At 39.2% G+C, this 144,179-nt stretch overlaps 5 protein-coding genes across 8 annotated transcripts in view; 2 read left to right on the forward strand and 3 right to left on the reverse strand.

The window, feature by feature from the left end:
- Nucleotides 1-4,804: 4,804 nt before the first annotated feature.
- Nucleotides 4,805-13,726, reverse strand: LOC109040865 (lysozyme). The gene is made up of 5 exons (XM_019056957.2): nucleotides 13,115-13,726; nucleotides 11,051-11,242; nucleotides 8,628-8,701; nucleotides 7,018-7,153; nucleotides 4,805-5,227 (listed from the first exon to the last, which is right to left on the reverse strand). Exons 1-5 carry the CDS (start codon nucleotides 13,167-13,169, stop codon nucleotides 5,205-5,207), a joined length of 480 nt encoding a protein of 159 aa, XP_018912502.1. The 5' UTR covers nucleotides 13,170-13,726; the 3' UTR covers nucleotides 4,805-5,204.
- Nucleotides 13,727-16,665: 2,939 nt separating this feature from the next.
- LOC109040684 (UDP-glycosyltransferase UGT5) lies at nucleotides 16,666-23,910 on the reverse strand. Of its 2 annotated transcripts, none has more exons than XM_019056687.2 (6): nucleotides 22,669-23,909; nucleotides 21,724-21,914; nucleotides 20,369-20,864; nucleotides 19,028-19,259; nucleotides 17,787-18,009; nucleotides 16,666-16,955 (listed from the first exon to the last, which is right to left on the reverse strand). In XM_019056687.2, exons 1-6 carry the CDS (start codon nucleotides 23,023-23,025, stop codon nucleotides 16,673-16,675), a joined length of 1,782 nt encoding a protein of 593 aa, XP_018912232.2. In that variant the 5' UTR covers nucleotides 23,026-23,909; the 3' UTR covers nucleotides 16,666-16,672. The 2 variants fall into 2 exon arrangements, with proteins under 2 accessions (XP_018912232.2, XP_072156785.1); XM_072300684.1 differs by having other exon boundaries at nucleotides 16,931-17,056; nucleotides 22,669-23,910.
- A 7,126-nt stretch (nucleotides 23,911-31,036) lies between these two features.
- On the reverse strand, nucleotides 31,037-83,278 carry cdi (serine/threonine kinase). Of its 2 annotated transcripts, none has more exons than XM_019056872.2 (10): nucleotides 82,273-83,278; nucleotides 59,091-59,212; nucleotides 52,068-52,116; nucleotides 43,077-43,226; nucleotides 40,807-40,889; nucleotides 40,114-40,378; nucleotides 38,760-38,946; nucleotides 37,047-38,243; nucleotides 34,692-34,927; nucleotides 31,037-33,195 (listed from the first exon to the last, which is right to left on the reverse strand). In XM_019056872.2, the coding sequence occupies exons 1-10, from the start codon at nucleotides 82,498-82,500 to the stop codon at nucleotides 32,857-32,859; spliced, it is 2,856 nt and encodes a 951-aa protein (XP_018912417.1). In that variant the 5' UTR covers nucleotides 82,501-83,278; the 3' UTR covers nucleotides 31,037-32,856. The 2 variants fall into 2 exon arrangements, with proteins under 2 accessions (XP_018912417.1, XP_018912416.1); XM_019056871.2 differs by having other exon boundaries at nucleotides 37,047-38,246; nucleotides 82,273-83,276.
- A 103-nt stretch (nucleotides 83,279-83,381) lies between these two features.
- Nucleotides 83,382-85,562, forward strand: mRpL55 (mitochondrial ribosomal protein L55). Its single transcript, XM_019056874.2, has 3 exons — nucleotides 83,382-83,533; nucleotides 84,678-84,849; nucleotides 85,301-85,562. Exons 2-3 carry the CDS (start codon nucleotides 84,685-84,687, stop codon nucleotides 85,451-85,453), a joined length of 318 nt encoding a protein of 105 aa, XP_018912419.1. The 5' UTR covers nucleotides 83,382-83,533; nucleotides 84,678-84,684; the 3' UTR covers nucleotides 85,454-85,562.
- Nucleotides 85,563-134,156: 48,594 nt separating this feature from the next.
- The window catches only part of LOC109040867 (transmembrane protein dusky-like), a 95,968-nt gene continuing 85,945 nt past the window's right edge, over nucleotides 134,157-144,179 (forward strand). Inside the window, exon 1 of one of the 2 annotated variants that reach the window (XM_072300686.1) lies at nucleotides 134,157-134,457. The gene's annotated coding sequence lies outside the window, so the exon portion shown is untranslated. Of the gene's footprint in view, nucleotides 134,458-139,781; nucleotides 139,972-144,179 lie in introns of those variants that run through there. The other variant, XM_019056959.2, reaches the window with a different exon arrangement.

Below are 144,179 nucleotides of genomic sequence, written 5' to 3' on the forward strand. Positions count from 1 at the left end.
AGTATCATTTATAGCTCATAAAAACCTCTCAAAGTTGAAGATGTATGTCGGCACGAGTCGTCATTATAAACATAGCATAGTTCCCCTCTGCAATTAGTTTAATTATCTGTGCAGAGATAGGGCTGAATACATGAGCATCACAGATGCAATCCTCTGTGAGGGCTCCAAGAGCCGGCCAAGTAGGTAATTTTTAGCCCACAAATGAGGCAACCTCGTTCGTGTTGTCAACTTGTAGACAGATGCGATCTCTTCAGCATCTCTTGGCAACCCAAGAGTAAAAGTTTTCACCATTGTCGGGATACTCCGAACGAGTATCGATTAGGCCCTGAAAAAGTTCCAAAGAGAGAAAATGACTGGGCACGGAGGTTGGAGGTGGATTGAGAATCTTCTACACTCATGATTTTTACCGGCATCACATTATCTTCGAAAAAAATTCACTTTTCATTTCTTACTTTATAAAATAAAATCATGAGAATAACGCATTACATTTATTGCGCGAAGAGCTTCGGGGGGTTGGGCCGCGAGGCGGTCAGGGGGCTTACCAAATCCTTTTTTTTTTTTTTTTTTTTTTTTACAAAATTTTTATTTTGAAATTGCACATGGTTGCGGACAATCCTCATCGAGTGATTAAATCAATGATAACAATTTTTGGATGAATCTTGAAACTCTATTGTCGCCCATTTCCAACCTTTATCAAAACTCCTCACTTTTACTAATTATTTTAAGATATCAGAAAAACCACTTTAAAAGCTCCATCGGTAAATTTTCCTCATAATTTTAAAGGTGCTTCGATCCAAGCAACATATTTGTAGTGTTGTCTTTTGTTGATTTATATTGGAAAAAAATAAAAGTTGCAAAATCTCAGCAATGTCACAATATGATGCTTGTTTATACTCTCAGAATGTTTTTTTTAAAAAAATGTTATTTCCGCATGCCGATGAACATTTGGATTCTGAGATTACCAAAAAATTTATTGATGGGACGACAGTTGTTACATCACAGATCTCCCCGCCCAACACGAAATATTGCAGCAATATTGCAGCAATATTGTCAATATTGAAACAATATTGTCATGTAAATATTTCCTTAAATACACTGCAGAAATATGTTGACAATATTGCTAAAATATTTCATGACAATATTGTAACAATATATTTATAAAAATGTTTTAAATATATTTACAAAATATATTTATGTAATTACTTTTGAAACAGTTTGTAAAATATATTTACAAAATATTTTAAAATTAGTTTAGAAATATTAGTTTAAAAATATTTGTTTAATATTATGTTAAAAACATTTTATAAATATTTTTGTAATATTTAAAAATTAATTGCTAAAATGGCAAAAAATGGTTTGCGATTTCTGCAATTTGCTTTTTTTGCTAAAATGCCCACCCTCGTGGCGAGAACGACAAAACAATTTGCAAAAGTGGTAATTTTATTGTGCGAAAATGGCAAACTATACTTTTGCGAAATTAACATTACTAGTTTATGCTATTATGGCTAAAATTTTTGCTAGATTTTCAAAATGTTTGCCAAATTAGCGTATGGTTTTGCTCTGTTTACCAATTATTTTGCGGAACTTACTAAAATCAATCGCTAGAAAAAAGAAAGGGGGGGGGGGGAAGAAAAGACAAAAAGAAGGGAAAAAAATAAATAACATAACATAAATACAGCGACATAAATTCAAACTAGGAAAAAGCTCAAATAATTAAAACTGGAAAAAGACGCAATTATAAAAAACAGTAATTTGGTAAAGAAAAAAATGAGAGAGAGTTAAAAAAAACGAAAATTTGTAATACATGAATAGGAATATGTTGAGTACAATTAATAAAGAATTTGAAACACAAATTACAGGATGAAATAAAAAATAATAAATAAATAATAAATAATAAATTCTGGTAAAATATTATAAGAATCCGTCAATAAACAAACATATTACGGACTCAGAGGCCTGCGATAGTTAAGAGATTGAATTTACGGGCCCATCTACATCAAGCCTGGCTGGTCTGGTGGTAAAGTACTGGACTTCGGATATCAACTCTACCCCGAGGCGTGGGTTCTAATCCCGACTAGGACGGCGCGGATTTTAAGGTCAGTAACAACTCTACGATCCACAACCTGGACGCATGTGTACATTAGAAAGAAACTTAGTACCAAAGACGTCTCCTAGAGTGCGCGCACACGGATATGGAATATGATAACCTCATCGCAAGTAAATATTTTTAAAATATATTATCAATATTACCTCGACAATATTGCTGCAATATTGTCAGGGGGCGGACAACAAACTATTGCAGCAATATTATTTCGATATTGTTAAAATATTGTTAAAATGTTTTTGACAATATTTCAGCAATATTTTTAAAATATTTCCGTGTTGGGCGGGTCTGTGTTGACTTCGTTGGCAACTCATGCCTCCATTGATAAAACTTCGAATTTCCCCGCAAATCTGCGGACTGACGCAGATATATAACTTGACCACCAAAAAGTTTCAAGTGCGTGGGCTCCTCAGTTTCGAGTTCCTTGTTTGGTACGGTCCGACGTGAGCTCTGGATGTGATTGTACTTAAATCTCGAAAGTGCGATGAACCCGACCAGAGACACTCAAAGCAGTGTTGAGGCTGGACTTGTAGGTACTGAGTTGCCCGAGGACTTCCCAAGTAGCACTTTTTAACGGATAAATCGCGATATTTTGAAATTAAGTTGCGATTTTCTGGCGATAAAATCGCTTGGACGATCAACATCTGAGCGATTATCCTCGATCTGGTCGCAATTTTATCTCTATTAAATCGCATCGATGAAATCGAGATTTTATCTCAATATATCACAATTTATTGTTCGATAGTAAAATGATAAATCGCCGTCGATTAAATTGCGATTTTATTGCAAATTTATGTGATGAAATCGCAATTTATTTTAATTTATTATCCGACGTTACACCAATAAAAATATTTGTGCTCTTGCGTTACTTTTGGTTAATTTAGGAAGTGAAACACAAATCAACACAATTTTTTTAGGTTGATTTTGGTACGCAGTTTGCGGTGAATTTAGCGCAGAAAACAATGGAGGGAATGGAAAAATGCATTCCTCCGATTGCGACGTTGGCATTCACCACTCGTTTTTTATTAAAGTTCTTCAAGAAAACTAGCTGGCATTTGCTCTTGAAATTGTCAGTCGGAGGCTAGGGTCATTTTGTGTTTTTCGTCCCGTATTAACCAAACTTTCGTGTTGACATTTTTTTCAGGATATTGGTAGTGCAATAAATTGGACGTATTTCTATCAAACGGAACTATGTGCATTAAGACATCAGCTCTGAGACCCATAAGAATATGTGCATACAGGGTTCACGTCATAATGCACATAGTTCCGTTTGATAGAAATACGTCCAATTGACGACGATAAAATCGCGATACATTCTCCGATCAAATCGCAACTTATCGCGATCACTCCCTACTCCGACTTTTTCTCTACGAGCAACTTGACAACACTGACTTCGGCTCATCTTCACGCCTTGCTCAAACTTGCGGGAAGATTTGCATTAATGAATAGAGCTGCCTCCCACTGAGGCCAGGTTTACCGATGGGGGGAGGCTGCTGCGGCTGGACCGTGGATCTGCCCTGGAGGGGGTCGAATAAAGTTGGGGTCAAGGTCCATTGAAACAGGTCAGTCTCAGATCATCGACGGCTATTGGTGATGTCAACTTCGCAGACTTTGTTAGCATAAACACAGAGACACTCACCTGATGCTGCACGGTTGTCAAATTCAGCTTAAAATGTATTCTTCGCAGGCATATTTATGATCAGCTTAATCAATAATCAGTCCACCGTCATGTCGAAATAAAAGCTCTAAGCTGTGGAGATCCGGCACTACACAGAACGTTACACAATGGGGCCCCGTGACAGATATTCGTAGGATTATTACCTGAAGTTAGGGATCGGGGAATATATTCGTAAACAATCGGGAATTAACTATTCCATAGATTAAAATGCTTTACTACGTTAATGTTCTGCTCAGCATGAAGAGATCTGAAACTTATTTTTTAATTTTCTAGGTTTCGGGGGCGTTCAATTTAGTGCTTCACTGAAAGTGGAAATTCGTGCAACAATACGATTGCATTCGTGAATAATTCATATGTTAAAAAAATGATAGTCTAAAGTTGTTTTTTCTTATTCTGCTTTAGTGATCGTGCTTCATTTTGACCGAAAATAAGTAGTTTTAATACTGGAACTAAAAGTGGAGATTCGTGCAACAATACGATTGCATTCGTGAATAATTCATATGTTTAAAAAATGATATAGTCTAAAATTGTTTTTTCTTATTCTGTTTTGGTGATAGTACTTCATTTTGACCGAAAATAAGTAGTTTTAATACTACAGACGTTTCCTGTGATTGTTCATGTCAGGGACAGACTATTTACTGTCTTAATCGGTTATTCTTTAAGACTGCCGCAAAAACCTCACAGCGTTACCGAAGAGAGACGAGACAAAATACATCACAATAGCTTTATTTACAAGAGTAAATAAAATCATCATCTAATTCTTCTCGTCGGCTAACATATGCATGGCCACGATGTGAGATTGATAATAACTCCTGAATGCAACTATTCGTGCTCATTGGCTGCCTTGGTTGCATATTCAGTTAATTGAAGGCGTTTTGGCTCGGTTGCCCTGGCCCTGACGTTATTGCGTCTGACGCATCATTATCATTGCATGTGATCATCCTAGTTGCAATTATGCAGCAGAAATACAATCACGTTATCGGAGTGAAAAATAGAAGGAAACGAGTTTAAAATAAAATATATCCTGTGAAACACAAGTGAGTTTTATTAAAAAAAATTACATTTGAGTATAAAATTGTTTTAATAATTTAAGACTTTTTTTCAATAAATATACGATGGGAGAAGGAAAAGATAGAGAGATAAAATATTTTACAAAATTGAGATACTATGTACACGTACTGGGGAGACAAGCTCATAACCTTGCCCCATGGAAAACCTATGGAGGTCCATGAAAATCGTTTTTAAAATTTTGTTATAATCTCTTCGAGAGCTATAATATACCTCCATAAGAGAGGATATTCGTCCGTGAAAATTGGAATTTTCACGCACTAACAGCGTGAAATGTCTTTGAAAAGCATATAGAAGCTCCTAACTGCCTGCATTCCTAGTATAGCAGCTTGAGAGGTAGAGAACAAATGCTCCTCAAGGATCCTTACTTGTCACCTCTGAAAAAAGAAAAACAGATTATTATTTATAATTAATCTCGTGCTATTGAGATGTTTTTCTGCTTAGTTGGAAAAAGAAAGCCCTTTATGTATTTCCGTTACCAGTTTGTAGAACAGCATTGATATGCCGAGAAATATGACATGAAGTGGATCGTATCATTGTTAGCAAAAGGAAACCAAACGCAACAGCAGTTTTCAAAACTGTGCAACTTCTTCGCTTTAAAAAATACTGAATATATAAGTGTGTATGATAATGAAATTCACACGACCGTTTTCCTTCAAAATTAACCATTTTTTAGTAGGAAAACAAACACTTTTCGCAATTACCCGGATTTTATCCATATTAAGATGGAGGTGCATAACTTTTACAGTAGACTCTGGATTATCCGGATTAATTGGTGCTGGGCCCGATCCGGATGAAAAAGAAATCCGGATAATAATAGTAAACACAAACACCACCAACCAACACCACAGTATTCTTATTATGTATACATCATGTACATACCAGCACGAATTTAATAGGTTAACGCCAAACTGAACGACTCAATAGTGATTGTGAATGGTAGCCGACAACAATAAATTACAATACAACGATTAAAGCGCGCAATGCGTGAAGTATTCATGCAGTCTTGCAGCCGCTAATGTGCGTTTTAGGCTAACTAACCGACTGCACTGCGTTTGGCGTAATGCGAGAAGTATTTATGCAATCTAGAAGGCGCTAATGCGTTCCACGCCGACCTCACTGTTTGGCGCAATGCGTGAAGTATTCCTTCAGCCTTGCAGGCGCCAATATGCCTTGCGACCGCTTCTCCGCGGATCCGCTCACTTATCGGAATGCGTACGTAGTTACATGGTTGCAAAATCGATCCGGATAATCCAGAGTCCGGATAATACGAAGCCGGATAATCCAGAGTCTACTGTACAGCACTCTAATCGCGTTCATTCCCTTCTGCTGAAAGCGAGCCATATTTTTGAAGATTTATTTATCCTCTTTGTACGTAGCTTTGGGAGACAGACGACACACATACACTCACTCGCAGGGTAAGAAAGACATATCACAAAGTCATCTCTTTCTTATCCATTATGTCAATAAGCAACGTTTCTTCAGGGCCGTTCATAGAATACGTAGCGCCAAATTGAGGAAGAGGGCCTCAACCTGTGTCACGGGAGTGTTACACAGGGCGGTGTGTGTGTAGGGGGGGGGGGGAGTCTAGGATCCAGGACTGCACACTTTTTTTTTTATTGAATTAATTCTTGTTTCACTCAACTTTTTCCTTTGAATTTGATAACATAAAAATGTTCAGATCCCATGGACGTCCTGTAGACCACTTAAATTTTCCTTTAGCGCGGAATTTTTTACGTACCGAAAATAAAGTGAAGTTGATTTAACATTCTGGATGTAAAAAAGTGTACGAGAACTCATAAAATGCTAAATTACCCGCTATGGTAGTTAGTTTTACATCTTAACATTGCTAAAGTAGTAGCTTTGGCAGTTTATTCAGCACTTTGTGAGTTCTCGCACACTTTTTTTTTACATCCAGAGTGTTAAATCAACTTCACTTTTTTTTCAGTGCGGTTTTCCTCTAACATATCATACGTAGCGTGCATGCATGCAAGTACAAAGTAAAGAGCTTTGTGGTTTGAATGCACATGCGATTACGACATTGTGTGGGTGGTTGCCCCCAAGTAAGTCTGTCAACCTTTCAAGATGCACGCTTCGTCAATGAATCATAGCACGATAGCGAGCTATAAATAAATACAGGAGAGGCAAAGGTAATGGTTGAACTTACCGACTGGCCTCGGCCGGCAGGTGGCGTAGCGGCGTCCAAAATTAGTACCCTCGATGGCTTGGTTGCAGTCGTTGTGGCCGTTGAAATGGATTAAAGCATAGTCATCACAGTCCGTTACTTCATCGCCGTTGCAGTCCTGGCGGAATAAAATTTGCCACAAATTAGTGAAAGTATGATTTGAGTCCTCGCCCTCGTTTCAGTTGCTTCTTGAAAGAAAATCGACGAGCGAATCTCTTGAGGGAAGAGGTGGCACTCGGTTCAAATTATTACCGAAGCTTAATTACTCAAGAAACATAGATTGCAATGAATTGTAATTACATGATAAAATTATTGCAACTGCTTCGCATTGCTGTGTATCGACGGTGTAAGTCCGCAAACACGTATCTCGGTTCACGACGTCGCAGACTTCCTGTCGTACTTTATTTTTTAAATGGAAAGCCACTCAACGGCAATGTTTAAAAACTGCCCTGATTTTTCCTCTCTGTGCGAAGAAAATTCTGCAAAAACTTCAATGAATGAAGTCGATTTGTTCTCCTTTAAAAATAATAATAGAGGAGCGGAAATTTCCAAACACCGCAAATGAGAGACGTGATTGCGGACTTACATGGTCGGTATGTTGCTTATCTACTGACTGAAGGAGCACTTCTTTTTGAAAATTATTGCAAAAAAACTCATATAGGTTGCAATTTTTATTGCATTGCATTTTGCCTATCTTTCTGACACATGGAAGTCACACCGTCGATTGTTCAAATTCAAAATTAAAATTTCATCGCAATAAATCGCAATTTTATTTCAGTATTGTCCTCGCACTTTGTTATGGTTGGTCTGTTCCACAAAAGAGGCACATTTACATAAATGAATTGTACTAGACTGCAGAGAATCTCAAAGTCATTTAAAGTTTGACTTCTTTTTTACAGAATATATTTTATATTTGCAATTTATTTAGAAATAGTCCTAATGAGGCTTTTAGATTCTTAAAAACTGATTTATGCGGGTTTTTTCGAGGAAGATGTGAGGGAATTACAATGCGGAGTGGAACATCATCGTAAATGGCTTGGAATGCAGCCACTGGGGTTTTCCATAAGACGATGATGCAACTGATTGTGAGACGAGTGAAAAAAGCTTTGAACTTTAACACTCACTCTAAATGATCTTAGAAATTATTGAAAAGAGGGTTTTGTCCGTATGGATGGAGTATTGTTTCCTGATCAGGTATAGATAAAAACCTGGTGCAAAGATACTCACTCATCTGACTTTCTGGTAACTTTTACATTGACTAGAATATAGAGTTATTCTTAGTTACGTTATAGTGATTCACTAACGGTGAAAGTTTCTGAATCGTTCTTTTGATGCTAAAACCCTGAGATGCATCGTTGAAGAGTTCACATATTTCGACGATTTTTTACCATCCAATTTTGCAGGTGAAATTCGATGTAATTCAAGAATCGCGATAAAAGTTACCGTGCCTTCCACTGTCATTCTAATTTGAGAGAAATACACAGCTATTTTGTCCTTTCAGGACCCCCTAAGAACTTAAATTATTTCTCATAATTACAAACTCAATAGAGCACGCATTCCAACACCCATAAAGGAAGGAAACTTTGTCTTACCAAACCCCACTTAGACATGTAGTTTTCTACTGCTCTCTCGGCGCAACGAAAGTCCCTCGCACAATCAGCAAAAGCTGGAAATTGATTAAAAAGAAGTCAGAATCAGATTTCTCAATTACACGCAAAAACAACATTTTATTTCAAATTAGCAGATATTGGATTAGGGTCGAGTACGCTTTTCTTTCACATTCCCCCTTTTCCACTGAAAAAATGGCCATGAATTTCGTTTTTTCCGAAAATTGCCGATTTTCATGACTTAAAAATGTTCATACCATACTGCTGAAAAATCGAATTTTTTTTAACTTTGACCACAAGGCTTTTTCGGGAACTGCACAACATCCGCCGAGAATATTTTCCATTCACCAACAATTTTTGACTAAATTCATCATAATTTGTTTCCTGGGAAAAATTGTTTTTTCTCAAAGTTTAGCCCTTTTTGAAACAATAAGCTATTCATCCCGGATCGACCGCAACTTTAAGTTCTCAAATTCCTCTAGTTGAGCGTTAATTATCGCCTGAGTCCATAAAACCAGTGAGCAAACTATTAGCTTCTTCCTTAGAAACACGATAATACCGTGCGAGCCGGATATTGCAATCTCACATAATTACAAGCTATGAACTGTTATTAAGTGTGATCATGATTTATATGAGTTTTTTTTTAAATCTATGAAGTCAACTCTCACAAAACAGTGTGCAGGTATACAATAAAATCCCGACATCTCACACACGAAGTATGAGTTAAATCGGTTCGTGCGAGAACGTCAGATGTCCAATACTTTACTTTGTTTCAGAATTTGCATGCTTCGGGTACTATAATTGTACGTATTTATGCTAAAGGGAACTATATTACACGCAAACCCTATGCACATAGTTCCTTTTAGCATAAATACGTCCCAACTTACGAGCAAACGATGTTTATCCTTTGTTCTTTATTTGCAGCCTTTCCCCCAAATTAAGTTGTTCTATTATTACGAGCAACCGTTGGAAACGTTAGAAAAGTAATTTCGACGGTGTAACTCCCAAACCACGTATCTTGGTTTGCGACGTTGTAGACTTGACGGCATACTTTATTTTTTTAATGAAAAACTACTCGACGGCAATTCTTAAAATTTTCCGTGATTTTTCTCCTCTCTTAGATGAAAATTCTGTGAAAATCTCGAAGAATGATGTTGATTTGTGCGCCTTTAAAATAATAAGATGAGAGCAGAAATTTTTAACCACCGCAAACGAGATACGTGGTTTGGTAGTGCGCCATTATCTGACACAAACATATTATAAGACCAACAACTAGCAGGCCGATTGTTTAAAATATACAAAGAGATAGACTAGAGTACCTATATTAAGAGAGTATGGCCACTGGGCCCCATGGAGAGGCTTAGGACCCAAAAATGGCGGTGCTTTGTTTTGGTTTTTGGGGATGGGGGGGGGGGGGGGTCATTGCCAACTTTTGACGGTTACCACCAACCGTACTTGCTGCCAACCTTACTACATTCAAGATAATTTTTCTCAAAAATTGCACACGATTAGTCTTAAAAATATGTAAGGAAGTCGCAAGAGTGCATTTGAGTAAATTTCTCGTTACGATAAGCAAAGAAACTACATTTTGAGTCATTTTGCATTACATTAATTTATGGCGTCCGCCATTTTTGGGTCCTAAGGGCTCCATTCAGCCTAAGATGGCTGAGCCAATCAGAGGTGGTAACCCCAGTGGCCATACTCTCTCAATATAGGTACTCTAAGATAGACCATGAAGACAAAAGGGATAAGGAGGGATCCTATTGGCGGAAGCGGGTGGTTGCAATGGACAAAGGAGGTAGGTAGTAGACTAACTAACGACAATACACGAGAGGCCTTTTAGTTAGTCTATCATTTTCCCCCTTTGGCTATATGAACCACCCATTTCAACCAATAGGATCGCTCCATGCTCCCTATGTCTCATTTGTCTATCGGGTTGTTTATTAATTTCAACAATCAGCCCGCTGAGCTTGTAAGACGAGGTTTAAAATCCGACAAATGTAGTTGAGAGTGTACTCAGAACATCGAATTGATAAATTAGTGTTGCAGTTTGAAACAAACTAATTCAATTCTGAAAAACTACAATGGACATAGACCGTTTTCACACGAGCCGCGATTCAATTAGTTGTTAACGACCTACATTATGACATAATACGCCAGCATGATTTGCATAATTCATCATGACTTCATGCAAACCTATCAACTTTTACTGAACGACGAATCGGAAGAGGCGATCGATAAAGGAATCTACCTTAAACCTCACAAGTCCATTTTCTCGTGAGCCATCAGTTCCGTAAGATTGCCTGTGTTCTAGGGCTCATGTAAATGTTCGATTTAAACATGCAGAAGATGCTGATCTTGCTCAATTCGAGGCGGCGATTAAAGCGAAACCGGAAACGGAAGGTTACCTTGATCCCTATCAGGGTCATCGTCGGCGGACAGTGTGGGTCGGCCGGCATCTTCCCAGTACTCCCTGTTGAAGAAGAACGGGCCGCAGTATCCCTGCGAGCATCCCTGGGACAGGTTGCAGTTGCTCGACGCGTGGCAAAGACATCGCATGCACACAGGACTCAGATTCGATATGAATTTCCCGTTCGCCTCTGTTCAGAGAAAAAACGCAGTCGAGTTAATTATGAACTAGGGAAATCACCAATAATTAAACACGAAGACAACATTTAAACGGGGAAAAAGTCGCTTGGATCTAGAGCCTAGACTCTAAAAAAAATTGACAAGAAAAATTACTCTTGATTCAATCGGACTTTTTGCTTGAATCAACAGGAAACCCGCCTAAATCCAGAGGCTCGGCTCTTCGATTCAAGGAAAAATCGGATTGAATCAAGAGTATTTTTTTTGTCAATATTATTAAGAGTCTGGACTCTGGATCCAAGTGATTTTTTTCCAGTGAATTGGATCGAGTCCAGATAAAAGGAACCAAGTTTTTTTTTGGATTACGAGGAGTAATTTTAATTGAATATCTTTTTTCAGTGTATTCAGTTTTAGTTACTTAGTTTACCTATTTCAAGAGGAGAAAAAAAAACTAAGAAATGGCCCGAAATGTATGTAACAAGATGGTGAAATGGTGCTTGGTCCACACCATTTCGCGGGGAAAAGGAAGCCAAAAAGTTACAAAATTGAAATGTTTGGAACTTTTCGGCTTTGTTTCCCTCCTATTCTAAGATGTGTAATTGAGTTATGGTTGAATTTAGTTTAATATTCAGTTATAGTTACTTTTTCGATCTTCATAAAATGCAGAACAATTTTGATATTCTTCCCCCTTCCCCCTCCTCCTGGGATAGGAATCGTAGAATTGTAGAAATTTGTAGAAATTTTAAAATCAACATTCCTGATTTACAATTTTCATTGCTCTTAAAGATTTCTGACCGCGAGGAAGTCAGATTCGCTGCAAAACTGCTTATATTTTTAAACATTTTTTATTGACTTTGTTCTCTTCTCTAGAATGCAAAAAGAGCCAACTCGAAACGGGGAAAGGAGCCAATTGCATCGTGATACTTGTAGAGTTTTCCATCCAAATCGCTCTAAGGTGAATGATTAAAAAAATTCATAAACATAAAAAGATGTTGAGAAGGTGGAACGTTCTTTTAAGTCCATTTTCAGGACACTTAGCTATACACGTATTAAGAACCGCCATTTAGGTGCATCATCCTTTCTCCTGCACAAGTCTCGTGCAGTGCAAGTGCATATTTCCTCGTCAAACGACATCATTATTTGTTTTAATTGGGATAATGCCTGGATTTCAATTTTGTCTAGCAAGATCAATAGCATTAATTATGACTAATGATTGATGAGAAAATAACAAAGTAAAAAAGTCAAGAGTATGCGAAAAATTGAATGGAGACGAGTGATTCAATAGGACGAAAGTTACATCCAAGGAAGCCCCACAAGGGGGCCAGTGGGGGGTCGAAGAAAATTGATGGCTCGCACTGTTGCCAAATTTCGATAATAGTTCTTTAAATACGTATGATTTTACACAGTTTTTTATAAGACATGACAACAGCGAGTATTCATTTATATGGGCGATCAATTTGCGTCGCATTCATGATCTATGCTAAGCGTTTTGGGAACATGGACGTGTTTACGCTAAAAGAAACTACGTTACATCCCTATGCACATACTGCCCTGCTAGGGAAAAACGCCGTATGAACCTTCATGCGTTGCCAAATTTACTTCGATAAAACACAAATTTCCTGCTAAACTTATAAATATTTTTCTTCTAATTTTTCAGATAATTTTTCTCGCAATTTTAACTGAAGTTCCTGAAAATTTCAAGGAAAAATATTCATGACTTTTCTCAATAATAAACATTATATTCGAGGAAATTCGGCAACGCTCGAATGTTCATACGGCGTTCTTCCTAAGCACGGCGTCATAGTTCTTTTTAGCACGAATAAGTTCACATCTAAACCAGAGCGGAATTCTTAATCAGGTGAGTACAAGTGTTTGATGTGGCTCACCTCTGACTGCGACGGAGACAACTAAAATCACCAAAAAACTAGCTTGCAAAAGCATTTTATTCACTGCCCTTAGTCCTAAAGTACGTCAGGAATGGAGAGTAGACCATTATGGAGTCGCCACCGCCGCGGCCCGCAAAACAAAGGTTGACACCTCGGCTTATCTTCAAAACAGCTCTATCTCTAAATTCACAGGCGAAAGGTTAGGATGACGTCAGCTACCTTCCGTAGATCACGAGTGCGCGTCGAAATAAACCAGCTTCCGCCTTTTGCGGCCTTTTCAACGCGAACAATCACTGATTACCGACGCTAAGGTATCGATAGACACAGGCGAGATAAAGTGGAACAATGTTACATGGAGATCGGGATGAAATCTTACATAAACAACACTCTTTGCACTTGGTCGAATTCGCGGTTTAATTGATCGAACGATGGTTTTTTTTTTTTTTTTTTTTTTTTCGCGGGGTAATGGAGACACGGTTGTGTTTGGGACAAGCGTTTTCTCCAACACGCGGCTGCGTCAGGACGTCAGACCCAATGGTAACTGATAGGTCCGAACCCGGGCTGCTCTCATAACTCGCGAGTAATGAACGCATAAGAAACAGGAATTCCCAACTCCGCGATCCGAATCAGCACCGCTAACCTTGAGCGGACCTCTGCCATAGGCTGGGCGCTCCGGCGGTCTTTCTCATCGGTGTTTTTTCCGTCAACGCGAACGAGCTTATATCCGTCCGCGACAAGTTTGGAGGGTTCGCGGACGGAAGGAATCTGAAAAGCCGTGGTTCTTGGAATAATAAATGGGCTGTTTGATACGACTGGTTATTGCATTCGATGAATTTTTGGGATCGTTTGTGAAATTAATTCATCTGATAGAGTAAACTGTAGCCGAGAAACGGTCAAACTTTTTTCGACTTTGGTCGGACTAGTTCAGCAAACTTTCGAAGAACTTTGGTTGAACTATTTTAACGAAATGTCGCCGAACGGTGGTTGAGTCGAACTCGTTCGGCGAACTTTTGCGGAACTGTATTAGTGTAAAACCTTTAGTTCAGAAAACTTTCGTCCGCCCAAAGTATTCGTCCTCATACTTTAGTAAAATTTCCCCTGGTAAAAATTGGCGATAGGAGCTGCGTTTCAAAATACCATAGGAGTTCTTATAGCCGACTAAAGAAGGCTATTGAAAATCATAAAGCTGGCTGTAGAAAGCGGAGCAAATCATATATCCAGGCTATACGAAGCTATAAAAACGTATATAGTCGGGCTATAGTTCCTATCGCCGGGCTTTACACTTTATCGCCATTGGCTATAAAAGGCTAAAAGAAATTGTGTGGAAATTCGTGTGCTTTGGAAATCATTAAGTTTGATACGGAACTACCTTAATATTTACAAAACACACATTATATTTTCCTTTAAAACATATTTTTTTTTTTCATCAGTTAAAATGAGAATAGTCCATACAGTGTGTGCAAACATTTCAAAATCATGAGTTGAAAAACGCTGACTCCGCGAGATTAAATATTAGAGCCTTACACAAAGCGGAGCGGCGACGCACTGGCGCCTACAAACCTAACAGGGATACTTCACGCATTCCGCAATGCGTGAAGTATCCCTATTAGGTTTGTAGGCGCCAATGCGCGTTTCGTACTCTCTGCCCGCCCGCCGCGCCGCAGCGTGCCACGGCGTCTGAAGCAACTATTTCACACCAGAGGTATTGCACAGTATCATAAGAAATTGAAGGCGCTCCAACATATTAAGAATGACAGGCATCCTTCAAAAGTACGGATCTTTCCTCGCAAAATAAATCAAGACACTACGGCACAAAAAGAGAGCAGTAGTCCAAAAACTAACTAAGTCCTAGCATCCGTATTTAGTGACGTTTAGCATAAACTTTATTGTCTGGCTGTTGCTTAATCGCCATCGGCTAAAAAAGGCTATAAGAAATTGTACAGCCGGCTACAGAAGCTATCGGAAATCTTACAGCCGGCTTTAGGTCTATAGTATTTTGGAACACACATTCTACTGCCAATTTTTACCAGGGTCGACAAACTTTGGTCAAACTCGTTCGGCAAACTTCAGTGCGCTGAGGAAACAACCTAATCGCTGAGATTATTTTAGGAAAAGGCGCAAAAATAGTATGCTTTTACCGGCAAAATTTTTTTCAGAATATTCCTTACAATATCACTGCAAACAGAACGCAACAGGTCTAAAAGCCGTGTCATCGGCTATATAAATGCATTCCGTCCTTATTTTGAGTTCAGGGACCGAAGTTACGACAATACTGCCGCGCTAAGGAAGAACGCCGTAAGAGCCTTCAGCCATCGCCAGATTTTCGTCAATAAAAACCGAATTTATTGGGAAAATTGTGAATATTTGTTCCCCCTAATGCGATTTATTGTAAAATGTCTGAAAATTTCAAGGAACAATACGAGCAATTTTCTTCAAAAATACATGTTATATCGGGGGAAATTGGACAACTCTCGAATTTTCATAAGGTGTTTTTCCTTAGCACGGCAGAATAGAAGTCATTACAGACGGCCTCTGAGCACAAAAATGTGGCCACTAAAATCGGATGCTAATGCAGAGCCCATGATTTTAGCTCTCATATAAGGAGCATTTTTTTTCCCCAGGAAATATGAGAAAAACTCACCGGAGCATTTTTTTTTTTTGTCTCTAGATTCTTACTATAAAATGTAGGAAAAGAAAAAAAAATCCTTTTAACAATGAGCTGCGGTGAAGTTCAGCAGCCCGGTGAACTTGAACTTGGCGAGTGAACCGTCACCAAAAGTGCACCAGAATGCGGCTTTAAAAGCTTAATTTGAACTTATTTATTCTAAAAGGAACTATGTGCATACGGATTGCTTGTGATATACTTCCTTTTAGTACACACGCGTCCATTTCATAGGTAGAAGGACGGCTTTCCTCGGAGTTCGAGAAGTTGAGGAATTTCCATGACTAGTCAGGTACGAGCGACTGTGTTGACATAGTTTATTGACCTCGTCAAAGTTCCCTATTTACTTCTCGACTCATAACTTATTTTTATTTCTTCGTAAAGTCTAAATTCGATGAAACCTTTCATTTTGCACAGTGTATTAATCATCATGCCCGGAAAAAATCGTGATAAGGTTGTGCAGTAGATTTTTGTGTGCTTATGATCGATCAATTTAGATTCTGTTAGCACGATTCTATATCGACGGTGAAATTGCGAAAAAATGCGTTACCCGGTTGCGGTGTTTGAAAATTTGCACTCCTATTTTATTATTTTCTAAGAAAACATAAAGATAAATAATGCCTTGAAATTTTCACACAATATTCTTCACAAATAAAAGAAAAATCATTCGAGTTTTCAAGAAAATAACGATTAAAAGTTTTCGATGTAGGAAATAAAATAACAGGAGATTTTCAACGCTGCAATCCGAGATGCGCATGTCTGCAGTTTCACCATCGATATGCACTCCTTCATCAATGCAAATGCACAGCTTTATCCCGCCCAAAATGTTAATTCATTCCCTCTGGATATCATGAAACTGAGGAACGCCTGACTATTGGGTAGTTACGAGTAAAGCCTTATGATGATTTTATTTTATAATTAGGTGTTTTAAGTACAAGTGATACTAAATATTTGACTGAACACTTCACGAGGTAAATGATGAAGAACAATAGAGTTAACATCAATGTGATAATGTCTAAGCAGAAGTACTCGAAGTAAGTTGTGTCAGCAGTGACAGGTCTTAGATGAGATGCACCGCCATGTCTTGCAACATGCTCCACCCAAAAAGCCGCATTATCTTTCGCCCTCGCTGTGAGGTCTCTTGAAATCGATGACAATTTCTTCATGCGCTCAGTATATCTGGGGGAAAAGGGACAAGTATGTGTGAACTTGTGATTGATGAACATTATTGCATGGATGAATCCAATAGATGCGATCAGTTACAAAAGAAGGAAATTGACCTAAATAAAACAATGCCAAAAAAATAATAAAATTGAATGAAAAATGAAAAATATATAAGGGACTTGGAGGACAAGGCACATAAGTGCAATTTTTGAAAAAAATTGAGGTATTAATTATTTCAAGTTAAACTATTCCTAACGCATACTCTGTGAAATATTCGTTCCAAAGTCCACTTTTTCGCATCAAAAAGTCACTTTGAACTTTCTTTCCGTCATGAGGATCCATGTAATTTCGAAACTTCAAACACGTATTCCTCAAAATAGCAAAAACTGCACTTATGCGCCTTGTCCTCCAAAACCATTCGTATGTTGCAAGTTTATTTGAGCGGGTGCAGCTCCCATTTGAAAAAACACGAAAAAACCATACTCTAACTGTCATAAGCGGTCAATTATCAGTGATGATACAGAATATTTGGATAGAAACTGAAAGTTTTTGCGGGGGGGGGGGGGGCTGTGGCAAGAAGCCGTGTGAATCAATCTTAGGTGCAAAAATCCTATGTAGTCTTTGTGCGCATCGTTTTATTTACAGTCTGGATTTCAGACCGGAATTTTGTCTGAGCCAACCGTTAGGCTTACTGGCTATTTTGAATGGAAATTAAAGTACGGTGAATAATTTGAAAGCCAAATCTCGAGTCAAAATTTGCATGCAGTCTATCGGTTCAAGTTTCAAAAGCAGCGCTTAGTATTTTTTTAAATTTTTCCTCCGCGTTCTCATCGGCGAATCACCCACCTTGTATCGAACAAAACTGCCTCGAGGGTTGATTTGATTTTCTCATAAGACTCGAGTTCCTGTGGCCAGATCCGAGCTCCAATGCCGGCGTCGACCATCTTAGCCACGTTCGTTTCCTGATCGCCGAACCACGGTATTCCTACAATGGGCACTCCATAATGCACCGTCTCCTGGAAACTCTGGCAGCCTCCTTGCGTGATGAACACTTTCACTTGCGGATGAGCTGCAAGATTTGACGCATGATCACTACATTAAATCCCCATGTAAGTGCAGACAGATTTTTTTCCGCACGAAAATTGAGTACATCATACATGAAAGGTTCAGCAAACACTGGAAAAAAAAAAACACATTGGATCTAGAGTCCGGACTCTTAAAAACATCGACAAGAAAAAATACTCTTGATTCAATCGGATTTTTGCTTAAATCAAGAACCAAGCCTCTTAATTTGAGCGGATTTCCTTTTGATTTAAGCAAAAATCTGATTGAATCAAGAGTATTTTTTCTTGTCAATGTTTTCAAGAGTCTGGACTCTAGATCCAATGTGTTTTTTTTCCAGTGAATGCTCAGTTACATTTTTCTGGAGGGGGGGGGGGGGGGTTGGTAGAAAAACGAAGTTTTGTGTGATTTCTATGTAGAAGTGCTTTCAAGCTATTACAATTTAATCGGGACGTGCGAAAACCGCTAAAGTCCATTTTTCCAATTTTAAGTTTTTTTTTAAGTTCATAGTGCTTTTAAAGAGTTGATACAATCATTAAGTGATGATAGGACTCGTTTTAGGATTGAGGAAACCCGGAGGCGGGCTTTGACGCCACTTTCGTGGTTGCAACCAACTTTGAAAAGTATTATGAGCTCAAAAAACCTTAGGTCTAGAAAAATAGACATTAGCGGTTTTCGCACGTCCTGATTCTGTAAACTAGACTGAATACATCAGAAAAAAGTCTCTCGTAATGTTCTAACTTTACAAATGTCTAACATGCCTGACAGTTCGAATATATCACTTTCCATGTTTATAGGTATTAAATTATTAATTCCATAAGATACGGTAAAAACCATAGATGATAGCCTTTAATACGTTGTAAAAGACATAGTTTGCGTATTATCATGCGATAGCTCTAACATTAAAATGAAGGCCATAATCAAGTGATTTCACGATATAAGATTAAATCCCCATATAAATGGAGACAGATGATAATATATGACAGATGATAAGATAATATAAGTGATTTTTTGAAATTTCTCACCAAGAACACTTTGTTGTGGCATCCATTTCTGGGTCAGGATATTCTCTGACTGACCAGGTATTTTTGCATTGCCCTCGCATTTCCACAATACGCGATAACCGGTGGGAAGTTCTCTAAAAACTCTCAGGAAGTTTGACAAAACCTTCGGTGGTAGGAACTCGCTCTTCATATTGCTCCCGAGGCTGAAATAGATGACTCCTTTCTGTGCTCCATCCAGCCATGCTTGTAAGATCTACAGAATAGGAGAGGGATTATTCTTCTTGTAAAGTATAATCATCATTGAAGAAAACAACAGGTGAACGCAAATCAGGAGTCTTTCATTCAAATGAGCGTGAAAGTTTCATCCTTGAACACAACAATGCTCAATTCGTAGTATACCAGAACGCGGACTTGCTCTCTGACTCTTGTGTATGTATTCATTCTCTTACGTGCGCGCAGAATTTTCCTTCAAAATAATGAGTAGGCAACCCGTTAACGGTTGTGTTTGAACAGTCATTGCTCCAGTCCAACGAACTACCAAGCGCACACACATGCACGTGAGTTTATGAAAAATTGACTTCGATGCCTACCTTATGATGAAATTGGAAGCTGGAGTTGAGAGTTTTCATATTATTCAACAATTACGATACCACAAATTTCAGATTTTTGCTCTAAATCCAAATTTTTTCTAAATATCCATTGCATCCCCGATCTTTGCCGATTACTGAAAATTGCGGGACTCCTGCAAATTTCTGAGAACCACTCCACAACGAGCAACACACCGATGACTCCCATTACCAGCGCATGAACGGCATAAATGCATTGGAATATGTGCGGGGTGATCCAAAAGTCCATACCTCCCCTACAACTCCTTGGGCTTTAACCCCTTCTCAATGTAACTACATTGTGTCCCTACGGAGTGTCTGGGTCTGGCGCTGGTGTTGCGGGACTTTCGGATCATCCTGTTACTTTGTCGTCCCCTGGTTGTTCCCCACACGAAGATCGTAATTACATTTCAACAGAGCAAAGTCCCCACTCAGAAATTGTATTTTTATCGGAAATCTTTTCAACATTTTTCACTGAAAATTTCACTGATTTTTCTTCAGATTAACCAGAGGAATTAGCCAAATTTTGCACACTCATTGCATCGTCTTTCTCGTGAAAAAATTGTGTATTCTTGTGTATAATTGTGTATAAAATTGTGTATTATTTTTGTCAATTCAACAGCCTTGGAATTGAGGTACGTCCTCTCAACTGAGGAAACAACGACTTGTCTCTCTTGATTATGAGGATCGGTCCAAAGTCCAGGAATCTTCCACTTCCTTAGGGTGCTAACAAGAGTGATGATTGCTCAGCACTTACCTCGGGTAATTTTTCGGGGGTTTTAATATGGAGCGGTCCGACTTCAACGATGTTCGGAGGTAGAAGCCGCGGGTAGAAGTACAAGGGATTCGAGGCGCTGATTAAAAGACTAGCATTAGGCCATCCTCCATCTGCCATCACCTCTCCACCAAGGCCGAAATTTTGCCGAAACACCGACTCGGCCAACTCTGAAACGGTTCGTCGGATCGTTCCCGTGATGTAGTGGTGCGAGGCCCAGTTCTCAATCCGCTGGAATAAGTTCATCCTGTCGGTATAGCCCTCCAGCATCGAAGGGGTATAGGAGAGGTGGATGATGCCGCCAAGGGAATCATCCTGCCCGAAGAAATCGCCACCCGCCGTCGTGGCCAGGGAGATCACCGGTGGGGCCGGCACGGTTCCATTGGCGGAAAGAAGTCGGGAAGTTGCCACCCCGAATGGAAGCCATATGGCTTCTACGGCGATGGCATCGAAGTGTAATTGCTCGTCCTTTGTCTGCCTGCCGATAGTAAAGACATTAGTTATTACTACTGTTAATAAGTTGCTCTTGTATCGCTTCTGTTCGCTCTGCGACATCAAAGCGCCACTGACAGCGATCTTGCCGAAGTAAGTACTACAATTTTAGCAGAGACAAACCGAACACCCTTTGATTTTTCAGAAGGAGAGTCAGAATTAATTTCAGGATTTAATATTGAATATAGAAGAACTATAGGATCCCTATAGGGTCTGTAGATACTCTTCTTATCAGAATATTCTAGTATATTGATTATAATATTTTCAACAATTTGTAGGTATATTTACAATAATGACAGGATACGATCCATGAGTTAGCTACTTTGCCGCATTCTTCAGCATGAAATACACAAGCTGATGTTTTTAGTTTTTTCCAATTCCACATTGGAGTGCTGTAAAGACACTTTAATGTTTGAGAAAAAAAAAATAGATAAATAAATAAAAAAAAATGCAAATCTAAACACAAAATTATGAAAATGGCGAGGATTCTTTTGTTTATTAAAAAATAGTCAGGCTGGAAAAATGGACATTATTTTTTTCGCGAAATTGTAATTTGTAAAAGTTTCGAAGTAAGATAGGTGGTGGAATTGACAACCATCTTCAATAATTTGACAAACAAGTTTCACACTAAACACATTTTGACGGTATTTTCGTTCCTTCACTTAAATTTTGTGCTTCTGTGAAAACGTACATATAAAACTTTACCAAACTTTTAAAATTATAGACATAATTAACAATAATCAAACTTAGTAGAATGATTTTCATCGGATGATTCTGATGGGTAAAAACTGTCAAAAATTTGCGATATTTTCTCAAGACTTTGTGTAGGCATGCATGCAACTCACCTGTAAAATTTGTGGAATGTATCACTTTCAAAAAATTTTCTGGCTACTTTGAACATAAGATCTGCAAACGAGAGGAATTCATACTTGGAGAATTTTCGATTCAATTGAACCGGCGCAAGTTTTGCTTGTTCGTGATAATACTGGTATAACCATGAAAAATCGATGAACGTGTAGTTATTGTTACCGTCATCCTATAAAAATGTCACATAATAAAAGATAAGTAGCAGTGATAGAAGTACCTATTATTTGTGTGTTAATCTATATTTTTCTCAGGAAAACTTAAGTTAAGGGTGTTTAAATTACACAATTTTTCATACGGCATTTCAACGACGTTCAACGCCATTTTCGAGTCAATAACACTCTTGCGAAAAGAAACGAGAAGTCAAGGAGTTGAACTAAACTTAAGTTTCTGCAACGGTAAAAGTATCTTGAAAATTTATTTTTGAGCCCGGCAAACGCCTTTATTCGGATTGCATTCACTGCAAGAAACACTATTCTGGTAAAAACAACATATCTCATTCACAGTGGTAGTCTTATCTACGACAGGCTGCACATCATTCTAAAAAATATTGGAAGAATACTTTACTTATTCAACTTCTTCTACGTTCAACTGGTACGTTTCCGTACCGATTTTGGTATATTAGTGTTTCAAGTGTAAATTTAATATGAAAGCTATAGAATAGTAAACTTTAAATTCTAATACAAAAAGATTGCCACTTCGTCGACTCGTCAAGTTTTGTGGAATGTGCATTCTTCAAATACTTTTCTGTTACTTAATGTGATAGATACATATATGCATATACGCAATGATAGTTTTCATCGAGCGATTTTTTTTTTTTAATTTTTTTTTTTGTTTTTCGAGACAGTTTTTGTGATACATTTTACGAGATAGGGAATAAGGTTAAATGAAAACACCAAAGTAATAAAAGGTAGTAAAAAACTTACAGACAGTTTATCCGTTCCAGCGAAGTATACTTGATGGCCCTTTTTCAGGAGAGCCTCGGCCAATCCCATTGCCGGAAGTTGATGACTCAGAGACGTCGTTGGATATAAAATTAGTATTTTATACGAGTTAACGGATGATCCTAAAATTGCCATAAATAATAATATTGACTTCAACATCTTGTTATACTTAAATAATTTAACCGTAAAAAATATTTTTTCCCTGTTAAATCTATTAATTTTTGTTGGCGTTATCTTTCTCAATATTTTTTTAAGAACGCATATCGTTTGAGAGATTGAAATATCCTCGGAATAACGACAGAAAGTAAATATCTGAAGTAAATGATTGAAGCAGAACATTAACTATACGCGGCTCGGCCTTTTTAAACAGCACAATAAACTATACTCAAGCAGGTTCCCTATGCCCGGGAACTTCAACGACCATTAATAGTTTAATGCGGTTTTATCAAAATAATTTTATCTACATATATACAGGGGATATTATGTTATCAATCAGGAGGTTAGCAGGTGAAAATACTTATCTTTTAGGTAGAACAGTGTTGATTGTACCAATACGTAACACTCATATGAAGAATTGTGTACCTATACAAGTAGGATGTCTCCGGTATGCAACACATTGCAACACTGCTGAGTTTGTGCAACCTTGTTACAACACAATATCAGCTCAAGGGACCACTCAAAAGTAATTCAAAACCTTCATTATTTTTTTCAATTTTTATTCGATTTTTTGGCCAAGTATTTCAAATTTACAAGTAATAGTTTAAAAGCAAAATTAATTTAATGTCGCACAATCTTAGTAGAACTGCAATTAAGGCATAAGCGCCTTTATTGTGTAAAATGCTTCATATAAGAAAGGCTTTTTTTCTTTTCTCTTTTACAATACTCGGTGATATGGAAACTAGTTACGTCCGATAAATACAGAACCTTGGTCAAAGTAAAAAAAAAATACTCTCGAAAATACCGTCACGATGTTAATAGTAACGCCTGCTGAATGCAACTATTCGTGGTCTGTGATTGATCAAGGTGTATATTCGAGTAATTGAAGGCGCTCAGTTTTTGCTCGCTGTCATCGGCGCACGAGGCAAGCTCTTCGACTTTTATCACTCTCCCATTATTTGATCAAATGCAATTTTAGATGAAACGATGAGTTACCATATATTTTGTTTCAATGTCATTAATTTGTTTTAAAATTGTTATACATTTTTCATACGATGGAGATTAATTTAAGGGATCTCTACAGCGTTATTTTAATATTTCAATGCTGGTTTTTTTCGAGGTAGGCAACACCATCATGTCAAAGATTAAATGGTGCCTATAAGCACTATTTGGCGTGCCAGTGTGGAAGAGAAAGAGCAATACGCTTTAAAACTGAAAAGAAAGTCTGAATGAGAAAGAATACCTCTCCCTGAACCAGAATCCCTGGCGTTTCAAAGTATGAAGAGGTACAAAATTATAAATACACCTCTATCTCTTAGAGTTTGATGATACCCGCCTAAAAATTTTCAAAAAGTGGGATCGGGATGAGGGTGGTGCCATAGGAACTACGGGTCATCACATCAAGTGCGTACAAATGATAGGAGAAAAATAAAGACGAAGAGAAAGTGGAGAGAACGAATAAGAAGAAGATAAAAAGGAGTTCAAGGAGGAGGAAATAGGAGTGGAAAAAACAGGAAGCGGGAGCCTAAAACGTGAAATGACACTGGTGTCTTACTTCTAATTGTTAGATTTTACTGGTTGACTCTTCAGATTAGGTGCGACAGAAAAAAATTTGTACCTACCTTTGAGAAAATTAGAATTTTCGGATGAGTAAAAATGAAATCATTAAAAAACTACCCTCTCCATCACAAACTAGTTCCACTCGGTTCTCGCAGTTAAGTTTTCGATCATTCCCTATTTTCATATATACAATATTTTTCACTTAACCCTTAGATGCAGGACTTTTTTTTACGCCTAGTCCCAAGTCCCATATTTCAATACATTGATTTTGATAGTTCTTGGAGAATTATTATACATGCTATTTTTATGTTTATGAAGATAGCAATACTTTATTTTTTTAAAAAAGAAAAAAAAGAAATTCATATGTTTAGTGAAAAAATGGTACTTTCTTAGGTACCCTTATTCTCCTTATCCGCTACAAATACTTGTAATAAAACTAGGGCGCTTGAGAGACCCCAAAACATTTTTTTTGTTCAAAAATTGTGATTGATTTGGACATATCTTATCAACTTTCAGCAAACTTTACCAAAAAATTTCTCAAACATCAAAAATAAGAGACACTTCAACGCGCTACAATGACGGCGTAGAGATATAACTAGTGCTTGATGAATGTCTGTGTTAGGTATATCTGCGAAATTGAAGGTGCGATGGCACGAGGCGCGGAGTCGCAATGCTCCGCTCTATGCTACCAATGAGATGTCGTCGGTCAGATTCGGGAAAAAAGTTGTAAAACAATGACCGATTACGTCTCTCCTACCTTCGGCTTCGTTGCTCACGTATCCCTTGAAACACTACTGCAAATACGACAAACGGGACCATCACAATATGGAAATTGAACAAGGGAAAGGATGCACATTGACGACGGCGCGGCGCAGAGATACAACTATTCGTACTTGATGGATGTCCGAGTTGCGTCTGCGAAATTGAAGGCGCGTCGGCGAGAAGCGTAAACTCGCACTGCTCCGCTCTGTGCTGCAATTGAGGGAGACAAGTTGAAAAACGAGGCCCAAATTCGTCTCTGCTCCTACCTTTGGGTGTGTTGATACTCGATTTTTTTTTTTTTTTTTTTTTTTTTTTTTTTAAATGTATTTGTAGTTAGTTAGTTAGTTATTATAATTTAGGGACATTCAGCGACTCAGGCTATTAACGTATTTGTAGACCTTTACCTAAGGCTTGTATATGTATACTGGCACCATAAAATATGCGGGGCTTGCAACATTCGAGTGTTCATACGGCATTTTTCCTTATAGCAGGACCAAGCGGGTAAAAATTCGTAGAACAATCATGTTCAATTAAGTTATTTAAGAGGTAAATGGATTCAACAGCCGACGGGTGCATTGGAGAGGAAGTGTATTTATCTCTAATTGCAACGTTATGCACCACTTTTTAGGTTTTATTCTTGATCACCGTTTTTAAAAAGTTACACAAAATTTTTCTGAAGAGTTTTCATGAATTTTTCTAAATGATCTAAAATATATGCATCAAAAATTTCGACACAATATTATCGGTCGTTCTATTTTCTTTTAGTGTAACCAAAAAAATTTAAATATGATCCAAGTTTTTGATTCGTTGCAATTAAGATACATATTTACCCTTTAATTGTGGTAAAAGCCAAGCAAATAAGGCCGTCAACAGAAATGATGGGTGGTCCTAGTTTTACGTCTAATTTTAGTGTCGCGCAAGCCAGGGAAGGGAGCGAGGCCGAGTATAGAGTCATCCTCGCAGAGTGATATGCGCCTTCAATCTAGCTAGCGACAATATGCCTATACCCGTAGTCGAATAGTATCGCAAATGGTTCTCACATTGCGTTTGGCGCAATGCGAGAAGTATTCGCACAGTCTTGTAGGCGCTAATATGCGCCACGCCGACGGCGCACAGTGGGACGAAATGGGTAAAACCTCGGACATGGGGTGTTCTCATGTTTTGCATAAAGATGTGATGGAATGTGTTCCTAAGGATCCATATTATATGAATCTAGTGTTGGTTTGATGATTTTTTCAAATGCTTTTGCTCCCTGGACTCCTGAAGTTGACATTTTCTGTAACGGCCGATTTTGCTCTATTTTCTAAGGTCGGTTTCCATACCTGCCTCTTCGAGTGACGATAATTGACACAAATATGAATGCTTGGATCTTATTCTAGAGTGTATAAAGAACATATTTCACTATTAAAAAGTTAAATTTACTCAATTGTATACGTTGTAATGTCTGATCAAAGATGACCCTTCCGAAAATAAGGAAATAAATGTTTGAATAGACTTTTAAAAATTTCGCCGCATTTCGCCGTCCAATCATGCATAAGGCGTGTTCCAGTGATCCTCCAGGATGAGGAATCCGTCGTATTTGGCTGCCGCCAGCTGCCGCTTTGAGAGTTACATCGATTTTTGTCCGAAAAAGTGAGGGCGGAATTCGCTGTTTCTCTACATCTTACTTGATTATCTTGGCGTCTTAATACACTCAGTCGAATTTTCATTTTGAAACTTGATGTACTTACTGTATTTTCATCGTAGAATTCAATTTTGACCTTACTTTTGCCCATTTTTTGGCCAAAATTCATCATTTGATAGGTTCGTGAACTCGCGATCGAGGCGGGGAAACAGAGCTGTTTTTGCTTTTATCTTATATGATTATTTGGCATTTTAAGGAGAAAATAAAAATGTTGAATGTTCTATCAATACTTTTGAATGAATTATTCATCATAGAAGGGGTTACATCCCCTGACCACTTCGCAGCCCAACCTCCCGAAGCGCTTGGCGCTTCAGGCGTGGTACATATAAAATCCTTTACAAAGCGTTGGAAGTGTCCCAGCTGATTCTGAGATATCGTGATTCGTGATATGAGATGGACCGATTTACCGTGCAATTTAATCTCGTTGTTAGTGTTGACCTTAAATTTTCCGTGTTTCGTGTTGTTCCGTGTTCCGTGTTTTCTGTTTGTTTAGATATAATTCCTCAAATAAGAAGAAATCAAAAGTTCTCGATCCTTAGGACATCCACCGCGAGCTTTTCATTTCAGATCTTCATGAAGATAGCGGTGTCGATCTTGATGAAGGAGGGTACTACCACAATTAATCGGTGTATTACCACAATGAATTGGGGTATCACCACAATTAATTGGAATTGTCCATATCATCCAACAGTTGGGACTAAACCCCTATCTCTTTTTTTCAGTGTAGAAGGTAACGGTAATACCATATTTTTTTCATAATCGATATAGAAATATGAGCATTCATTACATTGAGAGATCACATAGTATCGATAAAAATTGCTTCCTCAATGAAAATATCACAGGAAATCAATAGTTGCAACATGAATTGTCAATCGGAACAGATAAAATCTCTGCGTAAATTTTCTTTGTGCATTCCGATCGATTATTGAATAAATCCTTCAAAAGCACGTATGCATGAGAAAAAAATAACAAAATTAAGCTCAAAGATTGGTTCTAAGATGAAAGTATGATCGTGCATCAACGATTCAACACGTATTTTTTACCAGAACGAGTTAATTCTATCTTCGAGTAACTTTTCTTTTCACATTTCTACCTGAAGTTTAAAAAAAAAAAAAAAAAAAAAAAAAAAAAAAAAAAAAAAAAAAAAAAAAAACCAAAGTAGTGTAATTACGTTAATATACAAACAATTATAATGTCAAAAATGAATTCTATCTTCAAAATACCATGATTGCACCAAATTTTAACACGAAATTCCGACAAGAATGAGTAAAATTTATCTTTGAGCAACTTATCTTTTTATGTTTCCGCTGAAAGTTTGAAAACCCACAAAAATCGTGCGTTTGCGTTAACATATCAAGAAAAGTAAGGTCAGAAATGAATTCTACGATCAAAATACCACAAGCCTGCGAAGTTTCAACACGAAATGTCCACAGGAACGAGTGAAATTTATCTTTGAGTAACTTATGTTTTCACGTGTCTACTGAAAGTTAAAAAGAACCCCCAAAATTATGTGTTTCCGTCAATAAATCAAGTAAAGTAAGGTCAGAAATGAATTCTACGATCAAAATACCATATAGTGCCCAAGTTTCATCACGAAATGGCCATTGGAACGAGTGGAATAGTCGAAACAAGTTGGGGCGCAAGGCGATGACCGGGCATTCCTATGCTTCGCTCCACCGTGCGGCGGTCGGCGGCCGACAGCACTGTTTGGCGCAATGCGTCAAGTATTCCTTCAGTCTTGCAGGCGCTGATATGAGTTCGACGCCGGCCGGACTGTGTTTGCTGTTTGGCGCGATTTTTTGAACGCGTGTTAAGAATATCGCGGCATCGAACAATCGGGCTTAAAAGGCCCATGTCATGTTTTGACGCTGTACGATCATTCTAACGTTGCCTCGTCTCTCCTGATAAAACATTTTTTCCGAGAAAAGTTAAGACAGCTCTCTATGTTCGCTTTTTTAAATTTAACGGACCATTGAACAAGTTACGAATTGAGCACTCTGAAACAGGTACACGGAGAAGAAAAATTCGACGTATTTCTGTCAAACGGAACTAAGCGCCATAGGGGGAGGAGGGTAGAGGTGGGCTTTGATTGGCGGCGGAACCGGGCGTCGGGCTCATTCCGTCCTATACTCGCAATGCTTTTCCATGGCGCTTAGTTCCATTTGACAGAACGCGCTATCCGGCATTCTAAGTTCCTCAAAAGGAACTCGAACTGGCGCTTAGTTCCGTTGGACAGAAATACGTCCAATTAAGATAGTTTAAAACGAATTACGTTGAGTATGGGAGTTTGCTTCTGCAACTTCGCAAGAGGAAATTCGTGGCTCCGCACTTTGGTCATCGATTTGTTAATTACTCGTTCAAAGTTGATCTCCAAACTTCCGGTTGTGTGAATAGGTATAGAATACACACATTTACATAAAATATTGAAGTACGCTTCCATTGTAAATCCATCACACACAACGATTTCCATGATGACAAACGCCTCGGGCAGCTGATTTATCGGCTGACCGAAAAAAAAGCACCCGGAAATAATAATCATAGTTCATATTTTTTTTTTTTTTTTTTTTTCATTTCTAAAAAATTGTTTATTTATAAACCTCCTATAAGAATTACCCACTTGCTATATACAATTCTAGCTGAAGCGCACTTAAACTATGCATTCATGACTGCAAAAATGTCAAGGGAAATCGACAAGCCCAGCGTGCATGGAGGCTATTTTCATTTTAATCTTCCGTTGCATTTCTAAGGCGCAATGATACAACTATTTGAACTCTCCGGAATGCGTGAGGTATCACGCCGCATTTGAAGGCGTTTTCGAAACAGCCAAGTTCCGATACCCGGATTATCGTTTTGCAAAGTTCCTATTATTATGTTGTATTTCCTACCATTTGATTGTTTTCAATCCTCGTATAAAAACCACCCATTTGCTAAATACAATTCTAGCTGGAGCGCACTTCAGCTATGCATTCACGACTGCAAAATTGTCAAAGGAAATCGACAAGCCCAGCGTGTATGTAGGCTATTTCAATTGAGGACACCGCACCAAGAACAGCCTTTAACTGGAAACTGTGTTTTGAGAAAAACGTATTAAAAGTTTTGTTTCTGATGTATTGCGCAGACTTTTCTATGCAGGTACCCTGTTTTGGTGGTTTTGGGTGACCTAACCCTTCTATTGAAGGATGCCGGGTAGATTTTGCGATACATTTTGGGTTTACACTCTAATATATTTAATTTAAAAAAAAAAAAAAAACGGTTTATAGGCCATTATTACGCCCAACAGTCATTTTGGTGGCAATATGAAGTATAAATCATTTTAATCACGCATGATTAACGCAAAATGAAGGAATATCGATAGTGAGTAAAGAAAGGGGTAACTAGCACCTTAGGCCCATAAGTTTATAGGCCTGTTTATAGGTCGTTCTAGAACCCATCGATCCAGAGGCCTGACTTAACTCGGAAAAAAAAGGTTTTTCGACCTCGAGCCGTTACCTATCTATATTCTATCGCTACCACAGCATAGTCCAGGGTAAGTAGAATCCGAAAAGCAGATGGGCGTAATAACGACCTATACGCCTATAGGCTGTTCTTGGTGCGGTGTCCTCAATTACACACTGAACCTCTTCTGAATCTTCTCATTTAATTTACTTGGAAAAATTTAAAAACTGCACCCCCATTAATTATTAAATATCTTTCATATGAAGCAGCATTGCCAAATAGTGCAATTTGTAGAATCGTTATTGGCAAAACCAAGCGGAATCACAATCTAGAGTGATCATCACTGTTTGCAGGGTGACAAGTTTTACTGGATTAAAATATTGTGTGACATTCAGATGTTTTGAATGATTTTTCTCTGACTTTTAAGTGTTTTTTTTTTGCATGATTTCTGAAACAAGTTCTAATCACAATTATTCTCAGCATGAAGTATCTTGAAAGTGAAAAAATGAAATGTTCTGGCTGGAGAAACAATTTTTTATAGCAAAATTCCCTGTCTTTTCCCGGCTTATCAGGATTAGGAAAAGCCCTTATCTATTCTGAATTTGATACAGGACTTACGAGAAAGACTACGCTATTCTCTGCTTGATACTGCACAGTATCAAATGGTTGTATCAGGGATACCTACATAAGATACCAACACCTCAGGAAATATAATGGAGGATGACAGAAATAAACAAGAAATTGAAATGGTAATTAATTAAGATAATATAAACTTTACTTTTACACAAACAAAATATATTAATTTAAACTAGAAATTGAAAAATCAAGAAGATGTTGAAGTGATGATGACAAGAGATTAAAATATTACAAAAAATAAATAAATTAATGATTGATAACTCAAATTAGGAAGTACATAAAAAAGTAAAACATTAGGAAGAGACTTTGAATGAAACACTTAATATACTTGAGCATTTTTTGAAGTATTTGCCAATTATTAAGAGACAATTCTTATTACTATAATTTTTTTCGAATTAGACACGAAGATTGGGTCCCTTCAGAACAATTCAAGATTTATGTAGGACAACGTCTTCAAATTTAAGATTGAAAAAAGTATTACAATCAAATTAACTAATGGCAGCTGGTTAGATTTTAAGATATCATAATTTACATTAGGGTAGAGTACACCGTAGGAGGCATCAAATGTTAATAGTTAGGCACTAATTCTACTTTTACAGAGCTATCAGTTACTTGAACATCATCATTTTAGAAGAGTAGTTGGAAAATCATATAATCCCTGTGTATATTGATGATAGAAAGAGTGGTTGTAGTGAATAAAGCTTAGTATGGCTTCCACAGAATTTGATTGATGTTTTCTTTGGAGAGCTATTAAATTCCTTCCATTCATCTGTTTTTGAATGTTTCCATGAATCCAGCAAACTTTTAATTTCTAAGAAATTGCCTTTGTAAAATTTGTGAAGAGCTCCACACATTTATACCTAGGTGAGAGGATTGAATTTTAATCATCCTCCAAAAGAAATGAGTTAGGTTATTTATTTAAAATTGAATACAAATGACAACTCTGTAAAAATAGACACTGAATAATTCTACTTTCTGAAACCTTAAAGTTTTCAATGATCATTCAAACCGATGATACATTTTGCAATTTTTTTTAACAATGTAGAACATAACTGGCAATTACTCGGCAAAGTACGACGCACAAGGCTTAAAAATGATGGGATGAGTGGCTGAAATTTAAAGAAAGCAAACCTTTCGTAAGATTTAATACTTAGTTTGATGAGGTTACGAAACTATTAAGGAAGATCAGAAAACAGTTTACGAGAAAGATAAAATTCACTTCTTATGAACTAATTCCATATGACATTATAGCACCTTTCATGACACTTGGAGCCAATTCATACTAATTACATACTTTCTCTTCCCGGAAGAAACAGAAGGAGAGGAAAATCTCAGGGAAAAAATTTGATAAAAAATAGGAAAAAAGGAGCGAATGCTAATATGATTTGCTCCTTAGGAATATGTAACTACGTAGGAGCGGAAATTGACATGAATGAGAGGTAGGACAGAAAAAAATTATCAAATACTGAAATTAAGCAAGGAGGTTGCCAAGATGATTCTAAATTTCAACTTTTAACTTTTGAGCAAATTTCTATTCAGAGCTTCTTGGTTAAAAAAAATTACACAACTTGTTAGTTAGTAAAAAGAAATAATTACAATTTAATTGCGACTGTTTTTCTGATTTTTCTTTTTTTACGATGCTCCTTCAGATGTTTTTCTGTCTGTTGTAATTACTTTATGAGTAGTTACGGGAGAAATATATTTGCAGTGACCATCAGTCTTGAGAATACTGACATATATTTCAAAATAAGGACTCATGGCAAGTTTCAAGCGTTCTGAATTCTTTTACATATTAATAATCAGAAAATTGACCTAAGAGCACCATCATATAATATGTATTTGATATAGATGCATGTACAGGGAGACGGTTACTTTGCTTTAGATGCACCTTCTTGGTTAAAGGAAATTGATGTGGAGGGAGAGAAGCTTTGAGTTCCTCAGTTTTTCTTGTCAAATAACTGAAGTTTTGATCGCACAGCACCTTCACAAACAGTTAATCTTTGATGCGTGGATCTTTTCGGTTTATCTAAAAAATGTAAGTTGGTGGATGTTGAAGAGTTGGCGCCAGTAAGAGAAAAATGTTTCCTTAATTCTGAAGGTTTGATGAGAGTTGACTCTTGAAGATAGCTCCTCCTCAACTGCTGGTGCAGTTGATACCGATTGCTTGGCTCATTTAGGTCCCACCTTTGACTTAATCCATTGGAAGAATGATATCCACTATTGACACTCTGTTTCCGCTCAAAATACTCCACAATTTTGCTTATCTGTTGCGGTTTCTGGAAAAACAAATGACACATAAATATATGGATGAAAAGTTGAATTATTTGAGGAAAAAAAATAAATAGGTAAAAAGAAAGAAAAAAACATGGTGACTTGTGAATGAACTGAGTTTAACAAGGAGGAGGGGGGGGGGGGGGGTAGAAATCAGTTTGGAATTGATCTCATTGTAAAATTTTCTGTAAAAGGTGCAAAGTCAGGAAAAATTATCTTGAACGTAGAGACCATGTTTGAATATTATCTAGAGTTTTAATTTTAAGTTTTACATGGAAAACCGAAAAAAGGAGTGATTCAATTGAAGGGAGGATAGGAAACTGAAAAAAATAATATATTCGCAGGGTGTTTCATTGTTCACTGTCTTAGACACGCTACTAAAATTGCTGAGTAATTGGACCATATTTTGAGATTGGGAACTACATACAATTACAGGCTCATTCATAAAACACTTACCTGCATGGGGTAACTTATATAAAAAATGCTGTTTTTAAAATAAGTCAGAAATTGGAGTTCCTAATTGCAAAATGCAGTCCAATTAGTACCTGCATTGGTAAGTTGACAGTTGTTTACTTTTCATTTGCAGACATCTGCTCTGTCGCTGTCTAACAGCAACAGAGAATTGACCAAGAGCACCAACGATGCCAGGTGCAGATGTGTAAATTCGTCCACTGCACACATTCTACATGGCAGTCTAAGTTTAACATTTACTAACTTATCTGACACTAGTTCCAACTTGTTAATCACTATCATTAAAAGGGGGTGAAATTTGGCCATTATGAAGTATTGGCCCAATTAGCCTCCGGGTATTTAAAAAGTCTTGTTTCAGAAAAAATTGTGGATCAGCAATGATTACAGAATTTTAAAAAACACACAATGAGTAAAAAGTTCACTGCAACTTACAATCATGTGAGAATTATGTATATGGGAGGCTAAACAACTTTCAAATAAAAATTTCAAAACCATCGATGAACAGTGCAAAAACTTCATTTCAATAATGAGCATTGAATTCATGCATGAATGAAGCTGCAGAAAGGAGGGAGTAAAGGCACTTAGTGTGATGGGAATCTTTTCACGAAAATTTGAGTGCCTATAGATATGTTATTAAATATGTTGAAGACCAAGTGAATTGGCCTAAATTTCATTGAGTTTTGAAATAAAAAAACAAAACTGGTGTTAAATGAATTTCCCGCCTTAAATGGAAAACAAAACGGCTTTGATGGGGACGATTCTTTAGTTCATATGGACACGCAAGAGAATGTTTTTTTCAATTCATCGAAATTTAGATTTTGGACTTTTTTGTTGCCAGTCTGAATGAAGTGTTACTGCTCCTCCCTCTTTTCTAACACTCAACGACACAGGATTCAACCCTTTTCATTACTTTATAAAATACTCGAGTGATCTCTGAAGACTATAACTTGTGTTGAAAAGAATCATTTTTTCTTCAGTTCACTCACTCTCTCTACCAGATGAAGGAAAAATATTACGTCTTGAAACAAACCTTTTCATCCCAAATAGGAGGGTCTCCGCTGGCCAGGGAAGAAACATCTTCAGAGCTATCAGTGTAAATGGAGGAAGAACGCGGGGGAGGAAAGTGGTGCAAGTGCTTGGCAGAAAGGAGTAGAGGTGTTGCGATGTCATCTCCAGTCGAGTCTAAGAAAAGCGAACTTGCAGCTGAGGATGAGGAAAGAGTGACAGAGGAAGCTGTGTGAAGTCTTGCACTTAACGTATCCATTCCTGGAATCAATCAATATGATAGTGCTGAGATTAGTTGTGAAAAAAGCACTGAAATGCAAAAACGAAACAGCAAATTAGTGGTTATGAGCAATAAAGGCTGAACAACGCTCATTTTTTTCTGATGATCGTCTAACTGTCAAGGAATTTACTTCCATTGAGCTTTGTTGCATGAAAAAATTCAGTTTCAGTCTTCTGAGTGAAAATCAAGAGGAAAAACAAACCAACTAATTTTGAGAATCGATAAAAAAATGGTCTGAAAAAAGGTGACGCTTCTGAGCCACCAACACTGGGGTTAATAAGTAAAAATTGTTTCCTTGGTATGAAGTGATCACATTCTTTCTGCAAAATTTGGGGGAAGTTTTGCATCTTGAGAGTGGCATCAACACCTTTGACTCTTTTTGGAAGTTCTTACAACTTCGTAAAGATGTTTTGGACCGCATTAAGCAGAGAGGAACCAGGCCACATCAGCTATTGCCGAATCTAATTGAGCAATTTAATTTTTTACATGAAAACGGTTTTACGGATTTTTGTGCAAATTTCAGTGAATTTTCCGTATATTACGAAATTCCTTAAAATTTTCAAAAGAATCCGCACAAACGTTTACATGTAAAAACTTCAATTGCTCGGTTAAATTTAGCTGATTGAGTTGATGAGGCTTGGTTCCTTTCTAAGCGCGGTTTAAATATGAGAGTAAGACTTAACCCATTCATTTCCAGGCTAGATTTTGCATGCACATGCCCCAGGACAAAAAATGGTTACAATCCAAACAAAACGGAGCGCACTCTGTCAGTAAGCAGCTAAAATTTTAGTTCAGATTTTCCTCTACAGAAAGACCTATAAATAAGAAAATACTTTAGAGTGGGGGTTGTTGGGGTGGAATGGTGGAAGAGCTGTGGGAAAGGTTACAGTTTCGCTGAACATAGATGCTGTGTTCTTGGTGGTAAAAGGGTTAGGTTCCATTATTAATTAACTGAACTGGCGCTTCAGCTTTGCGTGACTCTCTTGCCTTGCCCTGCAAGGCAGAAATGAAGAGAGCAAATTCACTTAAAAATAATGTAATTGACTGTCTATGAAAACAAAAAAATCTTGATCCAAAAAATTTTGAAAGCAAGACATCGATACCAGAGCGTAAAAAAGAGTTCTACAAACATTTGGGGACAAAAAAGTAAGACCAACCTGGAGTTATGGCAATTTGAAAATTTCAGTTCTAAATGCTAAGTTTTGGGGAGGGCTATCATAAACTTGAATCTACCATATTCAGGACATGAAAATGCTAAATTATGATGCAATGGCACCAACAATCTTGCTAAATCATTTGTTTAAGTGAATCAGCAGATGAGAGCCTTGATGAGAGGAAAGGGTGTCTCGACAGGCTGCACAGTGATGAGCGACAAGAACTTGAATGGTCAATGGATGGATTGGAGGACCAACAAAAGAGGAAAATAATAAACCGAAAGTAATGGAAAGAAACAAACAGGAAAGCAAGGTAACAAACTCTGAGCTAAATAATGAAAATGAAGAAATTCGAAACTAAAAAACTTAAACTCACAAAAATAAATTAAAATTGCCGACACGTTTTGGGGCTCCTTGGCCCCTTCTTCAAGGCTAAAGTCCGACATGACATGAGTCATCCGACATGAGTCGGAATTTAGCCTTAAAGAAGGGGCCGGGGAGCCCCGAAAGGCGTCGGCAATTTTAATTTATTTTTGTGAGTTTGAGTTTTTTAGTTTCAGCTTTCTTTATTTTCATGAGAGGAAAAGTTATCACTGGGAGGTTGTGCTGTTGAACACCAGCTGGGCAACATTAAAATTTGGACAGTGGGAATCTGGAATTGGATTGTCAGAAAAGGGGACAAAACCCAAAATACCAAACCATTATAAACTTTTTGTCAGTTTTGGTCAAACTTCAGCATATTGGACATTAACATTTTCTTTATATTTGTGTCCGTAAAAATAAGAACTGAATACATTTTCAAAAGCCCTTATCTCAAATCTCACTTTTGGCCTATGTAGCGGCAAAGTATTCAACTGCTTGGTAGAAATTTTGCCTTCATGGACTAAGATTCCTTTTCCTGTACCTAGAAAGTTTCACTTATTAAATTAATAGGGAAAAAACATACCTGGCACACAAAAGTCCTCTCCAACACTGCTAAAAAATCCTGATTCACAAGAACCCCTTCTCCGGAGTAATCCAGGAACAGTAGTGCTAGAGGTGGGGCACAACAAGTTTAAGCCTGAGGTATTGGAGCAGTTGGCAGCTAAGGAAGAAACATTCGAACTGGAGGAACAGCTTCTCAATGGAGCACAATCCAAGATGGTTGCTTCGGAGGATAGGTTAGTTGTGCGTGACTTGAAGAGTGGTAATAAATTAGAGTAGACAGTGCAAGTAGATTTCGAGTCAGCCAGCTCTGATCCTGATGTACAATCTGAGCCATCATCACTCATTGATTTATTTTTGCCTATGGGGGAAATACATTTGAAGCAGTCATCACTTGATTCACTAACGCATGGCTGCTTCCTGAGAAATGTCGGAGAACATGGTAATGACACTGCTTTCGGATTTGAGTTCAAGTAGGATTTACGTGAATTAATTTTAACAAACTTAGAAACATATTCAAACGTTAAAGTTGATTTAGGAACATCGGTTAAATTCTTTGGTGTACTACAACTAGGCGGAGAATTATTTGATTCGCTCAATTTTCCACAACTCACGGGGCTAATACTGGAACATTTACTTTGATTTTTCAGACAGAGTTCTGAGGGTTTGACTACAGGTTCAACAACAATTGAATCTTCTACTCCTTCAGATTTACTTAGATCTATACTGCTTCTTGAACTGGGACTCCGCCGGATCCAAACATCATTCAAACTATTTACACTATTTTGATTTGAATTTGGTAAAGTTTCTGACTTCATATTTCCTACATTTAATTCTTTACTTGATGAACAAAAAAGTCTACTAGAATTTCTCAATGATTCATCCCGTTTACTTGAACTACATGGTTCATCCCCCACATATGGCGATGGCAGCTCACAACACGATGAAAACAGGTCTGAGGAGTTGGTTCCTGCAAGGATTTTTTTGACTCCCTTGAACTGACTCAAGGATGCAAAGGGATTCAGTTTGTCTGCACTAGGTTCATAATACGGATCTTCTCGGCACATTGATTCTCCAATATGTTTCAAAGGAGGTGCAACGGCCAAATGTTCCTGAGAAGGTGTCATGTAATGGCATCGAGCTTTTTCAGATGGTGAGGGAGCTGAGTGTAGTGAGTACATTGCTGTGCCGACATCCTCAGATAATGATCTGCGATGGACTACTGAAAGAAAAAAGAAAAAAGGGAACGAGACATTAAAAATTGATACTTGCAAATATTAAGGACACTTTGCTTTCTGGACTAAGCAGTACAGTAAACAAAACTTGCATCCTTCATTTAAAGAAAATTGTAGACATTTTGTAGTGGAAGCTTTTTTTTGTTACCTTCTGATCAAGATTGTTTAAAATGCATACTTAATTCAGACAAACTAATTTTCTCCAAAAGATTATATACAATACTGCCATTACAGCCAAACTCAGTGTCTGCATACTCCAATCTAACATTCTTCTCTGATAAAACTTCATGTTGAAAGCAGTATGCAGTATGCTTCATGCAGTATTTGAGTTTGTAGACATTTTAACCGTAGCTTCAAACATACTAAAATATCACATGTTGAGGGCCTAGTAATTAGACCGAAAATTCCCTGAGGCAGAAAAGCTCGGCTACGCATCTGTCAAACATATGACTGAACTTGTTGAGTTATTTGATTGAAACTAAAAGATGAAAATAACTTACGTTTTCTATGTTTAGATTGTTTGTTGGGTGTAGTGACGGTGTGAGACAAGTGCTGGTCAAGCAAACACTCTTCACTCCGGGCTTCAACCAAAAGACCGATTCCTGGCTCTGGAGTTGATAAGCTGACTATTATTTTTTCTAACATTGCTACGATATCGTTGAATGTAGGACGGTTCTTTGGTTCAAACTGCAAAAAATTATGTAATTGAATTAAAAAGATGAAGGATGAAGATATAACAATTAAGTAGATTGCACAGAGAAAAATTACAGACTGCCAAAATAGGATTCTAGAATATAAACATAGTGAAAGCAGAGGTGCAGATTGCAGATAGTTCTTCAGCACATACAGTTTAGCGCATCCAGGTATTCAACATATACACTATGACATTGCAGTTCACAGTAATTTTCACTAAATAATAGTGCACATGCGCTAATTTTTTAAAACTCTGATGCAGTTGCGTTAGTTTCCTAAAAATTCAATGCTTCTACAGTAAATTTTTAAAAAAATTAGCGCTTTTGCTGTAATTTTTTTAAAAATTCAACGCTTTTGCATTGGTTTTGAAACACTCAGTCCATGTTATTAATTTTTACCAAATATCAACATCCTTGATGTTGATAGGTCTTCGTAAAAATTTGTGCGTTGAACGTTCACTCTTTAATCTAAAACCGATTTTTTTATTCGTGTAACCAGCCGTTCAGTTCATGTAGCCAAACTTCTTCCATCAGTTCTTTTAACTTAATAAGTTCGGTTATATGAACCAAACGTTTGGTTACAAGTAAGGGTAGGTAAACCACCAACTGAAAGTAGGGTTTGACAAACCGAATAGCTGGAATAATATAGAACACAGTTTTCTCCTTCATTTCTTGAAAGAGCAATTTTATATCCTTGCAAGTCAAAATAGTTGTATCACGCGTTTCGCCCCATCTAACTTTTGTACTCTGCATTAAAGTCTCCGAGTCAGCTGAAAAGAGTTCACCTTTTCTTCGTTTTATGGATATGCAAACCTTACTGAAATGGGGTTTGGGAGTTAGCAAAAATGGGCTGTTGTCATACATACAAACTTAGAGAACACGAGGCGACAATGCTTCAACTTGAAGATAGTTCAGATCTGATAAAGCCACCTGTTTTCGAGAGGAACGACCATATCGGAGTGTACTTACTGGTATTCAACACAACCAGTACTTAACAGGGATTTGTTCAGACACCCTAACCCTGAAGGTGACAAGCACACATGATGCATGAGTTCGGTTTTTTAAGGGAATGCCTTCGACTTAATGTTTTGGAAATAATTCATGCTGTCTTGGTGAGCTCTTTTCAAAGTGACATTTTAAATGAGAATAAAAATAAACTTACATTACAACAAGAGAAAGCTAATTTAAGGAACTCTGGGGGTGCCACTGGAACATTCTGCGAGCAAAGTTCTACCATGGCCAAATAATCCAAACCAAAATTTTGAGTTCGAGGAAGAATATCAGGATCGGCATTCACGCAGGCTATTATTTCACACAGGATGATTCCGTAGCTGAACACATCACTCCTCTGATCATACCACTGGCCTTTCAGACACTCAGGAGACATCCACCAAGGAGACCCCACGGTGGGCAAACGATAACCGCTCCTAATAGAGCAAAAAGTGATGGTTAGAGAGAAATGGAATAGGGTAAGAAATAAAAAATGGAATGTCACAGGAAAACTGTAACAAAAAACAGGGGACAGTTATTACTCAGAAAAAAATTTGTAGTGAGTAACTGGAGTTAGAATCATTAATTTCTTTTTTATTATTGGGAGCACATACAAATATAAAGATTAGATGAGGATGAACCTCTTGAAACAGTTGCTAACAAAGGCATACCGGTCAAAATGCATTAAATTTCCAGATGTTACAGTGCTTGTATTGAATGCACAACGTCTTCTTTACAACAAAACAGAGGTTAAATTGAAATGAAAAAACAAAGAGTGCAAAAATCTTTTCTCATTAAACAGAGACAAAATTGTAGTTTACACAGAAAAAAGAAAAAGAAAGAAAAAATGCTATTGAAACCTTACCTTGGGATTTTCGCAGCAAGACCGAAATCCCCAACGACAGCTGCCATTTCACCTGTTTTTTCATTATGCCGTATAAGAACATTCTATAAACAAGACAGATAAACAGACGATTAAAAATAAATAAGCACAAAATTTTCAGGTACCAAACAAGTTTTAAATTTTTTGACGAGCGCAAATATAATAAAACTGGGCAAAATCAGCAATTGCTATTCTTTTCTGTGCTCAGATCCCTGGATAATAGCGTTGGAATTTGAGGTAATTTCAAGCATACTTTTAGTACTTTATCCCATTCCAAACGCTTCAAAATGTTCACAATTTATTTATTTTTGATTGTTTTCAATTTTGAAATACCTATTTGGCTTTAATTTCTAACATCTGCAGAGTTGAATTGTATTTTTACCCAAAACTCATATATCACACAAATTATATAAATCTAAGACATGGATAGTTATCATCACAGAGGATAATCTAGAGGATGCTTCTGCAGTATTTCAGAGACCCTATATTCTACAAGACTCCTAGGGTTTAAATCAAAAGTCAATTCAGAGAACTCCTTGACCATCGTCTTTTGATTACTCAACAGCGATTCATATAATATATTTTTCTATTAAACAAACAGGAGAGTTAGTTTAAGAAAATTATTGGACAGGTTCTTCATTCATCATCATTGAGCAAAGATGGAAGTTATACTTAGATACGTGAAAATAGAAGATACATTTCATGATTTACATGAGTGCAAAGAAAGATAATTAAATTGACTCTTTAAAATTTTTTCTTCGTTTCTGAGTGATGCGTCTATTGCAAAATTCCGCTGGAGCGAAAAGAAAAGTCGTCACTTGCATACTTATAATGGCTCTAAAATTTCAATGAATGCACCAAGATGGTCTGAAATTCACTCATTACTTCATGATACGCATAAAAAATATGCATATTTTCGGTGCGGAGATGCTGAAATCCCAGATTTTGTGCGAAAAACGCATACAGCCTTTCCGAAGTGCATATCGTAATTTTAGAGCCAAATTTCGGAAGAGACAGCTCTTTTTGGCACCTGCAAAAGTTCGCGACGGACCCACCCGCCCCTGTGAGCGAGAGCGCGGCAAAAGATGTCCTTGCCGCGCCGCGCCGGGACGGGAACATGAATGAAACCGGCGGCGCACAAGGGAGCGAGCTAAAAGCAGAGGCCGGACATGAATGTTTTAGCTAAAATGTCACATTTTGATGTTTATATGGTCACAAATTCAATTTCAATGGATATTTCTAAAAGGAAATTTCACGAAAAACCTAATAGAACCACTTTTGAACATTTTTGTTTCATATTTTCGAAAATCCAAGCTTTCAAAGTTTCCAGATTTTGTCCGACTTCTCTTATTGAACCGGCCCAGTGTGCGGCGGCGGCGACCGGGACCGCACGGGTGACGTACAGTGGATCGAGTCAATAGGAGAGGTCGGACAAACTTTGGAAACTTTGACAGGGCTCCCAGCCAAATTTGGAAAAAAATCCCGGGCTTTTCCAGGTTTTCCAGGCCAAAATGAAAATTTTTCCAGGCCTTTTTCCGCGGAAAAAACTCAAATAATTTTCCTTAAAAGAGACAGAGCGCGCGCGCATTTTTCGATTTTTGTAAAAACTCCTCTATTCTCATCAAATTTTGATCTGGTTAAGCTTTTTTATATAAGAACCAGGCTAGGATAGTATCATAATACGAATGAAATCACAAAAAAGTTAAGATAGGTTGGAAAAAAAAATAAAAAATTCTCAGAACCTAAAAAATTCCAGACTTTTTAGCAAATTCCCTGACTTTGCCAGGTTTTCCAGGCCATTTTCCCCTGACTTTTCCAGGTTTTCCAGATCGCTGGGAACCCTGTTTAAACGCTTATAACTCCGTTCATACAAAACTTTGAGGTTCTAAAAATGGTTTCATTGGTTTTCTCGTAAACTTTCCTTTTTTAAGCTCCCCTTGAAATTTAAAACGTAACGAAATAAACATCAAAATTTGCAATTTTAGTAAAAGAATTCATGTGCGACCACATGAATGAAATATTAAGTAATAAAAAGTATTAAGCAATATTAAGTATTTAAACATTTAGTTAGTTAACTCTAGGTTTAACCGCAACTGCTGGCACCTAATTAGTTGGAATTTAAATACATTCTTTCAGTAGATTGCTCTAGTTTTTAAATTGTAAATGTTAAACTTTTCATGTGTGATTCATGTTCTCATTGACTCGATCCACCGTGCGACGGCGGGGAGGAACAGTGGAAGTGGACTACGAACTTTGGAGGTGAGATCTCGGTGGAAGACGTCTTTGGAGTGAAGGTACTGCATTCCCCTGGCGATGTCCAGCGCCAACTTCATCCTGGTCACGAACGAGAGCTCCTTGGCCGTGTTGGCTATCAGCTGCTCCAGACTCCCTCCGTTTATGTACTGCAACAAATAACGCACGGCTCATTGTCGGTGGCGAGGCGTGCTTTGCGATACATCGATCGATCCGTCATTTAAACCCATGGAAAAGGATCGATTAACAGGGTATACCTTGATAATCGATTCTTTACCACGGATTCAAATGGGAAAATATCGATAATCGATCATTCAAGCCTCATTGTCGCTTGTCGCCGATCCCGATGAGCGCTGCTTGGCCCGTCCCGCGGCGAACCGCGGCGAACACTGCTGTACTGAGGAAAAACGCCGTATGAACCTTCAGGCGTTGCCAAATTGTCTTTGATAAAACACGAATTCCCTGGTAAACTTGTGAATATTTTTCTTCCAATTTTTCAGAGAATTCTGTCAGTATTTTGATCTAAAATCCCCGAAAATTTCAAGGAAAAATATTCATGACTTTCCTCAAGAATCAACAGTTTATCGAAGGAAACTTGGCAACTCTCGAATGTTCGTACGGCGTTTTTCCTCGGCACGGCGAACAGGACGATCCTCGTCCAATCTTCCGATGGACTTCCCGTGTTCGCTCTGTTCGCCGCCAAAATGCCAACTTTCTCATCGACGCCTAGCGCCAAGATATCCTCGGGTTTACCGAGAAGGTTCATGCAAATTCAACCGACCCAATGGGTTGGGCGCAACGATCTAGAGACTGTAGATAAGGTGATCCTAAGCTATGCCAGCGGTGAATTTCGTAACTCACGAGCGGGCTGATATTTGAAATTGATGGAAAAGGCTACAGACAAAGGAGACAAAAAGGATATGGAGGGATCCTATGGATGGAAGCGAGTGGTTGGAATGGACAGAGGATGTAATAGACTAACTAACGACAACTCACGAGAGGCCCTTTAGTTAGTCCATCATTTACCCCCTTCGTCTTTCAGAAGCACCCATGTCAACCAACAAGATCGCTCCATACTCCCTCTATCTTCTTTGTCTGTCGCTTTGTCTATCAATTTCAAAGTTTACTTATGACTTCACGTCATTACTTATGTTATTTTTTTCAAAGATACTTAGGACTTCTCCCAAAAATCAATGTTTATGCGGGAAGGTTGGCAATATTCGGCTCCTACGGTGTTTTTCCTCGCAGCATTGCAGATAGAATTTCAACAGAAATGCACCAAAATACGTTTGAATCGAGAAAAAAAGGTTTAAAGTTTCATTCGTCCACAAGACTTAATGTTTAAAACAAAGTTTAATCTTTACGTATGACTTCGCACATACTTCACGGAGGGTTTGTCGGTGTCTCAAGAAACCAGATTTAACGATACAACAAAAAAATCGAAGAAAAAAACTGAGAAAAACCCCCGTGAAAAAAGTAGACCCATTGTCTGTAACCAAGTTTTGGCAGGTTCAAGTCAAGACACTAGAGCTCAATCGAAATCTGCATCTGACAAACTTGATACAGCATAGCGAACCGGTCCAAAATGACAAGCAGCTTAATAAGAAGGCTTTTACATCAATTAACCACCATGAACTTGCTAGTAGCACAGGCGATTGTTCATCATAAATTCGAGGTTCCACGATTAATGCAACTAAAGCTGTAAGGACTAATAAATGTGCGATAAATTATGATAATTCTACAAATGGTTAAACGCGATCGATTGAACTCAACCAAATTGTCGCACTCAACTTCTTCATATTTTGGGGCTTTGCCTTATGAAATTAAAACTGTCATTGCGAGGTGTGAATAAGAAATCGAATGTAAATTCCGCACGGGTCTGCTGAGCACATTCCAGGATCCGTCTATCGTGACATTTTTGCGTGACCCAATTCAATGCTCGTAATCGTGCAAATGAAACCAGTGAGAAAATGCAAATAAAAAAAATTCCAATTCAAAATAACGACCTATTAATTGATAATTCCAACTCATTCTGATCGCGTCCCGCATGACCATTAAATTCACGTTTTATATTCCACTCAATTTTGGCGCATTTTATTGGGTGAGAGGATAAGGAGTGATTTTCGGTTTTCCCGCTGATTGCGAAACCGTCATAAAACCTCGAAGTAGCTTAAAATGCTTACACTTGGTAAAAAGTATTTGAAAAATCCCGATAAAAGCGAACATTTTAATGATTGAGAGAAAGCTGTGGTTTTAAGTTTTCTCACGAGCTACGGGACAACTATAAAACAGTAAGTTTCGAAGAGTTATTTAATGTTTGGTATCTGCGTCATGGGAGGGCTGGGGATGGAGTATAGCAGAAATGACTTGGAAAAAATAAATGGATTAAAATTAAATTATGAAGAAAAATTCGGAAAAACTACGATTCAAAACACTGAAACCATTATAGCTGAGGAGAAAAGTGACTAGATCTTAGGAAAATTCCTCAGGATCTCTCCGATATCCATTCGTCAAATTGATTTACTTCCTCTTCGGATGTGTCGAAGTTCCGTCTGCACTCACTAATGGCTTCTCTATTATTTTGCAGAGTGGCTATACTCTGGTAAAAGGACACAAAATATCAGCTTAAATTCAAGAATAGGCTCAAGAATACTTCCGTCCTAGACACACACAATCCTTCGCTGACACCATAAATTACACACTATTTCCACCAAAACGTTCCATTTGGCGGAGTATAAGATCAATTTTTTCTTGTGAACCAGTTGTGTGGGTTGAGGAACTAGATATTCATTTACAATGGGACAGTCATTAGCGAGGCAGAGTTTGGATGAGGAAATTGGGCGATGCTAAAGAGATGACACGACTGTGAGAAGCTTACAGAGGCGGATTCAGCGAATTAGAAACACAGGTTTTGTTTAATTTAAACCTGTGTTGAATAATCGATTCATCGGAGCACCAGGTCTAAAAATCGATACATTTCCATAGATTTTAATGGAGAGAACACAATGTTGCCGACTTTATGGATTCGCCTTACACTAATTGGACTGAGTTTATCCGAGACGCACCAAATCGCATTTTGGAAAAAAGGAGTTGAGAGTAGTTTTGCATTTAACTAGTCGCATACTTATTTTGTCCCTTTGAAAATTAAAAGTTTAGAAAAAATAATCTGGAACGTGTAAACGAAGATTTAACTTTGTTTCAAACATTAAGTCTTGTGGACGAATGAAACTTCAAACCTTTTTTCTCGATTCAAACGTAATACATTATGGTGCATTTCTGTTGAAATTCTATCTGCAATGCAATGTTGCGAGACAAAACACCATAGGAGCCGAATATTGCCAACTTTCCGGCTTAAACATTGCTTTTTTGGAGAAGTCATGAGCATCTATTCTTAAAAATTTAAATACACTAGATCAAATAGCAAAGAAAATTCTCTGAACATTAGAAAGAAAAATTTCGAATTTTTACTTGTCCTTTATCAGATGTGATTTGGCTACGTTCAAACTTTCATGGACGGTTTTCCTTAAGACTCGGCGAATTTCAACCTTGTACTTTTGAAGATCTGGGAAAATTTGACGGATATTGGGCTTTGTTTGACGAATTAGTTACTTGACGATTTTTTTTTTGTTAAAGCTTGATATTTAGGGCTAATTCACTTCCTAAAATTAACAAAACAACAGAGGATTTCATGATATTTAAAGTGCCTCGAGGGTTCGAAAACTACTGAGTCATTTTGGCGACCAAAATCGGCGTAATGTGCGGAAATCGCACTGCGTTACTCCTGGAGAGGCGAGAATCAGATTAATGGTGAGCGATTTTTCATCGGCGATTGGGCAACGCTTGGTGACATGGCGTGATTAGGTGCGTTACGTCAAGACGTGAAGAAGTGCACAATCAGCGCAATTGAGGAGTTTTTTGGGGCTATAATGTAAACGTTTGTTGCGCAACAGGAGTCTTTAGTGTTCACGCTTTTTCGGATAGTTCGCAAGTTCGAGATGAACGCCGAGTGTCCAGCTACAAGAAGGGAATTTTATTTTGAAGTTCGGAGCTTCTTCGGGAACCTCGGATACGGGTTACATATTACATTACATTTTTAGTTGAGACCACAGAGAATTGGACTATGTTTTGCAATTAGAAACTGCAATTTCTGGTCAAGGGTGTCTAATAAAACAGGCTGGCCAAAAATCAGTACTTTTACAGTACTTTTTCAGTACGTTCCCAAAAAACCTTTCTCAACAGAAAAATTCAGTACTTTTTCAGTACCTCCATTTGACGAAGTTCGAAAAATTCAAAAAAAAAAAAAATTGAATTTCTCGCTTAAATTGCGACTAAAATGACAAGAAATGGAAAAAATTCCGGACCTTCTTGCGAAATATCCGCACTACTTCAGTACTTCCGGACCGTCCTTTAAAAATCAGTACTATTTCCGGAAATTCCGGACTTGTAGACACCCTGGGTCACCCATAAAATACACTTATGTGCAATGGTACATGCGTTGTTTCTAAAATTGTACGAGCCGAAAATTGTAGTTCCTGATTGCAAAATTTGGTCCAATTAGTTCTCACGACGGACTTTTTTACTTGTGATGAAATTGTTAGGCATATGTGACCGTGCGAGGAAAAAGGGATCTCAGCCTACGGAGGTAAAATTCAGCAGAACGCCTGTCGTCGATATGGATACGAAAATTGGATTTGTATGTTTTGACGAAAAACTCTCTCTAGTGCCTTAAGAAGTGTGAATTGCGAGCTGTACATACATTATTGAGTGAAGTTGCATTACAATCTAACGATTGCGTGCCTTGAAAATGGCAAATCACAATGTTAAATAGCTTTTTCTTTAAAATACATTTTTCTTTTACATATATTTAACCTCGGGTTGGACCTGGTGTTTTTGGGCGTTTATAGTCCCCAAATATTCGTAGAATAATCCTCTATACCTTGGACCTTGGTATTATTAACTCAATTTTGAGTATTCGTAAACTAAGGTCTCTTTTTAGAGAACGGTGACATAATCATAAGAAAAAAGAATCCTTTACGACAAGAATAATTTCTCCTGTCTCTGAGTCAGTTCAATCATAGCTTCGCTTATGGCTTAGTATATTCAGTTAAAACTTCAACAGGTGTTACTAGGGTGCTAGGTCAAAATGTCCAAAAGAAAATGTCCAAAAGTCAAAATGTCCAAACCCTGAATGCCCAAAAATCTAAATAGGCCAAATATCAGAAATGTCCAGCAGACAAATAAGTCCAAAAGTAGGCAAATGTCCGAATGTGAGATTAGGCATTGGTTGAGTCGTTACTGGACTTTTGGGTGCAGGTTTGCAAGCTATTTGTGAATGCAGCCACAGAAACAGATGCGTCGGATAATGGAGAGATGCAGGTCAGGAAAAAATGATGATAAAACTTTTCATGACAGCAGGCAAATTCTTACTTTTAAAAATTCATTAGTGATTTATTTTTCAAATTTTAAGTGATATTGACAAACATAACAGACATGGCTAATATTACCCCATTTGTCATGAAAAGCCAAAAAAAAAAAAAAAAAAAAAAAAAACCTGAAAACAGTTAGTATATAATTACTCTTTCCATTAATTTGGACATTCGCCTACTTTTGGACTTATTTGTCTGCTGGACATTACTGATACTTGGCCTTTTTAAATTTTTGGGCATTCAGGGTTTGGACATTTTGACTTTTGGACATTTGTTTTTGGACATTTTGACCTATTACCGTTACTAGTGTTTATTAACTTTTATAACCTCTACTCAGTTCTTTTTTTCTTCGTTTTTCCCAGTTCCAATGAGCTCTAAGATGTTACTGATATTTTACAGTGCGCGAGACTGACTTATCCAAAAAAGCAAATAAAAATTTCTCTCACAAGAGGCTAAATCTCAACTACAGATGACAGAGAACTGACCCTCACTGGAAAAAGAAGAAGAAGAAGAAGAAGAAGAAGAAGAAGAAGAAGAAGAAGAAGAAGAGGAAGAAGAAGAAGAGGAAGAAAAAAAAACACACGTTGGATCTAGAGTCCAGACTCTTAAAAACATCGACAAGAAAAAAAAACTCATGATTCAATCAGATTTAAGCTTAAATCAAGAACCAAGCCTCTTAATTTGAACGGATTCCCTTTTGAATTAAGCTTAGATCTGATTGAATCAAGAGTCCTTTTTCTTGTCAATGTTTTAAGGAGTCTGGACTCTAGATCCAATATGTTTTTTTTTTCCAGTGCTTGGTAGTTCAATTTCAGCATCCAGAGCGACAAACGCTGTGTATCGGGTCTTGATTTCGTGAGAAGAAGTTAAACGCTCGGGTGTATTCCACGGTTTATAGCTTGGTTTTGGCGCACACTGGATCTTGCCACTCAAAAATCAGAGATCTACGTGAATTTCCGTGTTCCCTATCGAGCCCCAAATTGCGCACTCGTGCGAATGCGCACGCTGAGACTGATTGCATATCAGAGCGCCGCGCTAGCTCCTTGACTCGACAAACGTTCGCTCTGTTTCAAACTCCAGAAGTTTGAACGATCGAAGATCGTTCACAAGCCAGCCTCATTAATTACCGTCTTCGGATTAACAAAGATAGGGGTGAAAATTCAATGACTAAATTTGACAACTGAGATTTTCAGATAACTGAAGCCTGTTTTTTTAACTTGTCGCAAGCCTACTAATTAGTTGATTTTTTTTTTTTTTTTTTTTTTTTTCCCGAGCGTAATTCAAAAAGTAAAGAGATTTCAGTGGTTACGCAGTACGCAGTGGAAATGGAAAATAGTTATACGAAAGTTATCTTCTGTTTTTCGGCAACACGCTGGAAAAAAATTACTAATTCAATTATTGTCTTCGAACTAACGGAGATGGGGATGAAAATTACACTGAAAAAAATAATCGGTGGGATTTACCAGAGTTTGGGTGTTATTTACCATACTGTCTACTTGATTTTTTACACAGTGAAGCTGCAGCATAGTTACCAATATACCGGTATGGTAAATAACACGATACGGCTGACACTATGCGACACAGTGCCAGTGTGGCGTTCCCGACTGACTAGTATGGTAATTTCAAGCATCCAGATGCTGCGACAAACCTTGTAGATTCTAAAATCCATTCATCTTATATTATTAAATGCTTTTGATGAAAGTCGTGGATATTTTACTTACATCTTACTTTTAGAAATTCCGTTACATACACAATCAATGGCAGTTAAAGACAGTTTCAACGAGAAATAGCAGATAATTGCTTCACTGATTTCAAGTAAATGATACCAAAACCATACTTGTTATTCGCGTTAAGGTATCATTTACAGACTAAATCAGATCCACGGAAAATTTAATTGCATATAATAAATAGATAGTTCAAAATATACCCACAAAAAGACACTACATGAAAATCCAATCGCACGGTTCACGGTGGGGCAGAAGCTGCCAAATTTTGCTTAAAGTTACAGTTAAACATCAATCCCACGCACATTTGTCTCTTCATCTGAGTTGTTGAGCTTCGAAAATTTTAACAAGAATATAGATATACCTACGAACGAAGTATTCAAAAATCACTTCTAGTCGATTATTATCAAATTACTTCCGCACTTTTATGTTTTCGAAATGACTTTACACAGAACCGATATTCACTGGATTGCAGAACAACTTTGCGAAGGTTTTCAAATTTTCAGGATTCCTTCACTTTGCAAGCCAGATTCATTGTAGCAACTCCTAACCTCCAGAAATTGGTCAAGCCAAATTCATTGTAGCAACTCCTAACCTCCAGAAATTGGTCGATACGAATAACGAAAAAATCTCAGAAAATGTATGTGGCAGATCAATATAGATAGATTCGAAGAGAAGACGGTAGCTTTAGGGACAATTCGAACACAAATTTGGGCAAATTACGCGTGGATTCACATGGATTAATATGGATCAATAAAACACAGCCACGGACTCCGACCCTCAACGTGATAAATTTATAACTGACAAACAGACAAATGAAAAATGGCGGACCACAGACCGCAGCGCAGTCAAGCGGGAGCTCTCACCACGCTGACTATACCAGTATGGTAAATTTAACCTACCAACACCATGACCAGTCGCATACAGATGCCTACAGATATCAAACGCAAGTGTTACCATGTTATTCCATCCTTTTAACTCATCGTATGGTAAAAAATACCCAGCTGGTGGTGAGAAATACCTAAACGATGGACAGACACACCTAACTGATATTTACAATCCGGGTATGGTAATTTTTATATCGAGTATGATTCTCACTTTCATCTAGATGCTTAAATCGACCATTATTTGGCTTTTTATCACCATATTTTTTTTTACTATACCATTATGGTCAATCCCACTTCCACTTTTTTTTCAGTGTAGGTGATTGAATTGGACGACAGAGATTTTTTGACAATCTGAGGCCTGGATTTTTAAAAGTATCGCAAGCCTATTAATGAGTTGATTTTTTTCGGGCATAATTTTAAAATTAGAGGGATTTCAGTGGCTAAGCAATGGCAATTGAAAATAAGTGTACGGTTTTTTTTCTCCTGTTTTTCGGCAACACGCTGGAAAAATTAGTAATTCACTCATAGGATCACTTCATTTGTGGTACAAAGAGAACGCGCTGATTCTGTAAGGCCCATTCATCAATTTGATAAGTACTTTACGATGCATTTTAAACTTTAATGCTACGAAAAGTCCTGTTTTACGGCTAATCTCGTTTTTTGCCAAATATTCAAAGTGAAACCAGTATTCTAACCAAATTTGTTCAATCCGGTTGTTTGTTTATTTCCGGTGAAGATTCACCAGGTGTTTGCAGATTTCAAGTAATTTTTTTTTTCTTTCTCTTCCGAGCGCGTCAAAGCTGATTTTGCGATTTTGTCACTTCGACTTTTTCGACTGACTAAAATCTATAATTCGTGTCAAAAAAGAGGGGCTGGTACGTCAGAGGCCGGACCATATAGGGCTGAAATCCAAAGCGAAGAAGATTAAAAATGATAAACTCGGTTAAACTCACCTCAGTCAAAGCGTGTAGCTGGCCTTCGTGCACGCACACACCCATGAACCTACACAAAAACAACGCACACACATGTTAATTATTACACGCGAAGACACAATACATACGGGCGGCATAAGGTAGCGTATTAAAAATTCATGCATTCAATGGAGATAGACCGGCAAAAGTTTCTCTCTTGCGAAACACATTCAAATTCCCTCGAAACTGTTATTCCGGAGACATGCGCATTCTCTACAACACTGCTAATGAAAAACACCGCATGAACATTCGGGCTTTGCCAAATTTAACCTGACACGATGAAATTTTTCTGAAAAACTCGTAAATTTTTTTCGTTGAATTTTATAGAAAATCTTATTTGAGTTTGGTTTAGCGTTCCATGACATTGGGAAGCACAGCGTGCTCAATAGAACAAATGCACTTTACTTCAATAAAGGTTTTAAGCAGAGGTGCTCTCATTGTATCTAAAGCCTTCACTTTTTGAGAACATAAAACGGCACCTTAGCCCCTAAATTTTGGGGAGTTCTCAGGATCAAAAGTCACGAAAAATTGCTGATTACCAACATTTATAACTTTGAATACTTCCAGGGTCTTGAATAATCGTAATATCAAGTTTAGAGGAATTTTAGGGGGTCTTCAGGATAAAAAATTGGTTTTTCAGTAATTGAAACGAGAATTTATCAAGAAATAATTGGGGAAAAAAGTCCTATGAATGTTTTTATTAACTTTACGCGCCGGGCAATGATGCCCTGATAGTAGCACTTTCCTCGTCTTAAAAACCGAGCTTTTGGGCCTGAAAATTCCATAACCCCCTAAGGCTCTTGAAATCGAGATTCCGATATTTTTGATGGCATGAAAGAATTTAACGCTGACGATTCGTCCCTTTTCTGACTCGTAACAGCGTATCTACATTTTGACGTGAACCCTATTGTCTGCATGACTGCATGCTTTCCAGGACTTTCGTAGAAACAGAGATACGTCAGAGGCGCGACGAATTAGGGGAAGTGGTCATTTTTAATGAGTTTTGAACCAATAACATCGCAAACATTGAGGAACGATACCATCACCGAAAATTTGGGAGGGGGCGGGCAAGCCATAGTTAGAACTCGGGGCACTTATAGAACAAAACAATATAGAGGGCAAAACGGTCTTATTTGACTTGGAACACGTTCCTACCCACTGAAAAAAGATGCTTGGCTCAAGCATCATAATTCTTGAATTTTAAAAAATATAAAAATATCGTCCGGGCGATATGTCGATATAGCCCGTAAGTACGGCTTCCACGGCCGGAGTTTTTTTCTTTTCTTTTCTTTTTTTTTTTTTTCAGTGTAAATAAATATTTTAAGAAGGTGGAGAGATGGTGCTGGGTCCACACCATTTCGCGGGGAAACAAAGCCAAGAAATTCCAAAAATTAAAATTAGATCCCATTTCTCCACCTTGTTACATACAGTTCGGGTCACTTCTTAGTGTTTTTTTTTTTTTTTTTTTTTTTTTTTTTTTTTTTTTTTTTTTGTTTTTTTTTATTATAAATATTTTAATATGTATAGATGTGACAACATTCGGATGCCCATACGGCATTTTCCTGAGCGCGGCAGTTGTGACGTCGTCCTTCGTGAGTCGGCCGGCCGGCCGGTCGCCTGACCGCGACAGCCCCTTCGGACGCTGCGCTGCCTGTGCTGTAACCGTCATCGCGCTCTCAGGGGCTCGTGCCCAAATGATCGAGTTCTGTTCCGCGCATGGACCATATGGCTAATCCAAGCTCCCGCGCTCAGACATAACGTCGTACGAGCCTTCATACGTTGCCAAATTTCTTGCAATAAAATACGAATTAACACGGAAACTTGTAAACATTACATTTCCAAAAGAGAATTTGCAATTATCTGAAATTTGATGAATTTCGTGTTTAAGTGGAAACTACTGAGTGAACTGAACACGAGGATACCCTTGATTCATGAATTCAACAATTGTTGGAGAAGATATGACAAATGATCTATATATATAAAGTCGTTTTACAACGCACTCTGGCGTTCTACGACACCCAAACGCCACATATGCCTGTCTTCCCAGAGGTTATCAGGCAACTGACACCGCAACATCTCTTCGTCAACGCCCTGCCGCCAACCCTTTACGGGACGTCCCCGTCGCCTCTTCCCAGATGATCTAATCTGCTAAAAGACGTGTGTTTAAATGGAAAATGCCACCAGATGAGATGACGTCACTAGACGGTGCATTTTTCCACTTTTGAATCTATTTTTATACTATTTCCCACATCAGAAAAAAATTATCAAAATACTATGAAATCAGGTCTTTAAGCATACTTTCAGATGAGGCAATAAAAAATTTGCATGAAAATTCTCCATTGTCTGAACTTCAATAAACATGTTTAAAATGAAACTACTGTGAGAACTGAGCGAGGGGTATTCTTGCTTTCTAAATTGGACAAGTATTGCAGGAAATATGACAAAATAACCTAATCTACTAAAATACATGCGTTTAAATGAAAAATGCCGCCAGATGACGTCAGAAGGCAGCACATTTTCTCACTTTTAAATCTATTTGTCTCCAATTCCCCATTTCCGAGTAAAATCATGAAAAATACTGCGAACTCAGCTCATTGAGCACTCTCAGATGAGGCAATAAAATTTGTGTGGGAAAATTCTCCATTGTTTAGATATCTTTTGCTCGAATGTGGACCAAAAGTATCTGAAATTTTAAGTGGAAAATATTCACAACTTTTATTAAAAATTAGTATTTCACCAGGGGAGATTTGGCAACGCCTGGATGAACATTCGTCGTTTTTCCGTTGCAGAGCAGCATCAGCCCGCGCCGCTGTCTCGTCAAACTGATTCTGACTCATTTTGCAATTTTAAGGAGTCAATATTTCTGGCTCATTCATAAAAGTACCCATCGTGGCACGCATATGTTGCTTCAAAGATGAGTAAAAAAAGGTGGTTCCTTAATGCAAAACATGGTTTCATTCAAAACACTTCCCAAGGTTAGAGCGACTTAAGGTTTAAAATCAGTAAGAGCGGTTAGTGCTATTATCAAGGTGGCCACATATGACTGTTGCAAATTTTTACTAGCGGAAAAAGAGGTTGTTTTTTCCGGAAAATGACACGAAAGTCACGACGAGTACATTGAGATTAACCACTGACTTTACAATTTGCGAAATAATTTTGAGCATTTTTTGGCTACTTCCTTCAAGAAGAATGCGACGGAAAATTGGTAATTAAACGTAAATGAGACACCTCGGTCTCACAACTACCCATGAAACTGAAAATGGCTGCTATCATAAGTCGCAGCTTTTTAATTAGGAGTAAACAGGAAAAACGCTATTTATCTGAAATTTTATATTTCCTGTTTTTAAAATTACGTTTTATAAGTAAAAGTGTTTCCGTTGTTCTTTGTGATTTTGAGGAGTTTATCACATGATACAGTCAAATTTGGTTGGAAAAGTGAAATCAAAGCGATAGATATATCTGTTTCAAATTATGCCTTGGCCGTGTTAAACTTTTTGGAGCTTAATTTTACATACATTTTTAAGAAGTTTGTAAAGTTGGTAGTGAATTTGGGACTCGTTTAATGGGCTCAATGTGATTATTGTGCCATTTTTTCAGAAAAAATTATTTTCCTCAGGTAAACGTGTGTAACAGACCCATTTTTTCCCACTTACCCACCAAGACGTCCAGTTCGCCAAAAAAAACCTGATTTACTGGAGTTCACCCGCACGCGAAATTATTGGCATGCTTTTCACGTCGCGTCGTTCAAGTACTTGAGACGATTGTTCTCGATGATGAAAGAGATTACCTTCCGCCAAAAACTGTGTCGTAATTTTCGAGTAGCGCAGAAAATCGCTTTGCTAAAAAGCTCTTGTTCGGGAGCACATGAAGTTCTTTTCTAAAGACTCAGTCATATGATTACTCGATTTGGGGCAGTGACAAATTACAAGGATCATCGCGACACATACAACCTTCAAAAGCAATTTTGGAGACAGTATTCCAGATACGACAAGAAAATACACAGAACTAATTTCTGCCCAACGGAATTATTCCACAATTGCGTAAAAATACACCATCTTCTTTATCAGAGGGTTGGTTTGTAAGGTCATTACATACATATACATAGAAATGATATACAATTATTAAATTGCGAGACCGGCAAAATTAAGTACGTGCAATCGACCGAGTAGTTAATCTGATGAGTTTCTTGGGACGCCCAAGTATAACATAAAATATTTGTATTTGCAGATTCTGATCCAAAAATTTGCGTAAAAAAAGATCTCCGGTTGGTATTTAGATCACAAACGCCCACCAAAAAAATAAATTGCGTGCTCGTGGCGTATTGGCAGCGAATCAAGAAGTCCCGAGTTCGAATCCCGACGCAGAAGTTTCATGTTTGACGAAATGCCAAATGGACGTATTTCTACCAAACTGAACTATGTGCTATAAAACATGAGCCCTGAGACCCATAAGAATACATGCATAACAGGGCTCACGTCATAATGCACATAGTTCCATTTGGCAGAGATACGTCCAAATGGAAACAAGCTGATATTTTGAGAGGCGCGGAGTGGGTCGTTGCGCGAGACACAAAATCTTGTTTTCAAGGCTAAATCTAGTGAACTGTAACAAATTTCAAAGATTTCACTCAAGAGCTTATTTTGCCGGCCCCCCCCCCCCCCAAAAAAAAGAGAAAAAAAATAACCCCGAGTCATATGGATGAGGAATGAAATCCACTCATAAAAGCGCACGTGCTCATTGTTGCCTGGGCAAGGACAGACGGAACGCCTTCAATTTTTCGAGTATGTTACACGGACAACCGTTGAGCGCGAATAGTTGCATCAAAGCGTAGGGAGTATTGTGGCGTCGCAAACGGCGACAGTCCTTGTTCTGTTTGTGAATTACGTGAATTGCTCAGTTCAAAAATGACTTCAAAAATGACTGCAAAAACGAAAACATCTAATTCGAGCCATCAATTTCATTGAATGAATTTTTCAATGAATTTTTTAAAGTATTTTTGTTGCAAGCTATCATAAGACCCTGAGACGCTATTTTCTACTTTTCTGGACGAAAAAATTAAAAAGTCTATTTGTCTTGCCGTCTCAGGGTCGTATGATAGCTTGCACCAGAAACAGTTTAAAAAATTCATTGAAAAATTCATTCATGGAAAATTGATGGCTCAAATTAGGTGTTTCCGTTTCTGCAGTCATTTTTGGACTGAGCGATCAATATTAATCACTAACAGAACGAGAACTGTCGGCAGGACATAAAAAGTTTTCACTTTTTCCTCCTGCAAATAGAAAGAGCATCCTAAAAATGGGTCTTGTCAAGGATCTTTTATACAGAAATGTTTTAAAGTACAGATTTTGCAGATTAACAGGTTAAACTATTAACTCAAAATTTCCTTTTTAAAAATTCAGTAAGTTTGCTTAAAACGTTTCACGGGTTAGCGATATGTATGCAAAGTCATTAAATCTCATTCACAAATCAAAAAAAAAAAAAAAAAAAAAAAAAAAAAAAGATTTAAAAAAATATTGATCTTCCAATTTGGTCAGATTGGAATGCAAATATGCATTTCCCTCAATTTCATGCGACGATGCGGGTGAGGTATTCCGAACTTTTAAACTTCCAAGGTTGTGAGGTTAAGATTCCGAAGATTCTCAGATAGTAGCTTTACTTTGTATGGGTGAATGGATTGGGACCTTGGACGTTTCTTGAGGCGTTTAGACTGATAACAGCGTCATAATTTTCAGTTATGGCATTCGACAAATTTATAATAACACGATCTCGTAAGATTGTGGAGCAGTTTTACAAAAACGGATTCATCGCCACATAGAAAGACACAACAGACACATGTTCCACACTTCCAGGACTGCAAAATGTCCTAAAATACCGACCGTTTGTAGCAATTCGGTCGAATTCCCGATTTCTTTAACGGGAAAATGCTCGGTTTCTAAAAAACATGTGCGTTCTAATCAAAAATTCCTCTTACGCAAATTACTTATGCTGAATTGATTGAAGGTCGTATGTCAAGAAAATTTAAATCATTTTAGTCACTTTTGAAGGCTTCCTGCAAGGTGATTACAGATTCTTTGAGAATTTGGCTTTCTTAACTTATTTTGTCTTTAAATGTTCGCCTTTTTTGAAAGGTCCTGGCTCGACTTAAATAACATTAATGAGTGGTGCGATTTTTGAAATTCACTTCGAGCTTATTTTTTTTTACTTAAAATGAGTCAGTGTCCTTCAATCTTATTGCTCTCTCAAGACTTTTGAACATATGTTAACCCATCACATAAGAGCTTAAAACAATTTTTAGTCATCCTGCTTGCGTTGGGAGAAAATCAGTTATATGCTTCTTTCATAAAATTTGGCTCGGTAGACTTCGACACTCCTACCAGAAACAGATTCAACTACGTTATGTATTAGTGCGATTTTCCGTGTTAACCCTAAAGTTGAGCAACAAACTTGAGTGCGGGTGAGCGATAAGTCAATTTTATGTCGCGATAGCGGTATCGCATTCGATGGCTGCTACTAAAAACTCTTTAAGTATGCTGAGAATGAGGTTACACCAGTGTTTGTGTGGTCAATGTCGCATGTTCATTGCTCACTAATCGACAAGAAGTGAAAGATCGAGGAGTTGGTTCGATTTCATCCAAATCTACCACTCATTGCGTTATCACGCCTGGGGTTTTTCTTTAAATTAAAAAAGACAAGAACCGAATGACAGGGGCGGATCCAGCAATTTGGCAACACCGGATTCTCTCAATTTAAACCGATGTTAAATAATCGATCCTTGTCAGAACACTTGGCGCCTCCGAGAATCGATACATTTTCGTAGGTTTAAATGGAGTAACACAATGTTGCCAATTTGCTGGATCCGCCAATGCCGATGAATCTAAATTTCCCAGAGTACGAAAAAAGTAATAGCGAACAAGAAGATATGTATACGTTTTTCACACGCGGACAGAGAGAATAATTCACGATGCAAAAAAAAAAGTTGATTGTCGCTAGTGAGGAAACACTTACCCCAAGATGTTAGGATGTGAAAGTTGGTTCATTAATTGCACCTCTTTCAGCATGTTGCCTCGGTTGGAACGCAGCTGGTTCATCTTGAGCACCATCACTTGGCCCGTTACCCTATGGGTCACCTGTAACATTAGAGAAGCGAAGAAATATAGTAACAGTGGTTGTTAGGAGTAACTTAATAAATCGACTAAAAGTTAAGATAGCACTAATTCGTCGCCTACTTGACATAAGGGCGTAACTGCACTCTGCAATGAACCCTGTCTCCCATACAATTCAATGCTTTTTCGGGCTCATCCCAGTGTGTAGTTACGCCCTTATGTCAGCCAAGCGACGAATTGCACAATAAGCAGCCGATTTCAAAACGAAAAATTGATGATGGAAAATAATTAAAATAAAGATTAGGAGTCATGTAGAAAGAATGGCTGGTTCTTGGAATGGAGGGGTGTCTGGAAGTCCCTGACAGGGACCTGTCAATTGAGGACGCCGCACAAAGAACAGCCTATAGGCGTATAGGTCGTTATTACGCCCATCTGCTTTTCGGATACTACGTACCCTGGACTATGGTACGGTAGCGATAGAATATATATAGGTAACGGCTCGAGGTCGCAGTTCATCAAAAACAAAACTTTAAATGCGTTTTTCTCAAAACACGCAATGGCCTGCATAAAATAGCCTTCATGCACGCTGGGCTTGTCGATTTCCTTTTACATTTTTGCAGTGGTGAATGCATAGCCGAAGTGCGCTCCAGCTAGAATTGTATAAAGCAAATGGGTGGTTTATATACGAGGATTAAAAATAAACAAGTCGTTAGAAATGAAAACAAAATAATATGAACTATGCAAAACGATTATCCAGATGTCGGAACTTGGCAATTTTGAAAACGCCTTCAAATGCGGCGTGATACCTCACGCTTTCCGGAGAGTTCAAATAGTTGTATCATTGCGCCTTAGAAATGCGACGAAAAATTACCATTGAAATAGCCTTCATGCACGGTGGCCTTTTCGATTTCCGTTAACAGTTTTGCAGTCATGAATGCATAGCTGAAGTGCGCTTCAGCTAGAATTGTATAAAGCAAATGGGTAATTTTTATAGGAGGATTATAAATAAACAAGTGGTTAGAAATGAAAAGAAAATAATATGAACTATGCAAAACGATTATCCGGATATAGGAACTTGGCTGTTTTGAAAACGCCTTAAAATGCGGCGTGATACCTCACGCATTCCGGAGAGTTCAAATAGTTGTATCATCGCGCCTTAGAAATGCGACGGAAGATTACAATTGGGGAATTAGGGGGATTGGGGAATTAGGGGAGGGTGAGAGGGGGGTCATGAGCATCACCTGGCGTAATTCTAGGAGTTCGTAGTATGGCCTTTGTTTCTATTTATTTTTTATTTCCTTCCCTTCCTCCAAGGAAAAACTAGCTTTAGAATAATAAAGGGCATACGTATTTAAAAAAGGATACATAAAAAATCAACAATAAATGGATACAATTTAATTTGGCATAGCATCTATGTTGAGACCATTGGTGGATTAAAATTTTAACGTAACTTTTTAGATGTGAGAAACACATGGAAAATGCGTATCGAAAAGAAGAAGAAAAAAGAGTCTTGTGGCGGCATCGATAGCCGTTAATATTGTGTTACGTCTATCCGTTCCACCCTCAATAGTTATAGATTTCGGCAGAACTTGTGAGGATTCCCAGATCCGATGATTATCCCTCAGTTTCAATGGCATGCAGTTGAAGTAGCAGTTTGGAGTAACCCTCTTAATTTCCACGATTATAGACTTTGATAAAAGCATGTCCGGAAAGCATAGGTTTTTCTCATAGGCAAGGTCCCAGACTGCCGTGCTAAAGAAAAACGCCGTATGAGCCTCCTGACGTTGCCAAATTTCCTTCGATAAAATACGAAATTCCTGGAAAACGCGTGGATATTTTTCTGCCAATTTTTTCCAGGATTTCAATCACAATTTAATCTACAGTATCTGAAAATTTCAAAGGAAAATATTCGTAACTTTCCTCAAAAACAAACATTTTATCGGAGGAGATTCGACAACGCTCGAATGTTCATACGGCGTTCTTCCTTTGGCAAGGCTGAGTAGTTGGCGTCGAAAGTATCAAGCTTTAAGATATACTTTGATTCAATACGGTTTATTGACATGGGTCTTGTGTTCTACATGCGAGGCGCAAAAAATCAATAATTAATTAACCTAAAACATTCTCGCTCACGGGAGGTATCATTAAATTACATTTAAACTCCACGTCATAATCTCCGGAATCCCCATTCGAACAGTCTTAAACCTACAAAGGCTCGCAGGGGAGCCGTGAGCATTGACTTGCCGCCTTGTTTAAAAGGTTTAAAACGAAGCGATTCTGTTAACGTCACTGAACGAATGCCTACAACTGGCCAAAACTGGACGTAAAAAATCGTAGAACAACTATGTTCAAGTTTTTCTAGAGATGAATGGATTCCAAATCGGAAGGGGGCGGCCGAAAGAAAGAAGATCTCTGATTGCAACGTTGTGCACCACTTTTATGCTTTAGTTTTAAAACATGCTTTTATAACGATACACACAATTTTTCTGAAAATTTTTCGCGAAGGTACCTAAATGGTTTCAAATTAAAAGGATCGAAAATTTCAACGCAATATTTTTGTTCGTTCTACTTTTTTTTAATGTAACAAAAAAAAAAAAAAATTACATTTAAACTCCACGTCATAATCTCCGGAATCCCCTCTAACAGTCTTAAACCTACAAAGGCTCGCAGGGTAGCCGTGAGCATTGATTTGCCGCCTTGTTTAAAAGGTTTAAAACGAAGCGATTCTGTTACTGTCACTGAACGAATGGCTACAACTGGCCAAAACTGGACGTAAAAAATCGTAGAACAACTATGTTCAAGTTTTTCTAGAGATGAATGGATTCCAAATCGGAAGGGGGCGGCCGAAAGAAAGAAGATCTCTGATTGCAACGTTGTGCACCACTTTTATGCTTTAGTTTTAAAACATGCTTTTATAACGATACACACAATTTTTCTGAAAATTTTTCGCGAAGGTACCTAAATGGTTTCAAATTAAAAGGATCGAAAATTTCAACGCAATATTTTTGTTCGTTCTACTTTTTTTTAATGTAACAAAAAAAAAAAAAAATTACATTTAAACTCCACGTCATAATCTCTGGAATCCCCATTCTAACAGTCTTAAACCTACAAAGGCTCGCAGGGGAGCCGTGAGCATTGACTTGCTGCCTTGTTTAAAAGGTTTAAAATGAAGCGGTTCTGTTAACGTCACTAAACGAATGCCCACAACTGACCAAAACTGGACGTAAAAAATCGTAGAACAATTATGTTCAAGTTTTTCTAGAGATGAATGGATTCCAAATCGGAAGGGAGCACCCGAAAGAAAGAAGATATTTATCTCTGATTGCAACGTTGTGCACCACTTTTATGCTTTAGTTTTAAAACATGCTTTTATAATGAGACACACAATTTTTCTGAGAAGTTTTCGCGAAGGTACCTAAATGGTTTCAAATAAAAGGATCGAAAATTTCAACGCGATATTTTTGTTCGTTCTACTTTTTTTTAATTTAACCAAAAAAAAAAATTAAATATCATCGAATGGTCCGAATCGTTACACCGAGGATACACATTTTCCATCTAATTATGCTAAAAATTGGAGCAGAGAGTCAAGAATGATTTGTACACAGTCCTACAGTCTTGTAGACGCTAATTTGCGTTTCACGCCAACTGACCGACTGGCCTGCGTTTGGCGCAATGCGAGAAGTATTCATGCAGTCTTGTAGGCGCCAATATGGGCCGTGCGCTGACCGCATTGTTTAGTGCAATGCGCGAAGTATTCCTAAAGCCGTGCAGGCGCTAATATACGTTCAACGCCGGCCGCACTGTGTTTGGCGCGATTATTCGAACTCGCGTTAGAATAATCGTGGCATCGAATAACTGAAAGGCCTCTATTGTGTTTCGACACCGTGCGAGCATTCAAACGTTGCCTCGTTTCTCCTGATTAAATATTTTCTCCGAGAAAAGTTAGGAAAGTTCTTTAAACCCACGACCATTGTTCAATCTTTTCACTTCCATTTACCATCAGAGGGTAAGACATCGATGACTTGTCAACGAACCAATCTAAACTAGCGTTAACATAAAAATGCGTTTATTTGCCAACTGTTCCCTGTTTTGCCACACTTCTACCTTAAATTAACTTCATTTTAAAGTCGAGCATTCCTGTAGCAGATGTTAGGGTTTCTATTCGCGCAATCCTCATATATTTTCTTCAACCTTTCGCGTAATTCCTGGATTACCAGTTTTATAAGAACACCCGTGGCATAAAGCAAAAAATTCCAGACCTATATAGGGAATTTACGTACTTTTTCAGTACTTCCGGACCGCCCTCAAAATATAAGTACTATTTTTGAACTTTCCGAACCAGTAGACACCGTGAGAGAGAAGGAACTAAAAATCTCTAAATTAAGTGGGTAAACGGTGTTCTGGGAGAGTGATTTACAAACATTTCAGCGTAAAACACTCAAGTGTGTTACATATCTGACTGGAGCTCAGACGATTTATATGTAAAAATTCATCAATTAAACATATTGTTAGGATAAAAAGTGATTCAAAATTCGGAAATTTTATATTCTGAGCGCAATGTTGTCTGATTTAAATGAAACTTCGCGCGCGCCTTTACCATAAAGGCGAACTAACCATCCAGGAAACCTGAAAGTATTTTTCATCGATAACTCGAAAATGGACTTTTCGGTCTTATTTCAAGATAATCGATCTCCTAGAAAAGCTTCATCTTTCTTTCGCCTCGCTTTTCGCGCAGACGATGACTTATAATTGAAAAAATACACTAAAAAGTTAACTAAATTTTGCTTCAAATATCGAACCTTTCTTTTGGTGACTATCTTGACGTTTGCCAAGAGGAAAGCAGGATAAATTCCTTCAAAGTTATGTCATGAAAATATGAAGCAGATGCCCCGGTGCGCAATCGTTGAAAACCATCCAACAGTATCACAGTCCGAGAGACCTTACCTTGTGTAGATTGTTATCAAACGCACCGCGTTAACGCAGTAATAATATGCCACGACCACTCCGAAAAAGGGAAGAGATTTGTTCTTGAAAATATACGTGCTTACATGACATTTAAGTATCATAACCCAGAGTTGCCAGATCGGCGACACTTCGCATTCTCCCAGGGCAGGCACCCGGTTCGCAGAAGCGCTAATAATTGCACCGAGCGACCATTAAACCTCGAGATTGACAGGCAATGTTAGACGACTCGATTTTATGGGATAAAAGTGAAAAATTGAAAGCTCTCTCTACCGTAGCAACGCATGCGGAATAAGGATTGTTGTCAAGGATTGAGCTGTTCGGATGAAGTGAATACGAGTGCACCGGCAATGTGCCTCGTTGGTTTTAGCTGAACTTTGACTTTCCAATAATGTTGAGCCAACGTTCATTTATAACCACTGAACAATAAATCAACATGCAGATGCGCGCAATGGGTCATGGAATCTTAATTCGGCGGTTAAAATTTAGAGATGAAAAATGAGCCACGATTAGATCTGTCTGAACCCCTAATTTCCAGGTTCAAAATTAACGAAGATATCAGTCTTCCAAAAAACACGGCGATTTATTCCAAATCAGTGATGCACATGAAAGTAAAGATGCATTGCAAATCTTGTGTATTATTAACGCACGTGGAACAAAACATCAAGCGGGAGCGTACATAAATTACGTAACGCACTTTTACAGCTATTTTGACACTCCTTCCCCTCTGTAACGCTATACGTAACCCAAGACTCCCCTCCCCTCCTAATAATTAGGTAACGCTTGACGGAGTCCCTCACCTTAAGATCCAACAAGTTTTGGGATCCTGTTAAATTTGCTGATAAAATTAACTGGCTAAAATTTGCAGTATTTTCAATGACAGGGTTGTCACAGAATTCAGAAAATTAAATTCCCTGACATTTCTCTGACACATTTTGGTAAAATTCCATGACAATTGAAGATATGACGGATGGTTAAGAAGGCATAATTGAGAATAGTTTTGAGGCAAAATTTTTTGTTCAAAACCGCTGGAGCAAGGAGAACAAGTACTTCACACTCCCACGGGTGACTAAGTGTAATTTGCGACTTGATCTCTGACATGTCAACTGATATTGAACGAACTATTTCCTAGTGTTGGGTTCATATTTTTTCATACTTTTCTTTCAATTCTCATAGCGATACCTTGATTTTCTCCAATTTATTCAGATCTGAATGACTAGACGGGCAGGGGGAGGGGGGGGGGGGGGTGCGCCGCTCAAAACTTCTGACATGAAACTATGAAAGGGCGCAGCCTCAGATCGACGGGGGTGCGCGAAGATTTCTAGTTACGCCACTGGAGTATGTGGTCTAAAGAACCGTCAAAATAACTTAGCGTAACACTCAAACGCCCCCTGGGTTTTACGAGACTACATCTTGGAGTCGAACGGACGGCGGCCTACTTGGTTAGAAGCCAGTTCAATGGTTTTCGGCTGATGTTCACGCCTCCTGGAGGGCTAAGCATCGTCACAGTGGCTAGCAGTGAAAGTATGAGGGAGGAATTAATTAGATCATATTTTGATGTATTCGTGGTTCTCGGGTGGAAACGCGATCGTTTATCAGTCCCAACATTTCAGGAGAAAGGGGACTCAACGGAATGTAAATCGATGGTGTTAGCATTAACAAAATTGAGGCGTTGGGTGCACAAACGGCATTTCTTGGTTCTGGGGTTCCAGAATCTCTAAAATGCTAATTGTTATTTTAGAGGGAAGACTATTGGGTACATTTTCAGCACTGTAAAATCATAAATGATATTCAGTAAAAATTAAAACAAATTACGTACATTTTCTTTAATTATAATGGATGAAACATTTCGACGGTGAAAGTCGGCAATCACATAACTCGGTTTGTGACGTCGCAGACTTCCTGTCATACTTTATTTTTTAAATGGAAAACTACTCAACGGCAATTCTTTAAAACTGTCATGATTTTTCTTCTCAATGCGAAGAAAATTCTGCAAAAACTTCAAGAAATAATGTCAATTTGCTCTCCTTTAAAAAAATGACGTAGAGGCGGAGATTTTCAGACACCGCAAACGAGTTATGTGATTGCCGACTTTCACCGTCGATTTGCTGATAGATTTTGAACCCTGGTTTTTTCCGGAAGAGAGAACTGAAATAAAATGTATCTATCAACATTAGCAATTATTGACTTATCTGTTTTCAGCAGGATTTTTAAAATAAGTTTAAGTCTATCCTATTAGTTTTTATTTTTTTTTAATTAAATATAAAATAATTATTTTAAATTTAACATTAATTTTTATGTTTTCACACTTTTCAAAACGAAAGATTAGTCTTATCGCATAGGCTCGAACCCATCGATCTGAAGAAAATCTCAGTCGAAATGCGGAATTTTGTTCATTCGTTTTAAATTGGAAAAACCAATTTGCACGAGCCAAACTATGGATGTCCAAGGTTTTTGGTGGCTCATTTAATCTTTTTCAATGCTACATCTTCATGAATTCATTTTCCTCCTCCCTCATTGACTGCACTCCTCTCTGCAATATTCTATCGTTTTTCAATTGAGCAGTCTATCGTTATTAACACACTTAAGCTTGAAACCGTTTATCTTCACCTAATCTCCTTCAAGGTAGCGCAAATCATGATTTGCATTCATTCGATCGAGCTAAGTAATTTCGAGGCATGCCCACTTGAAAACTTTCCACTTATTGAGACTTAATCAATCGGTTTGATTAAATGTACGTCGGTATGTTTTTCATCACCCACCTTTTCCTGTTCCATTTTGTTCCTTTGGTCTCTAAGGTCCAAGTCTAGCAGCGGGCTGATTATTGGAATTGATAGACAAAGCGATAGAAAAAGAAGACAAAGGGCAAAATGGAGCGATCCTATTGGCAGAAGCGGGCATTTACTATAGACTTAAGGGGGAAATGATGGACTAACTTTATGATCCCTCGTGGGTTACCGATAGTCTATTACTTACATCCTTTCTCCATTGCGACCACTCTCTTTCACCCATAGTATCGCTCAATTTGCCCCTTCTCTTCTTTGCCTGTATCGTTTTGTCTAGAGTCCCTTTATACTGAGAGTCAAGACAATGCGAATCCATTTCTGATTGGTTAACCGGATTTTAGGCCTTCTCAGTGTCACAAACGGGAATAAAGATTACATTTTCACCAATTGCAAAGATTATAATCTGGAATGGACCGAGGAATTTCGGGTTCGACAAGGAACAAACGGAATGAAAGAAGGAACGGAGAAAGGAATTTAAGAATGAGCCGATCAAAGATTACGAAAAACGTTCAATTTCTGTAATCTTTATTCCCGTTTGTGACTCCACGAGGGGTGTTGTCTTGACTCTCAGTATAAAGGGACTCTATAGTTTTGTCTTACTGTCTATATTGTCTTATTGAAAAAATTGTACGTTCAGTATCTCAATGCTTGCTTCCTCTCGCTTCCCTTAACGCGTCCACGATTAGAATTTTTTGAAGGCGCAAGCTGCAGTCAAGCGAACGCCGAAGTCAGTGGCGAGGCGCTAATAATCGATCATCTATGTTTCCCCCACTTGAAGCTATGTTAGAGAATCGATCATTAAGGTGTTCGGCGTGTTAAGGAAGAACGCCGTATGAGCTTCTCGACGTTACCATAATTCCTTCAATTGAAGAAGAATTTCCTGGGAAAATCCTGACTATTTTTCTTCAAAATTTTCCAACAATTTGAATCGAGATCAGAGGCGGGTCCACCAAATTGGCAACACCGGATTTCTTCCATTTAAACCTATGCTAAATACTCGATTCTTGTCGGAGCACCTGGCCCCTTCAAGAATCGATACATTTCCATATGTTTAAATGGAGAAAAGACAATGTTGCCAATTTGCTGGATCCGCAAATAATCGCAATTTAATCTAAAACATCTGAAAATTTCAAGGAAAAATGGGTATACATACACTGAAAAAAAAAAAAAAAACACACATTGGATCTAGAGTCCAAACCCTTAAAAACATTGGCAGAAAAAATATTCTGGATTCAATCAGATTTTAGCTTAAATCAAAAGGAAATCCGCTCAAATTAAGAGGCTTGGTTCTTGATTCAAGCAAAAATCCGATTGAATCAAGGGTATTTTTTCTTGTCGATGTTTTTGTCTCGACTCTAGATCCAATGTGTTTTTTTTTCCAGAGTAGCATTCCTTGAGAATACATATTTTATCCGGGGAAATTTGGCAACCATCGAATGCACATACTGTGTTCCGTCTTAGCGCGGCAGTACCGACGAGCGCTGGTCTCATCCTCCGTTTCACCAACCTCGCCCCGACGGGGGATACCTGGTATCTCTGTTTCCGATTTTTTGGACATACCCCGTTTTGGAGGTGGACGTCTGGGATGCAAACGTGCGAGGCGCGGCTAGACCAGTTGACGCGCGGCATAGAAAGTGCAAGGGAAGGTTGACGCGAGCGGGACGGGCGAAGAAGCAACTGACTGACCTGTTACGCGTCAGTCGGCCCAGCTTACGGCTTTGGCGGCGCGGCGTGGCGCTTCACACCACAACTCATTTTAATTAACTTTCTCATCTGCACGGCCACTATACGCGCGGCTTTAATTAATGAGAAATTATAAAACAAGCAAGGGAGGCAGAAGCGACCAACGGCCGTCGAGCGCCGCACAGTGGAATAGAAAAGGTCGGACAACACTTGGAAACTTAAAACGCTTATAACTCGTTTATACAAAACTTTGAGGTTCTGAAAGTGGTTTCATTGGTTTTCACGTAGAATTTTCTTCCAAAACCACCCCTTGAAGTTTAAAAAGTGAGGAGATGAAGATTAAAATTTGCGGTTTTAATCAAGAAAATGATGTCCGTTGACTTGGTCCACTGTGCGGCGCGGAGAGCGCACAGAGCGGCAAGCTACATTTCATACCCGAGTGTGCACCACCGTTGAGGAAGCCGAAAACATTCCTCCACAGAAAGTGATGCCGGCTAAGGAGCAAGATACACCAATAAGATAAGCCCCGACACAATTATGTAATTAAACGGCCGGCCGCTAGTTGCGCCAGCGTCGCTCCTCTCCTAAAACACTGCTCGGCCCCGCGTACTTTCTCCCGCACAATTTTACCTATTCGCGGAATGATCGGCGCCGAAATTCGCGACGAAAAAAAATGGGTGCTTGCATCTCCGTCCGCAACGCCCGGTGACCGTAGAAAGTACGCGTCGCGCAATTAGACGGTCTACCAAGTCCAATTAAAGTTGAGGGTGGGGGCGGCAAGGAAGCGGCTTACGGGTGTAGGCAAAAAGAATCGAAAATGGACGCCGGATCTAGGTACGGGAGATTCGGCGCGAGCTGAGATTGTGTAATGCCATTAGCATGTTCCCGAATTTCCGGCGCGGATATGGAATTTTATCGGGATGGCTCCGAAGCAGTCGCGTGCGAATTATTAATTTTTTCCGCAACAGGTCACGTTTGCTTACGTCAAAAAGAGAAAATAAATTCAGCGGGAATTTCGATGCGTTCCGATGGAGTGGACATCGGTCAGGGTTAGGACTCAAAAAAAAAAAAAAAAAAAAAAAAAAACGAGACTTGTTACCTCATGACAGTTTCACATAGCACATTGAAAATAATAAAAGTTTCCAAAATTAACTCGCTGACACGTGGGAAATTTGCACTTCTAGTTCGCAATTAAATCTGCTAATTTCCCCGCCTCATGAAAAAACTACAGAGAGCATAGGCACGATCAGCCGATAAAAATTTCTCGGTAAACAACTGAACTTTGATTTTGCATAAAGTTCCTTCCTCTTTTCGCAGACGGCACTTCTCCACTTGTAGATAAACATCAGAACTCAGGAAAATAATGATTTTTTTGTACGACAGGCTTATATTCATGGAGTGATAGATTCGACTCAAACAGACTTCGGTTTTTTTAGTAATAAACAATTATTGTTGTCAGTCAATTTTTTAAAAGATTTTAAAAATAAAATTTAGTTCATTAACCACTTATTTTCTGAAATATTCGTCCCCATCCATAAAAAGAAGAAAAAAAGGAAGGATCATTTACGTGCTCAGAATGGAAGGAAGAAGTACGATTTCTCTCATTCATCGTCGTCCCTCTGACCTAAGGGCGTATCTCAAAATTCCACATAAGACCTATTCTCCATATTTTCTCACGTTCTGTTACTTCTTTTCCTTCTCTTAAACGCTGCCATGACGCAAGCACGGACATATTCGTATGAATTAAGGCACTCTCAGAAAAATAGCCTCCCCTAATGCTCACAGTGACCAAAAATTTCAAAAATCCAAATTTTATACGGACGTAAAGTCCGACCCGTCCGTTTCTACGCCTAAAAATCCAGGGTGCATTCTTGGCGACTGTGTTTCAACAACCCGATGAACAGGGAAGAAAGAAGAGGGGAAAGAGGAAGAGAGCGAAGCAAAGAAAAGAAGAAGGGCGAGGGAGTGAAGAAAAACGAATTCCTGATAGCAATCTGCTCCTTTATACCAAACGCAAAAATTGTTTACAAATTACTGAGTTCTTTCAGCTTGCAGAGACTTCTAAAAAATAAGCCTGGCTTTAGATTTTCAATACAAATAGCTTATCAGCAAAATTATCTAAAAAAATTAGTTGAGGAATTATCAAAATTGCGACGAAACCGTTGATGAGCAAAAAACCAATGTAAAGTCAGAAAGTCTTAATCCTTCCACTGCACGAGGAATGTGTTCACAGAGAGCAGTTTTCGAATTGCATCGCGTTTGAATGGCCACAAAATACGAATAATAAACAAAAAGAGAAAAGCGATTAATTATGGGTGCAAAGAGGCTTAAAGTATAATCACGTGCTTATCAAATGAATATTCGTCGAAAAAAGATGGATTTACTAAATTTTCAGGCAGCCCATGGAGAATTATAAATAAATTAGTGGTCAGATTTCCATAATTCTTGTCGTAATCACGGATTAAATTTAGCCCACGATGGGTAAGTACTTGATTTCCAGGACTCTTGAATGAAACGGAGTTCAAGACTGGTAAATATAAACTCAGCTATTTTCACAAATGACATCAGAGCCTAATGTAATGCCTAATGACATCAATGCCTAAAGTACAATAGTGTATTTTCATATCGTACCTGATTTAACTATAGCGGTGATAGGTTTTCATTTTCTCCAATAATCGATAACATACCACCACTTTGTGTATTTTTGCTGTGGGATTTCAAAGTTGCCTCGGGTATTTAACGGGAAACCCCCTGCAATACGACCTTCAAAGCATTGCAAATAATCATACAAGGTGTGCCAATAGTCCTATTTCATCTACTCAACCCCTTAGCCTTTCAGTGGTTAACGATGGAAAAGTAATACTTTGGCAGTGATATAGCCTACGACTTGCAATGAACACTAATACTTTCATTTTTAAACTGTTTCTTACGGTTTATTACCAATCAGGAGTTGCATTTTGAAAAAAAAGTTGGGAGTCACCGAGTCTCCAGACACCTCCGCCCGTTACCCTTTCATAAGGGACTTAAATATGCTAACCTACACAAAAGATGGTTTCCTTCAGGATATGAACAGGAGCAATGTCAAAGTTTCATCTTTCTCGCTCTTCACAGGAAAAAAGTTTCTTGGGTCTAGACACTAGACTCTTAAACAATTTGACAAGGAAAATTACTCTTGATTCAAGCAGATGATTGATTGAATCGAGAGCCGAGCGTCTTAATTATAGCGGACTTCCTTTTGATTCCAGCAAAAATCCGACTGAATCAAGAGTAAATTTTTTTTGTAAACTTTTTTTTGAGTCTAGACTCTGGATCCAAGACTTTCTTTTCAATGTTTAGCCGTTCATTAATTAAAAGCGGGGACTTTGAGTTCACCAAACATGGACCGCGTTTAACGGAAAGGAACCAACCCACATCACCTACTGCCAAATTTAACTGGGCAATTTAATTTTTTACAAGAGAACGTTTGTAGGGATTCTTTTGAAAATTTCAAGGAATTTTCTTCGTGCTATACAAAAAATTCACTGACATTTTCACAAAAATCCACACAGCTGATTTTATATAAAAAATAAGATAGCCCGATTAAACTTGGCAATGGCTGATGTGGCATGGTTCTTTCCTGCTTCAGCGGTCCAATTCAGTTAAAATTTCAAGGCCCTCGATCATGGACGGCGCAAAAAATACAAAATAATGGCTAATTGATAGTTTTCCGCTCCAAGTTTAAACTAAAAGTTCGCACGAGTCCTCTTTTTTTCTTCGGAGAAGCTTAACAAAGCGTAGACTGTGCGTGCTAAGAGGCAGTCAGTGTCAAGTGAGTTACGATAACGATGAAAGTACTCCTCACTTTCGAACGGTTACAACTGGAGCCGTGAGATTTCGCGTAACTCCATCCGACAGAGCGGAAAAAACGCGCCGGGATTATATTTCACACATACACACACCCTCCCTCGTGCGACCGTAACATCGGCTGATATTAAAGTTTTACAAACTCCGTCCTGTTTACTTGAGATTGGAACCTTTTCTCCACCCACTACCGATGTGTTGTAAGTTTTCGATGCGATGGTGTTTCTGAAACCTTTCACCCATTGGATAAGAGCTTGAACCTGCAACGTGTTTTCAATATACATTTCAGGATTGAACCGAACCCTCATCCATGGAAAATATAATTAGAGACTTCGTGTGATTCACAATGAAAAAAGCATGTATCTTAAATTTCCTGTAGGAAATTTTTTGAAGCAGGTTCCTCGTTTCTACTTTGTAAAACATATTTTTTTTAAAACTTAAAAATGAAGGCTGATCCTGTCAACGTCCTAGATGGGAGTTGAGGTCAAGGGAAGGGGTGCGTGACATGAAAATGAGAACAGGGGAAGGCGAGAGTAAACTTGATCACGGTTGTTCTGACTATCTCCCTAATTTGTGAGCGAGAAAGAGTAAAACAAGTTTAGGTGCTTGAGCTTTAAAGAAAAAAAAAATCTCCAATTTTGCACCTCTCACAATCTTTAAAGATAATTTCAATTCTGTTTCAAATTATGTTGCATTTATCTTTGACTAATGCGACGAATCTTCTTCTAAACTTGCGCCTTCAATTTTACTGCATAGGCAACAAACCTACCAGAGAGTACGAATAATTGTATCGTCCAAAAGGTAAGATTATATCGCGCCATCCATTGATTATGAGCCAATGCACGCTGAGTGAATCGAATGGGTATTCGCTTGCACGTACTATTTTGCCGCATGCTACAGCCGAAAAAAAAAGTTAATTACGAGAAGAAAAAATCGTTTAGCAATTTTCTTGAGAACCATTTGTTGAAACTTGCGACGGTAAGACAATAAAACGCATGACGATATACTGTCGACTTAGTTAATTAAATGATGAAAGACAGTAAGACTGTTTTCTTTTCTGACAAACCGAGATAAAAACTTGTGCGTGGACTGGAAAGGTTTCAGGGTATGATTCATGGGAAGTCCCTTCACTCCCTGGATCTGAGGGTGAAATGAGTTTCGGATGAGGGGGAAAGCATCCCCTTCACAGAAGAAAGTAACATGACGCCAATTCGTTTTAATCAAGCGAAAAGGGTCCTACATGGAGTGACTCTTTTGGCCTCTTCAGCGGTTTCGAAGGCCAGGTTAAATTAAAATACTCTCTTTCATTCGACTCGCATGAGACGACTAAGTTAAGCTCCAATTTACTAAGATCGAAGAGCTTCGGTACAATATTAAAGCATACGGTTCCAACGTTAATGAAATGTATTCATTTGGTTTTTTTATTCTTGCAAAGATTTTGTTCATTCAGAGTTAAGTAAAAAGAAAAATTCTACAGCTTGATTATCACAACTGCAATTTCAAGTTAAGAAATAAAAGCGGATAAGTAAATGAAGGTATTCTGTGCACTTACAAACAGTAAATGAGCATTAACTAAAACCTGTGGGGTCGGTTTCGCGGTAAATTATAAATTCATTGGGTTATGGACTAAAATACGGATATTTTTGAAAAACATAGAACTCAATGTACAGAGTTTCCACAGTAGCTTTTCGAATTCCCTTACTTTCACTCACTTTTTCTGACTTTCGTTCCTTTTCCTTGCCGCAAAAATGTTCGAATTTTCTGACTTTCCCTGATCTTCGACCAAAACTTGATTAATTCTACAATATACGCTAACTTTCACTGATACTTCGAAAAAGATTTTCTTGTCTAGAGATTGATTCAAGTATGGGAAAAAGGTAGTGGGAAGACGTTTGCGCTCTTTCGAATGGCACCATTGTATCGGCTGAAATGAATTGCCGAACCGACGCACTATAAGCGAGATTTCCTGCCTTTCCTTGACTTTTCCTGGTCGCCGCTATTTCCTTCTTTCCTCGTTTACCAGACCGTCGCGTTGGATAGCCTAGTGTCTTATGGCATTCAATTCGGATGATTTTGCGAATATTTATCATTTTTCAAACTATAAGCGGATATTTTGGAGTATTTTCGGCAGACTAAATCGAAACGTACTAGGTATGCTCTTCCCGACCGTTTCGGCCAGAGCTTGGCTTTCGAAAAACAGCCAGATCACTAAAAGCAAATGAATTTTAATTCTTGAAGAATTTGTTCGGATTTATCAACAGCTGGCGATCATGTTTGTTTTCTGTCAATGCTGCAAAGTTGTTAAAATTCAAATTTCGCGCCACAGCTCTAGCGGCGCGGCGGTAGCCAAAAGCGGAGTTCTGCGGGGCGATTATTGAAATGCTATCGACTGTATGTCGCAGCTTTGTCGTGTCGCGCCATCGACTAAGCATATGCTTAGTCGATGGCGCGACACGACAAAGCGGCGACATTGAGTCGATATCATTTCAATAATCGCCCCGCTGGTCGGGCAGAGTATACCTACGTCTCACTTTCCTTGGGACTATCCGTGCAGATCTATCGGTATACTCTTTTGGCGTATCTTTTCGAAAAATCTAACCGATAACTCGATTGATTCGGGGGTGAAGACACATGATGGATGGACATGACTCACGACCAGCGTGGATGAAGGTCGGAGGGACGTCAGGAAAAGACACATGTTATCTCGGCGCCGCGGGTTCTCATCCCGGGACGAGACGCGACAAGAGCAAAGGATGCGGCGATGATTCACGAGGAATCGGCGATTCAGGAAGACCGAGGTGAGTAAGTTCGCCAATTGCCGTACGTGCCTGCGTTCGCAAATCCTCGCGGCCGCTCACTCCTCGATCGGGATGAGGTCAGGGCCCCCCGCCCCCCCGTCCCCTTTCCTCCCTCACCCCGGGCCCGGCCGGCGACGACAATAGCCACCATCTTTTGTTCTTCGCGACCTTTGGCAGCTTCCTCAAATCCGCCGACGGTCGGATTAACCCTAGCCTCAACGTAGACTCCGGGCCTGTCAGAGTCCTAGCATGTGTCGGATGAGGACGCATTAGAAATTGGAAGAGAGAGGGGGAGAACAAATAGAAGTAGCGGCAGAAGCAGAATAAGAGTAAGAAGAAGAAGGATGAGGAAGGGTAGGATAAATAGGAAGTAGAGGAAGAAAAAGAGCGAAAAATAGAAAAGAGGGGAGAAAATGAGGCGAATAAGGGAGGAAGAGGAAGGAAAAGAGGAGAGAGGGACGAAAGAAAGTAAGAGATGAAGGGGGAAAAGGGAGCAAAAAAGGGGAGGAAAAGGGAGAAAGAAAAATGAATAGAGAAGGAAGACAAGAGAGAGGAGGAATTTCCTCTTCTTCATCATCTCCTCCCCTGCCTCTTTTCCTTTTCTAATCTTCCTCTTTGTCTTTCCTTGTAACCTCACTACAGAGATGCTCATGTCCACAATTATCCTTCTTATCACCATCTTGACCTGTATGGTCTATGAGACCCGAGGCTATCCGATTTAAGTTGATGCTGCGAGGAAAAAAGTGTTATACGAAACTGACTATGGATGTGCGTGCAATAACCGCGTATGATCAGGACCCAACTGTTATGACGATCGATCGTCTAACCACCTGTGTACACTGAGCGGATGCTTTTAACGACTCGGAAGTTGGGGTATGCTGCCCGTGCTGAGGAAGAACGCCGTATGAACATTCGAGAGTTGCCTAATTTTCACTGATAAAGAAATGAATTTATGAGGAAAGTTGTCCATGATTTTCCTTGCATTTCTGAGATATTTTAGATTAAATCGCGTATAACATTTCCTGAAAAAATTTGAAAAAAAAATATTGACTCTTTTACCAGTAAATTCGATTTTAATCGAAGGAAATATGGCAACGTCTGAAGGTTTGTGAAGCGTTTTTCCATGGCGCGGCAGTATGTGGAATGAACTAGAGGGTCTGACACAGCTTTTCAAAGCCATGATCAAGGACTTCTGCAGCAAGCAAAAAATTCAAGGACAAACATCAATTTCATTGATTGAGGCTTTAAAGAATACATTGATTTCGGAACTGCTGCGGAAATGTTATTGTTTGTTGCTAATTTAAAGAGACTCTATGGCACATGGACGGCTCTCTATACATTCTGCAATTATTTATATATGAAAAAAAATAATAATGATAAAAAAACTGATATAAATGAAAAGTTGAACGACCGAGGACAAGCGCAGAGGTCGGTCGTACAGTAAAAGCGAAGGTGTAATTCCGTGCTTATTCACACTCCGTCCCTCCATATCAAACTTTTCCTGAGGTCCAGCTTAAAACAGAAAGCTCCAGCTAAATGATGTTTATTGGTGCCGGGCAGACCGCAACTCCCGCACCCGTGTCTTAACACTGAAACATCGTCTGACATGAGCAAAGGGGTGCCAAATCAAATTAAATTGATAGCCAACCCCGCGGTTGCCACACTGCGAAGCAATCTCGGTCCTTTCTCTTTTCATTAAAACTTTTTTGAGTTGTTTCGTTCGCTGCCTTGCTAAGGAGAAACGCCGTACGAACCTTCAGGCGCTGTCAAATTTCCTTGGATAAAGCACGAATTTCCTGGTTTACTTATGAATATTTTCCTACCCATTTTTCTGCTAATTTCGTTCGCAATTTCACCTAAAGTTCTTGAAAATTTTAAGGAAAAATATACATACTTAAATTTCCTTGGAAATAAACATTTTATCGAAGGAAATTCGGCAACTCTGCAACGTTCACGCGGCGTTCTTCCTTGGTACAGCAGTATGCTGCCGTGCTAAGGAAAAACGCCGTATGAACATTCGAGAGTTGTCAAATTTCCTTCGATAAAATGTTTATTTTTGAGGAAATTTGTGGATATTATCCCTTGAAATTTTCAGGGGCTTTAGATAAAATTGCGTACAAAATTATCAGGAAAATCGAAAGGAAAATATTCATAATTTTACCGGGAACTTCGTGTTTTATCAAGGGAAATTTGGCAACGCCTGGAGGCTCATACGGCGTTCTTCCTTAGCACGGCAGTAAGGATCATGCGAGTTGAAGAACAAATGTTTCAATTTGGAACGTTACGATTTTTTGATGAGCAAACGCATTTGTTTTTAGTGCGAATGTTATTTATTGCTCTATGATGTCTACAATTCTTGACTTTTTCATTCCCTGATGTTTCTTTGATTTGCTGACAGAAATACTTGGATGAAAACCTAGTGGTTATCTCTCATTCTTCCAGATTCTCCTTAAGAAAACAAATTAGTACCTATACATAGTTTTGAAAAATAATTTATCAATTTTTTTAAACTTTCACCCAATACTTCAGAATCACGTGCTTGAGCGAACCATGAAATAAAACTAAAGTGGTTGCAGAGCGAAAACAGAAAAAAATTATTGGTTGTCAGCACCAAAATCCTTGAGAAATCCACTCATTTTCCTGAGTGGGTTTCGTTTTGAGATGAAGCCCTTTTTTTAGTTTATCGCGACTCTAGAAACCATAGATAAGACTGTTGCAAATCGCAAGAACAACCCGGACACGTTAGAACGAACAATTTAAGAGCAAACCTTCGCACTTTTAAAAAACACCTGCGAGTGTTTCCCCTAAAACAAAGAGCAATTAAAACTTTATTATTACATTCATCGTTTTGATTGTGTCCTTCGACGTTTTCGTACTGAAAGAAACTATGTGCAAATCACAAGGAACTCAGTATCGCGTGAATCCTATGCATACAGTTCCTATCGATTTAAATAGTCTGCACATAGTTAATTTGATCACGAATGCGTCCAATTCATCATCAAAAATAGCGGAATTCAAATGAAATTGCAAGGAAGACTTGTCTAAATTTTTACACGAAGCCTGTTACGTATGTACTCTTGTGGGTTCAGGGTGCCTATGAGAACGTATTTACGTCCTTCTTGTTTAATGTTTTTTGTTTCACTCGGACGTGCAAACTATTTTCTCTAACAGCTAGACTGCATAAATTGAGAGGGACTCTTAAAGATTGCTATCGCCTGCCTTTCACCTGCATTCGGTTCTTCGGGGAAGACGGAGAGAGAGAAGTTGCAGGATTTAAATATGAGAATAAGTGGAGGTTGCAAAATTCATTCTGTCTATTTTAGTGGAGACTAATTTTGTACGAAAAGAAAGTACTTGGTCCCTAAAGTTTGCTGATGTTCTTTGGTTAGAAACACAAGCGCGTGAAAGCACATCCGTGAGGAAGTGAAAACAAGAACATAAAGTACCGAATGCATTACTCAGGGACATGAAGTTTCTCGATCGTTTTAGGGATGTTTGGAGATGGGGGGAGGGGGGTACGGATTGGGACTAAACTTTCCCGGCATGGTCATGTGCTAGGGGTGGGAACGGGAAAGTTTCCGGAAATTACCGACGAAGTTCCCGGTGGCTCTCCAAGGTGGGAGTGATACCCTCAACATGTGAATGTGTGCGTGCTATTCTGCTAAAGTCTCCAAAATGAATTCCAACTTTTAGATCCCTAGGCAGAGGTGTCGCGGCAAGCCATCTGCCGCTTACTCCGTTAATCGATATTTTCTTCTCTCGACCGAATTTATCAATTTTCTAAAACGATTTTGCCTAAATCGAAAGTCAGCAATCACATATAACTCGGTTTGCGACGTCGCAGACTTCCTGTCATATTTTATTTTTTAAACAAAAAATTACTAAACGGCAATTCTTTAAAACGGTCTTGATTTTTCTTTTCTGTGCGAAGACAAATCTGCCAAAACTTCAAGGAATGATGTCAATTTGTTCTCCTTTAAACAAAAAAAAGAAAAAAAAAAGAAAAAGAAAAAAAAAAACAGGGGTGGAGATTTTCAGACACCGCAAACGAGATATCGACGGTGTAAGTCGGCAATCACATAACTCGTTTGCGGTGTCTGAAAATCTCCGCCTCTACGTCATTTTTTAAAGGAGAACAAATTGACATTATTTCTTGAAGTTTTTGCAGAATTTTTTTCGCACATAGAAGGAAAATCACGGCAGTTTTAAAGTATGACAGGAAGTCTGCCACGTCGCAAACCGAGTTATGTGATCGCCGACTTATACCGTCGATATGTGATTGCCGACTTACTTAAGTACGCCATCGATATTTCTAATTTTCCCAAAATCTCAAAATTTCTGAAAGTTCTCTTGGTAGGAACACCCAGATCAACACTTCACGAAAATTTCTTCAAATCGACTGCCATGCTTTGCGATTCCATGAAGGCTCATCTCAATGTGTAGTTACGCCCTTTGGTTAGCCGGGCGACGATTTGCCTGCGACATGAACCCCTGAACCACGATGCCATCCATTCATTCCTGGGTTCAAGAGCACCCAGTTTTCGACTCGACCCACTGATTCATGAGAAAGTTGCCGGTTAGGAGATCGGGGGTCAACGGGAGGATCCCTAGGACTGGCAACGCGGACGCGGCCGAGGGGACGAAGGGCCGGCGCGCATTGCTCCCGTCGAGTCCCTGCTCCCGTTGAGGCGTTTCAGCTCATTTCAGCTTCTGACAAGTGACAAGGCCACCGCCGCGATCCCGACCCGGGACCCGGGCGCTGCACCGTGCCACCGGAACAAACCCATGACTCACACTTACCATCTCACCAAACCGGAGACACTTGTTTTAGCTCTCGCCACCTCCCTCCCGCCCTTTCGGATAAACATTCTTTCTAGACCCTTGCAATCTAGAAACTACACTCAACAAAAAGTTACGGGCTGTACAGGGTGTCCCAAGACAAGCCTGGTTTCCAATGAACGCAAGGGCTTGCGTTAGCGGCAACGGCTCTTTATTACTACGGGACCGTTCCGAATATAACGCGCTCGTAACGCGGTGCCGCTGAACAACGCAACGCTGACGCAGAAAGTTGAAAAATCCTCAACTTCTGCGTCAAACGGCAGCGTAATAGTACGAATACAGTATGAATATTGAAGGAGCCAATTCTTGGGTCAAAAAAAGACGTTTTTGTAGTGTAACTTTTATCTAAAAACGCTTTTCCTGGGGGAAAGTTGGAGAAAAATAATCGTCTTTTTAACACCATGACAATGTTTTTCAACCAATATTACTTAATGAAAATTGGTAACTAGAAGTAGTTTCTGGCCCTCTTTTCATTTTCAACCTCCAACAAGGGAACACTTATTTTAAGGGGGGGGGGGGGGGGTTTACGGGGGGGCGGGGGTATCGAACCTAAAAGTGGCCAAAATTAATTTTTATAGCGACAAAAATGGATTTTTGATGGCATCACAAGATTGAACGTTGGATATATTTAGAAAATGTATTGCACTTTTTTGCTATGACTGATCGTTGTCGAGATAGGTAATAGCCACTGAATGGAGCACGGTTGGGTGCGAGCGTGGTGGAGGGCACGGGGTGGCCTAAAGGGAATTTTTGGAAAAGAAGTTATACCACAAAGTCATCTTTTTTTACCCAAGGTATCGACTCCTTCAATATTTGTACTTAATCCTGGGACACCCTGTATACTGTCATGCTAAGGAAGAACGCTGTATGAACATTCGAGAGTTGCCTTTCCTTTGATAAAACATTTATTTTTGGGGAATGTTATGAATATTTTTCCTTGAAATTTTCAGGAACTTCTGGTGAAACTGCGAACAAAATTGGAATTGAACTGTTCATAAGTTTACCAGGAAATTTGCAAACTACAAGCATAGAGGAATCTGCTGGGATTCATTGAAAATTACAAAGAGGCAATCTGAACTGCACCACCGGTACTCTCCTAACAACGAACAGTATTGTCAACAAACGTGCCTGCCTGTTTATACTGTAAATTGAAGTTGCACAGGAGCAGAGCCAGAATTTGATTGATTTGAGCTGATACACCAAATGACCGGCTACTTAATCGTTGCCTATGAGAATTGAGAGGCCGTAACTTTGTTTCTGTGACATCCTGCTAGTAGATGAAACTCGGTCGCGGTTAGACATGTGAATGGTTTTTATGAAAGTGACGCAAGTTTCTTTCGTGCCGATATCTTCTCAGGGATTGATGTACCTAATGCAAAAATTCATAAGTAAGAGCTTTTTCGCAAGAGGACAAAATTTTATTTCAGAAAACTGCTCAGTTTATTTATGACTAAAAAAAAAAAATTAAGTATTACTCCACTAAGATTCAATCATGCCTCATGCAACTATGGCTGCTTCAGAACCACTCTGATTGGTCAATGTGGTAACTACTTCACTCATCGATGCTCTGATGATCTAAAGACAATTGTTGTTCTTCATTAATATCCATTAGTTTGACGCCACAAAACAGAGAAGTTACAGCCTCTCTATTCTCGTAAACAACAGGCTAAGTAAAGTTCCCTTGGGGCATTTGATCGACATAATTTTACCTAGATGAGGTAGTTAGGACCAATTTGGCTAACGAACCTATCTACCTGCCTAATGGGAGGGCTATAAAGTAAGCGTAATTAGGGAATGTTGGACAAAATCTGGATTAAAACACTATAACTTCAGAAAATCAATTTCAAAAGCAGCATTCTGTACGAAGACTTCATCAGGAGCTGATGCCTTCCAAATCTTGTTGCATTTCTGAACACCCCTGGGTACATCTAGGCAACATTACTTACTTAAAGAATATCGAAATAAACATCTTCAATTGAAAATCTACAAGATCCAAACATTGGACACTGGGACTTCATCTGCTAAAGTATTGTTACGTACTACTGAGGTACTTTGTTTTCCAGAATGGATATCCAACATCTGAGAGTGGCTGAACTCTGCTTCAACGGAGTAGAGGTGTTAAAGCTAAATGCAATCCGACAAAAATGGAACTAAAAACATGAAACATATGAAAACATACCTTGTACACTTTGGAGTAAAATCCATTTCCAATGTGTTCACAGGAAAAGTCATCCAAGCGGTTGAGTCCCATGACAGCATGCCGAAGTGCTCGACAAGATGGCCCTGACATGAGACAATCCTTAATTTTATCTTCCATCGTAGTTTCAACAATTGATGTTGGGCACTGAAGATCATTGCTGCTTGGTTCCGGGGTGTCACAATAACCACTATCACTACCACTATACATTATCTATCAATAGTATCAACTCTCATTGCTGGGCTCATTCAGCGTTTAAGTCTTAAAAACTTAGAGTTGCCTCAAGATACAACTATATGATGACTACGTAAACCACTTCATGTTCATTAGAACGAGAAACACTATTGAAGTATCTAAAGCAAATTCAATGAAGAAAGGAATAGGTAATTTAAAGTCGATGATGTTAGTTGATAACGAGATAAAAACTGAAGTCCAAAAGCGAGAATGCTGGAAGCTTCATAGGTATTTGTACACTGGGTCTGTGTTAGCAAATTAAAAGGGTTCATCACTCTCCAAAAGGTGAAAGAAATTTCTAGGGTTTATCACAAAAATGTGGGCTATAAATTTATAGCTGAAGGGGAGAAACGTCCAGGGTAACCTAAATTTTCCACTTGATATGAAACTCCAGGACGAATTTTGAATTGAATTGTGAAGAAATCCGCTTCCGACTGCTGCGTTGATTTGAATAGTTTAGTATGACGGCGCGACACCGACATTGTACAGTTGAAATTAGAGATGAACTGAATTTTTTCAGCGGTAACTAATCAAAACAAAAATAGGTAAGTCAATTGGTCCATGGCAGAGGCACGGCCGATTTTCTGTCACTTGGTGGATCGCGGATGGCGAAAAAAGTCACTTTCCTCGACGAAGGGATGGATAGCTGAAAGGACACTGATAAGATACTCCGAATCGATAGAAATACAAAACATGAAAAATAATTGACAGAAGCAGATGACTTGCTAATCACTTCTAAATAAGTCTGCTCGGACAAAATGGATTCACTCGCGACTTCGAGACACGGGCATTAGTCTGCTGAAGATTGGCCAGAGTGCGCTGAAAGCAGCACAACAAAAAACCAATAACATAAAACTAACCTCAAATTTCGGATGTGAATTCAGAATTATCAATTCTCAAATCCGGAATTTCAGAACAAATCGTCCTCTGAACTATGTTCATCAAATCCATCTTGATTATGTGGAGTTGATTTTAACACGTAGACCTACAGTGATAGTGTTTGAGAGTCGTAAGTATATATTTGATAATCTTCACTCAACTCCTCGTCTCGCATGTTTCCAAAACGATCACTCCCTCCTGTATCAACTTCATCGTATGCGTTAAATAATCCTTGGATGATATGGACGTTTGAGATATCGTTACTGTGATTTTCTGTGTCAATATGTTTTATCCCTTGATTTTTCAGGTGATCACTGTCAGGAAATAAAAATGCCACATGGTGATACATTGAGACGTTAATCACAGGCACCTCTGATTCCAAGCATGGAACAGATGAACTACTGTTGATAAGATCAAAGTTTTTACAGGAACCCTCAAAACAACCCTCAAAATTGCTGTTTCACCCAATTGAACTTCTTAATAACCAATTTTGCGAGAAATGGACATGAAAAGTAAATACTCTGGAAATTTTCAACTGTTTTCGCTTGAAGATGCAGCACTTTTGCTGTGTCAGGTGCGAGCAGCATTGTTTTGATGCAGTTGCTATGAGATTGTGTGGTTTACCTGTTAGAGGAGACAGATAAATGTGATCTACGTACTCACCACAACTTCTTTTTTTTTTTTTTTTTTTTTTTTTTTACTTCTTCAAATAGCACACAAGGGCTAATCCCACGCTTTAAGTCCCATCCCCCCCTCCGTCCCTACTGAACCAGTCCCAGGCAACCATTGTTTGAGACCATCAAACTCAGGTCGCCTGGCCGGGAATCGAACCCGGGACCTCCCGATCATAGAGCAAGCGCTACAACCACTACACCATAGGAGGCCGACCTACCTATTCTACCTATCCCACCCCTGTTCTACCTATTCTACCCTCTCTACCTATTTATGCATTTTCAAATGCTCTAAAATTCGCTTTTCAATTCTAATTTTCTCAAATATGGCATGTATTAAGTTTCATTTGAAGAGCTCACTATGCTGACAATGCTGTAAAGAACATCATATTTAATTATTATCATGAACTTTAACTGGCACTGACTTCCTTGATTTTCTGTGCAGGGTCCTTCAATTTGAAATTACTTAAAAGTAATATCATATAACGAGAGTTGGTTCACTTCTAGTTTTTTATCCTTGTATGTCAGTACTTGTGTGCCATGTTTCATCTTCCCTCTGTTTTACACTTGAAAATAACTTACTTCTTTTCTCATTTTTCATAGAGTCAAGATGAATCAAGCCCTTATCATCACTCGCAACTTGAGCAGTGCAACAGCAGCTGTGACTAAAATTCATCGCTCAACATATGCTCGCGTGTACAAAGCTGTGATAGTCAAGCCAGATGGTTCCACAATTAGGACACGTTGTTATCCTGAGCCAAGGCTCATCATTAAGGTACTTATTAACTATCTGTATGAAAATTTCCTCTAATTTTTTAGCAGTTATAATATGGAATAAATTGCACTCCTCAGTAATAACCATGTAATTGTAGGATAGCTCTCGAAAGTAACCAACGAGGGCTAGTCCTTTCTTCATAGTTGCAACTTTTCTTCATGCTTAGCATATCATTATGTATAAGATGTGGGTTTACCAATGGAAATCTCTCTGCCTGTGAAGACTGAGTTGAGATTTTTCTTGTTTTTACTCTAAAGGCATCTTAAGACTCTGGCAATTAAGTGGTATGGCAGCCTATTACCTTTAGTTCTTTGCGTCAAATGAAAATAAGATTACAACAAATTCTCTCCGTATCTGGGCTGCATGTATTTCCTATATTTTAAATCAATATGATTAGTTTCAGTGTTTACAGGATGATACTTACGGATTTTTCTTTTTATTTGTGTTACAGCTCCCACTTGACCTGAATGAACTAAGCGATAAAGATAAGCAGATCAGATTAGCACTTAGAAAACCAAGACAACAGGTAAAAGTTCAGGAAGACATAGAACATGATTTCGATGCAAAGAAATACTTACAATTTGTTAAGAAGGTAAAAAAGTGAGTTAGATGTAAGTTGTTGTTTTAAAATAATTTTTTAGTTCTGTTCATTATTAATATAAATAGTTTGGTTTTTTTTTTACCCAGGAAATAAAAATGTGTATAACTTTGAAGATTCAATAAGTAAATTATTTCATTTTCTTCCTGTCTCAAACTCTTGTTAATGTAGTTAAATTGGTGCATTTACCCATGTCAAGTGAGACTATCCAGGACTTTGGAAAGAAAAAACCTGTCCATCTAAAAGGTAGATTGGATTCCAGGAATTGGAGCTTTTAGGTTGGTCTCTGGCAAAGTTTATTTTTAATGGAAGAGAAAGAGCCATGTCTCGTAATTATTAAGATTAAACTGAAATACTGTCAATATTTATGATATAACTTTTATACATTATACATACTATATAAATGTACATGCAAGTTTTTCACTGCCTATTTCACGCGGATAAACCAACATGAACATTCTAAAGTCTGCTGATATTTTTCTGAGTTGTGATGAAGAAAATTATTTTAAGTCAAGTTCATTCGTATGCTTTTGTTTAAAAAGGAAAAGAAGTATGACTAGGAACCTTTGTACGAGCAAAAATGGCCCCAAAATTTTTAGCCTTTGAAATCAGCAGGCACGAAGACTTGAAAAATGAAACAAAACAAACTGGCTCACAATCTACATTATAATCAGCTTGCTTTTACATCTATTATATAAAGCTTATTATCCTTGATTATATCTCTCCGAATGATCAAATAATAAAATAATTTAGACAGGAATAAAAGACTAAATGCATGAATAAATAAACAGGCGGTTTTCACACAAAAAAGTTGAAGAAAGCAACGATATAGAGGTCTAAATCATCTGATAAATCATTGATTTTGCAGCTAAGCAGATAAAGAATACATATCTGTATTGAAAGATTGATAGTTTCGAAACCACCAAGATATATTTTAGGTCATTTCCTCCATATCGGATTTTTTAATTTTGATGATTTGACTGAAAATTCAACCTTTACTGTAAGAAAATATCCCCTGACACCCAACTTTCACAATAATCGATCAAGCAGGAGCTGAAACAGCATTTTAGACCAAATCCTTCATCTTGCATTTTCGAATTTTGAAATTTAAGTTGAAATTCAAGTTTCCTGTCGGAAAATGCCACTTGGTGCCAAGTTCCACAAAAATCGCCCGAAAAAGAGCCGCATATCGTAGGATCAGTACTGCCGTGCGAAGGGAAAACGCCGTATGAACCTTCAGGCGTTGCCAAATTTCCTTCGGTAAATCACCAATTTTTGGGAAAATTTGTAAATATATATCCTCCAATTTTTCACATAATTTTGTGCGCAATTTCAACTTAAGTTCCTGAAAATATCAAGGAAAAATATTCATGGCTAACTTCAAAAATTAACATGTTATCGGCGAAAATTCGGCAACTCTCGAATGTTCACACGACGTTCTTCCTTAGCACGGTAGAGTAGGACTCATCACAGAGATGAGTGATACCAGCCAATTTGTGCACGTTAGTGCGCCTTCAATTCCGTCTGATACTGTGCAATACTTCGGTGGTGGAATAGTTGCTCATAGCGCCTTGCGCCTTCCGACAGAATCGCTTTGATCTGATGGCAGTAGATCACGATTACCGCTGAAACCACACACTCGCCAGTGCTCAGTGACACATTTCCTCATAACCAACAATGAGGTAATAACATACATAGCTCAATTTGCGACGTTGCAAGTTTTTCACTGCCTATTTTAAGCGGGTAAATCATTATGATCTCTCCAATAACTGCCAAGATTTTTCTGAGCCATGATGAAAAATACCATTGTAATGTTTCATTAATCAAGTCTACTTGTATGTTTTCGTTAAAAGGGGAAAAGGAGTATGAATAGAAATTTGAACGAACGAAGACGGCTCTGAAATGTATAGCCCTGCAACGCCTAAAGTCACTAGCTTTTAATCTTTATAAGTCCAGCGGCATTTCGGGAAATTTTGATGTTCAGGCGCCGTGCTTTGGTACGGATTTCGTAGGTATCACCAGTAACATCCAAAAAAATATGTCCGTGGAGTTAGCACCCCGACTTTTAAAATTTTAAATTTTCTCTTTTGCTCATCATTGCTCATCATTTGCTCACCTAGAAAATCGCTTTCATTTTTTTTGCTCAGGCATGTACCCCCCCAAAAATCGAACTTGAAATTTCAGAGAGGTCATTGACCTTAGCACCCCCACTTTGTCCGATTGACCTGAAAATGGTCTCAAACGACGCAGAATCATTTGCTCACCTTTTCTCAGCCCTTAGTTCTCGTTGCTCACCTCCCCCTCCCCCCCCCCCCCAATGAAAGGCGGCATTTTGGGGGACATCAAAGGCAGCACCCCCACTTTGTCCGATTGAGAAATATGTCAAACCTTGCTCCCCGGGCTTTTTGCCACCTTTGGTCCCCAGCCAAATATGAAGTTTCACACCATAGCTGAAGTCCCACTTTCCCCCCAAAGCGATGAATTTTGGAGCAATTCATTGGCTTAAATGGGAGAAAATAGGCCGATTCGCGAATACGTTTTTCGGTCGTAAAATGCGCCGAATGATTTCAAACCTGGCCATCTCTTGAAAAGTCGTCCAGGGGCCTATTTTGAAAGAGGAAATTCCACTTTTGACCCAGAGATGGGGGAGGGGGGGTCACGGCGCAATTTAGAGGCGCTGCGCGCAGCAAAATGATAGCATTTGACAGTTTTTGATCAACCTCAAAACAGGCCCTCCGAGGCTGAGGAGCAATTAATCTCATAAATGGAAAAAAATAAGTACAAGAGTTGTTTTCATCCTTCCAGAACTATTTTCGACCATTTACAAATTTGCAAAATTTACTCGAAACTGGAAGGAAATTGTGTATATCATGTTCTGCACTTGAGTGATTTGGCAACAGTGTAAATGGTCGAAAATAGTTCTGAAGGGATGAAAACAACTCTGGTACATTATTACAATTTATGAGATTACTAGCTTCCTCAGCTTCGGAGCCTTTTTTGAGGTTGATCAAAAACTGTCAAAGCTATCATTTTGCTGCGCGCAGCGCCTCTAAACTAACTGCGCCGTGACCCCCGTCATCTCTGGATCAAAAGTGGAATTTCCTTTAAAATAGGCCCTGACGACTTTTCAAGAGATGGCCAGGTTTGAAATCATTTCGGCGCATTTTACGACCGAAAAACGTAATTCCGCGAATCGGCCTATTTTCTCCCCATTTAAACAATGTAATTGCTCCCAAAATTTCATCGCTTTGGGGAAAGTGTAACTTCAGCTATGGTGCTGAAACTTCAATATTTGTCTTTTGGACCAAAAGATGGGAGAAAGCCAGCAAGGTTTTGAGATGGTTTCAAAAACGAACACCCTACAGCACCCCCACTTTGTCCGATTGAGCTGAAATTGGTGTCAAACGACGCAGGATCATTTGCTCACGTTGCTCAGCCCCTTTGTGTCCGTTGCTCACCCCCCCCACTTCCCCTCCTAATCGAATGGCGGCATTTTGGCGCACATCAAGGGAGCGCACCGACTATGTTCGCAACCGCCATTCGTTTTTCGATAGGTAGGATTCGGGCAAAAACGAAGGGCTGAGCAAACGTGAGCGAATAATCCGCGTCGTTTGACACCAATTTCATTCAATCGGATAAATGGGGAGCTGCTTTTGATGAAAAAAGCCGCCTTTCATTTTGGGGGGGGGGGGGACGAGGGTGAGCAACAACTAAGGGCTAGCAAAGGTTCAAATGATTCTCTCTTTGAGAACATTTTCAAGGTAAATCGACAAAGTTCAAGGTCAATAACCTCCATGAATTCAAGTTCGATTTTTGGGGGAAATTTGAGCAAAAAAAAGGAAACGAATTTCGAGGTGAGCAAATGATGAGAACGATGAAAAGAGAAAATTTAAATTTTAAAACGCAATGGAGACATGTGGTTTCGCACTTCAGTCGGTGCGATGCGGACATCCATCAAGTTTAAATAGTTGCATCAAGTCCCCGTCACCGCCGACCAACGCGTCTGTCGATCGAATGAACCACAGGTAGTATGAGCAGGGCGTCAAAACGCCTTCAATTTTTTGAACGCAATACGGACATCCGTCGAGGTTGTATAGTTGTATCAAGGCGCCGTAGCAACCGCGTCCCATTGTTTATCGATACAGACGAATATAAGTTGAGAGAGGAAAGTCATAATGCCTTCGATTTTATGCATACATATTTTTGGGGAAAATGAGGGACGACGTTTCTCCATTTGCGACGTTGCAGACTTCCTTAGAAATTTTATTTCTCTTTCGAGAAGCTGGTCAACATACCTACAACTTAAATCCTCCATGATTTTTCGCATTCGATAGCAGAAGATTTGGTTCAAAATTTAAAGTCGTAAATTTGGATCTTTACTCATGGAAGGGATGAAATAAGAACGGAAATTTTGAAGAACCGCAATGGAGATACGTGGTTTCGCACTTCAGTCGGTGCGATACGGACATCCATCAAGTTTAAATAGTTGCATCAAGTCCCCGTCACCGCCGACCAACGCGTCTGTCGATCGAATCAACCACAGGTAGTATGAGCAGGGCGTCAAAACGCCTTCAATTTTTCGAACGCAATGCGGACATCCGTCGAGGTTGTATAGTTGTATCAAGGCGCCGTAGCAAACGCGTCCCATTGTTTATCGATACAGACGAATATAAGTTGAGAGAGGAAAGTCATAATGCCTTCAATTTTATGCATCCATAACCTCCTTACTCCGGCCCTGCACCTAACACAATATCAACACTTAATACGCTGTAGTTTTGCTCCTAATAAACTTTTAAAAAAAAGAAAGAAAAAATATGAGACATACTGCGTGTTTTTCGCTCGAGAGAGCCAAGTTACGCTGACATCTTGACTTTAAGGCGTAACTTTGAATTGCTTAATTTGAACTGCAATCAAAAGCCGTGAGTGAGATAACACGGATTGTTTCATCACAATTTTTTTGACACCACAACCCTCTAAAAATAAGCATCGAGGGAAGAATCAAGTAAATAAATAAGACCTCTTTCAAATCAAATACTTTATCAGTGGTAGAAGACCTTCAACAGTTTCATTTATTTATATTTAATCATTTAATTTAATTATAACAGTAAATGTTTAATTTCCAATAATCTTTGTGTTAATTATCAGCGAGAAAAGCCAATATACAGATAAAATCCACACCAAGAAAATTTGCACTTTTACGAGTAGAGTGTGATATCAGAGGGCCAACCATTTTGGTTCTTGCCCGTCCGGCGAAAAATGGTTACGATGACATTTTCACGACGTTACTACCAAAATTAACATTCCATCAACATTTCCGTGACATTTGCGTAACGTTAATTTTAGCGCTTGCTGGTATAGGGGTTTACTTACTGTCAACCCTAAGATGAAGGATCTTCTACCACATACTTTAGCAGTATGTTGTCTTTTGGCGTGAACTGAAAAAATGTTTAGTGGGAGCGTGTGAGTGCATCCTGACTCTTCAGAGACGTTATACATAAACTTCTATTTGTTTGAAAAATTGTATTAACGGGAATTGAAGGGGATTTTTGAGAAGGCGGTCAAACGTGCGTAACTATCGGAACTGTGTACTGGGTGGAAACTACCTAATATGAACTGTTGAGACAAGGGACAGGATTGGCAAGAACTCGATTTGAAGTAAAATTGGAATAAATATGACTAAGTAGATCCATGCTCATACGAAAATGATAGCATCACATTACGGGTGAAATAATATAATAAACCGGGTAAATATACATCCTGTAACTTTCTCTGCATTAAGTAATGTTGTGTTGTTAAGAAGAGCCGCTGAATCAATTGAACATTGGTATAGTATGTTATGAAAAATGTTCAAGTATGGGGATCTTTATTTTCAAAGTCCGCGACAAAACATTCTGAATTTGAAAAAATCTGCTATTGGCCATGAAGATGCTATAAAAATAAGTACAAATGGAAAGATATAACAGGAAGCAGGCGTACTACGTCAGACATTACCTGATTTCCTCTCAAATTTCATTTTTTCACCAAAAAGTCAGGCAATTTTGATTTGAAATTTTGAAAGTACCTACCTGAATAATTTTATAATTTCAGGAAATAAAAAAAAAAAATGTCTAAAGGCGTTATGTTGTTTTGTTCAAAAATGAAATGTGAGAGGAAGTTAGGCGATGTAAAAGGCAGTTACGGCCGATTCCAATTGAATCCAATTCATGTAGCTGTAAATGCAGGGATTCTGGGGTTGATCCAGCGAGTGGCACGGATTATCAGCAAATAGTCGCCTGTTGGTAGAGTTTGCTGGAGTAAGGGACCAAATGGACGTATTTCTGTCAAACGGAACTGTGTGCATTATGACATGATCCCTGTTATGCATGTATTCTTATGGGTCTTAGGGCTCATGTCTTAATGCACATAGTTCTGTTTGACAGAAATACGTCCAAATATCGGCAGAATGCCAGTGCAAAAATGAAGAAATTAAGGTCTTTATTGCAATATTTTAAATAATGAAGGAGTCAAGAAGTTCTGTATGTTAACTCACGCAACACGCAAAGATATAGTGAGATTTTGTAGTGAACATCTTGCTTGTATGACTTCCAAATTCCGGGTATCTCCTCTAAACCGGATAAGAACATGATGAACAATAAATAGCCTGCAATATTGAAGATAGGCAACTTCCTATTCCTCAAAGTTCGCGATGGAGCTTCTCTTCAAGGAGTCTCTCACTACTCTCGTATACCAGATGCTGTCACTTTGTACATGCAGATGACAATCTAACACTTTTGTTTCCATATTATGATTGAAAATTTTCAAAGGTCGTTCTGAAATTGACAAAAATTGTGCCTACTGGAAGCATAGGGTCTCTGTTTTTTAATTTTCTTTTTTAGGAGTGTTAAACTTTTGCCGACGAGACAAACCCCTCATATGTACATTGATGACAAAACCAGAACATGACAACATTGCAAATTTCATGTTGAAATTGATATTTGGAAAGGTACCGTTGAATTAATCCCAAAAGGTTTTGGAAAGGTTTTGGTCCTAAAGGTTTTGGAGAAAAAGAGGGATTGGAAACTTTGAGTGTTCTTTGCGCCGATTGATGCACTATTAGCTGCCGTAAGCTGTGATATAATTATCTCATTATTTTCTTTCTCCACCGCGAGGGCCCTTCCAAGTAACTTCCATCGCAAATTTTTATCCAGGCTCTAACCAGTCGCAAGGCGTGGGTGTTCATCAACTAACCTGCTATTTAAACCCATGGAAAGGATCGATTGTTATCAAGGCGTTCGCAACGAACACCGTAATAATCGAATGTTTAGTATAGCTTTAATGGAAAAATATCGATAGTCAATTATCGCGCCTTGCCACTGGCTCTACCTAACTAATTTTTGTAATTTTAAGCGCTCAGCCGATAGGCAGCGCTTTTTGATTTCGACTTGCCTCTAGAGTACTAGTATACTAGTGCTAATTCGTTTAAATGGCGCACCAGCTCATCGATGTGTAGGCTTTTTGGGGGGGGGGGGGGGTCCATTTTAAATAAAGCTGTGAAAACTGTATTTTATGCTTTTAACGTAATGCGCAGGTAGTTTCGGTCGTTTGTCTATAAGAAAATTTCTTAGCGGTAGAGTAATTCTTATCGAAATTGATCGTTGAACTTAAATGAAGCCTAAAAAAAACGCGCCTGATGAGCTCAACGGTGCCTATCATTTTCGGGAAACGAAAAAACGCGTTTACGGTATCCCGGTTTCCTTGGTAACCTTTGTTTGCTATCAGCTGATGTTTTATTTCCATTTCCCAGCCAAGTCGACGGAGTTTATACTTCCTTTCTTCACTAAATACATTTACTAACACCTGAGCGCTTTTCTAATACGACAGTATTAGAACAATCCCGCTTGTTTATGAGTTATGTTCCTCTTTAATTCATTTGAGTCTCACACACGGACTGCGTGCGAAAGAAAAATGAATAATAAACAGAGGAAGTTGCGGGGTTCTCTTAATTCTTGTACCATCAGTGAACTGCATTTTGCAATTCGGAACTACAATACGGGTCTAACTTTAGAAAAAAAAGTAGTTAGCATTATCTTTCCTACGCACATAAGTGTTTTTACAGATGAGACAGAGATTGTAGTTCCCAATTGCAAAATGTCGTCCAGATAGTACTCCTCCTCCACTCTCCACAGATCGTCACCTTCCAGGCAAAGTATATCACAAGCGCCATGCGACGTTTAAAAATTTCCGCCGCCATTTTATTTTTTTACAGAGAAATTGTTCAACGAAGCTGTCCGAAAATTTCACTGAATTTTCTTTGTGCTGCCGATAAAATTTAGTGAAATTTCCAAACAGATTCAACCAACAATTTCTCAGTAAAGAAATAAAATGGCGGCGGAAATTTTTAAACGTCGCATGGCGCTTGTGATACTTTGCCTGGAAGGTGACGAGATCACGATCGGCGAATATCGATCTGTGAATATCGATCTGTGAATATCGATTTGTGAATATCGATCGGGCGATTTTGCGAGGAGACCATCGGGCGGACGGTTGCGAGGCGGACTAAGTGCGAGTAAAAGTGCGAATTATTGGAACTTTCATCGAAGTCACTCTAATCAATCGGGTCTCACACGAATTCGAGGCGAGCGTTCGCGTCCTGCCGCCGCCACGAAAGTCGTCTACAGCGCAGCCAACTTGCACCTTCCCAAATTTCACGCGTCTTTCGTGTTAGAGTACCTTTAAAGAGATATTATGGAATTTGGGTCCCATGAAGACCCTTTAGGATGAAATGAACAAAAGAAAAGAAAGAAAGAAAGTCGTAGTAGTAAGAAGATAAGTTTGTCTTAAAGCGGTGCTCTAGCATCTAAGGCCATTTACACCTCTGTGTGTTCGCATAAAGAAAGAAAGAAAGTAGTAGTAGTAGTAGTAGTAGTAGTAAAATAATTTTATTTTAAAGCGGTGCTTTAGCATCTAAGACCATTTACACCTCTAAAGAAGGCAGTAACAGTAATAAATTTACATGGAAATATCAGTAAAAATACAAAAGGGTTGAGGGGAAAGGTTAAATTTTGAGATTAGTGGAGCGCATAAATTCAAAAAGTTTTACAGGATGAGTATTCAGAAGTAAATTTTTAAGAGAGGGTAAGGGGTAGGGGAAAAAACGTTTTCGGATATCTTTATAAAGTGGATGAGGCCATTTAAAGGAAGAAAGAAAGAAAGTAGTAGTAGTAAAATAATTTTATTTTAAAGCGGTGCTTTAGCATAAAGAAAGAAAGAAAGAAAGAAAGAAGTAGTAGTAGTAGTAGTAGTAGTAGTAATAGTAGTAAGATAAGTTTATTTTAATGCGGTGCTTTAGCATCTAGGGCCAGAAAGAAAGAAACAAAGAGAGAAAGAAATTTCCAATTTTTGCGTACAGAGGTTTTGGCTGAAAAGATTTTTTGTATCCTAAACTAAAAATTGATTTTTCTAAGCTTAAACCTGCTTCTTTATTGGTTGTTATGTTTTTTTTGTTTTTTTTTGTTTTGTTTTGTTTTTGTTTGCTGTGCTGAACGATTTGAGTATCCACCTTAAGGTATACTCTTTTTCCGATTCAATCACGCACGTAGGGTCGGTACACTCCTCATGCTTGCTCAGCCTCATTATTGCCCTTTTCAAAGTTTTGAAAAACATTCAAAGGTTGAAAACTGAACTCACAAATGAAAGTCACCATATTGCTATTGCCTGAACATCTCTTGAAACTCTGAAAGAATTGACTCTAAAAATGATGGGGCTTCTGAAGTCTTTTATTAAGTGCAGGGCCGGATTTACCTACTTGCCTCCCATCGGCCGCCTGTATTTTGCCGCCCCCTTCTCATTCGTTTTGAAACATCAATAAAAACCATCAAGTGAACATGCCGGAGGGGAAAAGGTGCATAAGACGCGTTTACCTACTTATGTTGGATACATTTTTTGCGAAAGCCCTGTCAACACAACTAGTAAAATTTCACGGAACTTTGCGTGAAAGTTAAGTTCCGTAAACCTGTCTCTGTGTGGACAAGGTCCTCCATTAATAAGAAATGAACCAAAAAATTATGAAAGAACAAACATAAATGTGGTTCAATGATTTTAACTTATTCCGCCTGCGCAGCGTTGATAGCACTGTGTTTGGCGCATTGGGTGAAGTATTCATGCAGTCTTGTAGGCGCTAATATGTGTTACATGCCGACCGCCGCGCCGCGGCGAGGGCTTATTCTTCTCTTTTCAAGTCCTCGCCATCATTCCTCTCTAAGTTTAGTTCCTCTCTTAACTCGACTAATTAAATATGCTGTCTCTCGTATCACTGAAAAACGAAAAAATTCGAAATGACTAATATACTCTCAGGAAAGAGAGATTTTGTCCCCTTTTCTCATTGATAATTTTTTTTTCTGAATCCGATTTTTTATATACCTACATTATTCAAAAAAATTGCAAAATTTGCGGTCATGGGCAGCGGCTCATGTGGCCACCCTCTTAAGCTGGCCCTGATTAAGTGTTAAATAAGTATATCTACTTATTAGGTGCAACCTCCTTGACAATAATTTGACAGAACACGTTGCTTTAACTTGATGTTTTTATGAGTTCATCTTCTCAGTCTAAGTCAACGGAACAAATATGTGATATCTGCACTCTTTTCGATAGTTTAATCGATTTTTAATCACGATGTGATTGATTAGAAAGTCTTTTTACTGAGTACCAAACCCTATTACCCTATACCCGTTTTTAGGAGGGACAATATCTAGCTGGAAGAAAACCCCCAAAAAACAACCTATCTCGATTTTTAAAAAGACCCTCAATCGTATGAACTTCATCATTGACCGGGTCTCGTTGAAGAGGCAGCTACGTTCTTTTCTCAGAGTATCGACAGATTTGGATCACTGTTGACAGGTTGAACAGTAAATTAATATGTTTTATGGTTGTGACAAATGAAACACCTGAAATTTTCTCCATTCGACCGATGGCGGGAGCAACGTCGATCCAGGCTTAACTGGTTCATATTTTCCTTTCTAATTATCGATCAGTGGACTGTTTATTGAGGGCCCGGCAGTCAAATGGACGTGTCTATGCTAAAAGGAACTAAGTCCTCAGGGTTCGTGTATGCAACATAGTCCCTTTCAGCATAAATACGTCCAAATTATCATCGGAGAAGAATAATGACCAGCTGTGCATGGGCGTCGCCGGTCAATATTTCTGGGGGGTCCTTTTCGGGGACCGCCCACCAGCACCGCGGCTTTCAAAACAAATGGTCGCGAGAGTCGGCTCTTTGAATGATCTTCAAATATAAACAGTTTTAAGGGCGCTAGTTGTAAAAGCTCGGTTTTCGCATTGTCATCTTGCAAATTCATTAAACAATTTTGCCTCAAAGATTGCTGCCTAAAAGCTGCATTGAAAATTACACTCCTTGACGCAACCACACATAACGATCTCCAGAAGTTGACGTTCATCGTGGTCGCTTTGTGCAAACTCACAAAACTTTCAAAATTATTTGGTTCACTTTGACAAAGCTTTTCGAGAAAATTTTATTGATACTTCGACCTTTAGTCAAGTTTTCTCTCAACGTGTTTGCGAGAGTTTCTTTCCTCATGCCTTAATTTTACCACCCTGAAGGAGGCAACGCAGTTCGTTTTTCCTCAGACGAAAGAACTTAACTAGGTACATTTCTACGTTGCCAAATTGCCCCTCATTAATTGCGTTTTTTACTAAAAAAAATGTTGGGAAGTTCTTACTAAAAATTTCATGCTGATTTTTTGTCCGGTCATCTATGCAAAAATTAGCATTTATAGGACACACATTGCACTATACAATCGTAAACTGATTTATTCGTTCAGAGCACTATTGCAACGGTGGAGTAGTGTTAGGTTCAGTTGTTTCCTGTGGGGAATAATGAGTTGTGTAGAAAGAAACAAACTGACTTTAGATTCATTCCAAGAAAGTGATACTTTAAGGTATAAATATTCAAATAGCTAAAATTTTAATGCACTACTTGAAACCTTCTTTGACGTGGAAGTTTTTTGATACCTTTTGTCTTAAGCATAGAGATCCCAATGCACATATGGTTGTCGGAGGTGTGTTTAGAGATCTTGGTTTATTACTAAAAGAAAGATTCGGTTACCAACTCAAGGATCCATTGTTAAATTTTTAATTCTTCTTTGCGACGTCTTGAAACGAGGAAAAAACATTTAATGAAGTCTTTTTTGGAGCCTCCGGTATAACTCAAATCTGTAGTGAACTCATGATTATAACTTTCAAACACGTAGATACGCTGCACATTTTTTGAAAGTCCCAATTCTCCCTTGCCTCCAAGTATTGAAGGTGCGGTCTTTCAACAGGGTTAGCAGTTCTGGTAATTAAATCTCTATTTCATTCTGTGAAGCCTTGAATAAAATTCGAAGAGGAGAATGATGTGCCACCACCGCTTCTTACGGAAGAGCACGATCTAAGTCTATCCAGTTGATCTCTCCGCTACAATTTATCTCTGCCGATCTGTAAAATTTTCGAATGGGTCTGGGAACACGCCGATTATGCTGGGTTGGGTGTTCACTGATTATGTGTTCCGATGACATAGACAAATTTCAGTGTGAAAGAATCCAGCAATGGACCATTCGCCCGTAAGTTGTAAACCATCATAGTGCTTTAGAGGAAATATTCATTTGATAAACCTTTTCCGTTAACAAGAGCACAAAAGCTCTGTGCTATGATAAAATCGGAACGTTATTTAAAAATGTCTTACTTTTTCCAAATAAAGGAAAGTTGCGCAAAAGGTGGATATCTCATGATTTAAAAAAAAATGAGAAAAGGTTTATAAGTAAAAAACGGTTATAAGGTTAAACGGTTAAGGTTCATACGTCAAAAAAAATGCTCTTCATCGAAAGGAAACTTTCAAGTCGCGTGGTGCAAGTCCATCGTTCTTTCGGCTGAATCTAAGTCTTGCTTCAACCTTGTAGTGGAGTCTTGCTACAGAGTTGGATTCCAGGAGTCTACTGTGAACTTATTGGATTACAAACTTGCCCTAGTTTTCTTGCAAAAATTGTGGAAAAATTAGTTAGCAGCAAGCTTGTGGCTGTTTGAGAAATTATCCTTCATATCCTATTTTTCTTTCTTCTTCATCTTCATCTTATTTTTCTTCCTTCTTCTTCTTCTTCATCCTATTCTTGTTTTTTCTTCCTCCTCTTCTTCATCATCTCATTTTTCTTCTTCATCCTCTTTCTCTTCTTCTTCTTCTTCTTCTTCCTCTTCTTCCTCTTCTTCCTCTTCCTCTTCCTCTTCTTCCTCTTCTTCCTCTTCCTCTTCTTCCTCTTCCTCTTCTTCCTCTTCTTCCTCTTCCTCTTCTTCCTCTTCTTCCTCTTCCTCTTCTTCTTCTTCCTCTCTTCCTTCCTCTCCTTCTTTCTCTCCGCCTTTCTCCTCCTCTTCTTCCTCTCTTCCTCCGGTTTTTAATGATTTTCTGTCTGACATATGTTAGGAGCCCTGGACATCGCACATTTACTCCCACCCCCCTCCAAACTCCCCATATAGCCATAGTTATTTTGTTGCATTCCATCCAATTATGGCAAACTCGGGGTCTGACAGACCCGAGTCGGTCAGACCAGGGTTATGGCGGGAGCAAGGACGACAGAGGAGTGGATCCCATCGGAGGAGCCATAAACTCCGGTCCCGAATCGGGGAGACGAAGACGAAGACGGAGGACCCCAACGGATGAAGGAAGGGAAACAGAGACGAGGAGAAAGAGCGGACGACACACGAGACACACGACAACGGGGAGCACGGGGAAGCGCGGCAGTCGGAGTTGGATAAACATATAAACATATAAATTAAGTCCTGAAGTCGCCGCTGCCGGGAGCCGGCGGGAGCGCTAGCTCCGCGCGCTCGGCCGGGCTCAGGCACTCGCCCTATTCATTAACATTTCGGACTGCCCCACCAAGCTATGCAGGCAACCGGACTTAAACCCTGGTTTAGTAACCTACATTCGTTCCGCGTTGTCTGTAGTTCACTCACCGAGCGCGGATGAAAGTGAGCACAACTACTCGGTGCGTTCCCTCCCAGCTCGGGGGGGCACTCCCTGGTCCCCGGAGCCCCCCCGCCCCCCTCTCGCTCCCTCCAGCTCGCCACTCTCCTCCGAGGTGGGGGGGACGTGGCCGTCGCGCTACGCTCAAGGATCTGGGGCCGCGCGCGGTGGGCGCGCATGCGCTAACAGCGAAAGTAAAGAGACCAAAATCCCCCCGAATATGATGCAAGCTTGTAAGCGGCTAATGATGATGGCCAGAGAAAGTCGAGATTCTTTAACAATGAATCATAAAAAAAGAACCAAATTGATTCATGGCTCCTTGGGTACCTAGCACGTTTTTCGACACCGACTTGTGCCTGCGTCCGCGCCGGCTGGACTTTAGCTCCTCGTTCCCCCTCGAACAAGGGGCCATTTTATTCACATATAAACAGAGGAGCTCCTCTTACTGCTTGATGACAGGTGAAAACTTTTACTTTCGGGACACTACCACTCAAGCTGGATAACTGCCGCTTGTTGGCTGTTTAACAACGTGTTGAGTACTCTGTTTCACAAACGACGTATAATTTGATGAACTTCTCCCTGCTGAGAATGACGAGGTGGAACAGGAAAAGAGCCTGCCCGACATCGGTCGGATTTCTGTTGATATCAGTTGAATCTCCAGTGATGAGAGTAAAACGCCTAGTCCCATCAGTGAAGAATCTTCACTCGTTTTCCGTCAATTAATATTAGCATACATTGATCCAACTAATATGAGTAGAGATTCAGCCAATACTAGGACAACTTTTAAACCTGTGATATTCGATACTTGAAAAATTACCCGGCGTATAAAAAAATTAAGATATAATCATTCATTATTTTATAATGCTACATAATATAATGTCTCGTGATCAGAGACACTTTAGAAAAATGTGGAAAACAATCGTATGAAATTCGAGTGGAATTTGTCCAATGACAATACGGACATCAATAGTTTGTAGTAGCAAGTTTGTCAGATCATGAAAGTTGAAAATGGCATCGTGTTCGACATCATGACCAAACAATTTGTCTGGCATGGACATGTTAGTCGCAGGACGGGAGAAAGGATACCAAAAAGGATTCTTGATTGGGTTCCTCCTGCAAAGGGGCGAAGGAGTAGCCCAGTAATGGGATGGTGGCAGGGGATTTTATGAGAAATGAGGGAATGCCAACTCCATGAAGGACTATGGGAGGACGGACGACGGTGGCGGCTGGCTGTCGCAGAGCCTGGAGAGCGCTGTGGATGCGACTTTTATTTACACATTTACTAGCTTAGAAGGCACTTGGACTAGGTTGTGCATCATGAAGATTTGCACCATATTCCTGCCTCACGATCCTGAACAAAAGAGTTCGGCTGAAATCAATTCACAAAAATTCTACTACATCTTGCAGTAAGGAAGTGTCAGCAGTATTGCTGCCTCATCCACAAATGCTCATCCGTATGGGAACAGTGATGGCTAACGCACGCTATTTCTGAAATAAGCCAGAGATATTAGTTCAATAGCGGGTACTTGACTGCACGTCTGGTTAATTATTATGATATCGAGGAAATCTAGTAGTCAGTAGGAGGCTTTAAGTTAACAATTTGTTTGATAGATTTATTTTTTGTATGTTTAGCACTGACAAAAAGCATTTAGTTTGTCGGACCGTGAGTTTTCCGGCATCGTATTTAGGAGTTGATACCAAATATGCGTAGATTATTACACCTCACATAATCTTTTCGTCCTTATTTCAACGATATTATGCTTTAGTTGTTTGATCATCGAGATTTCTCCTTACTTTTGAAAGTTTCCTTTATCTGAGAGTCAGGATTCGATGAGAAAAGAAACGCGCTCGAAAAATAATGTCTTTTCAACCGAAAATTGCCAAACCGAATGCACTTTAAAAGTAATTCACACCTGATTTTGTGAAGGATTTCACCAAAAACGAGTGTGAGGTTAATTTTTTCTAACGAGAAAATAATCCATTTTGGTCGAGTAAACACCAAACGCGATCATTTCAAGACATCTCTCTCCCTCGAAGTGTAAATACTTTCTTGTGGCTGACCTTTTACGTAGGCTAAGTAAAATTCTTTCACCTTGAAGATAATTATCCTCAGAAATAACGAAGGACCGGGCAAATAATTAAAATTTCGAGCGTCTCGACCGGCCCGACCCGACCTGCTCATGCTCATGGTCAGGTTGGATGCAATTTGCGGAGAGCACTATCAATCCGGATTAAGCGCTCGCGTGTCTAGACTAGCTCTGCAAATGAATAGGTCAGTTTTAAAAGCGAGCAAGATGATTATCCGATGAGCTCTTGAGTAGAAGTACCCTTATGAGCCTCAAAACTCATGAAAAAATGGACTTGTTAGGTCTGCCATTGACCGATGTTCAACATCACGCACAAGCCTCAAAACCTGCTTTTTGTGTGCGCAAAAAACTCCAGTCAAAAACCATACTGAGCAGAACTAGAGCCCGTTTATAAAGGGACACTGGAAAAAAAAACACATTGGATCTAGAGTCCAGACTCTTGAAAACATTGATCGGAAAATGGACTCTTGATTCAATCAGATTTAAGCTTAAATCAAAAGGAAATCCGCTCAAATTAAGAGGCTTGGTTCTTGATTCAAGCTTAAATCTGATTGAATCAAGAGTATTTTTTCTTGCCGATGTTTTTAAGAGTCCGGACTCTAGATCCAATGTGTTTTTTTCCAGTGGAGTTGAGACAACGCTGCTTATGGATGTCACAAACGGGAATAACAATTACATAAAATCGGATGTTTTTTGTAATCTTTGATCAAACCATTCCCGAATTCCTATCCCCGTTCCCTGTCTCATTCCATTTTTTCCTTGTCATACCCCCGATTCCCCGGTCCATTCCAGTTTATAATCTTTGCAATTGGTGAAAATGCAATCCTTATTCCCGTTTGTAACACGGTGAAGGCCTAAAACAAGGGAACCTATCAAAACTGGATTCGCATTCTCTTTACTTAGAGTATAAAGGGACTATAAGCAGAACGAAACCCTACATGCAGTGATGCTTCATTCTCTTTGAAAAATGCCAATTATTGGCTTGTGTTAATTTTTGTAAAATGTTTAAAATAAACAAACGCACGAATGGCACGGAAACAGAATGATAACGGTGAAATGCCCAAACCTCGTACCTATCTCGTTTGCGGTGTTTCAACATTCCCGCTCCTATTTAATTTTTTTGAAGGAGAACAAACAAACCAACCTCATTCCTCGAAAATTTCACAGAAGTTTCCTCGCACAGAGGAGAAAACTTATGGGTGTTTCAAAGAATTTACGTTAAGTAGTTTTCCATTTAAGAAATAAAGTATGACCGAAAGTATGCGTCCTAAACCGGGGTACATGGTTCGGGAGCTTCACCGCAATCCGTCAATGAATGTTTTGAACGTCGCCTAACAACAGAGTGAAACTACCTATTACAGTTTTCAAGCCGCTCACATTGCTTGCTCGAGTTTTGAAGGCGAACTAGTTGGAACGCGAGCCTCTGCTGTAAACGCTGTAATGGAATGGAGCTCATGCAATCGTCATACATTTGCGATCTAGGCACTTTTTCTAATGCGTAAAATGTCTAAATGAACACAATGATGCCACTGGTTTCTGAAATAAACTTCGAAACTCAAAAAAAGCTCTCAACAAGAGGTTGCGAAGGAGAGAGTCTCCGCGCTACGGAGAGGGACCACTTTCTTAGCCTGGCGTTTAAGTCTCCAACCATTTTAATCAATACTCAGCGGGGATGTGATACCAATTCGTCTCTCTTTGACATGAAATCGTCGTTTTCCTGACTGAGAAATGTATTTCCATAAAGGTTGAATAAATACTGAAATAATTTCATTTTTTAAAAAGACGAAGGTGCGATTTCCATCCCCGCTGACTTTAGATCTGAAAATTGGCAGCGGCATTTTCTTTAGAGGTTTTCGTGAGGTTTGCTGCCCTTTCCGGATCTAAGAGCTCCTTATTTTGACATGTACTTACTCTTACCGTGTAGGTACTCTAGTCTTCATTTTTACCTTGAACTGTAAAATTTCGATATTTCATAGCCAAAATTTGCCTATCGAACATGGTAATTGATAATTAAAAAATCGAGTTACAAGCCAAAATGAACGAGTAATATTTCAAACTACATGTAGATGAGAAATAATATAAAACTCACAAGAAACAAAGCAAACGTTCTTGTAAGTCGTATATTCTTTCTCATACACATGTAGTTTGAAATATTACTCGTTTATTTCGGCTTGCATCTCGATTTTCTATAAATTTCCATGTTCTATACAGCTTAGCCAGCTATTTGGCAAAACATGTATTTGCATGCCTATTCTGCCATGCCATGGAAAAACGCCGTATGAACCTTCAGGCGTTGCCAAATTTCCTTTCATAGACCGCGAAATTTCTGGTAAACTCGTGATATTTTCCTCCCAATTTTTCAGATCATTTTGTTCACAATTTCATCTGAAGATTCTGAAAGTTTCTAGGAAAAATATTCATAACTTTCTTCAAAAATGAACATTTTATCGAAGTAAATTTTGCCACTCTCGAATGCTCATACGGCGTTCTTCCTTAGCACGGCAGTATTGTTTGTAGAGATGACAACAATGCAGGATCACCCAGTTCATTTTCGCGGGAAACGCGACACCGAGAGAACTGACTGTGAGAAGAGGATGCCGATGCGGCAGGGGCAGGCGGCAAGGCAGGTGCGATGCATGAATATGGGCTACTCCTCAAGTGGAGCTCCTGGCCAAGTTGATTGGCTGGTTGCAGACCCGCGAGACGCCCGGCGGCTACGCCTCGGTCGGGCCCGGCTCAAGCACGCAGGCCCGGCCAGAGAAAGCTTTTTATGAATGAGACTTCCCGTATCATACGCCTTCCTTTTCTTCGGCGTGCGAACTCCGAGACCATGGAACACTCCAATCCACCGCCTGGGCCGCGAGGAGAGCCCGCAATAAATGGGTGTAATAAAACTAGACGCCTTGTTTCACGCCGAGCCGAACTTGGGCTTTTTGGCCGCGGAGATGCCAACATGGCTCCGGTGTCTGCAAGTGATAATGCGTGCATTTGTCACGGGCTAATGGTACAATCCGGCATTTTGTCACAAGAGGCCTCGGCAAATGGTCGATTTCTACACTGGAAAAAAACACATTGGATCTGGAGTCCAGACTCTTGAAAACATTGACAAGAAAAAATACTTTTGATTCAATCAGATTTTTGCTTAAATCAAAAGGAAATCCGCTCAAATTAAGAGGCTTGGTTCTTGATTTAAGCAAAAATCCGATTGAATCAAGAGTATTTTTTCTTGTCGATGTTTTTAAGAGTCTGGACTCCAGATCCAATGTGTTTTTTTCCAGTCTTTGTCAGAAGAGGCTTCGGCAAATGGTCAATTTCTATAATGTCGTGATAAGGAAAAACGCCGTATGAACGTTCGAGAGTTGCCAAATTTCTTCCGATTAAATGTTTATTTTCGAGAAAAGTTATCAATATTTTTCCGTGAAATTTTCAGATGTTCAAATAATGTAGATTAAATCGCGACAAAAATTATCTGAAAAATTGAAAGAAAAATATTCATAAGTCACCAGGAAATTCGTGTTTTATCTAAGAAAATTTGGCAACGCCTGAAGGTCCTTAGCACGGCAGAATGGCCCAATCTGGCAATTTGTCACTAGAAGCTTCGGCAAATGGCCGATTTCTATGGGCCAAGCTCCTTGGTCGCAAGAAAAAATAACCAAAAAGCTCACTTAATATATGAAGTGGAACAAAAGTAGCCCGTGCCTGTCATTGATAAAACTACCATAAAAATAATAGTTCTTTGGTGTAATAAAATGTAATGGTGTTCCTTTGGTGTAAAATTTAATACATTTCGTCGATCAATGTCACTTGATAAGCTGGTCATTAAATAAAGTTTAATTATTAGTCCGTTGGAGACTTGAACCAAGAATAGAAAAGGAAACGCATTTTTTTTCGACCACTACTGCCTCTCGACGTCATACGTGCCCACTGCATTATCGTTTCCATATCATTAAAAATGATAAAATTTTAGATTTTGTTTTAGTGATTTGGCTGAAATTTTACAGGAGAGATTTCTTCTGTTTTTTTATCAAAAAAGCCGATGGTTAAATGATAATCTTCTCCATGTCAAGAAGAATATAAAACGCACTGTGTTTTTTTTTAAATTGGAAGATGTATTTTTTAATAATTTCATATCAGTAATCTTAAAAAGGAAAGTTTTCAATTCCTAGAGAATATCATTTTGCCATTACCTGGATGATCCTGTTTGAAAAGCTGCTCTCAAAAAAGTAAAAGCTGTAGGGCATAAAAAGTGATGGGTATGGTCTTGGAATACTGCGATTCTTTAGAATGCTGTCTGAGTAGTAACATAATTTACTCTGTTGTATTCAATCTTTTCATTTTCTTTAATGTAATTTACAAGGAGCAGTATCATTTTTACTAAAAATGCTGGACACTCTAGAGCGCTTATTCAGCCAGAAAGGTTGTAACAATGATTTGTAATAAAAAAACAGAGTGTATATACTATGTACGTTTAAGCGAAATAAAAATGTAGATATGTGAAATATCTGAAATGAAGGATTCAATTCAAAAGGAGTGTGGTGCACTTAAAGCAGACTTCAAATGTGCTCGTAGAAGGTGTACAACCCTCACGGATATACCTTTACTCCTTCACACAAAGGAGGAAATCAAGCTTTTGGACAGTCTCCAAGGTCTACCTTTTGCAAGTCACAAAGTTCGGATTAGGAGCCAACTTTAGTCTAGCGTGAATGTGTACACTCAGCGTTGCCAAGCCTCATCGTTATTACGCTATGGCACCTCAAGCATTATTTGTTTGCCTTTCTCCTCATAGTTGTTACTTTTTATGATGATGTCTCTAATTTTCCTTCAAAAATGAAAAACTACTATAATCACACGGAGAAAAAAACTTCGCGCGTGGGACCCGAAGTTTAGGTCGTATGGATCTCTGAAGTTTCGGATTGAGCATCTGAACACTTTAGGTCCAGCAGCTGAGGTTTGGATCACACATCTGAAACTTCAGTTCTTACATCTGAAGTACTTCGGTTTTCACATCCGAGCAACTTCGTTTCTCACATCCGAAAAACTTCGGTTCTCACATCTGAAGTACTTCAGATGAAAGAACTGGAGTTTCAGATGTGTGATCCGAACCTCGACAGCTAGACCTAAAGTATTCAGATGCTCAATCTGAAAACTTCAGAGATCCATATGACCTAAACTTCGGGTCCCAAGCACGAGGTTTTTTTCTCCGTGCATATTCTCTTGGTGATTATTTCTAGGTAGGTAAACTTCCACGAACTCTGTTAGGTGAGCCTTAAAAACGCCATCCTTAGGTACTGCTAGAGTATGTAGGTTTTGTCGCGATAAGTAAATATCTTAGAATCATTGTGATGTGCTTTGTAACTGCTTGCATGATGCAGTCCATGTAATAATTATGTGTTGGGTTTGTTTCACTGCAATTTTTTCTTTAATAATGGTTGCAAAACTGAGTAATCTAATTCATTACTAACGTCGCGTGGACTTTTATGGAGTTCAGGTAATTGAAATGAAGGAAAGGAACCAAGCTTTGTCAAAGAAAGTTTGCCTCTTGTATATTTCAACTTTTCAAAGATAGAAAAAATACACCTCAACACTCTGCAAGGATACTGCAAATATTTTGATACTTAATTTTTTTTCAACCGTTTACACATCTTTTTCATTATTAAACGACGAAATCTCTTATGCATATTTTTAGGTCAGTTTGCAAATATATGTAAATCAATGACAAAAGTCGAATAACGTGTACCTCAATGTAAGGTTTTAAAATCTGTATTTTTATTTTCAAGAAATTGAACAAAATATCTTTTTGTAATTTTCTGCACACACTTATTGAGAGAAAAATTGACAGGCAATTTCAAAAATAAAAATGATGGATCATTGTTTAGTTTATTTATATGGAAAAAAAATGAAGCGAGAGCGGCAATCTGCAACATCGTAGCCAGAGATGCACATTTTTCGATTCTAGCTATCGATACGATAAAAAGCCCAACTTGGTGGTTTTGGCCGTAATTGGCAGCGCTGCAGAAAGCTATCTGATTGCGGCTGACATATGAGCCGCCCTGTGCCGCCGCGTCGATCTATACCGAATGATAAAAGCTTTTTAGTTGCATTCGATCCGAAGAATCGGACGATTGGACAATGGGTAATGTGTGCATTCGGAGGCCGTTGTGGATGGGCGGGAAGTGGGGGGGGGGGGGGGAGGTGGAGGAGGCCTGGGGACGCAACAAAAATCTAGATCCTGGTTCTCTAGCTTAGTGACTTTCTCACTCCAAGCCTAACGCCGACTCAGGTCCAGCGCGGAGCAGTAGGCTTAATCTTCACGAATTATACCCGACCATTATGTGCCCAATTTATTTACAGACAGTCGGACATGGCGTATTGTTTTCTGGAGTTGTTTGACAATAAGTCTATCGCTTTGATCCGCGCTTGTAGTGGATTGATAATGGGGTTTCGTTCGGGCGACTGGGTGTCAATTGAAATTAGTGAGGTGATAAAGAAAAGTAGACTACGAATGCATTGGACAATGTCCCGACCGAAAGTAGAAAGTTGACATGGGTGTATCGGAAACAAGGCTCGACTTTTTTTATTGAAAACTTTTTCCATTCAACGGTGTCTCATCTGTAAGGACGACTGCGTTATTATCCTCCTCGTTGTTCGTGAGGTCGTTAATGAACTACCGATTGAAATTCATGTGCTTATCAAAAGTGGAACGAAAAAATTATTTTTTTTTAGGATTTTAGACATCGTAAACGTCTACCTAAAATTTATTGTAGAAAAACAACTTTTGTAAGTTTCAGGAGACAATTTTGAATTGTGCAGAGGATGGCAGAACATAGTTTACCACGCAGAGGGTCCTAGATTGGATTCCTCCTGTGAGAAAACACATTGCGCGCCTAATAAGTAGGTGGAGTGATGGAATTGATGCAGAAATGCTAAGGTCCTCGAAAACCGAACGGTTGTAGGTAGCTCGATTGGGGACAATGGCGGGTAAGGTGTCGTAGAGGGCCATGGAGTGCTAAAAAGGAACATGTATATGTATAATTTTGGGTTTTTTCTATTTTATCTTTTTTTAGGAATACTCTTAAAACTTTTCATGCAGAAGTCCCTTCTGAAATATACGTTTTTATCTTGGGAAATTTGGCAACCCTCTAATGTTCATACAGCATTATTTCTTCACACGGCAGTATGATTCTCGAGTGCTATGATTCGAGCTCTTCAGTTTCCTCTTCAAGGTTGAGATTAAAGGTTTCTCTCGGAGTCCATTCCACTTTTATTCGCTATTTTTCACAATTTAATCAAAAATATTTGAAAATTTCAAGGAGAAATACGAGTGGCATTCCTCAGAAATACATTTTTATCCCGGGAAATTTGGCAACTATCTGCTGTTCATACGGCATTTTTCCTTAGCATTGCAGTTATGGTTCTCGAATGCTATAATTCGAACTCCTGAGCTTCCTCTTCAAGGTTGAGTTTAAAGGTTTCTCTCGGAGTCCATTCCACTTTCATTTTTTCCAACGACGCGACGTTGCGGCCATTCCGGAAGTTCGTCTCGTGTGGGACTCTCGTTAGACCGCGATGCAATCATCGTGCCTGCAATATCCAGAATGACGGTGAAAAGACCGCGACACCGCGAAAGCATTTCCTTTCGTAGGAAGCATATAGTCTCTCCTCTAGTGTATGGGCGTATCTTAATTCCCACATGAGCCCCAGAAAGTATTGATTTAAATGTAAGGCACGGCTCACCTAGCAATTGAGATACGCAACGGGAACATGGAAGATCATTCCGAGTGACGATTTCTACGACGGTATTTCATCATCATAAACTTGATTCCGCAGTACACTGAAAGAAAAATCTCGGTTTATTTACCAAGAAAAGGGTAAAATTACCAAGAATTCAGGGTTCTATTTGATCCCACTTTTTTCTTGGTAAAATTATCATTTATGAAATTGGCAATTTTACAGAGAAATTTCGGTAAAATTATTGAACTTTCTCGGTAATTTTACTGGACCTTGGTTAAAACGCCAATATTTTTTATCGACTGTGGTAGAATTACCGAGATAAAATGGCAAAGTTACCGGGAATTGATTACCAATAAAAGTGGTATTCTTACCTGAAAAAGACAGTAAAAATACCGGTTTTTAGGTAAGCTTACCAGTCTGTCTTGGTAAAATTACCAATAATTGGTAAAAAAAAGTGAGATGGTAAAGGTACCGACGGACCTTGGTAAAAACGCCGTAATTTTTTTTTTCAGTGTACTCATCCGGGCCCTTCAAAAAGGAAAAAGAGGAGGAAAGTTAGAATTTTGGATAGCTGCCAATCTCAAACGGCGTAGCCAAGTTTGGCGAGAAATTATTTACCAACTCTGGATCTTCCAATCAAATTTCGCTTTTTCCGACTCCGATCGGCATCATTGGTTCGGTTGTGAGAGGGGCCTCCGCAAGTTGGCTCGACAATGCTCCTCAACTGCAGCATCCTCTGGTTCCGGTTAAATGAAGGCAACTCGCCGCTCCAGACCTGCTGAGAAACCAGTTCTCGCCTCTTTGGTTCCGGTTCCCCACGAGGAGAACCTCAGTGGAACAAATCCCCAAATATTCTATCTTCTCAAATCGGATTCGATCAAGGGCGAATCAATTCGTGGATAGCTGTACCGGCGACAAATTTGAAAGAAATCCTTCATAGCTCATTAACTTAGGATCAGAAATTACTGAGTAGAAAAACAAATGCTCGAAAACTTTTGCCGTTCCTGTCGGCATGTCAAGAGAGAAAGGGAGAGGAGAATAAAATCTGTGATATCTAACATTGACATTGGTCCAGGATGCTAACAATCATAACTGCGCATTTCACTGTATTGAATCCTTTTGGCTCTCTCTCTCTCTCCCTCTCTCTCTCCCCCCCCCCCCCCTCTCTCTCACTCTCCCTCTAAAAAAACGTGATTTTTTCAAATGAATGAGAAATGACCAAAAAGGAAGGGGAAAACTCCAGAATATCCACGCTCGATATTTTTTAAACTGTTTACGTAAGCTGTCGTTATTTTTAAAATCTTAAAATTATAAATTTTTGATTGTCATTTGGAGATTTATTTTTATATTGAAAAAAGACGGCTGTGGAGTTCTTACTTCTGAATTGATTAGGGATGATTAGGAATGATTAGGAATGATTAGGAATGATTAAAATTAGAAAAGTTGCATGCCTATTTTCGACAAAAACACGTTTAAAACTTGTGTCGCTTACAATATCCAAGCCCAAGGGTGATACATTTTTTTTTTTTTTTAATGGTTGTTACTCTAACAAATATTTATTTTCCAAACTCACCAGAAAACTTAAAATGAGCCTGAAGAGTGATAAAATATTCAAGGAAGATATTGATAAATATTCCATCAAAGAGATTTGGTTTGTGAGAGGGGAAAAGTTCAAAATTAGGGACAATATGAGGACTCTCACTTGAAAAAAAACCGATAGAATAAGTGCGTAATACAGAAGGAAAAGAAGATCAAACCATTGCTCATGGGACCCTCTCGATGTCTACCCGTATTTTGACGCCCAGAGATTGGATTAACTCGTTCTACTATACGCGCCTTAGGATCGAAGTGAAAAGTATTCGGATGAGCAGTGAGCACTCATCCAATTCTGGATCATCATAAAGCTCTAATAAAGATTTCTGATACTTGTTCTCTCATAGATTTTTAAAGCTGAGGCTAGGTTGATAAAGATGGAGCAGACATTCCTGGATTAAAACAGATTTAAATATACTTATCCGCTGCGACAATTAAACGAAAACATGAGATACTCCGTCCTTAGCTTCTTAGATATGACTGATGTGAATAAATTTTAATCTGAAAACGAGAAAAATGAATGTAGTTTGCGTAAAATTTTGCTGGGTTGCTTAAATAAAAGTGTAGCTGGTAACATTGATAACTCAAAGCCTATATATAAAGTTTGCTCGTTCCTACATATATAAATATTGTTCGGTCTACGCTTCATTTGTTTACGATCGTTGATACAAAATCGCATTGGTTTCGCGATAGTACACATTAGAAATTGGAAAGTGTCTTGTCATAACTATACTTTAAACTCATTTATTTGTTTCTTATTGTTAGTGCGATAAGGTGCACTTCAAGCGTGCTAACATCCAATAATACAGAAGAATGAGGAATATGTTGAACTATAGTCCAAAACTTAATCGCTCGAAACTTATTTGTCAAAGTGATTTCTTGGAATGATTTTGGTTTTATCATCCTTTTTCTTTCATCTTCCTCTCCTCCTTCTTCTGATACCTATTGCATTCTCATATGGCATGTCTTAGGAGTCCTAGGTTATTGCACGTGTGTTTTTTCAAAACACCCTATGAAGGTATGGCCCATTTGCTTAATTTTGTCCAATTACAGCAAAACCTATGGTCTGAGAGACCCAAGTCTATCAGACTACATAGGCAGATCCAGCCACTTCGAACGGGAGTGGCGGAAGGAGGATCTGCGGGCTGATTGTTGAAATGTATAGACAAAGCGATAGATGAAGAAGACATAGGGAGTATGAAGCTATCCAATTGGTTGAAATGGGTGGTTCTTATAGACAAAGAAGGTAAATAATGACTAACTAAAGGAGCTCTCGTGGGTTGCGTTAGTTAGTCTGTTACCTACCTCCTTTGTCCATTGCAACCACCCGCTTTCACCAATAGGATCCCTCAACATCAGGGCTGGATTTTCCTACTTACCACCCATGGGCCGCCTTTATTTTGCCGCCCCCTTCTCATTCGTTTTGAAACATCAATAAAAAACATCAAGTGAACGTGCCAGCGAGGGGTGCATAAGGCGCGTTTACTCGTGTTGAACACATTTTCTGGGAGAGCCCTGTCAACACTACTAGCAAAAGGTCATGGGACTTTGCGCGAAAGTCAAGTTTCGTAAATCTATCTCCAAAGGACAAGGCCCTCCATTCATAAGAAATGAACAAAAAAATTATGAAAGAACAAACACAAAATTTGGTTTAATGATTTTAACTTCCGCCGCCGCGCCGCGCCGACCGCACCGTGTTTGGCGCAATGCGTGAAGTATTCACGCAGTCTTGTAGGCGCTATGCGTTTCACGCTGACCGCACTGTGTTTGGCGCAATGCGTGAAGTATTCATGCATTCTTGTAGGCGCTATCCGTTTCACGCTGACCACAATAACCGGGACACAAAATTTGGTTTAATGATTTTAACTTCCGCCGCCGCGCCGCGCCGACCGCACCGTGTTTGGCGCAATGCGTGAAGTACTCGTGCAGTCTTGTGGGCGCTAAAATGTGTTACATGCCGATTGCCGCGCCGAGGGATTCTCCTTTTCATCTCAAGTCCTCATCATCATTTCTCCCTAAGTCGCGCTGTTCCAGGCCAAATTGTGTGTTTGGTTTTTCTCTTAACTCGACTAATTAAAGGTGCTGTCTCTTGTATCACTAAAATACGACAAAATTAGAAATTACTATACTCTCAGGAAATGAAAGATTTTGTAGCCTTTTCTCGTTTGTAATTTTTTTTTTCTAAATCCGATTTTATTTTATACCTACATTTAAAAAAATTGCAAAATTTGCCGCTCCCTAGATTTTCCGCAATGGAACGCTGCCCATGTGGCCACCCCCTTAATCCGGCCCTGCTCAACATCCCTTTTGTCCTCTATGTCTATAGTTTTATCTATCAAAATCAACAATCTGCCCGGTGGGAGGCTTCCCCCAGAAAATTTTCGAAATGTTAAAGCGCACCTAATAAGTAGTTGGAGTCAGTTTCGTAATGAATGATTACCAGTCCTGACCGTCCCTCTTTCATCTTATCTCCTTCCCTTCTTCTCGCCTTATTCCCTTTTTCCCCTCCTTTTTTTGCGCGAACGGGGGGAAAGGGGAAGGGAGTGGCGTACGCCCCTCACACCCCCTTGAATCCGCCTATGTCAGACTAGGGTTAAGATATAAATAATTTCATAAATATTTATTGCAAATGGCTCTTGGTCACTAAAATACTAGGAGCATGGAAGTTGAACCCGTAAAAGCAAGGTCTATAGGGTATTCTGCTGTTGACTGTGCAGGTGCAATGCGCCCGGTTTGTTCGCGATGGAACTCGACGAACGTGGACGGAGGATATAAGCGCAAGGCGAGCAGCGGCGCGGCGATGAGCCGATTGACACAACAAGCACGCATGAAAAAGAAAGCTCCTCGGACTTTGACTCAAAGACACTAGAAAACGGAGAAAAAGAGCCTTCTACTCGTTTCCGAGCCCGATTCAAGTTACCATAACAAATAGAGCGATAAAGCATGGACGGCGGCGGCTACCGCAGTTTCATATCCTCCGAGAGATTTCACCGCTCATTGGATCCGCGGCATTTTTCACATAATTGCAGGAAACTGATGAGCTTTAAGCCCGTCGCTGCGACGCCGCGCGCCGCAGGTGGAAACCGGTCAAAACTTTGTCTCGACCGGACGCCAGCTCCTCCTAACGTTCCTCCATCCTGGTGCTTGGCCGCCAAAATCGTGATTTGCTCCTATGGCTACATGACAAATCTTTTACAGAATGGATTTCCGTGGACTGTCATTATGTGTATGAACGGATTCGTGACGGCTGATTTAATGATTGAGCGATTGTTAAAATTGGTATAGACGAAACTACACGGAGAAAAAAGCTTCGTGCGTGGGACCCGAAGTTGAGGTCATATGGAGCTCTGAAGTCTTCTGATCACGCATCCGAAAACTTGAGGTCGAGCTGCCGAAGTTCGGGTCAGACATCGAGGCACTTCGGTAAGCACCGGAGTACTTCAGATGTGTGACCCGAACCCTTCGGTATACATCGAAGTACTTCAGATGTCTGACCCGAACTTCGGCGGCTGGACCTCAAGTTTTTAGATATGCGATCCGAAAACCTTAGAGATCCTTATGACCCCAACTTCGTGCGTGGGACCCACAGTTGAGGTCATATGGATCTCTGAAGTTTTTGGATCACGCATCCGAAAACTTGAGGTCCAACTGCCGAAGTTCGGGTCGGACTTCTAATGTACTTCGGTATATACCGAAGAGTTCAGGTCACACATCTGAAGTACTCCGGTACATACTGAGAGCTTCAGATGTCTGACCCGAACTTCGCCATTTGAACCTCAAGTTTTCGGATGCGTAATCCGAAAACTTCAGAGATCAATACGACCTCAACCTCGGTGCCCATGCACGAAGTTTTTTTCTCCGTGGACAAAGAAGACAAAAAGGATATGGAGAGATCCTCTTGTCGGAGGCAGGTGGTTGAAAGGTAATAGACTAACTAACTGCATCCCACGAGAGACCCTTTAGTGAGTCCATCAGTTTCTTCCTTGGTCTATGGGAACCACCCATTGCAACCAATAGGATTGCCCCAAGCTCCGTATGTTTTCTTTGTCTATCGCTTTGTCTATCAATTTCAACCATCAGCCCGCAGGCCATAGAGACAGGGAATAGTTCTGAAATTTTTGGCAACAACCGTTCCCCAATTACCTTGACCCCACCTACCAAAATTCGCCAGTGGCGTTCATCAGCAGACGGTGAAAACTAATTTCTGCTCCAGCTGCTTACCCTCGATGGTTGGGAATGTTGGTGATTCTAGAAATCCGGCATTTTGTTTATTCAAGACCCTTAAACCAACTCTAACAATCTATCAAATCTCACACAGAATCAATCGTTGGTGACGGATTCAAATAAATGAAAACAGTGCTGTCAATTTGCGAGAATCATACCACAAGATTGGGGCTGGATTTTTTTTAAATTGCTCGATTTTGAGATGCTGGTCTTAATAGTTACCTCCATCTACACCAATGAGCTACTTCCTCAACTCCAATTAGTCCCTCCTATCAGAAACAACTGTCTATAATTGACTGCAGCTTCCATAGTTGGATTACCCATTAAATCCTCTAAAGAAGAAGAAGATTTTGAAATGTTATTTTGATCGTGGAACCTAATGCTATTATACCGGGCTTGTATGTCGTCGGAGCAGCCATACGACCCGAATTCGGTCATCAGGGGGTACGGCGGGGGAGGAACCGACACGGGGCTTCCCCAGGTCCGGCCACTGGCGGCACTCCGATTACGTTCGGTCCGCATTACTCAATGACGCGTTTTTGAATGAACGTGACGTCAAAACATCCGCCGCCGCCAAGCGTGCGTGCGTGATCCGATCGTTGTTGCATCACGCGCATTGTCAAATGCCCGCGCGACGCGACGCCGCGGCGACGTGCGGTTTGCAGCGGACACGCGACAGTCGCGGGCGGGAATTCGGAATCGAGATTGCACCGGTCGCAGGGGAGGGGGAGGCGGCGGCGCGGAAATCAAGATCCTGGAAAAAAGAGCGCGGTGCAATGCCGCCCGGGCCGTTGCGTATTTCCCGCGCGGCCCGATGGTCGAGGCGTCGCGACGCGGCCGACGCGCGTTCGTCGCAGCGGGGACGCCAGATTCACTTTCGGGCGTTGCGCTATACTTCGGAAAAGCCGACGTCTAATTTGGACGCAAGTGAGTGAGGTGTATACTGCCGTGCTAAGGAAGAACGCCGTATGAACATTCGAGAGTTGCCAAATTTCCCCGGATAAAACGTGTATTTGTGACAAAACCTATGTATATTTTTCCTCAAAATTTTCAGATGTTTTAGATTAAATTGCGTACAAAATTGTCTTAAAATTCTGGAAAACAAGATTCACAATGTTCCCAGTAAATTCAGTTTTAATGAAAGGAAACTTGGCAACGTCTGAAGGCTCATACGGCGTTCTTCCTTGGCACTGCAGTATAGCAGGAGCAGGATCCCCGGTAAATAATAGCCGGTGCTTGTCAACGAAACTGACTCCTTTAGCAAGAACGCGTTCTAGTTATCAATGAAAAAACTGGACTACACATGTTAAACGGAACTATGTACAAATCGGTGTTTCCTACGCCAGGAAAAAATGACCTGAATTTGCCGTTGAGAATATTTCCTCCTTTATGCAAAGGAGACAGGTTGATTTAAGTACGTTTCTACTTGATACAAGTGACTTTCTTCTTGATCGAACTTGATTGAAGGGTTTCTTGGTAGAAAATAAAGGAATATACGACTTGTCATGCTGGCACAATGCGAACTGCTTATATCCGTTTAAATCAAGTCATATTTACTTATTGTCAGGCGAAAAGACTTCATTATTATATGCCGCGCTGCGCTGACGTGAGCGGAAAAATCAGAACGCCTTCAATTAATCGCATATGCAACAAAGGCTGTCCTAGAGCAGGAATAGTTGTATCTTATCGTTGACCCAACATCGTTCTCCTTCGCGTCCATCTTACGGACAATGGACTTCGAGCTCTTCTTAATTCTCAAAGTAACGATCAAGCTAATCGCCTAGTATAATTTTTGGTGTTTTTATCCTTTCCTCTTCCGTTTTTTAATCATGTCACTGTTAAGAAATATAAATCTCACTGTGCGCGATAGGCAAATATTGTATCAAAAATGTCCATAGAAAACTGAGCTCATTAGCGTTGCCTCTGCCGCTTTCTATACCGAGCCTGCAAGTTACAGAATTTATATAATAGTCTTCGTTTTGTCCTTTGATTCCTTAAATTTTTAGTTTTCGTTCCGATCATTTTTTCATTTCTGCGAGGTCCATTTACTCGACATTTGGACCGTGGGCAGAATGTATAAAGATCTGTAAATGAGTCCTCTCTCTTCAAATTTTCGAATTTTAGCCCAGGATTCTAACTAAAACAATCTTAAAGTATTCCCCTACAGATTGGGCAAGTAGAGACCGGAGGAGGACCCTTAGTTTGATATAATTTATTCCACAGTATGCACGTATTGTTCACGCGTCATTGGTCACGGTGAAAACAAAAGTAATTTTTGTCTCAATAGGCGACGTCGATCGATATGAGAATAGAAACGATCGGTGTTTTGCAATCCTCGTCTTGTTGCGGTTCATTCATTCACAAGTTGTAGTTTACGATATTCAGCTATGCCCTTCATTCATTCACCCAAACTCTCATTCATGAAACCAGTAACTCATTGTCTCAGTACACATTCACGCTTGAATGGAAACCATGATCATTCATCGCGAGGCACGATTCATGGCAAACAATTGCTTCAAATTCATCAACAATTTGAACTGCAATCTAAAGTCAAAGCTTCAGAAATATGTAATGTTACTTTTGAGTAATTTCCTGATTTTCATGACTATTTTTTTTTTTATTTATTTATTATTTTTTTTAAAATTGTTTTTGTTTTCTACTTCAGCGGTGATTCCATGTAACTCTTGACTGTTTTTGGTCAACTCGAAAAGTTTTGAACATTTTAGGGTAAATTTTAAGATCCTCCATAAAAATTATATTTACGAGTTGGTAATCATACGATCTTAGCCGAGGTGACGTCATAACTTTGCATTACGTAGAGAATTCTCACTATTAAGTATTAACTGTGCTCTAGATGAGGTACTCCTTCTATACTTCCTTACTCTAACTTACTCTCTCATTAGGCAGCAAATAGCAGTGACTTCTGAAGTTAACTTTTGTTTCGCTCAATCGCATATAGTGCGGAATCTCAAAATTTACGAAATATGACGCAGGTATTTTTTGACATTACGCGAAATGTGTAAATTTCCCCATTAAACAATGTAAATTTTAAATTTTTTTGACAGTTCGCTCTAAAGATATACCGGGACGATTTTTAAGATTTTTGAGACCATTAATAAGAGATAGTCCCCAGTCCTATAGATGAGCTCATTCTATAAATTAACACACAGATGCCCACAAAGCCTGGGCCGCGTGGCGGCCAGGGGGCGCACCCCCTGGCATTAAATTAGCTCACATTCGATTCTTGTTAGTGGACTTTCAATTATGTGTTGAAAAAGGGTGACTTAATTTTGCTTCAAGATTTGTTCTTTTACAAGCTTAAAACATTCCTCATATATCCTAAAATAACGATTTACTTGGAGACTTTAACGAAAGGGTAGAAAAGTAAGCAATATTCTGTGCCGTTAGCTGATTTCTATGAAATAATCCCCCTTGAATTTTATATGTTAATGTTTATCATATGACCAGTAGATGTAGAGACAATATGCTTTAGAGACATTGCCCTATCATCTTTTATATAGAGTCAAAATACTAGAAAGTCAACTCTTACATTCGTCTAAATGTGACTGATGATTATGGCGTTTAGCAATGTATTTAGCATTCTTAACCTAATTTTTAAAAACTTGCCAAGCAAAGTGCTCATCTCGACATTCATCAGTATTGCTTTGCGAGTTCTTTACTCAACAAGTTGCTCATCGATCATCATCAGCGAAAAATAGCGTTGACCTCCGAACTTGAATTTTGCCACACCCGATCACATATTGCTCTCGATTGTTAAAGCGGAGTCTCTAAAATTTACTGTCGGTGAACCGAGACCCTTTCTCTTGCCGGTAGAAAGTAAAATTTGTCTCGAGTGACAGATATGACTTGAAATCTGACTCAACGGTATCACCCATTCATAACAATTTTGCATCTTGTCACGATTATAATTGCTCCTTTCATCGTGGGCCGTCTTGAGCGTAATTATAGTAACAGGACAATAAATTGCATCTTCAGATGCAGATGTAATCGAGCGAAGTAGCCGTGATTGCACAGTCTGCGACAAGTTCCACGGCCAGATTCCACGGTCATAGTGACAACTGCCCGCGAATCATCGCCAGATTATGCCGGTTGAAATCGTCGCTTTCTTCACTGCCGTGCTAAGGAAAAACGCCGTATAAACATGCGAGAGTTGCCAGCTTTCCTTCGATAAAATGTTTATTTTTGAGGAATGCTGTGGATATTTTTCCTTGAAATTTTCAGGAACTTAAGGTGAAATTGCGAACAAAATTATCTGAAAAATTGGAGGAAAAATATTTAAAAATGAACCCTGAAATTCGTGATTTACGAAGGAAAATTTGGCAACGCCTGAAGGCTCATACGGCGTTCTTCCTTATAGCACGGCAGTTTAGTCGTCCGACGTCTCCCTCTGCCGCAAATCTGGCAACTGGATTTTTGTGTCACCACGGAGAGATCCAGACTTTGATGAATCGCGAATTCAGACTCTCTGGAGAGTTGCCACTATGTTCGACAGGAAGTGATTGGCGTGCCAATGAGGTGGGAATAATTCAGTCCCCGAAAATGACTACTGACTAACTTTTGCGAATCTCGCACTGGTAAAAATTGCATCTAGAGTCCGACTCTTGATTCAAAATACTTCGGAGGAGGCTTAACTTGATATACTGATTGAATCAAGAGCTGAAGAAGAACAGCGTATGAAAAACCGCGAATTTTGGAGGATAACCATCCGTATGAAAATAAAGTCCACGGAGAAAAAAAGGTGAGGGTTATGTCCCGACTTGGGCATTTTCTATTAATTGTGGTATCGCACCCCAATAAATTAGGTCACTAACCTGAATGTTGCGGCGTTACAAAAATTTGCACAAACTGATTGCGGTAAACGCACGGGTCATAAGACGGGATGTTGGAGTTTTTTAGCCAACGTGCGTAAAAAGTTCAGCTTAAAGCTGATATCTCATTGCTTGTGTGTGAGCTTTTTCCCTATTCGATGAGATATCATAGCTTTAAGATGACCTTTTTACGCACGTCGGCTAAAACACTCCAACATCCCGTCTTACGCCAATTTGAGCCCACGGTAATACCAAAATCGACTGGGAATGTCCATATCATCCAACAAATTGGGGTAGTACCACAATTTTACGGGATAACTCCTAAAACTCCACTCTTTTCCGTGATACTCAGTTTTGAAAGAAGTTCAAGTTATTTTATCTTTGACTTTATAGATACTGTAGTTCAAATTGCGACGCAAAATTTCGAAAAAAGTCGGAGAGAAAACGTCCACAAGGTTACCATAACATTGAATGAATTCCAAAAAATATGAAAAATAAAATTATACTTTTAAACTTTGCAGCGGAGAGTTGCATGTTGCGATTTTAGCAGTAGAATGATTTCTAATAGATTCTAAATGCCGCTCTTCCTAAAGTAACACCTAGTTTTATGTAATTTAGCATTCCCTTTTTTCACTTCAGTTTTCATCCCTCAATCATTTTAACGCTCCAGTTTATGAGGCTTCATGATATAATGAGGTTGTACCATTCTGCATCAATGAGGCCTGATTTTGTTAGTACAAAAAGCCCCCCCCCCCCTTCCTTCAACTCTGCATCGATCAATTATTTATGGGTTCACTTTCTCTTTTTCGGTTTCAACGGAAAGAGACCCACTTGCACTTTCAATACTTTTATTTGCAGAAATACTCGCTTACAGACTGTAAATTTGACAACATCTTACAGTCATCCGCCCCACGTTCGAATTAAATCCAATTGGACTCGAATGACCATTTGGGAGGTACAATTTTTTTGCACGACGAGCGGAAAAAAATTAGCCAGATTAGAGAGAGGCAACGGATTCAGTAAAAGTACGAGCCGATTTAAAATACTTTCACTTCGAACTGATAAAAGTTGCTGTTATACTCACCGCCAGTGAGCATGTGCGCATCAAATATTTGACCTTGAAAATCTTTAACCGTGACCGAGCGGCTATTTGAAAGCCTGCTCGTTCGCATTACTATGATTCTAACATTGAAACTTACATTTGGACGTATTTTTGCCAAACGGAACTATTGCATTGTGACTTGAGCCCTGTTATGCATATATTCTTATGGGTCTCAAAGCTTATATCTTAATGCACATAGTTCCGTTTGGGAGAAATACGTCCATTTTGAATAGTGTTTAGCGGAATATTAGGCCTTGAGCACGATTGTATACTTTTCATTCAGTGGGACAAAGTTTTAACATAATTAATATACGATTCAGCGGCCATCAATATTTTGTATCAAATTAGTTTTCACAATACGACATGCTCATGACCTTTTTTAACTTGCTCGAAGATTCTTGCAAAAATTCTGATAAATACCTTTTGTCCAACTCTGTCAAAATATTTCATTTTCCATTCCTCATTTTGAAGAGTTACAGCCATACATCCCGATCGAAAAATGGTCACCAGTACTTTTAAACTAATGTCGTTCTTTAAAAATTTCATCATTTTATAGCAAATTGCGGTGAATGATGAGTTTAGTCAAAGTGTGAGGAAAACCATTAAAAAGGATTGACATTCATCCCAAAAAAGGAAATTATGCATACTTGATGAGTGGATTAAATCTTTTTTCTTTCTTTCTTTTTTTCAAATAAATCTCACCGGAAAAATGTATCACCATGAGCCTGGCGGGTCGGATCAAGCGTCATTTAGCTTGAAATAATTAGTGAGACGCTTCGAATATTCCTGTGATATCGAGGAAAAAATCTACTTAATTGCAAGAAAGTGAACGCAGGAAAAGCAACGCTAGAGATGATGTGAAGCTCAGGTGGTGACGACTACCAACAAGCCGGAATCTACTTGCGACGGTATATAAATGCTGCGTTGTCAAATTTAACGCCCGTAAAGTCATTTATAACACTGAATAATGAAAGACATTATAAGGTCTGCCTTATTTTGGGAATTTTCACATGCGTCCCAAGCTTTGCTCAGTATGTGCACTCTCAAAGGACGATTGATTTATGCTGAATTTGGATATTATTATTCATCATTCATCAAGTAATTGAATGCAAAAACCTCCTGTGGTGGTGTTTTTAAAAATTAAAAAGTCACTCTGTTCGTTTTACCAGGAAGTGTTCGCAAAAGAGTCCTACTGCTCTATAAACAATGTCACCGATGTACCTGATATGACATTAAAATGTTTTGCTGAAGCTTTATTATCAATCCCTGTCCTATCAACAAAAAAGCACTGATCATGCAGTATCATTTTGGTTCCTTAAAGTTCGCTTGTTACCATACTTTTAATTTAGTGTTACTGTAACGTTACAGTTCATTTTTTATTGATTACCCTTTTTTATTGAAAATATTATGGGTACCATTTCAAAAGATGAAATATTTTAAAATTTGTAAAATAGAGTAGCTTGATCACTTTGAATACAGGCTAATTTTTTTTTTCCTTTGTCGGAAACTGCACACACTGGGAAAAAAAACACATTGGATCTAGAGTCCAGACTCTTGAAAACATTGACAAGAAAAAGGACTCTTGATTCAATCAGATTTAAGCTTAAATCAAAAGAAAATCCGCTGAAATTAAGAGGTTTGGTTCTTGATTTAAGCTTAAATCTGATTGAATCAAGAGTATTTTTTCTTGTCGATGTTTTTAAGAGTCTGGACTCTAGATCCGATATGTTTTCTTTTCTAGTGCACCACTGCAAACTATAAAATGAAATACCCTAAACAATTAGTATCAAGGTAAAGTTGATGAGCGTCCATAGTCTTAAAATCAGCGATAGGGTGCTTAAATCTTTGATGGTTTAAAATAAGTATCCATTCGGATCAAAGTATTGTCTCGGAAAACGAAAATTCCATTAAAAAGAGGACGAACAGTTTGAATACAGTTAGATCTACGAACGGCCACCATTTTCACGCACTTCGTTCTCAATTTAAGTTGAAAACAAAGTAAACAGTCACATCAGTTTGTTGGTAAAAGCTTTCAAGTCGCCGATCCTCATTTCCGATTGCGGACTGCACTTTCCTATATTGCATCCAATCACGCAAAACATGCGCTGCCAATCAAACGCTGTCAGTTAGCCTAAGTACAGGCTGCATTAATTGCAATATTGGCTCTCTGTGTATCGGAATCCCTCGCACAAACGTGATTTTATCGAAGGCTGTCACTTTCGCACACGCACACACGATACTGCGGAGGCTGCGGATGGACAAGGAAATGAAATGTGAGTCACTTTGCACTCATATCTGATTGACTGACTCACGAGGGACATGAAGAGATGAAATTAATGATGCCAACCTAAATTTTCCCTCGGGCGACCGCACTTTCAAATTTTTGATGATGAATGCGTTCTTATATGCGCAGCGAATTCATTAATCGAATTTGCACCGACCACGCAATATTTCCTTTTATTTTGCCAGTAATTTCTTGACAGCTCAAATCTTTCAAATATTGTAGCAATAAGTATAAGTAATTGGTCGATTATTTAGGTTTTGTTTCACATTCCTTAACAACGGGGTTTTTTCAGTTTTTCCTCGTTCGTGTCGTATGGCCGATTGTGCCAAACTTTAATAAAAGTCGATTAATGAACATACAATCTTTAAACAAACGAATTTGATGTTTCAATGATCCTCGTCATGTCACCGATTTTCCAGAGAAGTTTTTCCCCCATTCTTTTCTCTACAGAACAGTTTTTGATGAGCTTTATCAGATTTCTGGACTAATCATTAATAGATACTGTCGGGTATGATACTCATATATAATCAACCTTACCAGATTCAGTTTGTGCTGTTTTGACACATATTTGTATGTATGTATGAGCCGCTTTTACGGCGCGCTAGGGCGCTCTGCGACGCCTATTCTCCAAAGGAATCTGTCATGGTAGAGATCCTCCGGAAGGTGGCATCTCTCCATCTCTTCATGGATGCCCTCTACCCACCGTTTGGCTGGACGCCCTCTCCGTCGCCTACCTGGGGGGACCCACTCCAACACCTTCTTCGGCAACCTGGTATCAGCCATTCTCTGCACATGCCCATACCATACCAATTGCTTGGTCATGATATCGTGCACAATCGTCCCCTCAACGCCCATTATCTCTCGGACACGTTCATTCCTGACACGTTCTCTCCTCGAGATTCCAGCCGATCTTCGCCAGAAATCCATCTCGGTCGCCTTGAGCATTTCTTGGGTCCGCTTCTTCAACTGCCACACTTCACTGCCATAGGTGATAATAGGCTTGACAACCGAGTTATAAATCCTCTTCTTGTTGTCTTTGGAAATCCTTTGGTCCCAAAGGATCCCATTAAGCATGGCGATGGCTTTCCTTCCTAGAAGATTACGGTCCCGAATGGCCTGATCCAGCTTCCCATCCGAAGTCAGGTTCACCCCCAGGTACTTGTATTGTTCGCAACTTTCTATATGTTGACCATCCTCCAGGACTATGCTTTGCTGAGCACCTCCGACTGACATCTTTTTTGTCTTACGGACACTAACCTCGAGGCCCCATTTGCGGTACTCCTCCACTAACTTCCGGGTCATATACTCCGCGTCATCGTGATCTTGACTTATGACTACCTGGTCGTCAGCAAAGCATAGCGTGAACAGTGTTTCTTGGTCATTTAGAGGGACGCCCATGCCGGCACACTTTCTTTTCCATTCCTTCAGAACGTGCTCTAGATATATCTTAAACAGCGTCGGTGACAGACAACATCCCTGCTTAAGCCCCTTGGTGACAAAAAAACCGTCTGAAAGCCTTCCTTGGCACTTAATTCTAGCAAAAGCCCCCCGATAAAACTGCTTGACTGCCCCAATAAGTCCTTTACTAAAACCCGTTTCTTCTAGGACTTCCCAGAGTTTCACAAGAGGAATACTATCATAAGCCTTTTCAATATCCAAAAACACTAAATGAAGCTCCTGGCCAACAATTCTCTTCTTTTCGGTTAACTGGGTAACACAGAACAGATGATCAGCGGTAGACCGACCAGCCCTAAAACCTGCTTGCTCCTCCGCCTCGAACGGGGTCCACTCCTCTTCGATCTTCGCTTTCAACACTTTTCCATAAATTTTACTTATCGTTCCTGTCACCGCTAACCCTCTGTAGTTCCCACAGTCATCCTTCCTTCCTTTTTTATGCGACGCTGTTATCCAGGCCTCTTTCCATTCTTTCGGGATGTCATCACCGTCAATGCATTTCTGCAGCAAATCCCTGAGATGGTTAACCAACTTGCCAGTCCCACATTTAATTAACTCGGCTGGAATGTTTCCTGGCCCAGGAGCTCTTCCATTCATCAATTCCCTGATTGCTTTGACCACCTCCTCAACTCGAATTTCCATTGAGTGATCCTCGACTATATTTTCAGCATTCCCCGTTTGAAACTCTGGTCGTCCTTCCGTCAATAATTTATTAAAATGTTCGTCAAGCTGTGAGATTGTTATCGGAGATATAATGTCCCGTTTCATGTCCCTTCTTAGGCCTTTGATCAGCTTCCAGCTCTCAGCACTCTTCCTTCCCCCCAGGTATGTGTCAATCCTTGAGCAGTTGGTCTCCCAAGACTCGTTTTTCTTCCTGGTGATTAAAAGACGAACCCTCGCCTGGGCTTTCCTGTACGCGCCGCGGGTGTCTGCAGTCCTAGAAGTCAGATAGTCATGGTACTTCCTACGCTTTTCTTCAATTACCTCCTCTACCTCTTTGTCCCACCAGTAGGGTTTCTGTACATCCTTGCTCTCATTACACATACCCAGGGCTTCCTTCGCAGCTGAATGTATGCAACTTTTGATGAACTGGTACAACTCTTCTGCAGTATCGAAAGTTTCTACTCCCAGTTTCTCATCCAGCCGCTTCCTGTAGAGCGCTTTCACGCTTTCATGCTGTAAGCTATCGATGTTGTAGTGCACTTGTTCGATCTTCGTTCCTTGTGGCTGGCACTTCTGATGTTGCAAGGTATTCCTCTGCAGCCCATACTTAACCGGAAATGCAATCTCCGCCTTGAGAAGTGGTGATCACTACCACAGGAGAACCCCCGGCAAACTCTTACTTGTTGAACCTTCATGGTACTCGTTTGCCTGGTGACCGCGTAGTCGATGATTGACTTCAGCCCCCGAGTTTGCTGAACCCACGTGTACTTATGGATATCTCGATGTTGGTAGAATCCGTTCAGTATTTTCAACTCGTTTTGTTCACACATATCAATGATGCGTGCACCGTTGTCATTCATCGCCTCTTCACCGAAAGGTCCAACAACTTTAGAACCATTCCTTCGTCCGGTTCTACCATTCAAATCTCCCATGATAATGACCTCCCTTGTCCTTCCAACCCTCAGAACCTCGTCGTTGAGTTGCTCAAAGAACTGATCCTTTAGATTGACGGGAGCATCATCATTCACACCATATACTCCTAACAGGGCCACCTTGTGACCATGCAGTGTAAGATGCATTCTGATGATCCGCTGGTCTACTGCTTCCCAAGTAGTTATAGACGGACGCAAACTTTTCCGGATAAGTATGGCGACTCCTTGCTGTGCGCGTTGATCTTTACTGACACCACTATAGAACAGATCATAACATCCCAAGTTTTCTGATCCTGTGCCTTTCTTTTTCGTTTCTGTTAACACGGCGACATCTACATTATACTTTTTTACCTCCGATACAACCTCTGTCAATTTATTAGAAATGCCCTGTACATTCCAAGTCCCAAAAACCATTGTCCTTTTCCGTAGTTTGTGTCGCAAAATCCGTTTTTTTCCATTATCACCGAGGCTATCTTTATTAGGCTTTTTAACATTAAGTTTTTTCCGGGTATCGGGGAGTTAGCCCGATGCCCCAACCCCCAACCTGGAGGACCAGGGTTTGATTTTGGAGTACCGTCTCCTAGACAGGCTGCTTTCACCACAGCTATGAGCCCTGTCTGCCCCTCTGATGAGTGTTCATACGCCATGAAGCCGGTGACCATCTCCACCCCCCTTTAAGGCAGGGGCTACCAGCTGGGGTCCGCAGGCTTGCTAAACCTGTGACAGTACTGAGTACAGTCCCCCATACGGATTTATACCCCATATTTACTTGTTTTAATTATTAGTGCGATGCCATCTTTTAATCACTGGCTCGCTTAATCAAAACAAATGCATTTCCTCCTGTAAAATTTTTTGCTCAATCACTTAAAATGAAATTTAAATTTTCATTATTATTAAGGTAATATACAAACGATAGTTTCGGCGCACATAAACGAGCGGTAGTAGTGGTCTAAAGAAGATTTGTTTACTTTCCTACCTCTGCGTTAAAGTCTCCGTGGACTGATAAGTCAACTTCAATAATTGATCGGTGTGATAGACTTGACTAAATTTCATAATAACCTATCTCTTGGGCTCATCCATGAAAGACTATCCATGTAGAGAGACTGTTTGCGCGAGTAAAGTTTTGAAAAATAATGAGCCAGAAATAGTTTTCTTATTGCAAAATGTAGTGAAGATTAGAATCGGCACTCTCATTACCAGTTAATGCACTGTTCTATTTGACGTTTCTTTTATTTTCCATTGTTTTAAATCTTTTATTTTTGATAGAATCGACACGTAATGACTGTATTTGGCAATATGTAACTTATTGAGGTCACAATAACTCTTTTTATTTTAAAAAAAAGGAAAAATTATCAATATCATCGAATCGACATGCATGAGGAGGTGTATAATTTTAACGAAGTGTCATGCAATGAATGCATAGGCGTAACAGAAACTTGAAGAGTATCCGCAATAAAAATAAGCTCTCGTCGACACCGATTTTGGTCGTTTTTTCGGTGATTTCTGAAAACCCTCACCGTCGATTCGAGATTTCAATTTAACTTTCCTTTTCTGTCGCTGCGTTTCAGTCTCTTCGGACGGAAGGCCACACAGAAGCGTGTTGCCAGTTTGAAACCTCCTCTTTAACAAAGATCCGATTCCTTATTTCTGAGTTATAAAAAACTTTTTTTTTAAAATTATGCTAAGTTCACAAATATAGGTATCCAGGTAACCTGCGGTTACTTGAACAACGATCGTGCTCCATTTTTATTCAAGCTATTCCAGAGCTAATTCCATTTATATTCCCACTATAAGGCAACCGCAGCTTGGCCAGAATTTCGAAAGTGAGCAAAAAACTGATAGTTTACGGCGCGACTGTGGCTTCAGTGCGTTTAGTCGGGATACTGGTATAACAGAAGAGGATTAAGCAGATGCGCTATTGGGAGGCCGGATGTTGCCCTGTCGTGCAAATATTCTCAATTTTAATCCAATACTCTTTGTGACACATATTATTTCTTACAGTATGTGCAAGGATGGTGTAAGCTCAAGTAGTAGAGAAAAAGAAATTTACAGTTTGTCTTCAATTTTAATATTTTTGCAAGTTGCTATTGATGCTTATTTCATATTATTTGGTATTTTTAAAAGGAAACCTAAAACTGCCATCAAATAATATGCAACAACTTGTTAGGAAGATCTAGATCAAATTTTTTCTTCGTTCAATTTCTTTTAAATTCCGTTCAAACTCTAATTTTGTGTAATTAATTACTGAACCAACGCCATTCATCGAAATAAAATATCAAAACTTCCTCGGCCGAAATGAAGTTAACTATGAGCTTACACTACAAACTGAAACGAATATTTTTATGTTTCGGTATGTAAGTCGATTTTAAATCGGTAACTTTGAGGTTACAACGCAGAGGATGAATCCCATTATATTAATCCTTATCACATCTTCATTCAGACACATCAACTTCCGAAACTTAATTTCTTAGACAACGTTGGTCCGGTCAGTGAGTGACCGACTTTTCTGTCTTTCTAGCCTGACGCCGTTTTATCAGTGGGAATCAAGATCGGTGTTAAATTCGAAATCAATCCGTCAAGTTGTTAAAATGGCCCCAGGGAATTGGTCCAACAGTACATCTATCTTGCTTACACGTTGGAAAACTCATTAATTTGGGGGAATTCCTCGAAGCCCCCTCCTTTTTCTTCAACATCCTGAAAGGTGTTTCAGCGTTACGTAAACATGGTCGGCTTTGCCTCTTGCCGCATGCGTCATGCAGAGGATACCTATCATGGATTCATGGGTTAATCCGAGGCATAGGCACCATGCGCAGCACCTAGGATGGTCCTGTAGTCATTATTTTTGGAATTTTTGAACCCTGGAGCATGAGACCACAGGTTCTCCATCTTGTTAATTTGAAAACTTTCGGTTACTCTGTGCTTTCTCTCTTTGCCAGGAATGTATTGAATGTTCCAGATTAGAACATTATACTGCCAGATTAACAGATTGTCAAAATATTTATTTACGAGTAAATTTATGAATATTCCTTTAAAATTCATAAATATAGTCATTCATTTAATTGGGAGTGAAATTCCATGAACAATTCAAAGGAAAGTATTGACTGCAATCATTCGCATTCAGCAGTGTCAAATATCGGCACGCGTGCATTCCATCGGCAAAAACTTGGTCGCGTTTGGATTTTAATATGGCGTTCTTTTTCAGCAAGATAGACTAACATAGCGGTTTTATTTTGCGGGAAAACAAAAAAGTTGTTTTCGATAGAGACTGGCTGAACCTTTATCTTCCGGTAATCCATTTCTTCAGGAAGATGAACAACCCGCTTTGAAATATCCTGACCATGTGTTGTACTTACGCTGTAAGCTTCCAATGCTTCTAACGCAACAAGAACATTGCTTTGTACCTCTGGCACATCTTGTTTATGAACAAGATCGTAAGATCGTCAGGAACCAACCCAACGACGAGAGTCCAAACGATTCCGCCTTGTATTTTCAAAAAGGGGGATAAGGAGGGACCGCCTCAGTTCAAAAGTGGGTCTGGAACGCAGTCCTCGGAAATTTTTTAAAAAATTAAGTCGTCTTAATGGTTATTTTGAGATTTTTTCACCGAAAAAGTTGATCAAAATAAAATCATAAATGATGTAGCACCCACTAATTCAAGGCAATCTTACACATTTTTTGGGAGGGGGTGGCAAGTAAGATTCTTGAGGGGGACAGCCTTCCCTGGTTCCTCCTTTTTTCGCCCACGCATGCGTGCAAGTGCGGCACTGGCCCTAGATTTCCAGAATACTAGAAATCGAAGTAGTTATTACCATATTTCTCATCCGGTTGCACTAGAAAACCCGCGCATTTTTTCGTAAGAGATCTGCGCGATATTCTTTCTTTTCTTCTTTTTGAACGAAGTGCGGATTTCATGAAAATACCGTGGAAGACGAATTATATCCTGAGCAGCTAAGCTACCGTACATTGTTTTTTGAAAAATTCTCAATGAACCCCGAGTTACGGCCACAGCGTGTGAGCCTAGAGAGGGAGAAGTGGACCTTCAATAGGTCAAGGACAGTTTCTTGAGATCGCCGCGATGCGCCACAACAGGAGGTGTTGCCGCGTGCCAGCTGAAAAGGTTGTTTTCTCTCAACCATTGAACTTGAACGCTAGCCTGCTGTTCTTTCATGCTGGTTTCTTCATTCAGAATCAATTTTTGGATTGAAGTGAGCTGCTGTATGCTTTAGGGCTTATACCTACACCCAACTAAACTGAATATTGAATGGCTCATGTGCGCGTAATAGAGAATCGGTTTTCAATGAGTTAATTAAATTGATCATTATAACACTACAAAACACATCTCCCATCATCATCATCGTCATCATTTTTGATAAACGCATCCAGAATAAAAATATGGATAGTACTATCCACTTTGTTCGGCCTTAATTTTAAGACTCGGATTGTGACTGCATTTCCTGGGAACTGTTTCAAGTCGAAGGATTTCAATACACGTTGGAGGCTCTCGTGATGGCTTCTAGTTATAGCAGTTTTAAAAGCGTCGAATGATATTTATTTCTAGTTCTTATCATAGTGTTTCTCGCCTTGATCCCAGTAATGATACAAATGAAACAACTGGACGTATTTCTGCCAAACAGAACTATGTGCATTATGACGTGAGCCCTGCTACGCATATATTCTTAAGGGTCTCAGGGCTCATGTCTGAATGCACATAGTTCCGTTGGGCTGAAATACGTCCAATTAATGCACATCATCTTTGCCGCTGATTACGAAACTGAAGAGAAAGGAAAAATAACGCACTACATGATGATGGGCGATTTCAATAATTTTTTTAAAAAAATGGTACAGTTTTTGTCTATTTTGGACGCAAAACTTGGGCTAGAATTTTGAGGAAACGCGTTGAGATCACCCTCACTTGAAAGTCACTTCTAATCATTGAAACACTTGAAAAAATGAGACAAATTCATGGAGATTCCAGGTCAAGGAAGTTCCGAGAAGTGTCGTAAAATTCCAGCCTCGGAATCAAAAAATGATGATTAATTCTTGCCGATCCTTGAGTTTTCATTATGAAAAAATAAATTTGTGCAAAGCGCACCTAACCTCTTGAAAATAAAGCTCCTTTGCCAGGAGACAGGAGACACATTCAGTCACCAGACTCCGTGGGAAATGAAAAACAATCTTGATAATAATAAAGGAGATGATAAGACAAAATTATTATTTTGGATACACATCAGAGGGTTTCCAACTAGAATAAGTATTGGACGGAATTCAAGAACGGGGAACCAACCGTAGTTCAGTCTATTTTATAAGATGAATTAGGTTAAGACTATTTCACTTTTGGTGTTCATTCATATAGCAACGGTCATCGGCTTTAAAATTGTCTTCTGTAGGAGCAACCAATATCCTTATTGATCCAGACAACATTTTTTTTAGAAAAAACTGGCTTTCAATGTTCTCCTTCATTGCTTTTGGTGAGGAACTAGAGAAACCCATTTTGAGATTTTGGTTGGATCTGGCAGCCAGTATATTCATCGGCAACTTGATCAACTGGATCAGAACCTATTCCGAACTCTAATCCTCCGAATTTGAAGTTGCCTAACTGAATTGAGGCTCCGATTTTAATACTTCGAGCGTCCACAAAATTTAGATTTCCCTGCTACAGTTTGGCTTCCCTCGCCGATAGGTCCAGAGTCGCGCGTCGCACGCATTAATTCCGAATACAGTTAAGACACACGAGATTAGCCTAATCATAATGACAGAAATTTATTATAATGGCCTCCGAAAGAGATGTTTTAATAAATAACAGTTCGTTCCCGGGCCGGAGTCTCACCTCAGCCGCCGGTTTAAATTAGCATGTGACGTGAGAGTTCGAAAGATGTCATTCCAATAGGTGCGCTGGGAGCCGAGAGAGGGAAGGAGAGGGCTTAATATAAAACAAAACCGATCCTGTGCTGACCTTTGAAATTTTTAGGCTATGGTGTTCTATAGAAGGAAAACGTTTAATTTTCTCAGCTCGAGAGACAGCTGGTGTTCTGTAAAATGTTTGAAACAAAGAAAGTTGGGGGATTAATCCATTGAAAGTGTGAGGTCTGTCATGTATTTTTAAATATTAAAGGATGTAAAATTATCATTTTTTTGAAAGAAGACGTTAATTCCAAGTGTCAAAACTGAAGATGTTTTTTGCTTTCTCTTCTCTATTTTTAGGGGAGAGGGGACGAATGACGTGCAGAAGTAACAATCGGGTGCATTGGCGGATCCAGAAGATTGGCAACATTGCCTTTTTTCAATTTAAACCTATGGAAATGTATCGATTCTTGGAGGGGCCAGGTGCTCTGACAAGAATCGATTTTTTAGCATATGTTTAAATGGAGGAAATCCGATGTTGCCAAATTGCTGGATCCGCCTCTGAGCGGGTGTGAGAAAAAAGAACATTTGGTATGAGGAATCCAATAGGTTTAATTTATAGGTGTATCTTTCAGGCAAATTCAGTCGATAGTATCAAACAGAAGGTCGTAATTTTTCCCAATAATTTGTTTTTTCATCAAACACAATTTGACAACGTCCAAACTCACATACGACGTTCTTCATTAGACCGGCAGTAAACCGCTTTGCATCATTTAGGACTCGTCCAAAACTGTTAAAAAATGACCCTCTAGAAGAATTGTAAAAGTAAATTAAAAAAAATATAAAAAACATGTACACCGATGAAGTTCCCGGCGCGATTGCCAACCTCAGAAACGATTCTTTCCAAACACTCAAACGACCAAATGAAGCAAATTGTGGCCTGAAATTTTGACCAAAGGCTCTCCAGAATACCAGGTAGCGATCAGCATCAGAGATTGAAATCAATATTTCGCCGAATCCTGCACGAAGGAGCGTAACTCCAGTCTAAGATTGCAGACCTGACTCAAACAATTCAATTTTTTTACGAGGATGAATCTGCACAATTTTTATCAAAAATTTATCTGATTTTTGCATGAGATCAGAGAGAATTTTGTGAAATTTTCAATTAGAAATTCTCAAAATTCCTTTGATAAAAATGCAATTTCCGCAGAGAAATCTGGCAGAATTGAAGTGTAGTTGTGTTCTTTCGTGAAACAAACGACGATTTTGGACCCCAAATCTGGTTTTTTTTGCTCAAGCTACTAGCTTACCCCATATTTTGGCTGATTTCATCACCATGTATTATGGATAAAATATGAATTTACATTGAGGAATTGAACTCATGGCAGATGTGCTGAAATTGCACTGGAAAAAAAACACATTGGATCTAGAGTCCAGACTCTTGAAAACATTGACAAGAAAAAGTACTCTTGATTCAATCAGATTTTTGCTTGAATCAAACTGAAATCCGCTCAAATTAAGAGGTTTGGTTCTTGATTTAAGCTAGATTCTGATTGAATCAAGAGTACTTTTTCTTGTCGATGTTTTTAAGAGTCTGGACCCTAGATCCAATGTGGTTTTTTCCAGTGTATCTCACCCCATATTTTGGCTGATTACATCACCATGTATTATGGATAAAATATGAGTTTATATTGAGCAATTGAACTCATTGCAGTTGTGCTGAAATTGCGTTGAAAGAATGTCCTAGAGTTCCTGGGTGACGGGGGCTCCAAATGACCATAGAGATCGAAAGTAAGAGGGTAGAGCACGGGAGCAGTAAAAAAATTAGAATTCAAAGCGAAACGAAACGGATGTGACCGTTGAGGAGTGCGCCGCGTTCTCTCTCCCGTTACCTCACCGATGACGTCAACGGGGCGCTCGAAGCTGGGCGGGGGCGATCCGAAGGCCCTTTAGATCCGGGGTCTGGAGATGGGGGAGTCCGGGGCCACGGAAATCCTGGTGGGGCCCGGCGATTGCCTACCAAAATCGAGACCACCGTAATGTTGCATCACACCGCCGCCGCTGAGCGCTCACCTCCCCTCTAAACAAACCCGCCGACCGAATAGTTACTTTCTTTTCTACTTATACACCTTACCCGGCCACCGAGCTGCTCATTTGTTGTGCGTGTTGTGATTGTGTGATTTGTGCTGTGCTTTCTCGTGTCTGGATTTACAGCTGTGATCTCGTGCTCCCGTGGCGGTGATATTGTGATATTGGAGTTACCTTTTACCATTACTCAAGTAAGCTAATTTTTCATTTTACTCGTTTTGGACCATTTTTCGTACATTTTTGGTCTCTTGGTTGTCTTCATATTAGCCACCGGTTTCTTGCCTAGTCTGTAAATCAGCACATAGAAAACTTTTTTTTCATAAGAAAGTGGCAAGTCCCAACTTTAGGAAAAGTTCGATAAGCATAAGTGCTTATCCTTTTATTACAGTGGAAGGTAGCAAGATAGGCTGGCGTATCTTTTTAGGTTTTTTCTTCTTTTGAACGGTTATGTTGACATTGCCTAGTTCGTCCCCGCACTCTTTGAATATAGGTCGGAATAATAAAACAAATGTTTCCCTTTTTGAAAGTGAGAAAAAAGTCGACGCACGGGACATTTTCTGCTGAGTGCATCGATCTCAGAGGTAGTGATATATTCAGAAATTTACCGGTGCTTCATAACAGGTTTAGGGCAAAATTACCTTTAAAAAAGCAAAAGTATACTTTTTTTGTTTTTTGCTTTTTTTTTTTTGGGGGGGGGGGGCAAATTTTTTAGACCTTTCCCTCTCGGAGCTGCATGTTTTGATGGAAAGGAAGTGTTCAACTCTTGATTGTAAAGATATATCATTACTATGAGCTAATTAGAATGATGAGAAAGCAGAAATAGCATGGGCTAAGGTAGAAGGTCCTACGGCAGTGGTGTAGTCGAAACTTTTTCGTGAAGACAGGGCGGGGGGGGAGGGGGTTCTCCAGTTGAAGATTTCCTGGAGGGGGGGGGGTGTCTACCAAAAAAATAAAAATTTCTGAGAATCACGAGAAATGATGGTTTCGTGGCCCCAGATCCCATGCACACCCCCCTCCCCCGCCGGCTACAGTACTGCCTGAAGAGGGGGGGGGGTGCCTTCCCCCTAAAGAATTTTTGGAATTGGGGTCTAATAATAGAAGAAAAATTTCTGAAAATCAAGAAAAATGATGGTTCCGTGGCCCCAGATTCCCTGCATACCCCCTTCTCGGAGGCTACAGTACTTCCTGGGGGGAGGTGTCCCCCCTCCCCCCTTATAAAATCGTGATTATATGAAGACAGTGAATACTAAAAATCGTGATTATATGAAGTCAGTGAATACTAAAAGACCCTCAAGAAGGATTAATGAACCTTTGCGCTTCTTGTATAAAATTGTCCCAGCTACGCCTAGAACATGGACCGGTGAGGGGGGGGGGGGGGTAGCAGCTCTCGATAAGGATTAGAACCATGCGAGGCTACTGTTCTTCCTCAGTCTAGTTTCGATCCGCTTAAATTTCTAATTGATCCGGTCCGAGCGACGCATGCGCAATCGGTGGCCTGATCTCGGTAAGAGAGATGCTCCCACCGTTCGAATCCGTGCTCCAAAAGCATCCTACCTGTGACAGCTCCAGCCCCAACGCCGCTGCGCCGCTCCCATCAAGAACCACCCAACTCCGATAGGAACCCCTCTGCAGATGCGCGTTTCTTGCTCCGCGGGCGGAGGCGCGGCGTGGGCAGTCCCGAGTGTTGTCTCCAAATTGCCCGCCGCCGCCGCAAGTTTTCAATTGGGTGAAAGTTGATCCCGAGGCGTGACCAACATTCAAATAACAGTTTGACTTTGGAAATGACTAATACATGCCCGCCGGAATTCAATGTTCCATCGGTTCGGTGTAGGCTGGTCGATGATGGTGCTGAGCGATTTTTATCGTAATTTGAAACGTACGATCTCGCTGTGTCGGCAGGGAATAGCACGATCGACGCACCTTGGAAGTAAAGAGGAAAGGCGGGATGAAACAATTTTAAAGTTTTTTTTTCCTACTTCAAGCATTCTAGGAGGGGGTGGGGGTTGACGCTTGGAGTCCAACGCTTGGAGTTCCGAAAGTTTCATCCCCCTCAGCCCCTAATCTAGCCAGCCCCTGGTAACGTTTGAGATCATTAAACTCGGGTCACGCGGTCACCTAGCCAGTCGAACCTGGGCCCTCCTGATCATAGAGCATGCGCTACAGCCACTACACCACAGGCGGCCGACAAGTGGTATACCGTGGACTTAGATTTGGTGCGTTTACAAAAAGGAGACCGTTGACTTAGAATTACGAAAACATTTTCTGAGTGAAAATTTCGATGCATCACCGATGCCGTAAATGAGTTGATACTAAGGGGCAAAGTTTTCCGGGAAAATTAAGTGTCGGGATAGGGAGAGCTTTTGGGAATAATCGGGGAAGTTCCCGAAAATTCACCGAGAACCTTCTCGATGACTTTCAAAAACGCGAGTAATTATCGTGTTAGCTTGTATGAGAGTTTGCTGTCTTACAGTTTTCCGGGAAAGTTCATGTTTTCGGAAACTGAATTTTTCTCCCTTGGATTCACCGAGCGTACACTGAATCCATTCTAAACATTCGAATTCTCATTCATCGTTTTTTTCTGAGCATGCAGCTTTAAGGCGGAAGTCTTTCAGCCAAACGTGATGGTCCACATAGCAGCATTAAGTAGCTACTCATGTCTTAATTGACGAAAAAAACTGACCTTTATAAAGTTCGTATGAAAACTCTAAAATGTTTAACATCGAGGCGATAAAAATGTATCCTCGAACAGGTTCATTGAAGTTGTCGCTCGTCTCCCACCCAAACATTCCATCAATCTTTGACAATTAGGCGTTTATCCTCTTATTCCCTTTTTCAATGCGGATATCTTATGGGTTTGATTGCGTGGGAAGTAAATTAGAGAGCACCGCGAGAAGATAAGTAAAATTGGTCAAAAAGCGCGGATCGCTCTATTCTTTTGATGAGGCCATGAGGCGAGCTTTCATGGGGAATGTGTCAAACACCTAGCCACCGCTTTGCCAGTGCGAAACTGTTCCGATCGTTAAACAGTTTTTATTGGCGCAATTAAAGGCGAAACGTTTCGCCGTTTGTACCTATTTCGCGCCGTAAATCATGGCGAGCCTCAGTGGCGTGACGTGCTTTGCGATATATCGATCTATCTTCCATTTAAACTTACGGATAAAGATCGATAAGCAGGGTACACCTTAATAATCGATTCTTCACCATAGCTTCAAATAGGGAGATATCGAAAATCGATATTTCGCGCCTCACCACTGACGAACTTGCTTCTCCGGAGTCCTGCTCTGCCGCGCTGAGGAAAAACGCCGTAAGAGCCTTCAGGCGTTGCCATATTTCCTTTCATAACCAAAGAATTTTCTGGGACGATTCTACATATTTTTCTTCCAATTTTTCAGACAATTTTGTTCCAAACTTAATTTAAAATATTAGAAAATTTCAAGGGAAAACATGTATGACTTTCCTCAAAAATACATGTTTTATCTGGGGAAACTTGGCAACTCTCGAATGTTCATACGGCGTTCTTCCTTAGCACGGCAGTGCTGATGGCGCGAACGGGCAAGTGTAAAAAATAAATAAATGCAAGCTCCTCCAATAAAACAAAACCACTTGCAGGGATGGTCATTAACCCACTTAATTGCACGCGCAAGATTACTTCTTTTAAAGGAAAAGTAAGGCTCGAAGGCCGATCTATAAGTACACCGGCGTGTTCCCCATCGAGATAACTCGCTACCCGGCAGCTTTTTTGGTTGGATTTAATGGCTTCATCCCGCTCGCATAAAACTGAACTGATTTTCAATAAATTCTCCGATAGTTTGCATATTTAAAGCTGCCTACTTACGTTCCGGTTTTGTAATCCGCCATTCTCGGTAAAATTAGAGCAATCGTAAAATAATTTCTGCAAAGAATTGAAAAAGTTCTACTTGTATCTTCCTCCCTTATCATTCTATGTTAAATTTTCAGTTCATTAGTTTTTTTTTTTTTTTTTTTTTTTTTTTTTTTTTTTTTTTTTTTTTTTATCAACACTAATTTAATGGATAATTTAAAGTGTTTATAAATGATTCATAACTAATTATCTAATTTAATCTCGTACTTTCGGTGCCTAATTATTTCTAGTATCATGATATAATTATATCATAGATTGTTACTATCATCATGATAGGTATACGTTTTTCTATCTTTGAGATGCTCATGATTCTGAGAGATATGGGTGACTTGTTTTTATCTTTATAACTCCAAACATTTACCACCAAAATTAGTTAGCCTCGACGAAATTTGTCAAAGCTCAATAAATAAGCAGCTATTTAAATTGATTAGATTCGATCTGACGTTTGAATTAAATTATTTTAATTTTTTTTTTTTTTTTTTTTTTTTTCCACCATGTAACTTATTTGTGATAAGCTATGTTGATTGTAGCTACTAAACTTACAAATATAGACTAGGACCATCTTGAAAATGACAGGACCCAGATTGCCAAAGAAGGCCCTGGATTGGGAGCCTCCCTAAAAAGGCATATTGAAAGGGCTGGAGGGTAGGGATACCAGCAGAAATGTCAAGTTGCTCGATTCCCGAAAGGATGTGTTTCGGGAAGGAGGCAGTGGCGGCACGTGTTATGGGGCACCAAGGGGTGCTATAAAATGACACCTAGGTATATGTATCTAATTTTTCAAAATACATGCATTTATTGAGTCGAGAAACACACCAGAAAGCTTGGAGACTTAAACGCAGCGATAGAAAAGTAAACGAAGTAAAATAAGTATTTTCAAGTGCAAGAAAAAGCTCGTCATTGACAGGACGTCAAAAGTCACACAAATACAGGTACGTGGTACGTTACCTGGCTTTCGTTTAACATCCGCTTTTTTCATTTTTTATTTTCGAATCGCTAGTAATTATCTTCAGTCCATGTCAAAAGTCGAACGTTGATAAGGTTTTTCTAAAAATTCTCATCGGCTTAAGCAACTTATCCTCGGCAAAAAACCCCCCAAAAATTCGTTTTATTCTTATGGTTTTTACATAGCGCTTTATGGAAGCGTCCAGGGTCTCTCAGTAATTTTGACTTAGGCGTTTTTTCTTATTTGTACTTTGCCTTTGCGAGATTTTACCGCACTTTGCATAGCGCGACCAACGAAGCCTTTTCGCGAAAAACTCGGCGAATTTAAACCTGCGCTTGGCATCATCGTTTCTCGCTTTCACTGAAGGACGCAACGACCCGCGGCCGGCGCGCCGCACCAGGTCGTTACCCACAATCCTCGCACCTCCCCGCCCCCCGCCCGGGGGCCCCCACCAGCCTCCCATCGCGCCCCGAAAAACATCCCCCAACTTGGGGCACGCATCCCTTTTGCTTTTCGCCAAGGACCAAGGAAGAGAGTGAAACATATTGGTGTCAGCTCTTCAGCTCGGCATGTGGGCCGGTCAAGGGTGGGGAAGGGGAAGGGGGGGGGGCGCAGGCTGACCCCATTTAGTCCACCGAACGCCTTGCCTTGGTGAAAGCAAACATGTCGCCCAGTTCGATACAGCGAGCGCGTGGCATCCCAACGGTCGGTGAGTGTCTCTCAGTGTAGTGCTCCACCATCCCGTATCCCCCGCAGTGTTTATCTCGCGATCGCCGCTCACGGCTCCGAGTTTTCCCGCCGTTTTCCCGCGCCCGTTTTCCGCGACCGTTCGCCGCTCCCGCCGCGTGGGTTATTTCTGTGTGAAATTTGTTTCCAAAGGTAATTATCGCATCCACGTACCTTTTTTTGTTTCCTGTTCTGTTTCCCGGAGGAAGGAAATTTGTGTTGTGTGTGTGAAATCTCGTGTGTTTCGACGGCCGGAAAAAGTTCCTGCAAGTCGGCGGTGGGATAAAGTCATTTCACCGATCATCGATTTTCTTCCGTTTGTTTGTGTTTCGCGAAATTTGGTCGGCTTCAGTGCCGTGCGGCAAATTTTCAGTCCTGCGCTCCTGTCCTGCAACGGTCCTCTCTCGGAAGCCAAGTTTTTATTTTACTTACTATTATTATCATTTATATCTTAACAAGGGAAAGCGAAGCTTATTTTTCAGCTAGTTCTTTGCTTAAAAAGCTTGGAAAAAGTTTTTTGATCATAATCATTTAAATAGTAATTCCTGAACGTTCGTTCTACAAATTAATTCTATTTTTTATAAAAAGTAAAAGTTGCATTGATTTCCCTCAACTCACCACGATCAAAATTCTCACGAACTTGTGCGTGACATCCTAAGCTAAAATAAGCGCAATGGGAACCTCGAGACGAGAACCATCTGACAACGCTGAAGTAGTGCCTCAGAAATTATGTCGGAATGGATGTCTTTGAGATACATTTTTATCATGTCTGAAATTCTAAATTATAACGGCTTATCCGTATTTTTTCAAGTCTAGCGGGGAATGTTTAAATTTTTTATTACGCTGTTCTATAGCGCAGGAATTCTAATCATCCAATGGCATTTGATACAGTTTTCAAAGTGCAAGGAAGTAAAACTCTACGTTACAAGTCGACTTTTTCCAATATACTTTGTGTAGTAAACTTTACTATAAGAGGACCCCGGAAAATAGGTTAAACTCTTTAGAAATTGAGGCTTGCACCATCAGTTATTAAAGTAACGTGCACATTTTGTCAATTGCGTTGACAGGTCCAATGAGTATGTCTTGAACATAGGAATACATAAAAAATAACAAAGAAATAATATAGATAGAACAGAGTCATCTAAAATGGCTTACTCAGTTTGAATTAAAATCCTCTCTCTTTAGGCTAAAATCGATCATAATATGGATATTTCCTTAAAAGTACGATGACCGCGTGCTTTTACTATCCAATTAATAGATTTATTATCATTAAAGGGGATCCCTCATTCGATAAAATAAAAAACTAACTAACCTTATTTCACCATCCTCCCCGCATAGGTGAATAGGTGAATTATGATCTGAAAAAAAGTAAAAGTAATCAAAGTAATTTCCACTCTCTTACATGGCATTGACATTTTATACGGCATACTTGCAGAATTTGATTACACCAACTTATTAGTAAAAAGTTATATCGCTCTGAGGATTTTTTAACTCAAATCAAACATACCAAGGAAGAAATGACTTTCATCTGTAATAAATATTTAATCTAGGGTTAGATATTCCACAACCTATCGAAGCCATTACGAAATTTGGACCAACTATGTTAACCTAATTTCCCTTCCAAAATCTGAGATTATTCAAACTATGAATCAGAATTATTGTTCCTCAACTTTAGTTTTCCTTAATAAACTTAAAAAAAGAAAATAATTAAAATAAATGGCTCAATATAACTCTCGTGCAAAGACATGGCTTTTAAAATTTTCAGAATCGATTAATGGATGGTCTGAAAGTAACGTTCATTTTGTCAATATCCTATTTTTTTTTTTGTGCGGAGAAATTTTAACCAATCAGACACACGCTCTTTTGAAACACTAGACTATATTAAGAATCAAATTCATGGTCCTTTTTGAGGTTATTTTAGCACCACATGACGACAATGTGCGTGCATATGTTTGTTGTTCGAAGCTTTCAAGCTCGCGAGAATGTTTGAAAAGTGGTGTGGTGCATTGGCGAGGCGTGAATGATCGATTATCGATATGTCCGCATTTGAAGCTGTAGTAAAGAATCGATTATTAAGGTGTTCGTTGCAAACACCCTGTATATCGATTCTTTTCCATAGGTTTAAACGGCACATCAATCGATGTATCGCAAAGCACGCCACGCCGCTGGTGCGGTGTGTGGCTTGGTGACTTGCGGAGCGCGTGGAACGGAAACAAGTTGGCGGCTAAACTTGAACTAGACCTGGCAAGCGCCTGGGTTACCGCCCAGTAATGTAGAAACACAAAATTCTTGGACAAAGTCTGGACGATAATGACATCACAATCGAACTTTACCAAAAGCAATGTCTAGCATTGCAAGTACTAACCGCGTATAAAAGTCTACGGTCAGATAATGATCAGCGAGTGTCTAAGGTACCGTGCACTTAGATTTGTGTATCACTTAAAAAAATGTCCTCGATGTATTTCGACATTTCGGTATCAATTTGAGGACAGAATGGTACACACAGTAAATATCACAATTCTTACAAACACATTTTATGGGATATTTTGTGCTGAAAATTCAATGCAGCTTTTTCCAAACCAATTTTTTTCATGATCTGTTGATGGTAGATTCTTGAACAGTGACGAGTTCTGAATAATTAGTTTTGGACCAACACACAGTGTCAGTTTATATTACCTCGTAGCCACTGACCAAAATCCAATCGTATGCTGACATTGTATTTCTTATCACGGCGATCAAAAATTACTGGCTGTACTCATAGGAGAAGCTATAAGATCGAAGCGATACCTGTGTTTTAGACTGACCGCTAGGGTTGTTTCCATCATGCTCGTAAAAATTTCGTACATTTTTTGCATGAAATCATTTGAGGGGCTCAGTCCATGTCATTAAGTAACATTATTATGATTTTAAAAAACAAAAGTTTGATGTTAAAAAATAGTTGCAACCCTCTGCCCTGAAAAAAGCTAAATCTCATGATCCGATAAGGGAGTAAAAACAGAGTTATGACTTTCAATTTCTTTTATGTAACGCCTTGTGTCTAGCTCTGGTTAAAATGAGCAATCAATTTATTTCACTTTTTCAAAAAATATAACTTCACGTGCTCAGGTCCTGAACTCCTCGTCTCTGATTGCCACTGATATCAGGGTCCCTCATAAAAACCTGTGACTTTTAAGTTGATTTCTAAAAGCATTGTTCTTTTCCCCTAAAAAATTAATTAATAATGATCCGGTCCAATGTGCCACAAATAAGGGGAAAAAAGACTATGTTGATAATTTCTTTCTATCATGGCCAAACATACCCTCAACGGGTAACTTTCATGAGGCGCTATAAGACCGTATCTAGCCAATCAGATAAAAATCTTCTGAAAAATGTGAGTTTGAGTATAATGTTCGAGGATCACATTAGGGTATTTTTTGTGAGCATCCATCATTAGGGTTGATTATCAAAAGCTTGTTGTGGCTTCGTGATTACTAAATTTTATTCCAGGTTAAAGTGTTCTCTGTAAAGTTTTACTTGTAATTATGCCTGTAATTCACAGATTTATTCTAAGAGGAGGGTTGCTCATATCCCTTTCATTATTTTAAATTTAAACATGTAGTCGTACGCGTTGATAAATTCTGTCTTTTACACGCTAAATAATTTTAATTTGTATCAAAAATGTTTTCCGCTAAAAAAAATTCGTGAGGTCTTGGGTTACCGCATTATTGATTAAAATGAGTTAGATCATGCTGATTTTGAATCTACATTGATTTTCCCTCTGACCGCAATTGAAAACTGAGTTTTGGAGTAAAAATTAAGATGGTTTCGTGTATTCCTTTTACGTCAATTTTTATCTCAGTATCTACTTGTGTGTAATTTTTATTCATATTTATTTTTAGAAACTGAGACATTAAATCGAGTCTTACTCCAACTTACCATAACCGATGATACATTCTTTCCGCAAAACTACTTTCTCTGATGACGTCTTTGCTGACTTTTCATCCGAAATTATCAAAAACGATTGATGGGCTGCATTACAGAAAAAAACAGGAGCCAATTTTGAAGAGAAAAAAAATTTAGCTGCCGCGTCGGCAGCTTTGAGCTCATTTGTTCGGATACTTTCACTTGATAAATTCACACGGATCAAACATATTCTTGATATACAAAAAATGTAAGAATCATCTTGAACATTCTTCTGTCACATGAAATCAATCCTAATGGGGTGATTAAAAAATTTGACATTTTTTATTTTTTTTTTAAAAAAAAAAAATCTCATGAAACTTAAACTTTTATAAACACTAGGACACTGTTTATTAAAATCACGCAATTGATTCTTAAAATATTTTCATTAGTTTTCTTCAATTAATACTTCCTTTTGTTAG

This window comes from Bemisia tabaci, chromosome 5 (assembly GCF_918797505.1).
Source record: "Bemisia tabaci chromosome 5, PGI_BMITA_v3".
Lineage (NCBI taxonomy): Eukaryota > Metazoa > Arthropoda > Insecta > Hemiptera > Aleyrodidae > Bemisia > Bemisia tabaci.

Excerpts from the sequence above, each read along its gene's own strand:
- LOC109040865 (XM_019056957.2), bottom strand. The coding sequence starts at position 13,169 with ATGCTTTTGCAAGCTAGTTTTTTGGTGATTTTAGTTGTCTCCGTCGCA. Across the intron at positions 7,154-8,627 it reads ACATGTCTAAGTGGGGTTTG|GACTGCAACGGCGATGAAGT; the intron begins GTAAGACAAAGT and ends TTATTCCGCCAG. Across the intron at positions 5,228-7,017 it reads CTGCCGGCCGAGGCCAGTCG|AGGTGACAAGTAAGGATCCT; the intron begins GTAAGTTCAACC and ends TTCTTTTTTCAG.
- LOC109040684 (XM_019056687.2), bottom strand. The coding sequence starts at position 23,025 with ATGTTCTGCTTCAATCATTTACTTCAGATATTTACTTTCTGTCGTTAT. Across the intron at positions 20,865-21,723 it reads ACATTCCACAAATTTTACAG|GCAGACAAAGGACGAGCAAT; the intron begins GTGAGTTGCATG and ends TACTATCGGCAG. Across the intron at positions 18,010-19,027 it reads GCCACAACAAAGTGTTCTTG|CTCATCCGCAAGTGAAAGTG; the intron begins GTGAGAAATTTC and ends CAAATCTTGCAG.
- cdi (XM_019056871.2), bottom strand. The coding sequence starts at position 82,500 with ATGTATAGTGGTAGTGATAGTGGTTATTGTGACACCCCGGAACCAAGC. Across the intron at positions 59,213-82,272 it reads TTTACTCCAAAGTGTACAAG|GTGACCCATAGGGTAACGGG; the intron begins GTATGTTTTCAT and ends CTAATGTTACAG. Across the intron at positions 40,890-43,076 it reads ACCGAGATCTCACCTCCAAA|AATGTTCTTATACGGCATAA; the intron begins GTTCGTAGTCCA and ends TCTTGTTTATAG.
- mRpL55 (XM_019056874.2), top strand. The coding sequence starts at position 84,685 with ATGAATCAAGCCCTTATCATCACTCGCAACTTGAGCAGTGCAACAGCA. Across the intron at positions 84,850-85,300 it reads AGCCAAGGCTCATCATTAAG|CTCCCACTTGACCTGAATGA; the intron begins GTACTTATTAAC and ends TTTGTGTTACAG.